Source organism: Anser brachyrhynchus (assembly GCF_964034855.1).
Source record: "Anser brachyrhynchus genome assembly, chromosome: 14".
Taxonomy (NCBI): domain Eukaryota; kingdom Metazoa; phylum Chordata; class Aves; order Anseriformes; family Anatidae; genus Anser; species Anser brachyrhynchus.
Window position 1 is genome coordinate 20,461,528 of NC_137709.1, and position 137,708 is coordinate 20,599,235.

Consider the following 137,708-nt stretch of genomic DNA (forward strand, 5'->3'; position numbering starts at 1 on the left):
GACGCTCGGAGCCACCGAGCTCAGCCTCCCTGTAATGCCCGGACACGTTTAGGTGCAGCTCCCAGGACGAGATTTACAGCCCAGCCCCCGCATAATGACAACATGCTCATTAATTTCACCAGCCCCACTTTGCTCGTCCCCTTGCTCGCATGGCACGGATGTGCCGCGTGCCCACAGGACACACCGGGGCTGGACCCATGGTGCCCCCGACGTGCGGGTGCCACCAGCTGCCACCGCTTGCCCAGCCAGGCGCTCCCCAAAGGGTGCCCACGCAGGGCAGTGCTCGCGACGCCTCAGTGCCACCGGACCCGCGGGTCCTGCCCCGGCTCCTGCCACGCTCACCTCCAGCCTTCGCCTCCATGTCCCTGTGTCACCAGCCAGGCAAGCGCCGGCGGCCGCCCGCTTCCTCGGTGGCGGTACTGGGCTGCGCCAGAGCCCGTCCCAGCGCTGGCCCTCCCCGCGGTTACAACACAGCGCCCTTTCCCCTCTCCAGCACAGCCGCTCCTGCAGGAAATGTCCGTTTTTAATAACAGTTGGGATTTGTTTCCTCCTTGAAATTCCCCAGCCTCCTTTCTCCAGCGGCGAGGGCCCAAGCCCAAGTCTTGCCTCAGCCTGTGCTTTCTGCCGAGGGAATCCCAAAAGCCCAGCAGGATGGCGCTGCCACAGCGGCTTTGTGTCTGTCCCATGCTTGGGGAGGACAGAAGGTGCTGGGTGACGCTGGCACACATGCCATGCAGGTCTGAGCTCTGACCCTGTCCCAGCCGAGCCCACCCGGGGACTCAGCCATGATCTCCAGCCCCAAAAACACCCAGCTGCCACCTCCAGCTGGCCGAGATACTGCTGGGTGGCACCGGCGAGTGCTGCCTGAGGCAGGGTCCGTGCTTGGTGCCCCCTGGGAGGACAGAGGTGGGCAGCTCTTGCTCCCTCAGCTCTATGGGAATCGAAGCCACACGTGGGGATGCTGCTTTTTGGGGCTCTGCAAGACAAGCGGGCGGCAGCCCCCATGAAGAGCCGTCCTGCACAGCATCCAGCGGGGCCCTGCCGAGCACCAGCTCGCACAGCATCTCCATCCCGGCCCCCGCCAGCCCCAGTGGCCTCCTCCCTCGTTCCCTGGCCAGCCTGGTATTAAATCAAAGGTTTATGAGAAAACGGAGGGGCCGAGGGAGATCCTAATCTGGTCCCAGGCTGATTAACCCTGGGTTCAGGCTGAGGTCCCGATGCTCAGCTATAAATAGCAGTGCCTTTCCTTTCCCATCCTCCCGCCGGGGCTGCAAAATGCCTGCCCTTTTATGGACAAATCGGCAGATTTGGAGCCCGGGCGGCCCTCATCTCCCATGCTGGGGGCGAGCCAAGGGGGCCCAGGGGGATGCTGCTCTTTCTCTGCGGGTTTTGCTGGGATAAATTACAATGCCGAGAACAAAGGAGCAGGTCTGGGGGGCTTTTTTCCCATGTCTTAGAGCTGGGGATGGGTGCAGAGGGGAAAGGATGCAACTGGTTTGTGCTCCTTCTCCCTGGGCATGCAGCTCCTCTCCCGGTGCCAGACTGAGGCCAAAATAGCCTAATTTGGGGTCTCTGCATCCCTGTTGAGGCTCAGGGTGGTGGCCCAGTGGGGATGTCAGAAAGGTGAGCCAGGAGCAGTGTCTGGCGAGCGTGTCACCTCCATGCTGCAAAAGCAAGTGTCATCTCTGTGTTTGTGACAGCAGGCAGGGGACAGGCCCCTAATCCTGGCCTGGCAGCAGGAAAATCCCTTCTTGCCCCCACAGCAGCAGCCCTGGGCCCTGCTGGGTCCTGTGCTGGCTCCTGCAAACCGCTGGTGCCGGCTGCTGTGGTGAGGGACCAAAAGCACTCTGGCCACACCAGAACTGGGCTGGCAGGGCAAAAGGAGCCTCTGGCGGGGCAGGAGCGGTGGGAGAAGGGATAGTGGTGGCACACAGCTGTGGAAGAGCCTGGCCTCCCCACGGACCCCATCACCTTTCCCACGGCCTCAGCTCTTCCTGCTGCCTCCAGCCCAGCCACCATCTCCCCCAGCCTTATCTTGCCTCCCTCTCAGCGCTGCCTCCCCCCCATTTCCCTGTGTGTGGGGGGGCTCCCCCAGCCCTGTCCCCCTCAGTCCTACCTAGCTGAGGCCAGCAGGATGGCGTTTTTTGGGGCACAGGCATTTTGGGGGGCAGAGCGAGCCCAGCGGGTGTCACCCCAGCTGCAGCTGGAGCGTGGGAGCGGGCCGGGAGCTGGCCCTGCTGGGCTGTTTACACGACACATTCCCGGTCCGGAGGAAGTGGTGCAGGGGTGAGGTCCCAGCGGGGAGAGGCCGTCACGTCACCGGCCTGCAGCCCTCCGTCACGTCACCGGCCTGCAGCCCTCCGAGGGGACGGGAGCCCAGAGCAAAGCTCCCCGCAGGGACGGCTCCCAGATGGCGCAGGCAGGAGCAGGGCTGGGGCTCCAGCAGCAGTATGGTTCCCCTGCTGCCCCCCAGCCCAGCTGGGCTCTGCTCCTCGCCCATCCCTGGAGCCATCGGGAGGAGGTGACAGGGTGGCCGTGGGGATGTTCCTCTGCACCACGGCCCCATAGGACTCCGCACGAGGTGAGCACGGCGCAGTCAACAGAAAGGCAGGGACCTTGTGAGCCATGGTCCGAGTCCCCCCTGGCAGAGGCATGGTCCTGCTGTGGCTGGAGCTCATTAGGCTGCCAGCACTTCTGGCTGCTTATCAAGGCTTTATCATCTTATCTCTGCTCCAGCAAGGGAGAGGGGGAGTGCATGTGTGTGCGTGCAGCAGATCCTGCACAGCAGAGGAGCCCAGTTCGTAAATCACCTCCCCAGTAGGCCCCATCTTGGCTTTCCCAGCCCCTCCAAGCTGAGTCAGTAAGAGGCATTAGACACTGAAAGAAAATGCCCCAGATAGGCTGGGTCCCCAGCAAGAAGGAGACAAGGCACAGGAGATGATCCAGCACAGCATTTAACTCACGTCTGGTTCTCAGGGCACCATCTCCCCACGTGGCCAGGCTGTCCCGTGTGAACCTGCAGGCATGGCTGGCTGGGAACGCCTGTCCCCACATGTGCCATGGCCATGGCGGGAGGCAAATCCCCGCACAGGGCTTGGGTCCCTCCAGCAGGGCTCTGGGTGCTGCGGTTGTGCTGCCCCTCGCAGCACCGGTGAAGCTGCAGCCATCACCATGGTAAAGGAGAAGCACGAAGGAAATGCTGAGCCTGTCCTCAAAGGGACAAAAGTGAGCCCACAGCCCCCGACAGACAGCAGGGGAGCACACCGTGGCACTCACGGCCCCGTGCACTGCAAGCTGCATCCGGGGGGACACTGGGGACAGCTGCCTTTCCCCGCGGGTGAGACCACCGAGCATTCAGCTCAGTGAGGCAGCCATCAAATAAGGGTGAGAGGGAGGGAAGAAAAGGAATGGCAAATCTGCAATGAAGGAGACAGGTAAGAAGCCCAGGCTGGCAGAAGGACATTTCCCGCTGTACCAGCAATCAGAGCTGGTGCGTAGACAACACCAGGTGACCTGCTGGCCAGCACACAGCATCAGCCTACACGAGGCACGGCAGGTCCCAGAGCCCCAGATGTGTTCCCTCCCCGCAATGTCGGGGCACAGACCTTGCTGCCACCCCAGCTTCGCTGAGGTGTCCCATGCCCTGCAGCCACAGGGAAAGGGTCTTAACGGAGCCCTCACACCCCAGCCCAGCACCGCTGCAGTCGGGGCTGAACCCTCTTGAGGAGGAAGTTGATGGGGGAGGCAGCGCGTCGGTGCTCAGCAATGGTGAGCCCCGATGATGTCTAACTGAGCTGGGGCCTCTCGCATGCCTGGACCACCTTCATGGCTGTACCCCTGCGTGGCTCAGGCACGCACACCACAGGCACCTGAATGTGGGCACAGCGCAGGCCCCAGGGCTCTCCAGGCTTCCAGAAATGTCAATCTCCATCCCCACGACACTGTGACCACCTCCAGCTCCTCCACCAGCACAAAGCAGCTCCGTCCCTTGCCTAAACCTGGCAGCAGGAAGGTGCTCACCCTAAGCATCCTGAGCCCGTGAGGGCGCAAACATGGCCTTGTGCTGCTGCACCAGCTCCATGCGCTGCCAGCTGCACAGCGCGTGTGTGTGCATGGCTGGAATGTGGCTGCTGCTGCTGGGAAAGGGTCTCTGCCCCACCCCTGGGGGCAGCCCAGGGCTTCCAGCCCACCTATGGGATAGGGGTGTGGGACAGGAAACCCTGGGCACCCCCCAGTAACCATGTCCCTAACATGGAGTCAGAACTCAGCTCTCCCCGTGGTGCCCGTGGCCGTGCCACACCAGTCAGCACGTGCTGTCCCTTTCCCAAGCCAAAGGGCCAGAGGTGCCCGGGGAGACGGGCCAGCACTGCACCTACACCTCCCGGCCAGTGACCCCCCCTGCACGGCTGGGATGGGGCAGGAAGAGGAGGAGGAGGAGGAGGCCCTGCTCCCCTGCCAGACCCCATGTCAGCGGGGACATCCCTGAGCAGGGCAGCAGCACGTCTCCACTGCCTCAGAGGGAGCAGTGGCGGCACAGAGGTGAGGGCTGCACAGTGGATGTGTACAGCCCCGGGTAGGCGAAAGGGCTCGGAGCGAGGCAGCAGCAAATGCTGCCCCGGCGCCCACCGGCCCACAGCACTGGGAGGGGTGCTGGGGCTGCTTCCCGTCTGGGAGCCTCCCCCCACACAGGGTCTGCTCTGCTCTTCTCTGTGTGCGTGTGTGCAGCCTGCCAAGGTCAAAGGATGGTGAAATGGCTCCAGAGCTCAGATTTCCAGCCTCTTGCCTCATTGCTTGCTATCTGATTGCGGCTCCCACAGACAAGCCCGTGCTGCTTCTCCTGGTGTGGGTTGCGGCGCTGGGCACTGCAAGCACCCCAGTGTACCCCCTCCAGGACCCCAGCCCCGTGAGCGCTGTGGGGTTCCCAGCCCTCGGGGGTGATTCCTGGGCTGGTAGGGCCTCTCTCGTGCCATGCCAGGAGGAGAAGCACGCCGTGGGTGGGTGTTATGGGTCGATACAGCCCCAGTTTCTACAGGCAACAACGCGGTGCCCAAAGGCACCCGGCTCCCCCTGCCCAGCCCTTGGAGCAGGGCAGCAGCAAGATGCTGAGCCCCTGGCAATGGCAGGTTTTGCTAGGGTGAGGAGGAACAAGCCTCGGAAAATCCTGATCAGGAACAAGGCAGATTCTCCGTTAAAAAAGAAAGAGAGACCAAGAAAAGGCAAAAAAAAAAAAAAAGGCAAGAAAAAAAAAAAATCCCTTAATCATCTCCAGACTGCCTCTTGACAAGCATGGAGGGAAATGCCACTCTTTCCAGGAGCCACCCAGAGCTGCAGCCTGTCTAGACATAGCCTTCCCCAAATTCCTGCTGATAACTGCTTGGGAAATCTTTGGCAGAGGCGTGTGCATGTGTTTGTTGGAAATTAACTCCTCTCCCATCGGCCGGCAGTGGGGAGGCAATGGCAATGCCCTTGGGCATGGTGCCGCGGGCTGGGATGCTGGGGTTGGGGCAGGAATAGCCCCGTGCTGAGGCAGGCCTGGGGACACTGCCACTGCAAGGGGATGCAGGCAGGGAACAGCACGAAGGCAACGAGTGCCCCGCGCACCCAAGCCAGGCACTGCAGGGGTGACAGCTGCAGGGGCTGGGGTGCTTGGTGGGTGCCAGCCCCACTCCCTGCCTCAGTTTCCCCATCGGTGTGGTGGGGAAGGAGATGAGGAGAGGCAAGGGTGGCTGCACAGAGGAAAGGTGACGGGTCAGGGAGAGGAAGCAAGGCTCCTGGAAGAGAAATGTCCAAAGGCGAACCGGAGCGACCAGTCGGTGTGCTTCAACGAGCACCTCGGTGCTTTTTGTCTGGAGTTTTGGCACAAGACGGGCAGAGATGGGGCACTGCCTGGGGAGCATCGAGGAGGCTTTGCTCAGCTGAGGACCAAGCCGTGCCTGTCTGCTCACCCCTCACAGGGACAGCAGGCCGGCCATTGCCCACTGTGCATCCCCTGCCCTCGCCACCAGCCCGGTGGCCAGCCTGGTGGTTCTGCCGCAGGCTCCCATGCTGCAACCACGCTCGGCAGCCGCCTCTGCAGCACCGGGGAGGCGAGGACGCAGCAACCATTCACCCAGATTGCGGAGGAGCAGGGGAAACTCTGCAGCTTGGGAAGGCGCCAGCAGCGCCGGCTGGGGGATGCATTAAGGCAGGCAAGGCGAGCCAGCAGCGCGGGCTGGGCTGGCGGGGTCCTGCAGCTGCGGGTTGTGGGGTGCTCTCGGTTGGCACTGGGTGGGGTGGTCTGAGCACCCCGCAAGCCCCCGGCAGCGAGCCCTGTCTGCACCTGCAGCCCTCTCCCCCCAGCACTGGGCAGCGCAGCAGGGCGAGTGGCCTGGGACCGCTTTCCTCATCGGAGCCGGCCCTGCCTGGGCTCACCACTGACTTCCAGTTTTTTCCATCCCAGATGTTCCTAGATCAAAAAGCATTTCTTCTCCAGCTCAGCCTCCAGACGGCCGGGAGAGCCCTCCGCCCCACCGTGCACCCCTTCCCAGCGCTGGCATGGGGCTGACTTTGGGCACCCCTTTGCTGAGGACCCTGCGGCACCGATGCAGCTCCAGCCACTCCTCACCACCACCGAGCACGGTGAATTTCCCGTGGCCGTGCTCCATTCACCTCCCTCCCCTTCTCAGGCACAGCTCTGGGTTTGCAGTCCTGTGTGTGCACACACACGGGGTGGGGGCACCCTGCCCATGGCCCCGGAGACACCCCACCAGAGGAATGAGGGTCCCATGCTTTGCAGAGGGGATGCTGGAGGAGCCGTGCCATCCCCTGCCTCCTGCCCGCTGCCCCTGCCCACCCCAGCCCCATCCCGGAGCCCCCGCGGGCACCTACCTGCCACCCCACACCTGCCAGCGCCGTGGGGACATGGCTGCGGCCACCTCCTTCTGCCGTCACATTATAACCCACCACTGGGACCCCTGTGCTGCCAGCTGGGGTTTTTTAAGCAGCTGGCATGGGAGCCCTCAGCGAAAACTCCTTCCATGCGGCTCGGAAGCTGGAAAACCTTTTTCTTTTTACCTTATATGAGCTGAAGAAGGAGGCCAGGCTGCCGACGGCCACATCTGTCAGGGGCGCCGAGGGGACCCATTGGCTGAGGTGCCTCACGTGGCGCCGCCGCCTTGACCTGCGGCCGCTCAGCTGAGTGTTGGTTTTACCCCCTAAGGAAGGGCTGCTTGACAATTTTCATATTTCTTCTAAATTTGGAGATTTCAGACAATGCTGGGAGGCTTGGCTCAGGATGCCAGAGGCCCATGTGGAAGTCATTAAGTCCGAGAGGGAGAGCAAGAGAGAGGGGGAGAGCGGGAGCGAGGGAAGGAGGGGTGGCGGGGCGTGGGGGGAGGAGATGCGAGCGCTGCGCCTGCTGCCAGCTCTGTGCCTGGGAACAGACGGGAACTCACTCGGAGAAAGTTTTGGGGAAGAACAGGCTTCCCCCCAGCCCCCTGCCCATCCTGCCCCTGCCCATGGGGCGCGGGGGGCCAGGCTGGCAGCGGGGCCGGGCACGGGGCGATGCTGGCGGCTGTCCCGCCAGCAGGGCTGTGGGGGAAGGAAGCGGAGATGCTCCCTGGCCTGGCTTGTGGTTCCCATTACTTTGAGAAGCTCCATCTGGCCTGGGAAAATGGTGCTGGGGCAGCCGTAGGGCTGCCGTATGTGCAGGGACAGCAGTGGCTGTGGAACCCCAAATCCTGGGGTGGGAGCCAGGTGCCCGCGGTGCCTCTCCTCAGGGTTTAGCGTGGGTGCTCCATCGCCGTGGGGTGTTGCTGGCCCCGTCCCGTCCCGAAGCACGAGCCCATGTATGGCAGCTGCCCCACGCTGAGGACAGCTGTAACCAGCAGCCAGCTGGCAGCTCGGAGGGAAACGCGCCGCACCGACGCGCCCTCATCCTCCCGCGCCGGCCATCAGCTCAGGGCACAGCCAGCGTGGGGGGCACGGCCGGGAAGGGGGGCACCCCTGCTTTTGGTAATGATGTCCTGACTGGTTCCAAGTCCCCCCCCCAAGTGATGCTTCAGCTTGTGGGGCTGTGACGGGCTCCTCCTCAGCAGCAGAGCATGGCTCTGGAGCGGGGAAGCAGGCGGTGTGGTCCGTTGCAGCCAGCAGCAACCAAGTGCTAATCGAAGCCCAAGGCGGGAGGAATCAAGGGCCTCTCCTTCATGTTTTCCCAGCTGGAGACACTCCTAGGAGGAAGCAAAGGGCCGGGCTCTGAGGTCTCGGGCCTTGAGAGACCCTGGCAGCTCACAGGACAGTGCTCAGCCACCAGCCGTGCCAAGGCATACGGCTGCTGCACGCACCCAGTGTGAACTGGAGGGGCCTGGGAAGGGACACACAATGCCTGATCCCGCAGGGGCCAGCCTGCAGGCTGTGTCTGGTGGAGAGGAATTCCACTGACACAGCCCCAGAGGGGCCAGGAATTCCCCGCTGCCGTGGTGTGCAGGGGGAGAGCAGCCACGATCGGTCCTCCCGTCCCCATCGTCTGTGATGTGGGCACAGCACCGAGGCTGCTGAGCCATCACACCAGGTTTTGCCCAGAGACAGTATGCCAGCATTTGGTGTCCCCTGCCCCTCCAGAAGGACAGAGCTTGGGGAAGTCACGGAGAAGCTGATGATGTGAGGAGCAGAGGCAGCATGTGCCAGGCTGTGTGAGGCACGGAGCTGCGCCCACAGGTCTGGGGACAGCGCCTGAGCAGCGAGCAAGGGACAGGGGGAGCAGAACCAATGCGGAGAGGTTACACCAGCAGTGGGGACGGGTGGTCTGAGAGGTGGCTGCAGGGCTGGTGCTGAGGAGGAGAAGCAGCGCCATGGGCCAGCAGGACCACGGTGATGGCAGGCCAGCACCTGGCTGTGCTGAGCACCCACGGCACCGGGAGCAGCCCTGGAGCTTGCTGCCCCCCGGTCCCTCGCCCCGTCGCACAGACATGCAGCCCCTGCTCTTGGTGGGCTGGCTGCAAGCAAAGCACAAATAAATGCTGCCATTAAACAAACCCTATAATTAGAAACCTGGTTTCCTAAATGAAGTGAAAAATGTAACGTTAGCCTCTGTTTGTTCGCTGGATGCTGCTCTCTTGTTCCATGACCCAGAAGGGTCATGCCCTGTGGTTTCTAAGAAGCCTTAATAAGGTAATGTTTAGGAGGTTACTATCTTTACAACTCTTGTCTTATTACAACTCCATAAGAAAAACATTTGGGGCAAAGCAGGATTCCTCGGCGCGGGTTTGTTTTCGTTACTCCTTCGCTAAGATGCTGCCCAGCGAGCTCTCCCCGCAGCACATTCGGTTTCAGTATCTCCACCAAAGCCATTTTTTCCCACTCCCTGCCCCACTTGGCTGGGCACGAAGGGCTGGGTGGTCCCGGGCAGCCCCGTTCCCACCCCAGCCTCTGCTTGGCAAGGGGACAGACCCTCGGGTCCCCAGCACGGCCCCACAGGGAGCAGCCCTGGGGCTCGGAGGTGCTGGGTACCCTGGGGGTGCCATGGGCAGTGGTGCAGAGCAGCCCCCTGGGGGCGAGGCTGGTGGGCTGCGTGTGCTGGCTCCAACCCTCCCAAGAGACTGGGGAGTGCCAGCAGACCTCCCTCCCCAGCCAGCCCCACTAATACCCAACCACGCTAATTTACAGCCTTTTAATCTGCTAGCTGACATTGCAGGGGGCTGCTGGTGTTTCGCAGCCCATATATCACTGCAGGCAGGAGCTGGCGGCCCCGCTGCCCGTGCTGTGTCAGCCACACGGGCAGCACGGCGTGGCTCACGGGCGAGCCTGGGCTGGAGCAGCTCTGGAGGTGACTTTCAGGACCTTCCTGAGCTGCTCTGCAGATCCCAGCCCTCCAGGAGTGGCTAAAACAGCAATACCTGTGAGCACAGGATGGGCAGCAGGAGCTGCCTGGGTCCCCAGCTGGTGACAGCTCCCCGCGAGCTCCAAGTCCCTGCGTGTGCGTGGCCCTGTCCCCAGGTCTGCGGGGAGGAGAGGCTTGGCTGGGGCATGACCACAGAGGCAGACGTCAGTGCCACTGCTGAACTTTCCATTTACCTATGTCCTGCCCTGGGAAACTGGGAACTTGGATGCCTGCCCTCAAAGCAAAAGCCACCAAAGCCCTAAAAATAAGGATGCTTTCTCCTTGCAGACCCGAGGACATCGCTGCCCTGGAAACACATCCTTGGGCTCACTCCAGCCCTGTGTCCTTGCAGCAGGGATGGCTCCGGGCTGCTCTGTGGGGATGCAGGGGGCATCCCGGCAGGACTGGGTCTCACCTTGGGAGCCTGGCACAAAATGCAGACACCCCAACAAAGTGCCCTATGGGCAGTGTTTGGTCATTGCATTCGTTGGCTTTGGCTGTGGGGGAAAAGCTGGATTATTTGGATAGCCCGCATGGTCCTCTCGTGCAGCGGATGGGCAGTGGGGTGCAGCCACTAGGGATGGAAATGAGGAACCCAAAGGGCCGGGGAAGGAGGGAGGGCAAATCAAGGGGAGCGTAAAGACCCCTTTCCAGGCTGCTCGTGTGACAAGGCAATGCTTTGCAGCAGGACCGGGTACAGCTGCAGGCATTTGGGTGCCCATGACGCATAAGACCCCAGGCAGGGCCTTTCCATCCGACGGCTCCTTTGAGCCCTCCTGAGCCACACAGGCCCATGAGGAACATCTCTGCAGGGCTGGGGCTCGCTAGAGGTGCAGCTCCTGGCACAGCTCCCCAGGGAGCAGCAGGACACAGGCAGAGCGGGGGCTGGGAACGGATGCCCTTCAGGCTTGGCAGGCTGATGGGACCCATTCCTGGGTGGTGCTTCAGACATCCCTGAAGCCTCCCTGCCTGGAGAAGAGCCTTGGGGCTGCTCTGTCAGTCCTACGGGGACCTGGGGCAGAGCCACCAAGCAGACTTCTGCTGGGACAAGAGTTGGTGCCTGCCCTGCCCCTGCTGTCCTCCCCCTGAGGCACCCCAGGGCAGCAGTGGAAGGAAGCGGGTTGTTTCTAGGAACAAGAGCGCACGCAGGCTTTTTCCATCAGGTGCTCTGTCTCCAAGAGCAGAAAGAAAAAGAAAACAAAAGGCAGGAGAGGAGTGGGGCAGCAGGAACCTGTGCGTCTGGATCGTGTAACGGGCGACGTGCTGTAAACGCTGGAGGGCTGATGGATGCGCCGGCGGGGCTGTGGCAGGATGTGCCGGACGCGCTCCCTCCCGCCAGCACGGCACTGCCGGCAGCTGCCTCTCAATGCCTCCGGCCCCCGGGTGTGCGGGTTGGGTGCTGCGGGCGTCCCCAAGGGGGGGACAGCTCTGCTTCCCGACTCCAAATCCCAGCTGTTCTCCGCTGTGCATTATCCATGGGGTTCGATTTACAGACGGCCCCAAGCCCGAGGAGGCGGACAGGCTGCTGACACGACCGGATTAGGGCTGTATAAATAATATTAGCCTTTGACGCAGAGCCCAGGCTCAGCGAGGCCCCGGGCTGCCGACAGCTCGTCCCCTTGCACGGCTGCTGTGGTCGCCCTTCCTGCACGTGGCACCCGTGCTGGGGCGATGCCCTGTGCCGCCTGCCTGCCCACTCGGCCACCCCGTGGGAAAACCCCAGGGTGGGGACTCTAGGGATGTTACTGCTGTCACAGGGCATGGGAGGGAATGAGTTCCTGTCCTGCTGATGGATGCCCGGGGTGGGGCACTGACCCTTGTCGATGCCAGCAGCACATTCCCGGCCACCCTCTTCAGCCGGGACACGTCTCCGTGTTTATGCAACTGGAGGAGTGGGCAGAATGAAGCACGTTTTGTTCTTCCCTTTTTTGAGAAAGGGTACTTCTAATTCCCACCAAACAATGTTCTTTTTCCAGCGAGCTTAAAATAAGCCTTTCTGGCCCAGGCGAGACGGAGCCGCTGGTGCGCTGAGCAGCGTTTGTGCAAATATGGTTGTGAGCACCGTGCCACGGGGCCGGCTGGCCGGGCAAATGCTACCTGCCCAGGGGTGTGGGGATGTGGAGGGCCCCACGCTGTCCCCACTTTGCTGTGCCCAGCCCCAGCTCTCCTCCCACGCAGTGGCATGGGGCTGGCTCTGGCCAGGCCGTCTCGCTCGCCTCTGATGAGTGGAAAATGTTGCTTATGCGGCGATAGGAGACGGCGTGGCTCCGTGAGATGCAGCCGCAGATGGGCGTACACACGGGTGCTGAGGCTGGTGCTGCCCCGCTCGGGGCTCACAAATCTGGCCGAGGATCCCGGTTCAGCTTTTGTAGGGAGCAGCCTCAATGCTGGGGAAAGGCCATGTCCCATACAGCTGCTCCGTGCTGAGGCTGCTGGGGGTTGGGGAAGCGCAGACCCCATGTCCATGGCTCCCACCCCAGCAAGAGCCCTCCTGCAGGCAAAAAGCTGCTTGCTGCCAGCATGGGAATGGCAGCCTGACCCCCCCAACCAACACCAGCAACTCCCTGCCACGTGCTATGGCCCATGCTCCCCAGCGGGTGTGCTCCCCCCCCCGACACCTGCATCGCACAAGCAGGCATGAGCTCTGCTATTTTTGCTCCAAACCTGTCTAACACCCAGCCTCTACCCGGGAGCTTGAGGCCATGACAGTGGATTTTGTGATGGATCGCCTGGGAGTTGTGTATCCCGGTTTCTCTAGGGCTGGCAGACCTGGCCTACCCCATTTGGGTGCCAGCTGCCACTCTTCAGGCTCCGTCTTCCATCAAGGTTCCCACAGCAGTGGGGAAGGTGGGGACGCGGTGGGGGAGTTCGCAGGGATGGGCACGTACACAAGCACCCAAAAGCACATCCATCTCCCCCTGGGGGGCTCCAGCCCTTCCTGGCTACCTGCTCCCTCACCTTCCCACCACACTTTGGGGCTGATCCCCAAGCACCCAGCTTGGCAGGGCAGTGCCATGGCTGGAGCTGGGCACGCAGGGCCCACCCTAAGACTGGGAGGCTGGGGCTGGCCCCCCCCAGGTGCCGCGCACCCCAGCCCCTTCCCTTTTGCGAGGCCGGTGGGGAAAAGCCGCCTCCCTCAGCTTATCAAATTTGGCCATGTCTGAAAAGCCCTGGTTTCCTTTTCACCAAAAAAGATCAAAACTGGGTAATTGGCTCCCAGCGCGGATGCCTCTGAGCCTCTCTCATGTGTAAACAGCATTTCCGAGCGCTGACACAACGCAGGCGGCTGCGGCACACGCGCACAGCCCAGCACCCTCCAGGCGCCTGGCCCCACAGCCCGGGCATGGCCTGGGGCTCTGCCTGTCCTGTCCTGTCCTGTCCCATCCTGTCCTGTCCTGTCCTGGGAAGGGACAAGGTGCACACACCGCACAGCTTCAGGCCTTGCCAGAGAGGATGGCATTGCCCCCAAAGCCCTGTGGTGGCAAACGCCCTTGGAGTGTTAACGTGGGCTGGGGCTCCCCTGCATGCAGGGCAGCGGGACCACATTCCCTGCGCCATCCCCAGGCTGCTGGGGGCTCAAGGGAGGGGAGATGCAGCAGCAAGTGGGGGGGCAGTGAGGTTTACCCCATTTTCTGTGGTTTATTATCTCTGTCTAGAGGCCCAGGTCCTGCACTGGGAAAAGGAGGAGGAAATTTCCCCACACCCTACAAAGCACAAAGGCCTCGCAGCCCGAGAGGGGGGCGCATGCGCCAGGTGGGTGCATTCCTCCAGTGGCCCTCCCAGCTTTTGGGGCCGCAGATTTCGACTCCTAAAAGGCCCCTCCAGAGGAGCAGGGGACAACCTGCGCTCCGTGAGCCTGGGGAGCAGCTCGAGGCACCTCCGCTTCCAGCCCTGCTGGGCTCTGGGCAGGGGAGGGCCGGAGGCTGGAGGAGGGAGGCTGGAGGGCGGCGGGTGGCGGCGCGGTTGGGTGGAGGACAGCACCACCGTGTGGCACAGCATCCCCCCGGCTGCAGGGACAAGGACAGGGACTGCTCCGGGCCCCCCACCCGCGAGGGACCCCCGCTGCCCCCAGCCCTGTCCCTGGGCCAGGCCGTGGCTGCGCCCCCCTCCCTCCCCGTGCCTCAGTTTCCCCCTCCGCAGCGCTCTGCGCCCCAGTGCCTGGCCTCGGGCAGCCGGAGTGGCATGGCACGGCATGGGGAAGGGGCAGCACCCCCAGCGACACCCCCGGGAGCACCCCCAGCCTGCAGCCCCGGGGCACAGCCCCAGGGCCAGCTGCCAGCTCAGCCGGTGTGCCCGCACTGCCAGGGGCTGGGAGCAGCAGCAGGGTCAGGATGGGCTTGGGGCAGAAACACCAGGGGTGCTGGGGCGCCATCACGTCGCTTGATGGGTCTGAGCCAGGGTGGCTCCTGTCACCGCGCTGTCACCCCCAGCAGAGCCACAAACCCCTCCCTGGGCAGGTTTTGCCCAGTGAGTCCCTCGGGGCCGTAGCTGGAGCCACTGGTGGAGCCAGTGCCCGGGGAGGAGGCAGTGGCCGAATCCCAGACCACGCTGGCCCCCGGCCCTGAGGCTCGCTGGCACCTCTGGGATGCGCCAGACACACCTCTGGGGAAGCGCAGGGGGCTGAGGCTTTCCCTATTTAGCTCCTGGTGAGTCTGGGCCAGCCTCACTGCAGGCAGACATCCCTCTGCTGCGATGGAACGGGCTCCAAACCTGGTAGGTGACTGTGCCGTGGCTCGGGGCTCACTGCTCATTTGTCTTCTGTAATAGAGTAAGTGACACGCTTGTTTGCGGACGGCTACCTGGGTTTGTTTGCTTTGGAGATGCACACGTTGGCCTGCGGGGCCGATCGCTCCCATGCCTGGTGCAACAAGGACAAAGCAACCTTGGAGAGCATATTCAGGATGGTCCGAGGGGACAGCACAGCACAGGAGGGAGAGAACAGCCCGGGTCTGAGAGCTTTCTGCCCCGGGTCCCCGCATGGGACGAGTGTCGCGGTAGCTGCCCACGAGCAGGACCCGCGGGCAGGGTGTGGGGCTGTCTCTGGCCAGCTGCAGCAACGTGAATAGCAGGGAGCAGGACTACAGAAAGCAACTTTGTTTGCTACTGGGCAGCCTGCCGGCTGTCAGCACACGGGAGCTCGGCCCCATGAGGCCTGAGGGAGAAGGAAAGGAAAAAGCATCTTTCTTTCTCTCTCCGTCCTCGGAGCACAGAGGGAGAGAGAGGAAGGTTTGGATAAAGATCCCATTCTTGCCTGTCTCATCTCTAAAGCTCCTTTTAAACCAGAGGAGCCCCAGGTACACCCCAAGCTGGGTGCGCATGCGTCCCTCCCAGCACGCAGCCCCCTGGGGGCACAGCTCAGGGCAGCATGGGCAGGTGCGGGGGCACTCTGGGTGATGCAAATTGCCAGCATTTCCCTAGGCAAGGGGTTGTGCAGCCACAAGCACCACCTGGCGCTTGGGCTACGGGCTCACCACGACAATGTGCTCACCACCCCATGGTGCACATGCCACCCCGAAGTGGATGCGGCCCTGACATCGCCTGGTGACCCCTTCTGCAGGCCTGGGCAGTCATGCACCATCCTCCTTTGTCCTCAGCTTCTCCTCTGCATCTTCACATTTGCCATGGTCCTGGTGCCAGAAGCCAAAGACCAAAGCAAGGCAGCCAAGGGGAGGAGAAGAGGCCTGGCGCGGCCTCCCACAGCTGCCCCTGCCCTGGCCTGGACCCCAGACGACCCCTACACCCCCATGGAGGACTACGAGCGCAGCATCCAGGACATGGTGCGCCAGCTGAGGAACAGCTCTGAGCCAGGCGACACCAAGTGCCAGGTCAACCTGCGGCTCTGGAGGTCTAACCGGAGGAGCCTGTCCCCCTGGGCCTACAGGTGAGCGTGGGGCACGGTCCTCAGGGCCGGGGTCTGTGAGCAGGGCCACGTGTGCTGGCCCCACGCTGGCAGGCACGGCGGTGACCGTGGCTGCAGCAGCACGGAGCCACCCCAGCTGCAGCTCCCTGTGTCACCCCGCGGTGGCACTGCCCTGCCCGTCCCCATCTCACCTGCCAGGCTCACCGTCTCCCCCGCCTCCTCTTGATTCTCTTCTCCTCCAGCATAAACCACGACGCAACACGGATCCCAGCAGACATCCCCGAGGCCCGGTGCCTCTGCACCGGCTGCATCAACCCCTTCACGATGCAGGAGGACCGCACCATGGCCAGCATCCCCATCTACAGCCGGCTGCCCGTCCGCCGGCTGCTCTGCCAGGTGCCGGGCGAGGTGGGGCACAAGCCCTCTGGGAGGAAGAAGTGTCACAAGAAGTACCAGACGGTCATGGAGACCATCGCCGTGGGCTGCACCTGCATCTTCTGAGCCTGCAGAGCTAACCCTAACAGCCCTTCACGGGCATCTAACCAGCTTGCTCTTGCTTCCTGAGCATCGCCAGGGCAAGGAATGTGTCTGCGCAAGGAGACTGCAGCCACATAGCTCCAAGGGCTCCCTGAAATCCCCTTGTGGGCTCCGTCAGCCTCAGCCCAAGCAGCCACTCTGGGGACACCCAGTGCTGGGGCAGCCCCTGCAAGCAACCCAGCCATGCAGCCCTGCCTCCAGCCTCACCGCGAGCCCTCTAACCTCCAGGGAAGGGCCAAGGAGGAGGGTCCTCACCCACCACCCCCAGCCCCAGGCTGCGGAGTGGGTGCTCACCCCGTGCACAAACTGGGGGCTTGGCTGGAGAGGCTGGGGCAGCTTTTGAGATCCTCAATAAAGCTCATCACTGACCCCTGTCTGAGCCGCTCCGTGCACTGCCGGCAGGAGGGCAGGGCTCTGCTCCTGGCCAGGCCAGCCACCCCTGCTGCTCACCCCACAGCCTTGGCCTCTGAAGCCCCCTGAGATCCCTCCCACAGCAACAAGAGCTGTGACCCTTTCTGACAGAAAACCCACAGGTTCCTTCCAGTACAGAGCAGGGAGGGGAATGGGGAAACCTCAGGCATGTGGCACAGACAGGCAGCAGCACAGGGCAGGGGCCGTATTCCTGAAGGCAAAGCTTGTTCAAGTCATCTGGGACACAGCCCGTCCCTCACCCCCTGCCCCAAACCCCGTGCTGTTCCCAAGGCAATAAATACTCCCCTGGCTACCGCACCGCCACCCCTGCGTGTCACAGCTCAGTCTTCACCTTGTGCATCAAGTCCTTCTGGTCAATTTTCTCCAGGTCCTGATACCAGCGGTTGTAAGCCAGGAGGGCCACGTTTTTGGCCGCCACGGCTATCATCTCCATGGAGCTGGCCACCCACTCCACGCCGCTGAGGTAGAAGAGGTTGTCGTGGAGCATGATGGGCGGGAGGGACTTGGTGGAGTCGTAGCGGGGGTATGACTGCCACTCCATCACCTGTACCGAGTAGTAGGACCTGAAGAGGGTCTTCAGCTGCTGCTTGTCCAGTGGCTGCTGGGACAGGACTCGCCACACCGCAGCCTCCTGGGGCTGCTTGCGACGGAAAGCTGCCGAGATGTTGACAGGACAGATGTTGTCCATGGCGTTGAAGAATAGGTCGGGGGTGTCGGTGGTGAGGATGCTGGCGAAGGGGAAGAGCTTGGGGTCGGGGAAGCCGAAGTAGGAAGAGTTGAGGTAGCCGTGCACCACGGAGGTGACAGAGGGCTGGAAGGCACTAGGGAAGCTGGCGATAGGCGGCTCGAAGTTCTCAAAGATGAAGTTGCTCCTGCTGGGGTGCAGGGGAGTTGTCACCACCACCATGTCGTAGAAAGCCGAGCCCTGGCCTTCGCTGCCCTCGTAGTGCACCTGGTACAGGGCTCTCCCTTCTGAAAAGAGATGGCAGACAGTTAGCGTAGCCCCGTGCCCCAAGCTGTATTGCCCTGGACCTTCTTTTCTCCCTGTGGGAGAAAACTTCTAGAGAAGCTCAGCCTAGTCAGGCAAGGAGGAGTGGGGCAGGGCCGCCCACCCCACAAACCAGAGCTCTCCAGCCCTCCTGCTGAGCTGGAGCAGGGGGGCAAGCCTGCAACATGGACGGTGTCCATGTGAGCCTCCAAGCCCGAAGAAAAGCCCTAAGGGACCCCAGGGCTGAGGTCTGCAGCACAGGGCCCTGCCTCCCAGATGGATCAGACAGACAGACGACATCCCTCAATGCCCTGGGATCCCCATACCACCCACCACCCACCTCCCACCCTGCTGGGCACAGACCCACACCCAAAGGCCAGCAGCACCCATGGGTGCGCGGGGCTGGAGCAGCCCCCCCTGGCCATACTCACCCGAGCTGTGCAGAGAGATGCCCGTCACCCTGGCAGGGATGACATTGGCTTTGGTCAGCTTCAGCAGACCTGAGCACACCAGCTTGTTGCCTCCTTCCACCGCCCACGTGCTGCCCTGGGCCCCTGCCAGCGACATGGCTCCTGGGGGGAGGAAGAGGAGGGTGCCTCAGAGCCCTGCCTGGGGAGGGGACCCTAGGAGGAACCCTCAGACAGGGGGGTAAGGGACTTCACCTGCGAAGGCGGGCACCAGCACTGACTGGCCGTAGCTGGAGCGCAGGACAGCCGCGATGACATCGTCCACAAAGCGCTGCGTGACACCCACCTCCAGCAGGGACTCGGCCACCGAGCGCTGCGTCATGTTGACGAAGGCGTCACCCCCCAGCGAGCGCAGCAGCTCCTCCAGGCTGGAGAATGCGTAGCCGTGCGCCTGATACTTGTAGATCCTGGAGGGGACAGCACCACAGGGCGCCTGGTCAGGTTCTGGTGCCGGGAAGACCCCGGCACCCCCCGAGCCCCTTGGCTCTCCTACCTCATGAACTTCTCCATCACCTCCTCCACCCACATCTGCAGGCGCAGGAAGCTGATGCCATAGTGCCACCAGAGCCGGAAGAGGTTGAGCAGGTACCAGTCGGTCTCCTCCAGGACAAAGTGCTCCCCGCTGAATATGGCACTCTTCCCCGGCACCTCACGCCGGTGCTTGAGGCCTGAAGGGAGCAGAGGGGCCCCGGTGGGCCGCTGGGAAAGGGCAGAAGCAAACGGGGACGCAGACAGGCCAGCAGGTGACAGAACGACACTCCTGGCTGAGCATCAGGGGATGTATGGCCCCAGGGACCCCAGTCCAACCCCATGTGTTTGGGCATCCCGTGGAACCTCCCCAGTGCTATGGGACAAAGCAAGGGGATTTTGTGAGCGCTAAATCCCACCGAGGGGAGCCAGGAGAGGGGAGCAGGGACAGCGAAGGGGACGCGGCGTGCCCACGGCCCTGAGGCACGTCTGGAAGCATCTGCTCACCCAGGGTCTTGACGAAGTCCTGCATGTGGAGGCTGAGGGCGTGGATGGATGCGCCCCTGCTCTCATACTGCTGCTTGTTGACGGTGACGGTGGCCAGCCGGCCACCCACGCCGGCCTGCTCGTACACATCCAGCTGCACCTGCGGCCCGAACTGCTGCTGCGAGAAGTAGGCGACGGCCGAGCCGCCCAGCCCGGCGCCCACCACGGCTGCGGGCCGAGGGTCAGCCGGGGCTGGCACCCGCACCCCGCCGTCCCCACAGCCGGGCTGCCCCGCACCCCTACCTGCCCCCCACGCCCTCCCCGCTTCCCGGTGCTCGCCCCCCGGCTCCTACCGATGCTGCGCGGCGGGGCACGGCCGGCGGAGGCGGCCAGGAGGGCCGGCACCAGCAGCAGCAGCGGCGGCGGCAGCGGGGCCATGGCGCGGGCGGCGGCGGCAGCGGCGGCGCCCGGCAGCGCCCGCCCCGGCCCGCCCCTCACGGCAGGCTCGGCCCCCGGGGCTGCGGCCGGGCTGGGCCCGCTGGCGGCCGTCCGCTTCGCTGAGGGCCGGCGCCGGGACAGCTTGGCGCGGGGAGGAAGGGGAAGGAGGGCAGGGGCTGCTGCTGCTCGCAGGAGGGAGATGGGGCCCGCAGAGCCCGGGCTGGGTCGGCCGCAGGGCTGAGAGCACCGAGACAGCGCCTCTGGTAGCTGCAAGGGGAGAGGGGCCCGGGCTCGCCCCACGGGACGGCAGCGTGCCTGGGTGCTGTGCAGCCACATGCCGGGCTGCACGGTTCCCTGGCTTCCCTGCGACCCCAATGGAAGTGAGGGGCTGGCTGGAGACACAGAAGTAGCATCAAAATTGGCCTTGTTTTGGGAAATCTGGCTCCCCGCACCTTGATGCCAGGGCTCAGAGGAGGCAATGCTCGAACAAGACAACACCACACCAAGGATGCTTCACACACAGCGGCTGCCAACCCGCAGCCAGCCCAATGCTGAACCAACAGCCTAAAACCGAGCGATCCCTCAAACCACATCGACAGGCCCCGGTGCGGGACCTTCCTGCACAGTGCTGGGCTTCCAAAGTGGCAGAAGCCCACCTTTACTGCCCTCGGGCCAAGCTGCTGTGGGAGCACGTTTTCCCTGTACTCAGTTGGCATGTGGAGGAGGACACGGTGCTCAGCACCTGGCCATGAGGCTGGGCTCTGCTGTGACTCGTACATCAGCAGCAGCATTTCAAGCTTTTGCTTGTAGTTTCTGCCCTGGGCAAAACAAGGAGCCTGGCAGCAAGACGCTTGTGCCGTGGGGATCCTGTCTGGGAGCCTGCTGCTACCTGGAATACAAAGGCTACCAAAATCTGAGCAAAACCAGGAAGTGCATGTAATTACAGCACCTAGAGCCTGCTGTAGCCAAGGGCTGGCTCTCTACCAAGACAAAATTAAATTTGGGAATCCATCACAGGAGAGGGAAAAGCCAGAACACACGCAGAGGCTCCCTTTCCCCCAGTCAGGAGCCCCTTTGGAAGTTCCGAGTAGGGGAGCAAACACAATCCCAAAATGCAGGTGTGAACAGGGGGGAGACACAGGCCAAGCTCTTGCTGCTGCTCAGCTCCCCTAAAGTTTACAGTGAGCAGTACTGACCCACCAGCACAGGGCAACCACGTTCCCAAAGTTGCTTAAAACACAGCACAGAAATGCATCTGCGTGCTTCAGGTTTTAACAAGCCCTTACTTTAACTGTCCCGATTTCACCATGGCTGAGGGCAACAAGAAATCAGGCTGTACCTACAGCAAAGCTCTGGGGAGCCCGGGTCAGCACAGCTTCTGGTTCCCTGCTGCTGCTGGAAAGGCTGACCAGCCCCGGCTGCAGCCCTTCTGCAGCTCCGTGCAGTAAGCAAAACGCTCTGTCTCTTGCTCACACACAAGTTTTTTTTTTTTTTTTTTTTTCCAGATGGAGGTGGTTGTGATTTGAAAACTCCCAACTCTCACTGTTGCTGAAGAGAAAACCAGACGAGCCAGAAATTACTAGCACAACAGCAGGTAGCACTATTTCCTGGTCTCGGCTGGTTAGCACACACACAAAGCAATGCAATCACAGCTGCTCCTGGGCAGAATGAGGAAGAGCCTGTATGGTGGGAAGTTGCCTCTACAATCACAAGGGGGTTTTGCTGGCAGATCCTCAGCACAAGGATTTAGGTCTTATCCCAGAAAGGCCATTTATAATGTTCTTTTACAAAGTGGCTTTTTCTTTTTTCTTCTTTTAAGTGATAAGTGCACAGGGGCATTCAGAGCTTCAGGAAAATGAGGCAAGCAAGGCTTGCTGACATAGCACAACACAAAGAGACTACAGCAATACGAGGAATGGAGGCCAGGCTATCTTTGCAGAGGATGCAGGAAGGGAGAAGAAATCTGCTGCAATCACAACCCTGGAGAGAAAGCCTGTTCTCCCCAACAAACCCCTGAAATCCTAACCCGCTTGTGGATACCATAAGCACCAAAACACACTGTATATTACACCACTTAAATTGCTGTACAGTATGCTTGCTACCACATGTCACACACAAAAGGAGAAATAAGCAGCAAAATGAAGCTGTGAGGGAAGAGAATGACAAAAATAACACAAGATAACATGTATTTCAACTGTCAGGAGTTCTGCAGAATGAAACACCAAAGGTTGGCAGAGAGCTTTTCTCTACACAGTGGTCTGTGAATGAACTTAACCAGGAACAGAAAGGAAAGCAGGCACAAAGTACCAGAAAATGACAGAAGTGGGCAGTTCATCAGTGCAGAAACCCCTGGCGACTCAACCTGTGTGAGGAAAGATGGCCCGCACATGCAAATTTCTTGGAGTCCACCTAAAGGGTTGTTCATAAAATGCCGAACAAATGCAGTGGACTGTAGCCCTTACTTTAGACAGCCAGCTCAGGAATAGCTAGAAACCTTTCAATCCACAGTCCCACTCAATTAAAGCAGCAGCCAGAATGAGCAGCAGTTTGGGGAGGGGGGAAAAAGGAAAAGAAGCAACTGCAATTCTTTTTTATTTATTATTATCATTAGCAAATGGACAGTAGCTGGACATCTAAAGAAAATCAGCCCTTTCCAACATTAACTCAAATGTTGTTGTCAATTATTTGCACTGCTCCCACACTTGAGTCTTCCTCTTTCATACAGCCAGAACCGTTGGGTGAGCACAGAAACACAAAATCGTACAGTATATACAGGTCTCCCACCAACTAAACAGAATTAAGATTTTTGGAGATTAGCAACGCTTTGTTCATTTGACTTTGCAAGTAATATCAAAACATCTTTTAAAATAAAAAAAAAAGACAATATTCACAATATAAAACTCAAATACATTTTTTTTTTTTTAAATTTAAAGGACTTTTTATAGCCATTGATTTATCACAGCTGTTCTCTTTCAACAGAAGCTCTGCTGATGAAGCACTGAGAACTTAAGGTTCACAAAGCAACATTCACATTCTGCACTGCTCCTGGTCAGAGCTAAGACACCGGCACGATATGGCGGGGTCACAGAACAAGGCCAGAGCCCCTGTGCAGCAGGGCTGCCCTCTTTCTGAGAGCAGAAATGCAGGTCCGCACATCACCATTGCACGCAGGGGTTATCTAGTCCGCATTCCCAGTTCAGTTCATGGCTGGGCAAACGGAGTGGAAATGAGTAAGAGGTACGCAGTAAGAGGTTCCTCTCCTCCGCTATTCTGTCCCTTCTACAAGCTCAAGAGTCATCGAATAAAGTTACCGGAGAGAAGAAGCTCATGAATCAGACTCCTCTTTGGTGTCACTGCAGAGCACGATGGAACTGCACCAAGGGGAACTCTGTCCCACCGCACTCAGTGTGCGAGCTTTACGCAACCGGGGAAGACACGGGAGCTACAATCTGCAAAGGAGAAATTCACTCCATCCTTAGGCAATCTCATCCACAGTAAGAGAGATCATTAAGTGTGCTTGAAAGGCAAGAGAATCAAATTTTGCTTAGGTAATCTAAATTTTGCGTTGGAATCAAGGTTCGGTTACTTCATTCTCATTTCACAATTGCAATTAAGCAGAAAACTAGGACAAACAACAGTAACGGTATCTATCTCTTTGGTAATTTCTCTAAGTCTCTAAGCAATAGGTACATCTTGCAATAACCATCATAAAAGCCCGATCAGACCTTATAGAAGTTTCATAGATTTTAAAAATTGAGGCAGGAACTGGGAAAAAAGCTTGCCCCAAATTAAACCAGGACTGTGGGAGGCTCATAAATACTGCATGGGAACCCGATACCTCAGATCTCTGCTCCAGCCATACAACAATGCCTCACTGAAAGCGGATCCCAGATACAGAAACTGAATCAATAACCTCTTATTACAGATGGAAAGTGTCTGGAGTGCATTTTAGGGTATTTCTTTAAGGCAAAAAAGGGTGAATACTAGCTGAGGTCACAGGCAGGCCTGGCAAGTGGTCCAAAGGTGGACCAAGCAGATGCAGCATACTTTCACAGTCAGGTTGCTCAGTGGGTCAGTATAAAGATGCTTTGTATCCCGTTACTTTTGGCCACATGCTACTTGTATATCTGGCTCAGATAAGCTGCAGCCTTTCTATGACTGAAAACTACCTGTTACGTGAAATGGATGTAGTTTTGTTTGGTTTCTTATAACTAACATTTCACACTACAAATTAGTTTCCATAACTAGCTCTCCCCTTGTATTTGCAGAAAGACTCAGCTGATATACCAGGGACTGAAGAGGCAGAGAAGAACCAATTGCTCTAACTGAAGCTACAGTTTCCACAGAACAGGCTGCAGGCAGTCACCAGGCAGAACAGCAAGACTTGCATTGCCACATCACAAATTTCACCTGTTCTCTGCCTCAATTAATAGCATAACCTGGTTACCCAGTTGGTATGTACAGTCAGCAAAGACAATGAGCAGGAAGTCCTCTATATCTCTAAAATTTCCAACAGTGTGATGAAACAAGAGTACTGAACTAGAGCTTTTTCCAAAGTGATCTAGTGCTGCCATGAAGCACTGTTTCAGGGTTGAAGTCTCAAGTACCCCTCTGAAAACCTACCTATGAGGCACAAAACCGCACTTGTATCCACTACTGAGTCACCCCCATCCAGCTGTCACTAAAGGAGCTTGCATGAAGCATATTCAAAATGTGCATCTTCCTAAAAATTCTGCAGTGACAGCCAATTAGCTGCATGTGCTCTGCATAGTCTCTTCACATGCAAGAGTGCTGACAGCTGCTAATTGAAGGCTGCTGTTATCTCGAAGTCCATCACAAAAGGATTACGAAACTGAAGCCTGCAAAGGAGTGGGAGAAGAATAAGCTTTCTTCCAAACCAGTGACGGCATCCACCATAAATAAAGAGCTTTTGCAAGTGGATCTCAAATAACTGTCAGGCCACAGATCCAATTCCAGAAAGCAAAAAGGCAGGAATTAATGAATCTGTAAGAAATAACCTGAAAACCACCGTGCCTGCTTGCTTTTTACGTAGTGCAAACCACAGCCTGGCTTATGTAACTCTTTTGCCACTCTTCTGCTTACTGTTCTCTAAAGGGTTAAATTCTGATCTCACTGGGTGACTGCATCCTTTCAGCTGAGATAAATGGACTCCCAGGCAAAAGGACCACTGGGAAATACATATGGCATACTGTGACAACATGCTTCCAACTAGGAGGATGGCTTGAGGTCAGCTTTCACTTCCCCTGCCTTCTGCTTCTCCAGCTTTCTTCTCACTGCTGCTAAAATTGTTTCAAGGACACTTGAGACTTCTAGTAGAAATGATTTTTCTCCTTGTGTCAAGAAAAAAAATAAACAGAAGGTTTAATATTTGCTATGACTACACAGAAGTAGAATCTGAATATGAACTGGAAGTTAGTGTTATCTGAGTACCATTATTGGAGAGCTCCAGAAAATAAAACAGTCAAGATTTCCTACTTAAGGGCACATCTCCATTTTGCCGAAAGCTGCAACAAAGAGCATACAGTTTATCAAGCTTGAAAGATGCACAAATACCCATCAGGGAAGAGAGATTACTCTCCTATAAAATATACTTTTTGGTTGGAGAGAGATTTGAGAAGAGTTTTCTGGCTCTACCAAGAACCATCACTCCCTGTTTTACCTCAAGGAACAAGGTGTCAAGCTGAAATTTTACTTGGAGAACAAATACTAACACATTGAAGTCTGATACAACAACTGAATTCTATTTAAAGCTGCATCCCTATTCAACTGTAGCATGACAGAGATTTCATTAATCCAGGATTACTTTCCTGAAATGATGTAAGAAAAAAATTGCCCCCAAATATCAATTCAAGTGATCATCTTGATCCTCATCTAAGGGCTCTGGGGACAAGGGAAGACACCAGAATCAGACCGATAATAATACTCAGCCCTTTGAGCTTTTCCTCTTCTGAGTGCTTTGCCAAGAAAAAGCCTCACCACACTCCTGTGAGGTAGGTCAGTAAGTATTATTATACTCCCTTATTACAGATACAGAAACCGAGGCTGAGGAGTTACTTGCCTGAAGGCCACTGCAGGCATCTGTCTCAGAGATGGAGCTGAGAGACAAGATTCCCTAAATCTCAGAGAATTTCTCTCTCTCATATCCCCTTCCCTGTACAAGTTTTAATGGAGAAATGAGCAACAGAGAAAGGAGCTATAGTACCACGTTCCTGACAAATAGCAGAACTCCTAGTACTACTCCATGTACTCCAAAAAGGATCATTAAATACACAAGTACCTTATAATTAATGACAAAATGACTGCACACATTATAAAGAAGCCAACGTACAATACAAACCTAGCTTAATAAATAAGTAAAGACATGCAGCTGCATTGTCACTGAGTGCTGAGAGGTCCTCAGCTCCGTCAGGTCCCAGATGCCAAGGAGGCAAGCAGACGTCATTCCTGTGACTCTACCGCCACGCCGACGAGTGCATGTCTGATAGTGCGACCGTGGAGTTTGTAGCCATCCTGAGTCACCAGTGCTATCGTGCCCGGCTGCATTCCCTCGGCTGGTACATGGCAGACGATTTCATGGTCGTATGGATCATATTTGCCCCCAACAGGGTTCATCTTCTGAAGGCCATGTTTGGCAAATACACTTTGCAACTTGGCCTCTATGAGAGACAGGCCTTCATAGATTTTCTTTAGAGTTGTATTTGGATTACTAGGCTCTGCTTCTTCTGCAGCACTCTCAGCAGTCTTCTCCAAAATATCTGCTACTTCCACGAGGTCCCTGCAGAAACTCTGGATTCCTACACGTACAACGAAGCAAGAAGTACATGAAGAACAATGACTACACAGAGCTACAGTGCCTACAACAGGCACGAAGTCACGGAAGTTTGAAAGCACCATTACAGCTACTAATTGATTTCAACTCTTACATGAGAGTAGATGGTGCCTTCTGTATCCTGTAGCGAAAGCTTTAGCATTACATGGGTACTATCATGAAGACTCCCCAAATCAAGGTATATGCAGGAAAGGTACATCTATACAGATCAACGATTATTAGTATTATTAGTATTTCACTCCAAGAAGTTCTTGTGACTAAGACTTGTCATTTAGAACACTGTTCCATACCCTTCCAAACAGTCCCACAGTCCTGAATGTTTTGCCAAACAACTCACAGAAATGCCTATACACAGGGAACAAACAAAATGGGGGGAAATTGATATAATACATGGCCATCCATATGTATATCCACAATTTTATTCATATTCATACGTTAAAATTGCTGTGGAAGGACTGGATAAAATGGTCCTTTAATTGGTCATGAAAACTGCCATAGTGTCTTTCATTAGAAAAACGTGTTTAGATCATACACATTTCCAGAAACAGTATATTACACAGTGCAGAAACTTCAGGAAAACCAACCTCCCTCAGTTATAATGATGCCATAACTAATTTACTGGAAAGACATACCACGAAAAGAGAGGAGAGAAAGAGAAGCAATAGTTCAGTGCTGTCTACACCTGTACATACATGTTCAAACATACACAGAATGAAGAAGCATGAAGGAGAGGCAACAAAGGAGCAGACAGAAGCAGACCAATTACCAACTTGTCTCCTCTTAAACCAGGCTCTGCTTTCATGCTCTACAGCCCCATGTGCCTCACTCCATGAGCAACTTCTAATAAAGAAACTCATTTTTCTTCAAATCTAAAGCAGGCTGCATACAAAAACTCAACTCAAAAAAACTGCAAACCAATAATGCTGATTAACCCAGAACTCAACAGCCATTTTGTAGCACCATGGGTAGAATGGTAATAAAACGACAGCAGCTCTAATTTCAAAGCTACTGGAATTAACTACAAAAAAACCCTTCAGATATTCACGTGCTATAGAAAATAATGGTTTCTCGTTCTCAGAAATGGTGCTGGCAGAGTGCAATGACAGGTGCCCCTTCACCTGTCTCAGTTGCCAAAGCTACTGATCCAGCTCACTTCACTGATGCTAAAATGTTTATTATAGACATGTTTAAGACCATCTGATACAGGAACCTACCACCTTTGTCCCTCACAGGATCTACCTCCTAAAAGATAGAGCAGAAGAGAAGAGGTCGTTAAGATAAAACAGGACATTACAACCTGATGAAATTGCTGAGAGTATGAGATACATCCTGCGAGAGCCAATTGTCAGCATACATAAGAACCTGTAATTTCCATGGAGTCAGTAGAACTACACTCAACTGCACTGGAGCTATTTTATTTAGAAAAGATCACAAAGCAGTCACTGAGATAAAACTGACAGGATGCAGCTGGACATATAGAAAAATAGTGAGTAAGCCCAGACACCAACAATCCAGGCCAAACACTGTGCGGACTTTACAAGGGCAGGACAGAGAGGGGAGAGAAAAGCTGCTGAGCAGCATTTTATGTTCAAGCAGGCAGGCAGGCCACTGCAGTAAACACAGCTCTTCCTCACTTTGCTTACCAAAGAGTTTGGCATCTTCCACAAACTTCTGTGTTCTCCTCCGGACATTCTCAGAATCTGCCAAAGCTTTCCGGTATCGCTCCTGTAACCATGATAGCAAGAGCAGACATCAAACAAGGAGTAAAACTGATTTCCTGTTGAGTTTGCAATCCCTTAGAAATCATTTAAAAATTACCAATTTCACACCAGAAGGTTTGCGCTGGGCTCCAGCGTTTTCATTAGAACAGGCAAACCCAAGCCCTCTCCTACTGATTAATCAGCACAACCGCAACTCCCTCAAAAGACCCAAGTCAAGGCCAGAAGCTTTCAGGGCACAGCTCAGTTGGATGCCGCATTGTCAGGCTGCTGCTTTTTGCATGACTCACTGCGCCTATTGAGACGCTCCTTTCTCTACCAGGCAAGTCTTAGCAACAGATCCGCAACCAGCTGATTTATCACTTGTTGCAGTAGTACTTTCTGGGCAATTACCCTCACAATTGCCCCATGCTTCAGTATTTATTCCTCTCTTTACTCACATTTGAAAATTCCCTATAAAATGATCCCTTCCATTTCCCTGCTAGATGCCAAAGATAACTTTCCTTCTCAGACAATCTGGGTCCAGCACATTACAACATATAATACTTGTCAGGACAAAGCTCCTGCCATTCCCTCTTCACAGCATTGTGAAAGAACTGACCACAGCCCATCTCTCACATACAGTTTTCCCTGCCAGGATCATACTGTCAGTGTCTTGCTCCCAGGAGCTACTGACAGCTTGTGTTTCTGGGAAAGGCAGACTGTACTCCTTCCACAGCGTACCCTAACACCTAGAGCACTGCTGCTTTGAATGCTGCCAGAGCACAGCGATGACGTTTGGATGTTACAGTGCTTAGAGGAAAAGATAGGGCAGAAAGACAAACTCGAGGGGACTGAATGAAAGACAGCGCTGCCACCAGCAGCACACTTACAGTTAAATCCCGGACTTGCTCTTCCAATTTGATGGCTTTGTGCTCTAAGGCACAATCAGAAAGGGGATGCTTTGGCTCATCGCGGGGATCTTCTGGGCCACACTCATCTCCTGTACTTCTCTGCTGAGCTGCAGTGCTGAAAACACATGGGGACATCCTGAAGTACAAACTAGTGACAAAAAAAAAAATAGAAAGTTATGTTACAACATGGTCATAAAGAAAGATTCCTGTTTAGTGTAATTTCTAAAAGACTCTCTTAAAAAGGTACATAGGATTCTAGATAAAATTTTAGCTCTTTTCAGAAAAGATAGGCAACTAGCACAGAAAACACAGACAGACATTTTGAAAAATTCTTTTATTTTAGGCTCATATCACTACAGAGGCTGTGTGCCACTTCCCGGACGTAACTAAAAAAGAGTCAGGTTTTTACAGGAAAACAAGCTGTTGGTTGCATTTTGCTAACTTCCCAGTACAGATAGTCAATACTGAATGGTAAACTTCAGAAACTTTTTTGCAAGGCAGTCTTGAAAAGGAGCAGGTAGCAGAGAGCTGTTTTAAGAATTATTTTATAACAAACAAATGTTCCGAGCAAAATTCAGTAGATCTGTGAATCTGCAGCATTTAATTAGATACATGGGCAGAGCCTCGCCTGCTCCTCTAAGAAGGTAAATTCATGCTGGTACAGCAGGTGAAACTCATCCAGAATGCTGACTCCAGAACTTGCAGATGAAATTATGAAACAACCAAAGAGTCAGATAATTGCATTGAGCTGTAGCAACACTGCCTAGATGCCAAGAAGCTTATTCTATACTGTAACTATCTCACAGGTTTCCCAAAAACTAAATAGCAGAAATCTGGCTAAAAACAGTTTCATCTAAAGGCGATCAAAAGCAGTAGGCTAGACACTTTAATAAATAGACAGTGTTTCACTCTGCTTTTCCACAGCGCCCTTCACTGCCACCAACACCGCAGTCGCTCCAGAAGCGAAGCGGAGAGTTTTCACCCCACCTCCTCCAGGCAGAGAAGCACCCCCTGCATTTACAGCTGACCTGGACAGCAAAGCCTCAGCCCACCTCCCCCTCACATTTCACACAGGCACAGGGTCTGCAGAAGAAAGCTCAATTTGCTTCCAAGAGGAAACATTTTAGTATAGTCTTGACAAGGAAGAGCGAGCCTCTCCTTTCTTAGGAGGACCTCAGCTGAGCAGAGCAGGGCTTGCAACACCCCCTGCAACACACAGCTTTTACATACACTAAGTACGGATCTAGCTTACAGTGGCAACCGAATGGGACGGGTTCGTGCCCCTTAGTCCAGTACCGAACTGTGCAGCTCCTGCAGAATGAAGGTTCAGGGACCTTCCAAAGGTTCAGGTCCCTTCAGGGACCTGCCAAAAACTACCCCTGCTGAAGCGTTTTGTGTCCAGTGTCCTCAAATAGGTTTGCTGAGAGATCTGATGAGTGCAAGTGCCAGCACAGAAGAACAGACAACGTGTGGAGCCTGGAGAGATGTGAGAAGGGCAACATGGGGAAAGGAAGAGGCATCTCTTGTTGGGTGGCAGCGATGGCTTAGACTGCCTTATCTCTCTGACCAAAGCACACTTTAAGAGATATATCTGCCCAAAGACCACCAAGCGTCTCCTACCACTCCCTGCTTAGTAGCCCAGATGTTCCCTCATTTTATCTTTAATACAAGGTTGCTATACCACCCACAGCACTAATGATAGACTCCCTTTTCCCACTTGAAGACGTTTGCATATACCACTTTTCATTAAGTGGGTACTTGAAACGTGGTCTGTACGCCAAACTGTTCCTTTTCAAAACCATTACATATCACATACAGACCTGAAAGTGCCTTTACTAAGTGTATTTACTCTGGAGCAGGACGCTCCTTTAAAGAGCTTCCCAGCCCCTGCAGCTCTGGTCCCAGGAATGCCTTCAGAGGAGAAAGCCCAACATTTTAGCCATGGCTGCAGAGATCTGTTTGGGGCACAACACCCCACCTTGAATGATGTTCGTCTCATTTGTTTTGGTGACTGGTTAACCAGCACTTTTACAAAATTTTAGAAAGTAGTTAAGCCAGAAGTGAGGAAAGAGATGTACCCCTTTTACCATGCCTTCAAATATCAATGCATGACCTGTAAGCAACTGGAAAGCTTTATTTGTGGGGGGAAATGTGTGCCTGTGGTAAGCATCAACTACAAGCTTTGTCCTTTATCTTCTTGGATTTCATTTAAAGAGCTGCAGGAACGGAAATCAGCCCTGCTTCAGATGAACCAAAGAAGCTGCAATGCAGCTGAGAAAGCAGCCTTGCCTGGCACCTCACAGGTTAGGTACCTGCAGTTTAAAACAAACAAACCAAACCAAAACTATCCAAGAGAGGTAACTCTTCTGCATCCAAGAAGCGAAGCTTACTGTGTCATTTCCCTGTGCAAGTGATTCACATTACAGAAAGGGGTGTGTTTCAGTGTGTAGGAGGAGAGGGGCATGAGCGAGCTGGTGTCTCCACCATGGGGACCTGCCTACGTGAAGCAGAGAGCTGCGAGCATGGACTCCTTTCTCCAGCTGGTGAAAACAAGCCACAAAACACTCCCCCATGCATTGAAATGCCCCGGGTGCCACAGGCTGTTCAGACAAGCCTGCCGTAAAAGTTGGAGGCAAGAAAAAAGAGTCCCAGACTGATTCCAAAGGGAATTCTTAAGGATTATTAGGCAGAATTGAAAATGTCGCTCCATTTACTTCTTCCTTGAGGATGAAAGAAATACGCTTCTACCAAGGGCATGTGCTGTTTACAGTCTGTCCGCTGCACCGTGCTCTACCTTCTAAGTACAGTCTTGATCACAGCTGCCCTAAAAATAGGCAGGAATCCCACGGGAGGAAGTTGACGCATCCTGAAGTGACAGACATGGGGAAGTCCCAAAGGGTGTGAAAGGATCGTACAACTAAGCTGGTGATTCAAAAAGATTTACAAACTGATGTCACAGAAGGGCAAACAGATAGATGGAGGAGAGACCTTGACCGTAGCCACATGGTTCAAGCCAGTTGTCCTTAAAGATTAACATTTTAATGATCTCTCTTTCTGGAGCACAGGCACGATACCCAAGCACCCCAAACCCACGCTGTTTCCCCTTCCAACACAAGGATCCTATCCCACCTCTCCCTTAAACTCTCCTTCCTCCTCCCAAATCTGCATGACAAAGCATGCCAGAGCTGAGGTACAGAGCCATCTACATCAGTGTTTGGGAAGAAATCTAATTATCCTCACTCACTGTGCTCTGTCTCATCTGGGAGCGGTGTAAGAGAACACTTTGTGGATTCCTCTTCGATGAAACCTAACAGGAGAACAAGCTTCTGCAGCGCACCTTAGCACATGATGACCACCAAATTGGCAGCAGACACCCAGACTACAGCCAGTCCAGTGGAAGAAGTCCCCAAAACGTGGACTCCTGGTCCCCACCACCACTTGCCTGCATCGAGCTGCTCCCGCTGGCTGCAGTGCGGATGCAGCCACGGAGCGCCCCTGCACAAAGAGGAGCTTCACGCCGACGGCAGGTTCTGGCTGTTTTCTACCAACAAAGCCTGGTTGGTTTCTGCCAGGAGAAGTCACACCTGTTTCAGACTTGTTGCGTGCTTTGAGAGGGGCCAAGCAGTCTTCACGCACATGAAAGCACTTGAAAGCGGAAGGACTTTCAGACACACGTCTTCACATTCAGTCCCAAACCCAGCTGTTTCTGTTATGTGCTCTAGAATTGTTTTATTACATTTACATGGCTTCTTTTAGAGAAAAAATTTTAGAATAGACTAACATATGTTTTATTTTTTTTTTTATTGGTTTTCAGCTGCCTGCATTTCATTCAACTAACCAAAGCAACTGCTATGGATCTCACCGCCCTTTTAAAAGCCATATTCCACGGTGTCCAAAAACATGCCTGGACACTCTGTCTAAATATTAACAAAATTAATTTGACTCTCTTCCCAAACCACACAGAAAGAGCTACTATGGCACGGGTGCTGTCCCATTACCAAAAACCCGAGGACACTAAAGATGTGGCACCTCAGTCCGTGAACGAGCGGCCCACAAGCCTGGGTGCGCGCGAGTGACCGCCAGGGAGGCACAGGGGCTGCCGCCCGTGGTGCGGCAGCAGGAAACAGCGGCCGGCGTGACTCGCTGACCACAGGGCCACCTCTCCCTGCGGGGAGATTTCACTCTCCCGGGACAGAGCCAGCCCGGGGAGCGCTCACCTCCTTCCCCTACCCGCACCGGGACCCCTCCGGGCGGCTCGGCGCACCCCGGGCCCGCTCCCTGCTTCCCCGGGCCCCACCGCGGGCCAGGCCCGGCGCCGCCGCCGCCACGTCCCGTCCCCTTCCCCGGAGGCCGTGCCCCCCGTGCCCCCGTACCTGCCGAGCCGGGGCGCGCCGAGGGAGAGCAGGGCCCCGAGGCGGCGCCGGGCGGCCGGCAGGGAGCGGGCGGCCATCCTCCGCCGGGCGCCGAGCGGAGCGGGCCCCGCCGCCGACTACAGCTCCCGGCAGCCCCGCGCCGCCCGCCCGGCGCCGCCCCGCGCCGAGGGCGCGGTGTGAGGGGCGGGCGGCGCCGGTCGCGTCGGAACGGCTCGGCGCGGCGCGGCGCGGGGCGGGGGCTGCTGCTCGCCCCCTGCCCCGCGGCTGGGGCCGGGCGCGCTGCGGGCCCCGCCGGGGCCTGGCCGTGGGGGAGGCGGCGCGTTGTGATCCCTCGTAGAATCGTTAGGGTTGGAGAAGAGCTCCAAGGTTATCAGGACCAGCCGGCCCCCTACCACCATCACCCACTAAACCGTGTCGCTAAGCACCACGTCCAACTTTAAACAGACCCTTCCACTGCCATCACCCGCCAAACCGCATCCCCAAGCACCAGGTCCAACCTTTCCTTGAATGCCCCCAGGGACAGTGACGCCACCAGCTCCTTGGGCAACCCGTCCCAATGCCTGGCTGCTCTTTTTGGGAAGAAATGTCTCCTCATTTCCAACCTGAACCTCCCCTGGCACAACTTGAGGCCATTCCCTCTAGTCTTACCACTATTTATCTACCAGAAGAGGCCGACCCCAACTCCCCCAGCTCCCTTTCAGGCAGTTGCAGAGAGGTCTTCCCTGAGCCTCCTCCAGACTGAACAACCCCAGTTCCCTCAGCCACTCCTCACAGGACTTGTGCTCCAGGCCCTTCACCAGCTCCGTAGCCCTTCTCTGGACATGCTCCAGGTCCTCGATGTCCTTCTTGTAGTGAGGGGCCCAAAGCTGAACACAGCACTCGAGGTGCGGCGTCACCAGAGCCTCATGGGCAAGGATTGGGGTCCGTAGTCCACCCAAGCAGGAAGGAACTTTTTTTTTTTGGCCTCATAATGAATAAACTGGATAATAATAATAATACTAATAATAGTAAACCTTGGTCAAGTGTGCTTTTTAACCTCCAAATTGGCAAGCATGGTTTCAAAGTGGTGGTGGAGCAGCTCTGCTTCTCCTGCTTGGTGGCCCAGGTTCTATGTTTCTCTTGTTGTTCAAGAGAGTTTGACCCATTTCCACTACAAGAGCTGCACAGGTTCTCAATGCTCAAGAGGTTTTTTTTACCCATTTCCACACTGAGCTTCCCCCTGCATCAGGGGCAGCGTGGCCATGGGGAGGACGGGAACAGTGACAGGCAGTGTGGCGATGCCGCTGCTGAGCAGAGAACTAGCAAGGCCAGGAACGGGGCTTCCTCGTACCTCATGTCCAGGCAGCCAAACACCAAGCTCACAGCTCTGAACCTGTGGTCACCAACAGAGCCAGCGTGCAGCGGGTTCAGCCAGCTGCCCATGGCAGTTGTTGTGGATGCAGCATGCACGCACAGCCCCAGGCCACCCCAGACCATCCTGGCACCTTTCATTACAAGCAGGAGTAATGTAGCCAACTCGCTTCCCACAGCCAGGGGAAGGGCCGTACCAGTGCCAACGTTTTTATTAAAAGCTGCTTATCTAGTTACTAAAAAGGGGGCCTTGAAAGAGTGAGTTGCAAAGGTTAATTGTGGCAGTAGTGTGCACAAATGGGTAAGGGGCCTGCTCCATTGTCTCTGGCACAAAAGCCTGGGCCTTTCCTTTTTATTCCTCTCCCTTGTTTCTGCCTGTGCTAAATCACCTTCCACCATTTCTCTTGTCTGTTCCAGTCCCCTCATTTGAAAGCACTTTTATTTTTTATTTTTAAACTTCCCTTGGCTCCATTTTGACGACATGCTTTGGCAAACCCTGTCTGACAGCAGTAGCGATGCTGTGTATTAATTGTTGGCCCAGAGACAGCCCCGGCCCTTCTCCTACCCCCCCTTAATGGCATGGGGTCAGGGCAGAGAGAGCTGGGCTGCCTCCAGCCTCAGCCCCAGCACTTGCTTGCTGTTTAGCAAGGTTAAAAAGGTGTCTGCTGTTAATTTGCTTTCAAATGCTGACATTTGAGCTTTGTTCATTCCCAAAGGAACGTCCCCTCACCCTTGTTGCCTGGAGGACAATGCAGAAACATCGGGCAAGGGTACTCAGTAGAGGCACAGCGAGCTGGAGACACGAGGAACCCTGAGATGAGGCCCTGTGGAGCCGAGAGCAGTGAGAAGGGCGAGTGGTGGGTGTCTCCGGAAGGTCAGGTCCTGAGCAGCTCATGAACCCCAACACTGAGGCAGCCAAAATCCCCAGAGTCCATGGTCACTTTGGAAAGTGTGAGCCTGGCCTCCAGCATCCCCAGGGTGGAACATGCTGATCCTGGTAAATCACAGCGCCTGGTGGCCGACTGCCAGTCCCCCATGCTCTCCATGCCACCACGGGCACACACCTCGTGCTGCCCCCACGTGTGGCTCCCCCAGATGTGGGTTTCCCAGTAGTATGTGACCCTGATCCACAAAGGACTCCCCTTCCCCCCCCCCCCGCCCCCAGCCTCCCAAATCCCCTTCCCACCCCCTTCCCCATGGTTTGTGGTGTTGCCCACGCGGCAGATGCTGCTGCAGCAGAAGGGCGAGGGAGGGCGCCTGTCCCCGCGTGCCTTCCCAGCGCCTGGGACAAAGGGGGCTCATAGCTCCTCGGTGAGCCCCGGTGTCTGGCAGGGGCCTGGCAGGCATTGCCACAGCCCGGCTTAAGTCTGCTTCTTTTCCCATTCCTGCAGAGAAAGGGAAAAAAGAGAGTGATGAGACATCAGAGGTGCAGGAGGGAGCACTGAGCCCTCTAAGGGCCTCCCTCCCTACTGGGGGGCTTTGGAACACCCCAGCATCTTCAAAGGCAAGGTCACTGCTGCCCCGGGCATCATGGAGGTGATGTTGTTACCCCTGCCCACGCAGCTGCACATCTCCTGGGTCTCCCTGCAGGCTGGGCTCATGCCAGCAGCCAGTGCCAACCAAGCTGGACCAGCCGGGCTGCAGGGGACCCTGGCAGCATCCCTTGCTTTTGGAGTAGGGAGCACCCACAATCCCCAAAATTCATGGCCAAGTACAGGGACAGGATGAAAGGCTGAGATTTCCTGGGGAACAGGGGTGGAGAGGGAGAGTGAAGCAGGACCTTGGCTTTCCGCAGCACGTTTCCCTTGTTGGCAGGGAGGATGGAGGGGCTTCTCTTCCTCAGTTCGGCTGCACAGTTGACAGGGACCAAGTGCTCAGGGGGGCTCCCGTTTGGCTTGTTCGTAGCTTCCTGTGGAAAAGGGGGAGGAGAAGCAGGCTTTAGGAGACCCATGGAACAGGGAATGCCAGGAAAGCACAACCTGTCATGAAGTCAAAGCTCATGTGGCCAAGCCTAATCAACGCTTTCCTTCCCACCTCTAACCACCAAAAGATCAGGGGTGTCCCCTCATCCACACATGCTGCTCCCAGCACTGCCCCAAGCCCCTCTGCTGGGTGAAGCCAGAGCTGCGGCAGTGAGGATGAAGAGGTACGCACCCCATTCTCCGCCTTGCTGGTCACAGCCAGCCCCAGGGCCAGCCCTCCTGCCAGTGACTGCTTCAGCCGCTCCTTCACTTCGGTCAGCTGGAGCTCCAGGTCGACGCGGCTCTCCTCCTTCTGCCGGCACTGCTCCTCCAGCACTGCCACCCGCTGCTCCAGGTCCTGCAGCTTCATCCCTGCTTGCACAAGCGTGCCCAGCTCAGCACCTTTGCATGGACAGGCCCAGGGCTGAGGCTGTGGGGACCGAGAAGCCACCCATGCTCCTGGGTGGGACGTTAGATGGGGCTGCTGGCCTAGGAGCACACTGCAGCCAGCTCTGCTCACAGCCACAATGCCACCACCATGCCGCCAGCCTGGTGTCCCCATACCGGCCCTTCCCACTGTACCCGAATGCCTTAGAGCATTCCCGGTCACAGCACCCAGGTGGCACTGACCCACCTGTGCTGCCCTTCATGGCTTCTCGCAGCTCTCTTTTCTCTTTCCGCAGCAACACCAGCTCACTGCGGATTGCTGCTTTCTCCTTCTCCAGCTTCTCCTTCTCCGTCAGAAACCGCCTGGCATCCTCCTCGGCCCGGTTCTTCCCGTACCTGTACTGGTTGGCGTCTGCATGCACAAAGGAGAGCCTCTCAGGACGACTCTGTCCCCAGGAACGTCCCACCTGAGCCCAGCCCCAGCTGCGTGGACACCTCCCGTGGTCTTGCTGGCCTGGCGCAGCTCAACCTGGGACCCCCTGTGGGAATAGCCCCCTCCCAGGGACCGGTGTCTCCCTATGGAGGTTTGCAGCCTGCTGTCCCACTCCGAGGCCCCTCTCGCAGTCCCACACTCACTCGACGCGTGCCTCTTCACTTTGACCTGCGGGTCCACCCGCCGTGACTTCTCACTGCAGGAGGACGCGTGGCGCTTCACCTGGGCTCCTGATGGCCGCCCTGGCTCCTCCTGGGCCTGCGGTGGGGATGGGAGAGCGTGCTGAAACTCCTGCAGGGCTGCCCCAACCTGCCAAGGCTCTCCAGGGCATCTCCTGTAGCCTGGCCACAGCGAGCCCCCAAGCCCTGCTCACCTGAACCTTCTCGTAGGGAACGTCGTCGTACACCACGCGGGAGGAGTCTGGCCGGCTGTCCTGGGAGGAGCTGGCCCACCTGCGGGAGGAGGGACGGGTGTTTGCCGCCGGATTCCTTTCCAGGTTGTCCCTGGCAGACCCCTGAAGGGCTCTTTGATCTCAATGCTCTTCCTACATTGCTCTCCCAGCTCTGGGCAGGGACCCAGCTTTGCTTTTGAGTGCCCACCCTACGCTATGCGAGCACGCATATCCCTTAGGTCCTTCATCAGCGTTACTAAAACACCTTCCACTTCCAATCCTGCCCAAGGCAAGCTGCCCTGCCTCAGGATATGCCAGCCCTGGGATGCCACCTCTCCCCTGGCACCTGCCACCTCTCCCCCATCCCCATCCCAGCATTACCCCCAGCCCAGCACAGCCCCCGCAGAGTGGCGCACAGCCTTACAGGTAGGAGTGCCTCACGGCCGTCACGATGTTGGCAATGGTCTCCACGTCCACGTAGTCATAGTGCAAGGCCTCTGGCGCTGTCTGGGAGCCTGTCTCCACCAAGAGGAGACCCAGCCAGCGGCCCAGGTCTTCTGAGCAGCTTGCCTGCAGGAGAGAGAAAGGCCTGGGGACATGCCCTTGCATCCCTGGGCTTCATTGATGTGCACAGGAGGGGAACCAAGGCACCGGGTGCATTCAGGCTTTAACCATCACAGCAGGTGCTCCCCCAGCTGCGCAATCCCCAGGGCACGTCCCCATGGGAGGCAATGTGCCCAGCTCACCTCCAGCGCGGTCACCTCCTGCCCGTTGCGAAGGATGCGGAAAGCGAAGGGGTGCTTGGGGCCCAGCCCTGGCACCACCTCGCAGCCCCGGAGGACGATGGCGTTCACGTGGGTGCGCAGGTCGGTGCGGTCCTTGTGGAAGTAGAGGGTGTTGGCCTTCAGGCGGCACCAGCGCTCCTTCCAGCACTGGTTGACCAAGACACTGAGGTAGCCTGGGAAGCGCAGACCCGATGGAAGGGTCTAAGCACCCATGACAGGACCTCGGGCACCCACAGCAGGACCTTGGGACCTTATGAGATGGGACTGCCCAGGGATTAGGGCACGTCTCCCTGCTCATGGGCAGACCGGTCCTGCTGTGCCTCAGTGTCCCCAAGGCGTGTCCCAGCTCTCCACAAGCACAAGAGGAGCTCCCCCCACAGCCCCTCACCCCCTGCTTGCCCCGCTAGAGCCAGGCTTTCCAGGAGGGAGCCCAGGACCCATCTGTACCCCAGGCACCCACGAACCGCAGCACGGGATGTCCTCCTCAGTGGAGGAGGTCTGCGTGTCCTCGGGGGAAGGCTTCTTCTTGGAGAAGCTGATGATCCTGGTGATCTTCTTCCCTGCCGCCCGGCTCATTGAGCCCTTCAGGTCAGCCAAGCCGCTCTTCTTGCCTTTCCCTGGAAGGGGGAGAGCCCCGATAGCCACGCGCACCACATCACAGCACTCCCCTCACACCAGGATGGATGCTGCAAGGTGCGGTGCACCTGACAGGAGGACAGCCTGTCCCAGGGGGCGTGGGGCCGTACCGTGCTCGCAGGGCTCCCTGCGGGCCATGGGGGAGCAGGTCTCACCCGTCGCCACGCTGTCCGAGTCGGAGGTGTGCTTCTCCTGCGACAGCCTCTGCAGGGAGGAGCAGGGCAGGTGCCCTTTCAGCAGCGCCCCTCTGCTCAGCCCCAAGCGATGACCACGGTCTGACCATGGCCTTTGTCCCTCCAGCACAGGGCTGGGATGTGCCCCTGGTGCTGGGGAGCCCCGTGAGCCCCACAGACCTGCTGTGAGGATGAGAAGGGCTCCCTACACAGCACCAGAAGCTCAGTGCTCAGGATATCCTCCTGGTCTCCCTTTCTCCAGGCTTAGTCACCAGCCCCACACAGTGCTTTGGCTGGTCCCTGTCATCCTGACCAGAAAGCGTCACCTTATCCAGGTCCATCTTGCAGGGCATCACTGGGGACATGGGGGTTTCCATCCCGCCTGCTCCTGGACTGCTCGCTTCCTTTATCACCTACGGAGAAAGGGCAAGCTCCCGTCCCACCGCCTGAGCCCAGCTGGCCCACGGGGAGCGCTGCCGTGGGCTCTGCAGCACCCGTCCCTGCTGCCCGCCACGAGGACGGGATGGCGAGCCCTGCTTGGGGCACAAACCCTGCTTGCCTGGGGCCTTGCACCCAGCTTGGCCCTTCCAAACCTCAACCATTGTTAAGGTGGATGGTCAGAGGATCTGGAAATTTTGGACGTGAGGGATTCAGGCACCAAGTCACACAACTGTCCTGCTGGCTCTGCGTTCCTCAGGGCCCCCCATGGCACAGCTCCCCACGGGAGAGGCATGGCCAGCCCCTTTCCCAGCCCCTTTCCCAGCTGTGGGCTCAGCAGCAGAGCCAGTCCCTTCCCCGCCTCCCACCCCCAGAACAAAGACAGGAAAGGGCCATGGGGAAGAGGAGGAGGAGAGCAAACATCCCCACCCCGCTCCCCGGCGAGGGGCTCGGGCTATCAGCACAGGAGACGCCCAAGGCTTGGGAAGCAGCTGGCCAGCCATCCCCACGGCCGATAAGAGACGGAGGAAAGCCCCCTTCCTTCCCCTTCCCCAGGGCAGCCCGCTCCCCATCGCAGCCTGAGGAAGGCTGTGGGTGGAGGGGGGCAGCGGCAGTACCTTCAGCCACTCCTCAGCCTGCTCCTTGCTCTGCACGGCCAGCACCAGCGCCTCAGCCCCCAGCAGCGAGAAACGCAGCTCATGCTTCTTGCGCCGCCCGTCCTTGGGGACGTAGATGACATTGCAGGTGCCCAGGGGCACTTCCACATGCGGCTGCCGGTCCTTGGAGCTTTTGTAGCACTGTGAGAAGCAAAGACAACCACTCAGGGTTCAGCCTCTCCCGCTGCCATGCCCAGACGAGGCCCTTGCAGGCTCCTGAGCCAGCGGCACAGATGGACGTGGTTCCATCTCTGCAACACAGTCACATGAGGGCTGCAGGATGCCCTCTCCCTTTGCTCCACTAGCCAAGGGGATCCCAAAAGTGAGGAGCCCTTCATTTGCTTGCAAGGGAAGCAACAGCAACCTCTGCACACACTGCAGGGCAGTCGCAGCCTCAGGGCAGGGTCTTGGTTTGGATATGGCTATCTTTATTTGCTCTGGGGCTGACCTCCCTCCAATGCACCCGGGGATCTCTCCCCACCCCTTATGCCCTACCAGTTTCTGGCTCACCAGCAGCTTGCTGTCCCGTATGATGGTGAGCTGCTTGGCCCACTGCCCGAAGCGCTTCTTGCGCAACAGGAAAGCGCAAATCCTACAGTCCTTCACCAGGTTCATGGAGGCTTCCTCTGACGGCCACTGGTGTGTCAGCTGCTGGCCCTTCCCCTCCTCCTCCTCCTCGTCATAGGACTCGTAAGAGCTGCTCATGGCATCCGAGTCGTTGTCTGGAAGGGAGCAGGCATGTCACACCAAGCAGCTCCCTGTCCCGGGGAGCTTTTTTGCATGCCAAAAGCCATTCCCAGGTGCACCTGTTCAAACCTCAGGGCTGGCTTATTTCCTTGCAAGCCTCAAACCTGCAAAGGCTGGATGAAACCGTCTACCCTCAATATAGGATCATGCATTGGCTCTCTGCCTTACACCTCCCTAGTTGGGTATGGGGCAGTGGTTTTATGGATATGCCAAAATACATCACAGGGTCTGAGAGCGGAGGTGTGGGAGGTGGCTGCCTGGCGCACTGGAGAGGAGCGGGTCAGAAAGGCCCAGTGCCTCCCCATCCTGCTGGCACCACAGCGCAAGCACAGCCACATCTCACCCCCGGGCACACCAACAGCTTCTCTTGGCTTGGCGCAAGCCCACATCTTGGACTTTGCCAAAGCTCTCTGTCCCCTGCCAGGTGAAGGCACCCGAGTACCTACAGGAGTTCTTCTGCTCCCCGTTCATCCTGGTGACAGGGTAGTTGCTGTCTGCGTCCTCGTAGTAGCCATCCTCGATCGAGTTGGGAGGGCTGGAGCTGTCTGCAGAGGAAGCAGAGGGCAGCTGGGGCTGCTGGCCGTGCATGAGCCTGTATGCGGGGCAGAGTGAAGCACACCCGCCCTGAGCACATGCAGACACCAGGGGTGTCGAAGCATCGCTCCCTCCGTGGCTCCAACCTCAGCTCATCGCCCCCTTCCCTGCCAAGCAGGAAGAAACAACTCCTTGCACAACCAGTGTGTGGGGATGGGAAGGAAGCGGGAGAGGAGGGTGCGGGCGGTTTCCTTCCCTGGGAGGAGCCGGCATGCTGCCGAGGGCCCTGCTCGGCCGGGCAGGGCGGCGGGGGCAGGCAGGTGCAGCTGGGAGCAGGACTCACTGCGGGAGGTGATGTACTCGGGGGCCTTCCCCGGGCCCAGGGGCAGCGCTTCCTCGTAGTAATCCTCGGGTGGGGGGGTGGTGGGCAGTGGTGGAGGAGGGTCTGTAGGAACCTGCGGCAGAAACTCCACCAGCATGAGCGGAGAGGGCCCTGAGGGGCCAGCGGGCACCGTGGTGGCAAGGGATGGAGATGGGTCCCAGCCACAGCCACCTCCCCATGCCAGAGCAGGGATCTCACAGGTGGGTACACTGACGTACGGTTTTTGCTGGCTGGCTCCTCGCAAGCTCCAAGCCAATGCCATCGCCGGTGTCCCCGTCCTCCTCCTGCATGTCCTGGAGGTCCCGCAGGTCACAGTCTGGGTTGGCAGCAAGCATTGAGGGTGAAGGGAGCAGTCCCCAGGCACAAGGATGCAGCTTTCACCACCCTTCTTGTCCCCCCTTAGTGCCCCCACTGTCAGAGCTGCGATCCAGCCCAGCGCAGCACCTGCCCAGTGAGACCCTGGCATTGCCCTGGGATGGCCACACATACCGAACTCCTCGAAGAGAGACGCCACGAAGCTGGTGCCGTTGCTCAGGGAGGCCGTGTTCACGTACATGAAGTCCGCATCCTTCCCTGGGGGTGAGGGGGAAGCTCTCAGCCCACAGACAGGCAGGACGGCCAGGTGAGCACCAGCACCTTCCCAAAATCACCTATCCGAGGTCTCGGATCACCTCCCGGCCAGGCAGGCTGCACCACGCCGTGGGGCAGGAGGAGATGAGGAGCCCCCAGGGACACTGCCTGCCCCCAGGGAGGGCCGGAAGCCTCTGGGTGCCCGGCCCCTCTGCCTTCCCATGGAAATCCCTGTGCTCAGCAGAAACTGGGAGCAGGAGGGCATCTGCGAGGCAGCACTTCCAGCAGAAGCAGGGGGCAGCCAGCAGTGCCGATGCCAGCACCCAGGGGAGAAGCAGGAGAGAGCCAGAAACATGAGAGAGGAGCAAAGTGCCCCGAGGGTGGTGCTGGGCACTGGAAACGGAGGCAGCAGGCGCACAGGCAGGGAAACTCATCTGTGCCTTCAATAAGCTTCTCCTTGCCCTGCTGGGCCGGGCCCATCTGTGGTCCCAGGCTGGGGATGCACTGCCACCAGGGCAGCCACCAGGTCCCTTGGGAGCAGGACACTGACCTGCAGGTGGCTGCAGCTTCTGAAGGATGGTGGAGACGGCCAGCTTCTTCTCCTGTGTGGTGGCACTCAGGTACTCGTGGTCCAGCAGCTTGAGCAGGACGCTGAGCTCAGGAAGGAGCTGGTCCAGCACTGGGGGAAGCAGGGAAAAGCCCTTCAGCTGGGGGGTTGGGGTGCTGGGCTTCGCCCGCAGCCCCCCAGCACATGGGGAAGTGGGGAGCAGGAGGACAGAGACACTTCCCAAGCCAGCCTGGTGGCCTGGCACATTTTAATCCAACTTTAATCCAACAAATCCAGCTCAAAACTGGGACAAGCTCAGGAATTTCATCAGCCTGTGCCTTGGGGACATTTCTCCCCTTTTCACAGCCAGGCATGTGATGCACGCTTGGCCAGGGCAATACCAGAGGTGCTAAAATAAAGGAGCAAAGAGGATTAAGACGAGGCAGAAGGGGCTGGACCACGTGGAAGACCCCTGCATGGCTGCCAAGCGCACACGTGCTCCTTCTGCATGCACACTCGCCCAGGCACCGGCACGCAGCCCACTGAGCCCGCCGATGGAAACACGAGCTCTGCAGGCTGCTGCCATCAAAGGGCTCAGCACGTGAGTGTTTCCATGCAGATAAAACCACCCCTCTGTCCTCCGTGCGGGATATCGTTGTTCTGCGTGCTGATGAAGGAAGGAAAGGACATCCAGACACCACCTCCAGAGCCACCTGGCAGTGCCACTCTGGGACACCCCCCAGCCCAGCACCAGCAGCTCCTCCGCTCTGCAGCACCCCGCAACGCCACCAGCAGCCAGAAACCAGCAGGATAAATGGGGAGAACCCAGCAAAAGGCAGGAAAAGAGAGCAGGGCTACAAAAAATTATCAATTAATGCAGTGTTTGGTGTGCTGGTGAGGAGGGAGGGCAGCACCTGCAGAACCCAGTGCCTGAGACAGCCCAGCTCTGAGAGGCTGGGCTCAGGGGCTCCAGCAAACCTGCAGCTCTGGAGGTTATGGAGTGTGGGAAAAAAAAAAAAATCTGCTGTTTCTTCCAATGCAAGCATGAGCAAGATCTTGGCAGCTGCTGAGCATCATCACAGCACAGCTGGGGCAGCTGTGCAGCTGGCTGTGAGTCCCCAGGGACAGTGGAAGAGACCAGAGGTGACCGCAGAGGAGGCTCAGACATGCTGACTGACGGGGATGCTTGGCAAAGAGGAAGGGAGAGCACAGGCCGCAGCAGAGCTGAGCACCAGGGCTGCTGGACACGCTGCCTGGGCCGTGCCTGTCACCTGCCGGGGAGGGGGACACGAGTGGCATGGAGGCAGCCGGACTGTTCAGAAGAAGAGCTGGCTGCCCCATAGCTGTGGGGCTGCCCAGCGATGCCGAGCTGGGTGGCAGCGAGGGGACATTTCCCAGGGCCAGGGCAGGGTGCTGTGGTGCTGCTGACGTTGGATCCTTGTTACTTATGCTCATAATGAGCTTCTGCTGGGCCTTATCCAAACACCACATCCACTCCACCTGGCACCCAGCAAAACCTGGTTTGACCCAGCATTTTGGTGGCACAGCAGGGACAGTTGCTGTTAAATCCTGCCTGCCTTCAACCCGTGAGCAAGTCCCTTGCAGAGCCGGTGCAGCAGGCTGGCAGCTCGGTAAAAACAACTGCATTTTCAAAGCTTTTTGGCTGAAGGGGAGCCCTATGTGAGTGGGTTGATGCAGATCAGCACCCGGCCAAGACGAGCCCCCCAGGCGAGAAGACAGCGTGCCTGGCCCCAGAGCACTGCCTCCCCGGGATGAGGCAGGATGCGGCTCAAAAGCCTCTTCCTGCCAATGGGCTTCTATCTCCGCAGACCTTCTGCTTCCTCCTCCCTGCCCAGTGCCAAGCTGAACACCGGCATCAGCCCTTCGGCACAGCCGGCTTTGCCAGCACCAGCCTCCTGTGGGCAGACCCCAGGGGAAGGTAGCCCCCAGGAGGGGAGCTGGCAGCATCCCGCAGCCCACGGGGATGGAGAGGGCACACACAGCGGGACTGGGCCTCCTGCGCAAGCTCTGGAGTTGGTAACAGCAGACCTGGGACCCAGGTCCTGCTGCTGCTCTGCATGCTGCCCCCTCCACCTAGGGAGACACTTACCCACCATCCTGCTCCAGCTCAGCTGGCCACACATTCCTCCAGGGAGATGAGGACCATGCCCATGCCCTACACCACCTTCCCACAGCCATGGTGCCATGAGCTTCCCCATCCCCTGCCGTGCACACAACATCTCCCACTGCCGCCCCCAGCCCCATGGCAGGGATTTGCACCAGCTGAGGGCCAAAAGGGTGAGCGGGGTCCTATTAATAACCCCAAAGCTGGTGGTGTTCACAGCCAGAGGGGCGAGGAGACCCCCGTGCACACACATGGTGAGAATGGCTGCTAAGCAAGGCTCACCGCCCGGCATTGCAGCCCGCTGAGCTCACCCGCGGGTGCATGAAGCCGAGTGGGGCCAGCACTGAAGGCTTCTTTGTTCCCCCCAGCTGAGCCATCCCATGTATCCCTTGTCAAACATGCCCCCAGAGCTGGGGGAGGGGGGGCGAGCTGCTCAAAGGGGCCTGTGATCCATAGCGGGCTCGCAGAGCTGAGCCTGTGCCTGGGGGAGCGGAGGAAGGGAAGGAATTAATTTCCTGCGCTCGTTAGGCTCCCGGCCCAGCTGAGGTTAACGGGGGCTGCAGGAAGCCAGGAGAGATTGCCCACGGGCTGTAGATGGCACCGACGGGCACCTTAGCAGGGCCAGGGGCTCAGGTGCAAGGGGGGTGGGCATGTGCTTGGTGCCAGGGCACAACTGGGGATGCAGAGCCCAGGATGAAGGTGGCAGCGGGATGTCACAGGGCCCTGCGGGACAAGGTGGTGCAGCACTGGAGCACTGAGCAGGTGAAGGGGCCGCAGGGACCCCAAGTTCCTGCCATGCCACAGCCTCGCTCACAGGGCACCTCCAGCGCTGACAATTGGGTCCCACCTGTTGGGAGCCTCAGGGGTTTCTCCCACACCCTGAATCCCGTGGGAGCGCCCCGCTTTACCAGGCACAGGGTTTGGACACAGACATCCCAGCGGAGGGAGCGGCACGAGCCCTGGGACAGACACGCACCCTGCTCCCCACTTCCAGCCCATCCAAGCACCGCAGCAGGGATGGGAAGGGGGCAGAGGTCCCCGAGCCTCTCCCGGGAAGGCCAGGAGCTGCAGCAACAGATGGCTTTAGCGTGAGCCAAGCTGGGCTGGATGGGCCGGGGAGGACCTAGGGGAGCACCCCTGGGACAGGGAGAGCTGTGGAACGGCCCCAGTTTTTGCTGCTGCTAGGACAGGGAGGCAGTGCTTCCTCCGCCGACCAAACATGCCCCAGGGGCAGCACCAAGCGAGATGTTGGCAGAGGAACTGCATCCCCTCCCCGCGGCAGCACCCCACTGCCTCTCCCCACCTCGTGCCCAGGCCAGCTCTAAGTTTAGACCCTGGGAGTGCATCCCCCTCGGGGAGCCAGGCATCCCGGGCGGAGATAAGGGTTTGGGAGCAGCTGCAGAGCCCACCTCCCCCTCCCCAGCCTCCGTTCGGTCGTGGGAGCAGGAAGCAGGTCTTGCTCCAGCAACCTGCAGGAGGAGAAGGAGAAGAAGGAGGAGGAGGAAGGCGCTCCAGCCAAGCTGATGCATTAGTTTCCTGGTGCACAGTCCAGCTTTTTGCAGGCATAGAAATAGGACAATACAGGTGGGGTCGCAAAGCGAAGCTGCTCGGCACTCACAGCCCAGAAGAGAGCCCCGGGGGGGAGGTGCAGTTTCCCAGCCAGCGGCACCATGACATTACTGCAGAGGACTCCGTCCCACGGCCACAGCTCTGCTGTCCCCCCCCCCCCCCCCCAGCCCCGGCCATGCTTCCTCCTGCGCCAGGTGGAGGCTGGGGGGCGAGGGGGGCTGGGGGAAATCGGATGCTGGGAGCGACTGCCATTGTTTGTAGCTAAAATAAAAGCCAAGCAAAAATAAATCCTTCCTGTTGGCGCGGGCAGGGCCGCAGGATGCTGTGCCTGCGGAGGAGCACTGTTTAGAGCCGCCCCCAGCAGTAAACAAATGGTTATAGCCCTGGTTATAGACGCCATAAAGAGGGGGGGAGTACGGGATGGGGAACGGGGCACAGGCGGGGACCCCAGACCCTCTGCTCGCACCTCCCCAGCCCGGTGTAAAGGGGCTGCTCCCATTCACACGGAGCTCCTTTGCCACGGACAGGAGGCAGGCGTGGGGCTGGCGACGAAGCATCATGGCAGGCAGGCTCCCAGCGTTGTCCCTTCATGTCCTCGCTGCCTGATGGCCCCGCAGATCCTCACCCAGTGGCATGGGGCACACGGGATCAGCTGGGTTGTGCTGGCGGGCGAGGAAATCAGGCAGGAAAGTACCCCTCCTGCCCAGCAGCTTGGCATGCTCCCGCATGGAGGGGTTGAGAGAAATGCCAGCCATTAATTATCACACTTAAGCTCTGGAAACATCCCATAACAGTGGAAGATTTGCTAAGGGGCCACTTGATGCCCGTGAATCATTTCTTCCCTAGAAACAAGGGCCCCTTGAGGGGGGCGGATGCAGGGAGTGCCTCGGCCTCCACTTCCAACTCCGGCAGCAAGAGCCTGAGTGCTTTGGGCTGGCTCCTGCATGGATGGAGCCCGTACTCGTCTCTCCAGCCACCACCAGCAGCGATTTATGCCCTCACCAAGCACCCTGGGCAGGCATCCCCTCTCCTCCAGCCATTCATTCCCAGCTCAGGCGCCGCAGCATCCCCGAGCGCTGCAGAACATGAGGTGCCTCTGACCTCTTGGCCTGCCCCTTGTGCCCCAGGGGGAGCCCGTCCCCCCAGAGACCCCAGGACCCCGTGAAGCCAGGCTGCATCAGGCAGGGCAGGGACACACACCTCCCAGGGAGTGCATCACCGTGACCTCACAGTAATTAAGAGCCTTAGCTGATAATCTCAGAAAATCAGCCCTGGGAGGTTAAGGTGAACCCTGCTTGCTCAAGGGGACAGTGAGTCCCCCATGGCGGAGCCACCCCTGGATGCTCATCTTACAGCAGGGAGATTGTGGGTTTCACAGGGCCCCACGGCTTCTCTCCTTCTGCAGCACTGGGAGAAGGGCAGAGAGCAACCAGGGGGATGAAAGAGCCAGAAGGCTGCCCCAGCTGTGTCTGCTGAGCCGCTGTTATCCTCATGTCTCCTCGACACGCATCCCAACATGGCCAGCAGCTCAAGGTTGTGCTGGCCACCTCCCTGTCCACTGCTTTCAGCGCTGGTCCTGTGCCTGGTGCAGCTATATGCCAGCAGCAGCTCTCCCCCGGTATAAATAGCTCTGCTGAAAGCCTTATCTGGCGGCCTTGCTCTCAGCGACCCTGGAGGAGAGCAGCTGAGCAGCGAGCCCAGCCCAGGGCAGAGCGGTGCTCCCAGCCACGCATCCCCCAGCCCTGTGTGCGCCTTGTTCAGCATCGCCCAGCAGGATGGGTGCTGCTGGGCAGCCCTCACCAGCGTGCATCCTTCCTGCAGTGCCTTTCACACCGCCGGTTAAGCCTCCAGGTGCCCTGAACAAGACTACCCTTTCCACCACATTGACCCTAAGAGCAGCTCCTGCCACAGCAGAGTGGCTTCACAAGCCCGAGCTGTGCAGGTAATAATTAACAGGTTGATTAAATCACCCCAAACATCTGCGACCAATGCAGATAATGACCCTTCAGTGCCCTGTGCTGCAGCAGGGCTCCTTGGCTGGGGGCTGCCCCCTCTCTGCTGACATTGCTCCCTCTCCTAGAGAGGATTGCGGTAGTTTGTTTTAGCTCACTAAAAGCAAACTTTGGTCTTCCCAAATGAAGAGGCTGCAGTTGTCCCCACCCCAGAGGAGGAGGGGGTGGTTTCTATATGGCTCTCTTACCGCTGAGCGAAGCAAGAAGCCGAGCAAATAAAGGCACACAGGCACGGCTGCTCTGGGTGGGGTATTCCTGAGCCAGGCTGGGGAAGGACCCCTGAGCCCGGGGGATCCCCAAACCAGGTACAAGTTGTTCCCAGCCACAGCTCAAAATGAGCTACGCAATCAGCTCTGCAAGCATACAAGGACTGGGCTCACTGGTTCCAGGCTACATTGCAAAACTGGGTGCGAGGCGAAGTGGCCATATTGCAGGATGCTCTGCAGGGCCAGCGGCTGAGGATGATAAGGGCTGCTGGCTGAGAACGTATTTAAATAATGAAGGAAAACGAGAGATTTGAGATGCCCTTTTAAAGGAATAGTCAGGCAGGGGCAAGACCTGCTGAGTAATGTATAAAAACAAGCTTCAGCCAGAGGAGAGATGTTAGGATTAGCCAGGACCCAGAATAAACTATGCTTTTTCCAACCAAAATTTCGGCGGCAGCCTCTTCAAAACAAGCCCTGCAGCCAGCAGGGAGCAGCAGGTTGGTGCTATCCCCCCGACACCGGGAGGGGCCCCAGGAGAGGGATGGGGTGGGCTCATTCCATCTCCAGAATGGACATCCTGGCCGTCCTGATGGGGCTGGGAAGATCTCTGCATCCCAGAAGGCTGTACTCTGCATCCCGTGCATCACCTTTCCCCAAAACCATGGTCCAAAAGATGTCAGGCGGGGCAGAGGTGCCTCTATAAGAAGTCACAGAGGGATGTCATGCCTGGCCCCGGGGAGGCAGAGGAGGACACAGTGACAAGACAGGATGGAGCAGGGACAGCCACCAGCCAGCTCCCCTTCTCCAAATGCTTTCAGCTGTGTCGCACAACGCAGGCACCTCTTTCCAGAGGTGCTGGGAGGAGAAAATACCAACAGGGGTAGAAAAAACCTATGGGGGAAATATCCCCACGGAGTCAGCACCCAGGGCACCCCAGAGCCAGCCATGCCCAGAACCCCAGGGTTGGACAAGGACCCGCTCAGCGGCCACCTCTCCCCATCCCTGTTGGGAGGGCCACCGAGGAGAAGCAGAGGGAAAAAGGGGCACAGCAGAGCGTCTCTGTGCTCAGGGGCCAGGGCCGTGCTGCCGGAGGATCCTCGGAGGCAGGATAAGCGTGTTTGCTCAGCTGAGAACAGCCCTTCCGTTTCCTCCCATTGGCGAGCTCCGGGAGCATCAGGTGCAGCGGCAAGGCCACCAGCCCGCGGCATTTCCGACCGCCTTAACCCGTTCGGGGCAGGGGCACGGAGCCATGATGGCCGGTCTGGCACAGTGGGAAAGCTGGCGAGCACGGGCGCAGGGGAAGATGCGACAGCTCTGTTATTGCTGATGGCTCTGGCGGTGCCTGGACTGGTTTACTGTACCTGTTTTTAACTCCGGCACAAAAAAGCCAGCTATCAGACCTGTTCCTGCACATCTATTCCTGGCTTTGCCCTTTACGACCTGTTTCCCAAAGCATAAGGTGATGCTGGGGTTGTGCGAAATGGGAGGCAGAACCCACCAGACAGCGAGCCAGAAAGGGGATGTTTGCCCATCATCATGCCTGATGGGTTTAAATTAAAAACAAAACAAAACAAAACTACCCCCCCCCCCAAAAAAAAAAAAAAGAAGAAAGCCAAAGCCATTCCTGAAGCTGCTCCCCCAGGTGCTCTCCTGCTAATTGCCAGTGATCAGAGCACGGCAGCGTGGCCCAGCCCTCCTTCCTATCGCTCCCAGGATCACAGGCACACGAAACCTACTTAAAAAAAAAAAAAAAAAAGATTTTGAGAATGGAAACTCCTCCCTGCAAAGGTTTGTTTTCGTTCCAAACTGTTATGAAATGTCAGTGTTTTCCCCCGCCTGGCAAAGAGCCCTCCTTTGATGAGCTGGGAGGCTTTATCAAATCCAAAAATCGAAGGGGCTGTGGGACCGACTGCCTGGGGGGGGGACCTACAAATAACTTATTTTCCTCCTGCCCCACCGCAGAGGCTGCAGATCATCAGCGTGGTGTCTGCGGGGGGATTTGAGCTCCCTGAATGCCACGACTTTCAGTGCTTGGGGATGATGAAAGTCAGGCTTTTATCGGCTGCGGCGGGTGGCAGGGCTCAGTGCCATTCATCCCGGGTGCCCAGGCAGGGGGTGCTGCCCCCAGAGCTGGTTGCGCCTGGCAGGGACAATGCAGAGATCCTGGGGAATCTTCCAACCAAGCTGCCCTGGAAGGGGGCATTTAAAGGATATTATATAGGACTGACGGATTTGATGTTAATTTTAATGGAAAAACAGGTTCCTTCTGTGTAGGAGGTACCTGTTCCTCAGGGGAATTTCAGCAGGACCAGATGGGATGGCAGCTGGTGCAGGGAAGAGTTAAGGGGCTGGGACATGAGGCTGGGATGTCAGGCACCACTTCAAGCCTTGGTTCTGCACGTTGTTATCTCGGGTCCCTGTGAGTTACTTGGCTACCTAACAAGAGGCAGATCTTGGGCCGAGCCCAGTTTTCACCCACTGACCTCCTCTAAAAGGCCTCCCAGCTGCTCAAGAGGAGACAACTTTTTCAGACCCTTACAGCACGGTTTTATTTCCCTGGGCTGGGACACGGGATGCAGGACCTCAGCACGGGGCACGTTGGCCTCTCAGCTCAGCACATTTCCACCGGAAAACTGCATTTCCAGGTCGAGAGCAGACACTGGGAAGAGGCAGGTTTCCCAGACAGCCCACTGTGATACCAGAGTCCCCAGGGTCGCTGGCTGCAGGACGCTAACCTTGTGCGGCACGAGCCAGGCAAACGACACCCTGCCTGCCTGCTGCACTTGGTGCCAGCACCCCGGGGCCACCTGCCCACCTGGGGGACCAGGGCAGCCCAAGGAGGGCTCATCCCCTTCCCACACACTATGAACAGGCTGCCAGCACCACCGCCGCTCAGCTCCCAGCGGAAGGAATGGCTGCAATGTGGGGGGGAGCTTGGCATTTGCCCGGCGCTAACAGCTGGCCCCGGCTCACTGCTCGCCCCCTTCCTTCCAGCGGGCGGGATTCCTGCAGCCCGATTTCAGGCAGCAGGTCAAGAATGATCCCGGCGCCCTCCTGCCGAGCCCGATGCCTCCCCATTCCTGTGGGCGAGCTGGAGCCAAGTTTATCCCTTACATATCTCCGCTGGCTTTGCTGGATTTAGACCGCAGATAAGTTTGGTGCAGGACCTAAATTCCCCTGGCACTAAAGGTCAGGGAAGTGCCACTAACAAGGAAAAGCAAGCACAGCCCTGCTAGAGCAAAGCCTCACAGCACTGAGCATCTCCCCAAATGCAGGCACATACGCATTTCTCCACCACTATAGCCTGGAGTGACTGCCGACAGCCTCCGGCACTGATGGTGAGCTGAGCACAGCACCACTTGCTGCACAGCCTGCGGGCAAGGCACCGTGCTCAGCCAGAGAGCAGAAAGCAGGAACAGAGCTGGAGGATCACAGAGCAAGAGCAAGTCAGGGCACACGCGGGGCTGAGTGAGGCTCCAGGTGAACAAAGGGGCTGCCAGAGAGAGAGGAGAGGTTGGGACCTGGGGACAGAGCTCCTGCCCACTGAGCCCCTCCTGCCCTCCCTGCACAGCCAGCACCCCAGAGGGATCCAGCGGCTCTGGGTGCTGCACAGTGGGGCTGGAGGAGGTTTATGTTAGCAAAGAGCGATACAGGTGCCAACAGCAATTCATTACAAGCTTTCCAAGCAAAGCAGGCAGGCACCTCCACCACTACCATAGAAGGCACCTACGGGGGGGATAAGAAGCAGGGGAAGCCCACAGGGAGCGGGGCACGGTGGGCTGCAGGCAGCCCTGCAGGGCTCAGGCACCGGGGCCCCTCCATGCCAGCCCTGCACCATGCCCATGCCCACCTCCCCGCAGCCCCAGGAGGGGCTCAGCAGCGTGCTGGCACCCCCAGCCCTTCCCCACAGAGGGGTCCACAGCCCTGGGAGCCCACGGGAACATCCCACTTCAGGTGAGGGTGGCTGCCCAGCAGCTCACACAGCAAGAGAGGGGGGGCAGATGAGGCTCTGCTCTCCCCTTTGCCCACCAGTGAGGTCCCCTGGGACCCTGGAGGATGGTGCTGGCACCATGTGTCACTTATCAGTGCCCCCCCCCCTCCCCCCCCCACCGCAGCAGCAGCCTCCTTCAGAGCCAACATCCTGGGGCTGGTGTGCAGGGTGAGCTGCAGCTGTGGGGGAAGGCTGTCCCTGTCCCCATCCCCTCCTGGGCTGCTGGGCCCCGACACTGCTCTCTGAGCACCACCACCATGAGCTGCATCCCGAGAGCTGAACTCCTCACACTGTGTTTCCACTGCGGAAACACCACCCAATCCTTTTACATCGGGAAGGGGAACTCTTGACCCTCAGGTCCTGCTGGTGCTGACCCCGAGCCGCAGGCACAGCCCTGCCTCAGCCACCCAGGACTTTGTCCTGCAGAGCCAGAGCGATGTCCCTCATCCCCTGCTGTCACCTAAGGGCAGTGCTGCCGCAGCACCTATGCGGAGCACCCAGGGGCCAGGACTCCCATGCTGCACCCTCCACCACCTGCTCATCCTTCCTAGACCAGTATTCGGCGGCAGCAGCAGCAGCATCACCCCCTCGCTGCCCAGCCTCCCCCTGCTCCCCCTGGGACCTGCCGACCCCAGCAGAAAGCCAGCACCTTTCCTACATGAGCCCAATGCCACCGGCTCGTGCGGGAGGGCAGGCTGGGGATCAGGCCCTCAGAGACCACGGGCACCTTCCCCAGCTGGGGAAACGCTCAGGGTCCCAGCAGCTCTGTATGGAACCGGTCACCTTGCTTGCTGGGACCACCAATTCCCCCACGGAGCCCCCCAGGCACTCACACCCCATGAACTCCCATCCCAGGCTGTGACTTTTCACCCTTCCGACCCACGGGGGGGGCCACATCCCCAGCCCCAGCCCGCACCCCACACCAGGACACCCCGGGGTCTCGCAGGGACGCACACGGGGCGGGGGGGGGGGGGTGTCTCATTTCCCCATCTCTCCCGCACCGACCCCACGCCCCCCGTTCCCGGCGGGGTGCGGGGGGTGTCCCGCGGCCCCTTACCGCTCTGCCTGTCCATGGTGCGGAGCCGAGGGCAGCGGCAACCGCCCCGGGAGCTACGGGATGCCGAGTGGCACCGGCGGCGGGGCCGGCTCTCCCGGCGGGGCGGCCGATCGCCAAGCCCGCCCCTCCCTCGGCGAGGGGCAGCCCCGAGCACCGGCACTGCAAGGCACGGCCCGGCACGGCTCCGCCCCGGGCCGCCCCCGCCGCTTTCGTGGTCCCCCCCCCACCCCCCCCGGGGGACAGCGCCCGGCAGCTGCGGGGCTGCGGGGAGGGAGGTGCGCGGTGGGTGGGTGTCCCCCCCCCCCCCGGGAAAGGGGCTGGGAGCCATCGGGGCTCAGACCCGGATCCCTTCCCGGCCCGGGGCGGGGGGTGGGTGGGCTGCGGGGACCCCCCCCTTGTGGCAGCGCCTGGAGCGCGTCCACCCGGCATGTCCCGCCCGGAGCGCGTTGGGTTTGGAAACTGCAGTTTGGGTAAAGAACTAGGGGCTGTGCCCCCGCCCAGAGAGCACCCAGGGGGCAAGCATGACCCTCCCCCCTCCCCCTCCCCCTCCCCCAGTGGCCCATTGCATTGCCCCTGCTCCAGCATCTCCCCAAACCTTCCGTATCCGTTCCCTCCTGGTGCCCCTCCTTGGCGTGGCCACTGTCCCCCCTAACAGGGACACTGGGGGACACCTGGACCTGGGAGGCTGGCAGAGCATGGGGACAGTTCTGCAATGAGGGGAGCACCTCTTGCAACGTGCTCTTGCCCCCCCAGGACAATTTCTCACCCCACCCCCCCAGCCAGCAACCAAGCCCCCCTGGGGACACCGGGCTGCCCGCTGCCCTGAGGGACACACGAGAAGGTTCCACACGTGCCTGGCTAGCACTGGAGAGCAGTATCCAAAATGTTAAGCACTCTTTAGCAATTCAGCTCCAGATTTTCCCCCTTTTGGGGCACTGGCAGTGCTGGGCAGAGCAGAGGCAGCCCCTCCTGTGCCCCCTGTGCCTGGGCTGCAGCCAGCCCAGCCCCGCTCGCCCCATGCACCCTTCTGCATAGCCAGAGGCACCCAGCCAGGTCTCCCCTCCTGGACTGAGCTCCATTTTCCTCTCAAGCCACAAACCTGTCACCTCCGGGGCTGTGGTTAGGGCACAAGGCACACACAGGCCACCAAACACAGCCGGTTTTTGGCTGGGATTTGCGGAGCAGCCAAACCAGCAGCGTGGGCTCAGGCACCGCTGGCTGCCAGGGCTGGCTTTGGGGCTCCCTAGGGCATGGACGTGGCACATCCCGGTGATGGGACCCCACAAGGGTCTTGTCGCTGTCTGCTGCCCCGGAGGGCATGGGGCAGGGGGGCTCTCTTGGCTCCAAGAGGAAGCAGTGGCCCCTGCCTCAGTTTCCCCATCTTTGCCATGCAGGCAGTGGTGAGGAACAGTTAGTTAGTGCCCATAAAATGCTCTGAAAATGAAAAGCCTCTCATTGTTGTGTTGTTGTTATTATTATTATTATTAATTAACAGAAGAACTGGCTTCTCAAGGTTTTATCTCTGAAGGTACTGCTGAAGATGAAGTTTCTCACAGCCCCAGACAGCCGAGCTTCATTTAGGGAGCTGCAGTTTATGGGGGTGAAATCATAAATACAACCAGTTCACTTACTGCTGCACTAACGCCAACAGGAGCAATTACCAGAACAATTTTACCCTTCCTGCTCCCATCCCCACCAGCACAAAGCTCCCGGAGCTGCCGCTGGTGGCAGGGGGACCCACACCAGAAAAGATGTTAGTGTGGAAATAATCCTATTGGTAAGAAAAAACAAACACGCATGGGTGCCGATACCCCAGCCACCACTGGGAAGCACAGCAGCCCCAAGCCCTGCAGCTTGCCCAGTCCCTGCTCTCCTGGCCCTGGCCAAACCCGAAGAGCAGCAACAAGCTGCACGAGGCAGGAGGTGGCTTGGGTTATTCATTCGAGAAGGGCTTAGATTTGGGACAGCCTGAGAAGCTGTCATTGCAGCACTTTGGGAGGAGAAACTGGCTCTGTAGCACTACAGGGGTTGCAGGGCAAGGCAACAGCAGGGGAAGCATTGGGGCTTGGGACTGTGCTTTGACCTGTGGGGGTGCACCCTGCTCCCCAGGGGTCCTCCTCATCCCTTGTCCCATGTCCTGGATTTCTATTTCTGGGGATAAGTGGCGAGGCTGAAGGTGCCCCCGTGGCTGTCCCTGGTGGGACCCTGGCTTCCTGCAGACGTACCCAGAGCATTGCCCCTCGCCACGAGGGGCAGCAGCGATGGGCACTGAGAGGCTCACGTGAAATTAGCCCCTGACAAAACCCAAGGCTCAATACAGAAACAAGGTTCAAGAAGAAAAGGAGACAGAGCATAAAATTATCTATGAGATTCCAATTCACTCTCAGGGGTGCAGAGGGCGCCTCTGCCACGTACAGTACTGAGAATCATACAGAGCTGCAATATAGAGATCTTTCTATGTATATATTTATAGGTATGTATATATTTATAGTGCACTGCTTTTAAAACAGCCGGGCCTGCTTCTTCAGCTCGTTCCTCTTCCAGAGGGCCAGGCGGTCGAACTCAGCGATGGTCATGCCAAAGATCTGGTAGAATTCCTCCTGGGAGAGGTGGCGCTGGGGAGAGAGGGGCAGCTGGGGCAGGCAGGGGGCCGGGACCCCCACCGCGGTCTGACAGCACCCACAGGGGCTGCAGGAAGGCAGGAGGGCACGTGGGGGGTCTTGCAGGGTGCGATGGGGTCCTGCAGCACCTGTGTGCTGCTGGGGCGCCATGGAGATACTCCTTGCTCGTCCATGAGGACAGGCTATGGGGACATCCCGCATGTAACCAGGTACCTCTGCGATCCCCCAGGGAGATTGTGCCCCATGGAAGAGACTTGCCTCACCTCTAACCGAGTCCTGTCCACATCTTTGGGCAGCTGGTTCCTCCCCCTCGTCTTCACCAGGAGCAGCTCGTAGGGGTATATCTGCGGGGGGACAGAGGGCATGGCAGAGCTCGGGGGCCAGAAGAGCACAGCAGTGGAGCCACGCCACATTTAGCAGGGCTGGGGTGGCACAGCTGCCCCCAGGGCCTGAGGGGGGCAGGACAGAGGGGGGGATTTGCTTTCAGGCTGACCCTAACCCACCCTGGGCCACCTCGGTAGCTGTGGAGGGCAACCCAAAGGTCTGCTGTTCGCTCTGCAGCGGCAGGAGCGACCCAGAGACAAGCTGAGCCTGGGAGCACTGGCAGGGCCACCCCTCTCCGTTCCTCACCTGGGAGACATTTCTGCTTGGCAAAGGGCTGGGGGCCCTGCCAGGACGGGTACAAAGTACAAGGATTGTACATGGTACAAGGATGGAGGTGTTGGGTAGGGAACGGAGGGGAACGAAGGGAGGGCATTGCAAGGAGATGGCAAAACTTCCCCCAACAGGGTCTGGGGACACAAGGGCACTTCTCTGGGTGTCACCTCTGGGTGGCAGTCACTCCCCGGAGCAGGGCCATCGTACCTTGTACTCTGTGGGGACAGAAAAAGACGAAAGAGACATTAGCCAGCGCCCCCTCCGCTGCGAGCATCCCCCCTCGGAGCTGCAGAGACACCCTTCCTCCTCCCCATCTCCCCCCTCTGGCCCAGACCCCATTTTCTGGAGCTGCCCGCAGTGGGCTGGGCAGCCCCCCGGTGCCCCATACCCATGGGGTCTCCCCGCTTTGCCATCCCCAGCCCCGCAGCACCTTACCTCGCATCCCCCAATTGACGGCGTTGGTGCTGTCATAGTGGAAAAGCTCCGCGCTGGGAGGCTGCAGGAGGGATGTGCGGAGAGAGGGAAGGGTGAGAAGGGTCCCCTCCGGACCGACCCCCTCCAGCACAGCACCTCCCACGTCCCCAGCGTGGACGGCACCTGCCCAGCCCAAAGCAGGACCTGCTCCCTGTGCCTGGCAGTGGGGAAACTGAGGCACGGGGAGGGGAATGGACAAGGCAGTGACAAGCCCAGGTCACGGGGAGGCAGCACCAGGTCTCCCAATCCCTAAGGTAAGGAGCAAAGCAATGTGACCTGCAGGACGGGGGTGAGATCTACCACTGGGGCTGGACCTCCCTCTCCAGCAGTGCCCCACTAAGGATTATTTGGGGTTGGCACAGAGCAGAGGTGGCAGTGGGGTGCAGGGGAGGAGCAGCAGGAGGCACTTACCCTGTGCAAACCATTCCTCCTGTAGGCAGGGAGGGAGGCCGACTTAGAAATGAGGGGGTCTGCAAGGAAACCGCCATGGGGCATGAGGGAAAACACAGGGGCTGGCCCCAGGGCACAGGACAGCACCAAACCCGTGCCATTCATCCCTTCCCCAATGCATCCCCTCAGTCACTGCACAGATGTGCTCCTGCATCCCCAGGCGAGCTGCTCAGAGTCAGTTTGCCTTCCCAGTACTGCCCCATCCCTGCCCAGCTCCAGACTCGCCTGGCTCTGTCCCCTTTCCATCCCCAACTCATTCCCAGCCAGCACCCTCTTCTGCAGCAGCCCTCCCTCCTCCTCCATTCCAACAGCTCCCTTCCAAACCTCCTCTTCTCCTGGTTTCTCTGCCCCCAGCTCTCCCAGCCCTGTCCTGGCACAACCAGGGGGGCTCCTTCCTCTCCCCACGCCTCCCTGGGTGCCAACACCTCCTCCAGCCCCTGAGCTCCAAGCTCTGGCCCCCGGGGAGGAGCAGGTGCAGAGGGGCGAGGGATGCACTCACCGCTGTCAGCCAGGTAGTGCATCCGGGGGGCTGCAAGGGGAGAAGAGCTGGGTCAGGGGGGCGAGAACCACACACTACAGAGCTCCCCCCACCTCGCCCCCCCGGTCCTGCTCACAGCCCCAGCTCTGCGAGGGCAGCCGTGCCATGAGGGAGGAGAGCATGAAGCAGGCAGGGACATCCACACTGGCAGCAGCTCTGGGTGCCAGGAGGTCCCAGATATGCCAACAGCACACAGTGAGCCCACGACAGCTCAGAACCCCCCCATGGCTGTGCTTTGTCATTTCCAAGGGCCCCCCACTCCCATGTCCTTCCCCCCTGGATGGGATGGATGGACAGATGGACAGATTTCCTTACAGCCGTTGAGGGAACCCTCGTAGCCAGCCGTGTGCAGGGCTTCTCTGCTGCTGGCTGAGCTGCGAGGGGGCGTCCAGGGGTCCGCGTAAGAGTTGGAGCGAGCCTTCATCTCCTCCCTCAGGATCAGCCTGCCGATGCCGCTCTGGATCTGGGCACGCAGGGAAAGCTGCTTGCACCGCTCCCGTCCCTGCTGCAGCCCCCCCCGCCTGCTGGCATGTCACCTCCCAGGGACAAGGTGCTGGGATGGGGTGCACCCCAATCCTTCAGCCCCGTATTGCAGATGGCCGAGGGGGGAGAGATGGCAGAGGGCGAGGGGTGGCGATGGCAGAGGGCAAGGGACGGCAATGGCAGTGGCACCCTGACCATGGAGCAAGGAGATGATGTGGAGCTCGCTGCCACGTCTCCGGTCCCTCCCCTGCCAGGCAGCGGGCAGGGACATTGCTCACCTTGTGCATGCCCCGCTCGTACCCATCCTCCTCGCCTCCTGATGAGAATCTCCGGGCCCGGGGGGCTGCAAGGAGACACATGTGGGGTCAGATGGGTGAAGGTGGGATGGGAGGCAGTCCCCAGCTGCAAGAGGACAGCCAGGTCCCAAGGGCTGCTAGGATTTCGGAGTCACTCTCGTGGGTATCTCAGCTCAAACCCATCTTCAGGTTGAGGTCCATCCCGGGGAGATACCCTCCCTGGGGGTGCCTGATTTGGGGGGGGGGGTTGGGTTTCCCTTTCCCACAGCACTGGGGGGGGCTGTTACCTTTAGGGGAGCTTTGGAAGGACCAGTACTCCGACTCGGAGTGGTAGTAGGGGTCTGGTGAGTAGGCAGGGCTGTACTTGGACGACTGTGCGATGTCTTCACTCGTTTTGCTTTTGGTGGCTGCAGGGATGTCGTCTGCAAAAGGAGCAGGGAGAGCTGTAATGAGGACACTGAGTCCCTCTGGCAGCACCTGCAAACACCCACCCTGGGACAAACACAAATCTTCTTCCCTCCCCTCTCCCTGGTGTCCACCAGCCATTTGTGCTTGGGACAGGCCAGAGCAGAGCTGGAAATGATCCATTTTCAGACTACTGACACCTCCTGGAGACACGGATGCAGTGGCAGATGGTGGGGACGGTCACAAACACAGTTTGGCTGGGAAGTCCCCAGGAGGCTGATAGCCCCAGGCCCACGGCACCACGGCAAGCCCCAGCACCACCAGCACCCGTGTCCCCAGGCTGTCACGGCACCCACAAGTGCCCAGGCACCCGAGGGGGGCTCACGTAGGAAGGGATGGAGGCAAGCACAGTCCTGCTGGGGAGAGGGCAGCCGGAGGGTTACTGCCGGGGCAGGTGGAAGCAGCAGAGGGATGGCCCCAGCAGCTCCAGCTGGGGAAGGGGCTCAACCCCCCGGGGACAGGACTCTTGCAGGGGAAGGGGCACCAAGGACAGACTGCATGGGACCCTCTCCTGCTTGCACAGCTCGGTGGCTGTCCCGCAGGAGCCAGGCACCAGGCAGGAAGGTGCAGGCAGAGCCACCCCACCACCCAAGCAGGCGCAGGGGAGCCCACAACGGGCAGCTACTTACAGCAGCAGGCGCAGGCAGCCAGCGGAGAGTTGGGCAGGTGGGGAAGGGGAGCCCGCAGAGAGAGAGGAGACACGGTTACTGCTTCAGGCTGCTGCTGCCCCACCGAGTCAGCAAGCAAGTGGGGGGAGCGCAAGCCAGCCCTGCTGGGGCACCAGCCCCCCCCCAAGCCTCCTCCCCACCCTCCAGCACCCCGGGTACATTTCCTGCAGTGTCCGTCCAGGACGGGCTGTGATTTTATCCAAGGGCTCCGTGTGAAGCTGTAAAGCCCCATCTTCATCCCTTTCCTGAGGCTGCTCTGACTCCTGGGGTCACCCTCATCTCCTCTGCCACCCCTTGTGGCCTCAGCCCCCCTCCCGGGACTCTTTCTGTCCCCTGCCCAGCCCTCACCTGCGCCCTGCTCCTGCCCTCTCCCGATAACCTCCCGAGCCCGGGCTCCCCACTATCATCCTCCCGTGAAGGACACATCCCAAAGCTGCCTTTTTCTTGCACTAAACCTAATTAAAGGGATTCTGGAGGGGAAGCAGGCACACTGGCCCCCACAGCCCAGCTCATCAACACCTCTCCTGCCTGCGTCTCCCCCCATGCCCCTAACAGAGACCTGGGCTGGTGAGCAGACCCCGCAAGCAGCGTGCACACTGACCGTGTCGCTTGTAGATGGGGGGTTTCCGGTAGATGTTGCTCTCGCCGGCTGCTGGGAAAGAAGGAAGGGAAGAAAAAAGGGAAGAAGGACAGACAGGGAGGTCAGTGCAAGCTTATGGAGAGCGGATGGGATGGAAGCCCTGCAGATGCTGCCCCACGTCAGCTTCCAGCACGCAGCTGCCTCCAGCTCCAGGTGCCTGACCGGACCCAGGCTGGCTCCGTAATGGGGCCGGGAGCTCAGCCAGGGCCGGGGCGGGCAGCGGTGGGCACAGGGCCATGCAACGAGCGCCCCAGGTCAGCATGCACCGTGGGAGGGGGCACAGCCTGAACCGCTGGCCCTGCCAGCCAGCAGCGAGGCACCCTGGCTCTGCCCGGACCAGGTTCATGGCATGGGGGGGATGACAGTGCTTGAGAGAACCACCTGTGAGCTGCCTGAGGGGCACAGCAAAGTCATCCAAAGCCTCTTTCCGCAGCAGAGAGAGAAAAGAGCCAGCTGGAAGGGAAAGCGAGCTGCAGCCTCGTGCCGAGAGCCCAGGGGCCGGGCAGCTGAGCTGGCGGAGCGGAGAGGGGGCCATCCATAAAGCACCGACCTGCAGGAGGGCAGGGCCCTGCTGGGGATGGGGGAGACAGGGTGGGAGCAGGGGACTGTGGTGGGGAGCCTGTGGGTGTCCTTGTGGTCCGGGGTGTCACCTGTGTGCTGAGGGTCCCACGCTCTGGTGGTGGGACAGGGCAATGGGAAATGCCTGAAGCTGGGCAGGGTGGGCTGGGGCTCTCCTCCAGCTCCCCTGCCTATGCAGGAGGACAGCTGGGTGTCTCTGCCTGCTTCCCTCCCTCCTCTCCCCGCTCCACCCCCACCCCCGTGGGCTCTGCGTGGCCGGGAGCGGGTGGTGGCCCTTACCTGGTGGCCCCCTGCAATCCCTGCAGAAGGGGAGCAGGCAGCTGGCAAGCCCAGAAGAGTCTGGGGGGAGGGAGCGGCGGGCCCTAGGGGGAGTATAAAATAGTCATCTGTAAAGGGGGGGCACGGAAAGGCCTCCGGCAGACACGCGCCGCCTTGTGGTCCTGGGGTAGGTGGGGGGGCAGGCTCTGCAGGGGCTCGTCTGGGTGTGCAGGTGGAAGGAGGTTGGGCAGGGGGGACAAGAGGGACATTGAGGGGGTCAGGCAGACTCTGGGGGGCTCTGGGACACCTGGGTGGTGATGGAGAGAGGGGAGAGTTTGAGCTGCAGGTCCTGTTTATGGATGGCCTCTGATGGGGGGAGATCCTGCTGCCAGCTGGCTCTAGGCAGGTGGTGGAGCTATGCATGCAACACACAGGGGACAGCACATGCGGGCATGCGACACACAGCGCTTCCCCGGGGGGCCGGGGGGCTCCAGAGCCTACCTGGAATGTGGAAATGCTTGGGTGCTTGGTATGAGGTTGGAGTAGAAGACCTCACATCTAACTGGCTATAGTAGGGGGAGCTGCGCCCGCTTTCTGTGCCTATGTGGTGCCGAGCAGAAGCAGCCATAAGTGACCAAGAGAGAGAATGAGAGGCAGAAGAAAACAGGCGTTAAAGGCAGTGGTGTTAGACGAGCTGGGCACGGCCCACATGGCGGTGGGGACGGGGACATGTGCCAGGCTGCGGCCCAGGGTGAGGTGTGCCAGAGCAGGTGGGGGATTTCCTGCACCCCCAAATGAAGGCGGGATGCAGAGGGAGCCCCGCGGTGGGTGATGTTAGCTCAGGACCTTGGTGGTGAGGCATAGGGGCAGCATGGGGAGGCAGCACCTCCAGACACACCAACCTCGGCTTCTCCTGTCCACTCCTCCCTGGCTCCCAAGGCCAGGAGACCAGGCACAACACACTCTGCTTCCTCCCCTGCTGATCTGCAGGGTGCACGCATGCATGCACAGGGCCCTTCCTTGCAGCTCTTGCAGCACAAGCACCCACATGCATGCTCCCTGCAGCTACCAAGACAGCTAAGGGAGCTTCTCTCTTCTAGGCTTTGCTGGATCTTGGGGACCACCACCCCCCTAGCCAGTTCTCCATGAGCCTCGGCTTAGGTCTGAGCCCCCTTGGCCTCTCCCTGGAGGAGAACTGGAGGATGCACACAGCGGAGCTGGTCGCTGCCAGCCCCCAAGGGACCCCACCACTCCTGAGTCCTTGTCCCAGCCTGCTTTCCAGGGGATGGACCACCGAGGTCCCCTGAGAGAAGCAGGGGGTGACCCCTGCTCTGTGTGGGGGTCTGAGCATGGCCCAGCCTGGGCTCACAGCCGGAATCCTCACCTGAGCGGTAGAAGTGGTGGGGGGACCTTGGGATGGTAGGGGACATGCCCTGCCGGCTGTAGGTGGGAGAGTCGATGTAGCCAGGGCTGGAGGCTCGCCTCTGCCGCATGTCAAAGCTCTCATAGATGTCCTGGGGATGGAGAGGAGCAGGGGTTAGAGCTGACGGGATGAGCGAGGGAGGCAGGCTGGTGCAGGGAGGCACCCTGTGGCCGAGGATGCTGGCGTGCACGCGTGTCCTGTGTGGCCTGCAGGACGTCCCCAGGCTGCTCTGCCCCCCCCGGCCACTGAAACATAGGCAGCAGAGCCCAGGAGCTGGGCAGAAGCAGCCCTAAGGGATGGGGTTCCCCCTGTCCCCCCACCTTGGGCCAGCACTCAGCAGGGGACGTCAAGCGGAGCCCCAGCAGCGTCAGACCCCGCGGTGCCGTTACCTGCGAGTACGGGGAGAGGGTACCCAGGGACTGGAGGCAGCAGGAGGCAGAGAGGAGAAACAGAGACAGCGGGTGAGTAACAGGAGTGGTGACAGCGGGGCCACACAGTGGCTCGTTTTCCCCATGTCACAGTGAGAACAGACTCGTTGTCCTTTTGGCAGTCTGTCCCTGCACCCTGGTGGGATGCGAGCCCACACCATGCCCCCCTGCTCGTGGCTGCCATGGAGAGCTCCCTACCACCTCAACGAGGATGACCTCTGCTCCCTTGGGGACAGGTCCCCCCTTGTCCTGCCTCCCCGCAGGGCTCCTGGAGAACCGGGTGAAGCCCCACACCATGTCCCCAGACTGGGGTCTGGCTCCGGGCATGTCCGAGCTCTCAGTACCTCCCCATAGCTATATCTCTCCAGCGTCTCATCTGACGTGTATCTGTGATAGGGCTCGTACGAAATGAGGTCAGGACGCTGCACTTCATAGATGGCTTTAATCTTGGGAAGAGCTGCCAGGTCTTTGTAATTAAGGATCTCATTATCCACTTTAGCCTAGGGAGAGGGAGAGACAGAGACAGAGAGACAGAAAGGGAGAGAAGAAGAGGGAAGGGGAGGCTGGAGCACACAGCGCAGAGCTGGCACAAGCACACAGAGCCCCAGCACCACCACAGCAGAGGCGAGAGGTGAGCAGAGGTGCCCAAGAGGCAGCAGCAGGATGGGGCAGAGGAACTGGGATGAGGGGACAGCGGGACAGCATCCTTCTGGGTGCTCCACTCTGTGCCAATGGGGCGAGTGGACATGACTCATCCATGCTGTCCCCAGATGTGGGGCTGGGAACTGTCTCCCCCTCCCTGAGTCACCCCAAATCCATGGTCACAGTTCTGCCCTGTGGGGATGAGGGCAGAGCTGTACTTACGCAGATGACTCTGTTAGGGGAGCCGATGCTGGACCCAGGGGGCGAGATGGAGGTTTCTGACGTCCTTCTGTGCTGTGGGGTCAGAAGAGCAAGGGCAGGTGAGAGCCCAGGCAGAGCCCAGCCCAGGCAGGGCAGCGGGGGCAGCGAGCAGTGCTTGTGCTGGGGCTGAGCCTTCCTGCAGGGGTATCCCCCACCCGCTACCCACGACCCTCTCAGGGGATGTGGGGCTGGCGAAGGGCTACTGTGCCCAACGCTGTCCCCCTGACAGTGGGGACGGGGCTCACACGCTCAGGAACCATGCTGGGCTGGGACACTTCCACAGCATGGAACAAGACTCGAGGGTGGCATCGCCTGGGATGTGCCACCTCTGGGAGAGACCCCTCGCCCTGCCACCTACCTTCAGCTTCTTCTCTGCTCGGGCCGCCTGCTTGCAGATGGGGTGCCACACTTCAGAGCCTGAAGTGCAAAGGGAAAGCGTTTGAGCTCCGTGCACAGCCTGCACCCCCAGCAGGAAATTGTCCTTTCCTGTCCTGTCCCTGACTGCCCCAAGCCCTGCCATCTCCAACACTGTCCCAGAGCCTGCTGTCCCCCAGGGGGACGTGTCTGTGCTCCCCACAGCTGCACTGAGCAAGAAAAGTGCTGGTGCACGAGCTGCTCTGGTGCTAGAGGTGTGCAAGTCCTGCACTCTGCAGGGACAGCTTCTGGGGGTGGCTGTGCCCCAGGGAGACACCTGAACACGCTGTCCCTGCTGCCCACAACGGGGGCTTTCCTGGGACCCCCACCCTGGCTCTTGCTGTGCACAACAGTCCCTTCACCACCCATGTGGCAATCAGTGATTTGGGCTGATGGGCAAGCACAGGTTATTGAGAGGAACCAAACCTTGCACAGGAGGCAGAACCTAAGGTGGCTGCGGGCAGGGACGAGCTGCTCTGACACCAAGCCAGTGGCCATGCTGGGCGAGAGCCTCACCCCTGCGGTGCTGCTCTTGGCGTAACCTGGGCAAGGGGCAGACGGGATGGGGTCCTGGGCCACCTCCCCTGGACCGGGGAACGTCCCTTGCCAGCACAGCGGGGTTCCTACCTGTGAGGTACATCTCCTCGCCTTCCGTGAACATCTGGTGACAGCGCACGCACCTGGCGCAGGCGGGGTGGTAGTGCTTCCCTCCCGCCTGCAAGGGGAAAGGGCCCTGAGCAAGGCAGGATGCAGTGGAAGCCGTTCATCCAGAAACAGCCCCAAGCTGGCAGGCTTGGGGCCAGACTGGGAGCCCAAAACCAGAGGCTAGCAGAGCCGGGGGGTCCCAAAGCTGAGCCGGAGCTGGGCTGCTCCCCCTGCTCTTTGACAGAAACCAGGGGTTTAATTTGTATCTTGCCTCCACTCCTAGCGTTTCAGTTATAGGCTCGTTTTCTGGGCTCTGGAGCTGGGAGGCAGGAACCAGCTCGGGGCTAGGAGGAGTCGGAGCACAGCCCCAAAGGACATTTTACTCCTGCAATAACACAAGAGAGGGTGGAGGATAATTTGGGGTGGCAGAGGGAAGATGAGGCTCTGGCTGACAGAGGGAATGGTGATGATAGAGGGGGCTGGAAACAGTTGGAAACGGGGAAGATCAATATGAAGCTCTGCTGTGAAGATTAGTGAGAGCAGCCACCAGGAAAGTGGCGATTGCCCACAAAATCAGCAGGGAACTGATCCCCGCAGGGTGTGGATGGCAGCCAGGGGCTTTTCCCCTCTGGTCTATGCCAAAAGGGACCCACCATCGCATGGGGCTGTGCCAACCAGAGACAGATATAAACACGTGGAAAAGAGACTGAAAACAACTCAGCTAAACCCCAGCTCCTAAAACACCATGGGCCAGCACGCCTGCAGTCCCAGCCCCACATTTCCCAGTGGCTGCAGACACGGGCCCCTGGTAAAGGATGTGCTGCAGCAAGGTGAGCTCATTGCTCAGACCCTCTTAGTGTCCCCCTGTGGCTCAGTGTGCTGACACTAAGGGAAAAAATAACACAAATGCCTTTTCCTATATGGGAAAAGTGCTGCTGTTTTGGGTCGGACTAGGCTGGGAGGGAAGCGCTGCAGACATAGCGTGCAGGAGCGCAGTGGGGCCGGCTGCTCCCCATCGTGCAAACAGACACCCCATGTCCTCAGCACCCACTGCTCCTCTCCAAAACTGTGTGCAAGCCCTGCTTGCTTTATACTGCTTAATATTACAGCTCATAAAGGCCGGCAGAGGCTGTGGGTGGCAGGACCCGTTTGTTACCACTCGGGAGTCCCTCACAGCCTCATTAATCATTCATGCCTGGCCGCACACCTCCAACCCCTTTGAAAGCCCCTCAGGCTGGCAGATAGCACGGGAAGGCTTGTTAGGGCCTACAATTATGTAAAGGCGCCCTTTCCATCCTGTGCCCTGCCAGGAAAGATGATTAAAGCTCTGGTTTCACGGGGAGTGCTCAGGCAGACGCTGAGCAGGGCCAGGAGCAGTGCTAGCTCCCTGGGCTGTGGGGTGCCTGCCCGCCCGGCACGGCCTCTGGGACCCCAGCGCCTTGCTGCTCTCAGCTCGGTGACAATGCCTGTGAGGAGGTGGCACCTTGCCTGGCACCTCGCTGCTGCCTGCAGGGACCCCAGTGCCACGGCGCATTACTTCCAGCCCGGCAGAGCGCCGCGCACAAGAGCACTCCCTGGTTCTGCTGTGAGATTGTGGCTGCTCGGGGCATCTGCTGGGATCCAGCCAGCATCTGTCTCCCCATGGCCCAGCACAGGCAGAGCTGGCCGTCTGCCCCATCGCATATGTAGGGGCAGGAACATCGCACGCTTATCCTAAGCAGATGTGGCTGCACCAGGCAAGGAAAACCCTAAGAGCAGTGCAGTGAGCATCCTAGAGATGGAGGGTGCCAAGAACCTGGGGTCCCAGCTCCGTCTCACTCCTCTTATCTGCCCTTAAACCCCGTGCCGGAGGGGCAGAGCATCCTGCACACCATGCTGCTCCTGCTTCCTGCCCCTCAGCACTGCTGGCAGGTGGATGGGACGCAGCAGGTGGCTGAGGATGCTCCAGTACTGGCAGGGTGCTCTCAGGGACTGGACTGCCCCATGGGAGCTGAGGTTCAAGCTGAGGGAGCCTCTGGCTTCGCCATGCTCCTCCTGGAGGTTTGCTAAGCAAGCAGCCCTGTGCCAGTCAGCTGCTCCGCAGCAGCTGCTGCAGTGCTGAGCTCACGCTCGCAGCAGCCAGCGCGAAGCGCAAAGTCAGCAGAAAGCCTTCCCAGGCAGGGGCAGCTCCCCAAGGGAGGATGAGGAGGAAGGTGCTGGCGGGTCCTGGCTCCAGCTTCAGGAGAGGTCCCTGGGCAGGTGCAGTGCTCTCAGGCCAGCACAACCAGCAGGGACCAGAGGGTGAGCACTGCTTGTAAGTGCGCCAGGCTGGAGGAGCCCTGGGGCAGCTCCAGCAGGCTTCAGCCCCCTCCTCCAGCTGCTGGCTACACAACTGCTGCTGCTGCAGCCCATAGAGTCTGTGCCTGGCTTGCTGCAGAGCTGCGGTACGTCTTATTTTTGGATACTGCTTCCTATCACTGCTGGCTGGGGTGGAAGAGAAGCGGGTGCCAGTGCTGCTCGGGGATCAGTTCCCTCCCACCCCGTTGCACAGAGGGGAAGGGCTCAGGAGTGACTTCCAGCATCGCTGCCTCTCTGTGCCACCACGGCAGGACCAGCAGGTCTGAAAACCACAGCGTGTTTTTTTCTGACATCTTTCTCTCTGCCTCCCACCTCCTGACCCTTTAGATTACGCTCAGACCAGATCACACTCCAGCCTTCTTCCCCCTGCAGATACTGGGGATAGAAACAGAAAGCAAGCATGTCTAAACCCCCACCCCCAGGAGCAGGACTGCAGGAAGGACCAGCCCCAAAAGGCCTCTCTTTCCCCCCAAAACTACAACCTCCACCCACCTGGCTGCTCCTGACCGTACAGCTCTACAATCGCCCCAAACCTGCACTATGACCACCTGCACCCATTGGATCCCTGCATGCTGGAGCAGCTCCTGCTGGCTAGGACGCTGAGCAAAAGCAAAGCCTCCTCCAGATCTGTCCCAGGGCAGGGGCCCTGCTGTGGTGGCAGCCCTGGGGGGTGCACAGGGAGGCTGCCTGCAGGCAGGGCGCTGCAGTCCCCCGCATGCTGCCGTGCTGGATGTGTTTCCAAGGCAACTGGCAGGCTGCTTGGCGGGATGCGCTCGGCAGGCTGGGAATGCTCTGGAGCTGGGTATGGTGGCAGCTGGTTAGGGCTGGTGTCCCCACAGCTGGGGCTCTGGTCATGTCTCAGCACAGCCAGGTCACCACTGGGGGTGCTTCAGGGGCTTGGGGACCAGAGCCACCTCTCCAATGGTGTACAGCATGGTGCTGCTCCTCCTCCAGCCCTGGCTCCTTCTCCTCCCACTGCCACCCTCCAGACAAGGTGCTCAGACCGTGCCCACACCCCTGCTGCAGGGACAGCCATGGCCCCGAGGGAGGGATGCTGTGACAAGGATGATGGGTGGGACGCACACAGCCCCCATTACAGGGCAGGACAAGTGGCCATGGCCCCGAGACTCACCTCCAGGACCCTGCCGCTGATGTACCGGTCACAGGTCTCGCACTTGATGCCAAACTGGGCATGGTAGTCAGACTCGCAGTACGGGACTCCATCCCTTCAGGAAAGGGAGGAGAGCGGGGTGAGGCAGGTGAGCCGGGCTGGGCACCACCTGCAGCATTGCCAAAATCCCCCCAGCCCAAACAGTACCCCTGGGAGCCACCTGCCCATGGGGCGCTTGCTCGCTGCCTGCCTGGGGAGCCTGATCCTGGCTGGAGAGGGTACCTCGGGCACCAGCCCTTGGCTTCTCCATCTACCTCCTGCCCGGATTTGTGTTACTGCCTTTCCCCAGCTCTTGCTCCCTGTGTATTCAAGGACAAATTCAGCACTGCCTTATGCTGTTTTGACTTTGGTGCCTCTCCTGGAGAGCAGCTCGGACACCAAACCACCCCCTCCCCATGGCCAGGTGCCCAATCTCCCAGTGCTGCAGCCCCAGCAGCAGGGGAAGCCCAGCCAGTGGCACTCACTTGCTGATGTACTCCCCGGTGAGGATGATCCCGCATGTTTGGCACTTGAAGCAGCTGACATGCCACTGCTTCTCCAGCGCCAGGAGGGACTGGCCTTGCTTGATCTCCTCCTTGCAGCCTGCGCAATCTGGGGGTGGGCGAGAAGAAGGGGAACACATGAAAACACTGCTGCCCCATGGGGATCCTTTCTTTACCACTGATGGGAAGATGCCACCCTCCTGCCCATTCCCACAGGGAGCCACGTGGAAAGCCGCCTGCTGGAGCTGGGACCAGCATGGCACAGAGCCGGGGTTCCCCAGTGACCGGTCCCTGGGGGCTCCCTGGGGGGCAGGGGCAGTGGGAAGACCCCGGCAGTGAGCGGAGCAGAGGAAGGGCTGTGCTCTCCAGCAGCCACATCCGGCCCTGCCGCAGTATTTATGAGACTCCCTTCCTTCCCCGTTTTCCCTGGCTCCTGCCAAGGCTGGGAGCAGGAAGCACATGGGCCTCGGACCCCTGACCTTGGCTCCTCATCCTCTTCTTCCCCATACAGCAGGTTCGATGGCCGGATGGGGCTTCTCCTTAACCCTCTCCCTTCTGTCCTCCCTGCAGCGCTGCGGAGGTGCAGCAGCACCACGCAAGCAGGCAGGGCTTCCCACTCAGCCCAGCCTCCAGCAGCTCTGCACCAAGCCTTGCCCACTGAGCAAAGCTGGGGGGATTTTTGACCCTCCAAGGCCCTGGCCAAAAGCAAAAAAAGCAGTTGCATCAGCTTGGCTGAGTCAGGATCCAGTCCTTCTCGCATGCAAGTGCTGCTCGCCTAGTTCTTGAGTTGCTTCCAGTGCTGGGACTGCAGGGAGAGGCACAGCATCCTTCCTCCGGGGAGGTCCTCCCCACCGAGGGCACCAGCTGGGCTCCAGCAGCCTCAAGTGCCACCCCTGCAGGGTGGCAGTGCTAGGGCCACCAGGGGAAACACAGCAGGAGGGAAGCCAGGACGGCACCATGCACCTGGCTGCTACCGCTGGTTAAAGCATGGTACCCTCGGGTAACCTTGCTGTGCACACCAGGGAGGAGCTGGAAGGGGATGGAAAGGGAGGAAGCTGGCGTTAGGCAGAGCCCGTGGCTGCCCTTGCCCTTCCTGCTGCCCTATGGGAGGCAGCAGGTGCTGCGGGCTGGCCACAGCATGCCCCGGGCAGCTTGCCCACTTGGCTCGAGGTGGCAATGAGGACAGGGAAGCCCTGTCCTCAGGCTGGGGCTCACAGACCCAGCCACATCCCCAAATCAGGCAAGCTCATGGTGACACCTGGCCAAACCCACCCAAAACATTGCTCTTGCTGTGATTTAGGTTGGGATCATCAGCACAGGCAAAGAGCCTGAGAAATGTTCCTCAGTTGGTGGAGGCAGCGAGCAACGGCAGCCCTCGTGCGGCCCGTCGAGCCTCTGGCACAGGGACGGGGTGGCAGCACCCACCCAGGTCACAAACAGGCCAAGGGAGTGACCGAAACCAGTGGTGACCTGCAGCCCTGGGTGGAGACCAGGACTGCCCTGCTCCTCCTCCAAAACCTGCGAGCGCTCGTGCAGGGCTGCATGCCAGCCCCCAAACCCTTCCCATCGCCTCCCTAAGCACCGGCACGGGCAGCTCTGACCAGCACCAGCCTGGGGCAAAAGGCACAGCTGTAAGCATGGGGGGGACCCAGGGGATGGGCTTAGAAAAAGGATTTCAGGGGGAGCATGAACAGCCCTGCTAGCCCCAAGGAGCAGGGCCTGCAGGAGCTCCCGTGGTCTCTCCTCGTAGGCATCGCATAACACCTGTGTAACTTACGGCTCGGTCCGTGGATCTTGATGGGTTTGGTGCTGATGAGCGAGTGGGAGCAGTTTTGGCAGACACAGTCCTTCCCGCTGAACGTGACCTTGTCTCCGATGGGGAACGGCTTCCTGTGGCCAAGGAGAAGGGGGGACATGGGAGCTGTGTGCTCGGTCCCCGGCTGCAGGTGAGGGCAGGCAGCGAGCTGGGCACTGAGGCAGCTCTTCAGCTTGGACCACCCCATAGCCTCCCAAAGATTTCCACCAAGAAAACCAGGTGCCTGCTGAGGTGCACCCACCACTGCACCCTCTCCGTCCCATGGTGCCGGCAGGGGCTCACCTGCAGGTGCTGCAGACAAAGCACTTGGGGTGGTAGGTCCTGCCCAGCGCCGAGATGACCTCTCCGGTGATGAAGTCCCCGCAGCTGTCGCAGCGGGTGCCGTAGAGCTGCTGGTAGTCATGGGTGCAGATGTACTCCTGGTTCTTAAAGAAGAAGCCCGACTGGGCCAGGTTGCAGCCACACACTACAGGGGGAGGACACGCACCCGTCAGGGGGCAGGGGGCAGCTGCAGCCCCCCAGGCTCAGCCCTGGGACCCGGTTGGGTTTTCCCAGCCCCATTGGGCAGGTTGAGGTGAATCCTTTCCCTGCTGCTGCCCCAGCAGGGCTCTCAGGGCATCCCAAAGATGCAGGTGTCTGCAGGCATCTCAGAGGGTTTGGTCTCCCTGCCCACCAGGCCCACTGGGACCTCCCCCAACACCACACGATGTCAGTGTTGGGCTGCAGCAGGGTGCAGGATGGGGCTGCTGGGGAGGCATCCAGCCCCCTACTTCCTTCCCTGCAGCAGGAGCTGTGGGTGGTGCACAGCCCAGAGTGATGCACAGAGACATGGCAAGCCCTGGTCCTCAGTGTCATTCCCCTCCTGCATCTTCTCCATCTACAGGGAGACCTTGAGAGCATCCAACCCCGTAAGGCACCTCGGGAACAGAACAGAAATGGGCTCCAGGGGCCTGTGCACAATGCCCATCACCTCTCCTGCAAGGTGATGGGGTGCAGCAGGGGGACCAACTGAGCACCTGCCAGCACAACCCAGCTCCCTGCTTTACCCAAGGCAAGAAAACCCGAGGCAGGATCATGCCTGACTGGCTGTGGGGCCCAGATCGCATCCCCATGGGCTGCCCTGTCCGTGCCAGGCTCCTGTGGACGTGGTGGGGATGAACCTCGGGGCTGGCGCGGGAGCTGGCGGCAGCGAGCCTGAGGTGGCATGGGTAAAAGCTGACAGGGAAAGTGAGACAGGAGGATTTCCTCTCATTATTTATTCCCTTTCACTTGGAAAGCAGGCAGCAAGCTCTGCCAAGATCTCCAACCGGGTCCGTCCCCTTTGAAGCCAGTGGTTGCCTGAGCACCTTGTCGAGGGGGAGCAACCTTTGCTCCTCGCAGACACCAGCGCTGAGGACGGGCAGTGAAGGACACAGCAGCCCCCAGCCACATGTGCAGCTCCCAGGGATTGACAGCACCCAGGTCTCTGGCACCCCTGTACCCAGCCTGGTGGCTTTGGCATCCTACAGAGACACGGGCAGCCTAGTGCCATCGCGCTCTGCCCCGTCTTACCTTGGCAGGTGAAGCAGCGGATGTGGAAGTGGTTGTTCTGCACGCGCACCACCTCGCCCTTGCAGGTGTCCCCGCAGCGGTAGCACTGGATGACGGAAGAGCCACTCCCGGGGGTGTAGGGGCTTTGCTGGTAGGGAACTGCTGGCAGAAAGGAGGGAGGGAAAAACGAGAGGGAAGGGGTCTGTTAGCATTCGGGACGTGGCCTGGCTGGGCGTCACGGCACAGACACTCCCGCTGCAGGCAGACATTAGGCAATGCTGAAGCTAAAGACCAGGCCATGCCGGTCCCTGGTGGCCCTGACCTGGGTGCACATCCCTGCCCAGGTCTGGGATTCCCTGTCCCCACAGAACTGCAGCCACCCACATGTGGCTCACAGGTCTGCATCCCAAGTGCTGCTTCTCGCAGGTCCCTTTCAGGGTGCACATGCAGAAGGGGTCTGGGTCCTCTCCTGGGGATGCTCTGGGAGGCTCCCCTCAAACATACAGGTACCTGAGGGTGCAGGGCAAGGAGAGCAACACCCTGAGAGTCAGCCCCTCACCAGAGCACAGTGCAAGCACCCGGCCCTGCTCACTGCCCCTACACAACTGCATCACCTGTGCCATCGCCCCCAAAGCTGTGCACAGCTCCCCAATGCTCTCCTGTCCGCAAAGTGGGTGCAGAAGGAGCACGCAGGGACTGGCCACCCCGACACTGCCCTGCTCGGCTCGGCTCCACCAGCCCTGGCTTGCTGTTGACCTGCTCATTTGGCAGCAGCATGGGAAAGAACTGTTAGCTTGTGGAGCTTCCACTTGTTTGTTTGGGAACTCAATGGAGAAGTCGTTTTTCAAGGAGCTGTCAAGGATGGCAGCAGCTGAGAGCCTCGGCCCGGGCAGGTCTCACCTCCTTGGCCAGCAGCAGCCTCCCAGCCCCACCACTCCTTCCGCAGTGGCACTGGGACATGTGCGGCCTCTGTGCTCAGCAGGACGGGCACACGGGGACACTGGAGCTCCAGAGAAAGCCGTCCGGGTGCTCACCCCACTCCTTGACCCTCTTCCGGCAGCTCTGCTGACCATTGTGGTGGACGGATGCGCTGCAGCCTCACCCCTGCCACAGGGGAGGAACAGCGTGGAGCAGAGGTTTTTCTGCTGACTCAGCACACCCCAGACAGCAGAGGTCTTTCTGCTGACTCAGCACACCCCAGACACACACTGTAAACACTGCGAGGAGCAGCCCCTGCTTCCCCTGCTCCACCTGCACGCTGCTCGCAGGAGCTCCGGGCTGTCCCTCGCCATGTTAATTGTGGCTGGCACAGACCGAGCAGCAAGGCCATGTTTGCTGCGAGGTTTCAGAGACGGACTTGCAATTTGGACAACCCAGCCATTGAAGGGCAGGGATTTCAAAGGACTGGAGACTTTCTGACCCAGAGCTGAACTGCCTACCCAGGAACAGGAGACGCGGCGGGCTGAAAGCTGGCACGCCAGCACCCTGTGGAGCAGGGAGGACGGGGCACGGGACAGAGGAGCTCACTCATCAGAGAGGCTCTGCATTCACTGAAGGGCAGATCGGGTGTCAGGGAACTGAAACAGCCCATTATTGGCCTAAAAAGCAAAGAAAGAAAAGTCAAAGTGAGATTAGAGACCATCTCACGGTAAAAGCCCATCTCACGGGTCAAGCACCCATGGACATGCCCTAGGACATGCGGGGCTGCTTGCTGCTACCGCCCACGGGGACACAGCAGGGTGACAACGTGCTGGTCCCCCTGACTCTGCTCTGTGCCCTGGGGCTGTGAAGGGACAAGGACTGGAGGCTGCTGCTTCTCTGCTGGCTTGGGAATCCAGGCTGAGGGCTGCAAGGAAAGCTGAGATGCTCTATGAGAACCCCCCTGCGCCTCTGCAAAGCTCAGGCTCCAGCCATGGCACGAGCTCCTGAAAGCCTCTGGGATTTCAAATCACCTTGGGGTCCCAAGCAGAATGGAAGGCACCCATAAAGGCAGCAGTGCCCCCACCCATGCTCCTGCAGGGAGGCACAAACCCTGGGAAGAGGGGTCCAGGACCTCCTGTAGCAGCTGTGAGCCCACGAACGCTGCAGCAGCCGGGGGAACCCTGGGCCGGCTCCCAACAGGAGCACCCGGGGCTGGGTCTCCTGCAGTCAGGGGACATCCCTGCTGGAGGGGTGTCCAGCAGAGCAGAGTCATAGCGCTGACACTTTTCGCCCCATGCACCCTGTGCTCACACCCTGGCGGGGAGCGAAGCAGGAGGCAAGCCCTGGGATGCAGCCACGGCAATGCACACAGCTCAGCCAGAACAGCAGGAAGCGGGGGGCGGCGGTGCTGAAAGGCTGCAAATTACATCAGCACTTAAATAAACATTAATAATAATAAAGAGGAAAAAAACAGTGTCAAAAAAAATACCAACATCACTTATTTGGTACTTCTGGTCTCTAGGGGAAGCATCTGTGTGTCCATATGGCCAAGCCCCTGTGCTGGCGGGACTGATGGGAGAAGAGGGAAGGGAGCTGGGGATGGGAGAGGTGATGGAGCGGTGCCTGTGGCTGTCACCGTACTGGCAGGGATGACACCCATGGAGTCACTCTACTGGCACCCATGGGGATGGGTCAGGACCCGGCTTAGGGCACTGCCGCCGTCCTGCTGGCTTTGTTCAGCGCTAAGCCCCGAGCTCCCTGGTTTGTGATTAGGCTCAGCCCCGCGATGGAATTTTTGCCAGGAACATTAACACATTGTTTTGCTGGGGCTCTGCTTGTTTTCCAGCAGTCAGCTGCCCGCCTCGTGGCCCTGTGCAGGAAGTATTACACAGTACAGCACCCCTGCACGGAGGGACAGCTGAGCGGGGCAAAGCTCATTACACCCAAATAATCCAGTAATAATGTAAGTAGCATTAGTGGCCTTGCGGGCTGAGATACGGCAGGCAAAGGGGTGGGAGCTGCCCAAGGAATGCCTTAATCTGCCCCCAGTTTGCTCCTGTTGTGATCGCAGGGCAGGATTTTAATTGGGCTTCACCCAGTGATCAATGCATCTGCAGCCCCCGATGGGGTGCAGAAGGCTGCCCAGGGCTGGATCCCACCAGGGCTGCCTCCAGGTCCCCCTGGCACTCGCTGGGCACAGCCCTAGGATAGTGGGGCAGTGAGATGTGGTGTGGGGCCGCGTGGGCACGTGGCAGATCCCCCACTGATCCCGATTAAGGTGGCACCTCCGGTCAGGGATCGGTGCCCTGCGCCGCTTCAGGGACACACAGCGGCAGCCGTACGCAAGCACGGGAGCTCAGAATCTGGGTGGGAGAGACAGTGCCCCCAAACAGCACCCAAAACTGCACTGAGGAGTACACCGAGGAGCTTTGTCCCCAGGGAGGGCACGGGGAGTGGGGCCGCCACCAGCCTAGGAGATGCTCCAGGCCGTGAGCAACCCTCAGGTCCCTGCCCCATGACACCAGGCGGTAGCTGTCCCCAGGGATGGCAGAAGTGGGGCAGCCCCGTGTCCCTTGGGCAGGATGGTGCCATCGCAGGGAGGCAAAGCAGAGGCCAGGTCAGAGGCCGGGAGCACAGCGGGGGCTGGGGAGGCTCAGGAAGAGGAAGCCCGGCCCCGCCAGCACACCGGGCCGGAGGCGTCGAGGCCGAAGCGGGGCAATGAGTGACCAGAAAGGAATTCTGTAGGAAGGGCTAGATGCTGAGGGAGAGGCTGGGGTGAAGCACTGGGACATGCTGTGTAATTTTGGGTGGGAAGGGCACGAAGGAGACCCTGCTGAGGGGTGGGGGGGGAGACAGGAGCCCCAGAGCCCCTGGGCTTGCCCCGCAGGCGTACCAGTAGAGAGGTGTGTGGGAGCCCTGCGGGAGGCGAGGGGCAGGATTTTCCCTCGTGCCGGAGCCCCGCTGCGCCCCGAGGGTGGCAGGGAGGAAGGGTGGGAGCCCCAGAGCCGCGGGACATGGTTTTCTCATCAGCTGCAGAGCTGAGGGCTTGTCCTGCAGAGGCCAAAGGCAAGGAGGAGCTTGGCTGTGGCCGTGGGGAGGAAGGGAAGGGCAAGTTTGGGCCAGCCGGTGCCGGTGCTGTGGGGAGAGCCGCGGCTGCTGTGCTGCTGCGGTGTCTCCGACCTCGGCACATGGGAACTGTCTGGCTTCCGGCCCTGCAGCCACTTCCTGCCCCATCCCTGCCAAGGATGCAGCAGTGGGGAAGGCACCGGGGCTGTGTCTGCAGACAGCCTGGTAAAGGGCACAACGCAGGCGTGTGCAGCCCAGCTATGCCATGCACAGGTAGCCCAGCTGAAAGATGGGACAAAGTACCCCAAATAACTGGGGGGCTCCGAGCGGTGGCTTAGCCGAGAGCTGCAGAGACAGGCTTGTGGCCATCTTGGTGCTCAGGTTGCTGGCCATTGCTCTCTGTCATGCTTCCACACATTTGGAGTCATTTGGAGCAGTGAGAAAATTGCTTATCTACCTTTCATTAAAATATTTTCATTCTAATCTTTCCCCTGTGTAAAACTCAGAAGCGTTCCATGATCCCTTACCTAAGTTTAACGTTATTTTTTTAAGCTGGGTGCTGCTGACAAAGGCTGAGTGCAGGTGCCATGGATCTGCTGCGGGGCACTGTGAACCTGGCTCCGGCTGCTCCACATTTTGCTGCTGCTTCCAATGTTTGCACTGCATTAATTGCTGGCACCACATGCGGAGCTGCAGGAGTGGGCTGTGGTGGCACCACTGAGCTGGGAGCAGCACTGAGGGGTCCCCAAAAATGGTAAAAGAGCCCCGTTAGGGAATCATGGAGCAGGCAGGGTTGGGAACCCAGCGAGGCCACGTACCTCTGCCCTCGTAGCCATCTGTGGCTTACAGCGACAGCCCTCGGCCTGCCGCTGCTCCCCATCTTGCCCCAGGCTTCCCTAATCAGATCATGACCCATTACTGCTCCCACCTGCCTCACGCTGTCCACCCGCCGTGCCACTCCCACCCTGTGTCACCTCCTTCAGTGGGACACAGGACAAAAACAGGACGTGGGTGCCAGGACAGCACTGCAGCAGGGGATAGTGCGGGCAAGGGCAGGCAGCTGCTGGCAGCAGGACATTGGTACTGCTCTGAAATGAGAGGAGGGAGGTCACTGGGGGAGCCAAAGGAGAAGGGGAAAGAGGGAAGCAGAATGGAGAAAATGAAAGAGGTTAGAGGGAAATGGGAAAAAAAAAAAAGGAGCAGTGAATAGAGAATGTGCGGCCGAGTTCATTCCTGGCTGCGTTCATGGAAATTATTCTCTAAGCGCGAGCACGGAGGAAGCCGGCAATTGTCCCCCCAGCTGCCGGCAGCTGCCCCTGCCTGCAGGATGTGTGTTTCCCCCGGCAGGGCCAGGGAAGCCCAGAGAGCCTGCTGGGGCTGGGGCTGTGCGGGATGCACCTCCTCGCTGTGGGGTCAGGACCTGCCCCGGCACAGCCCCGTGGCCATGAGGGACGTGGGCTGTGTGGGGTGAGAAGCCTTGTGAAGCGCTCAGCGGCTTCCTGAGCCTGGCAGCTCCTCCCCGGCCTGCTGGGGGCTGCTGAGGTCAGCCGCGTGCCCTGACACCCCCGGAAATGACCCTGGGAGCACAGGGAACAGGGCTGTGCTGGCAGCACGGCACTGCCACCGCAGGTCACCGTGACACAGGCACACCCAGGGCGCCGCTGACGCCAAAGCCATTGTCTGGGAAAAGAGGTCCTTGTGCCGCACGGGGCTGCGGGAGGAGGACAAGCACAGCACCCTGCTGCACGCACAGCACCCCCGGCCCCTCCAGGACCCACACCGGAACCCACAGTGGTGTGTGGCTTGCACAGGGGCTGTGTGCTGCCATGCTGGCCGCCTTTCTCCCATTTCCACCGAGCGCTGCTGGGGGCTTTTCTTCCCAGCTAATGCTTGTACAGCTCGTCATGGCAACAAGAGCTCCTTGAGCTGCAATTGCAACCGGGACTCTGGGTGCTCATGAGTTTGCAGACACCATGCAGACGCTTCCAGCAGAGCCCCTGGCCCTGCCAGCAGCCCGTGCCCCCACACCGGGTGTGAGCAGGACCCCCCTGCCTCTGCTCCCCGCAGCAGCCTGCAGCAGGAGCTGCTCTCCACCAGCAGCACGCCACTTCTCATCCTAACACAAGCATCATGCCCGTCCCATGGGGCCTAGCACAGCCAGCCAGCATGTGGGCAGAGATGAGATGTTCACCTCCAGTGGCTCACAGAGAAGAGATCCCCCAGCTCTGGGCACCCAGGAGCTGCAGCAGGCTGGCCACACTGCAGCTGCCTGAGCCCCTCGCACAGTGTGCCCACTGTCTTGGGCAGGCAGATTTCTGCTGAGCTACATAGTACCCAAGAGGGAATCACGGGCTCCAGGAGCGGCAATAAATCTCCAAAAGGCACAGCTTGAATTGCACAGTAACTATTTAATTCCCCTCCCTATTAGCCCTGAGAATATTTTAGCAGTTCTTGGTGGCTTGGGGAGAGGGAGAGAGAGGATAGATTGTGTTTTAATTAATAATGGCTGGGATGCTTGGCTGCAGGGCAGGAGCCATGGTGAGCCTGCAGCTGGGAGCTGCACCGAACAGGAGGGGACAGCACGGTGGTCCTGGGGGGACAGTGGGGTGGCACGGGATCCTGCCCCAGGGTGGCTGCAGCAGAACAGCTGGGAGCTGCCCCCTCTGCCCCATCCCTGAGCAAGGATGCTCCACAGTGACTGGCAGTGCTAGGAAGCAAGATGCTTCCCCGAGCACGCAGGATATGTCCCCATCTCATGGCTCCGATGCAACTCACCCCGTCGGCTCTGCAGGGCGATGCCTGTGGCTGGCACAGGCATCAGGTGCAGGATGCTGACGAGGGAATGGTGCGGACTAGCTCAGAGGTGCTCAGGACCCTGCTCCCAGCTCCCAACAGCCACCCTGAGGTCCCCACACAAGGCCTGGTCACCCCAAGTGTGGGTGCTGGAGGCTGGCTGCGTGCACTCTCAGGCAGCCACCTGATCTGCTCTGTTCCAGCAAAAAGGCCTGGCAGCAAAAGCGTACAGGGTGAACCAGAAATCAGAGAACATCAGGCTGAGCCTCAGACATGATGTGCATGTTCAGCACACCAGAAGGAAACTGCAGGAGCTGGTGGGGGGAGAAACGGGAGGGCAGGGCAAGCCTGCAAAGGGAGAGATTCGCTGGGGGCTTATCCTAGTGCAGTAGCAGTCCAAGCAAAGCATTCCTGCCCAGCACCTGTGAGCAGGGTTCGCTAGAAAAGAGTCAGCTGAAGACAAAAAAGCCTTTATGAGACATGCAAGGTGGAGAAGGGCTTGATTCAGATACCCTGTAGCACCATGCAGCTCCCAGTGCCACACACGCTGCCCGGAGCTCTTCTCACCCAGGTGGGAAGTGAGAGCAGAGCCCCAGCACCGCAGGGGACACAGGGGCTCCGATGCCCTGAGCAGACACCGCTGGCATGCACACATCAGCTCTTAACCCAGGAGGCTGTGAAAATGCTGGATCCCAGCCCAGAAAGCCAGACCAGGTTTCTCCTGAGGGATCACCTCTCGAATCAGAGGGGTCAGCCATGCTTCAGGAGGTCTGACGAGCAATAAGCAATGGGCATGAAGCCCGGGGGTATGCAGAGGGGCTGGAGCCAGCTGGGAGAAGCTGAGAGACCCCGGCCACAGGTCCAGAGACCTTGCAGTGCCCCAGAGACCTGCAGCCCTCACCCCGCTGATGTTTTCCAGCCCTGGCCGGCAGCCGTAAGCTCTTGTTGGATGCTGATCCCACCGGCTCCCAGCAGATGTGTGGCGCTCCCTGAGATCAGCGGTTTGGGCAGCGGAAAGATTTACTCGAGGCGGGCAAGGAGGGATCCCCACTGGGAGGCTGAAGATGGAATTTCATCCTTACATCTGGTTCAGCTTAAAAATCTTGCCCAGGCTGCTATAGATACAAGTAAATTGTGTATGAGCGTGGGGGCGAGGCAGATGAGTAAGTCCAGCATGCTGATACATCACATATCCATGGTGTGCTGGGCTTGAGCTCTGCCTGAGCCCCAAACTGAGTTGAGGACTACTCCGGGATGGAGACCTGGTTGAGCACAAACCCACTGGGACGGTCGCAGAGCATGCTCTCAGCAGGTCCCAGGTGCAGGAGGAGTACCTGAGGCCATGTTCTCCAGAGGACACAATGTGCAGCTAAGGTCCTTGGTAGCACCCTCCCTCCGCCCTGCCATCCCCATGCCACAAGAGCCCCACATCCCACAGGGTGACACACAGCCCCAGCCCCGAACCTCTACTGCAAGGGGATGCTGCAGAGCTGGAACAAACACAGAGGAACCCACGAAGAGGCATCACTGCAGGCTGGGAACCAGCAAGGGGCTGACTCTGACTCTCAGGGGGTTTCTGTCCCAGGTCCCTTCCTCCAATGTGGCCAACTGGTGTCATCCCCCTCAGGGCCACCCCAGCACGAGCTTTGGGTACCCGGCAGCCATGGGGGTCCCACCAGCCCCCTCCGCACCACTGTCCTTGGCACCCAGCCCCTCTCCTGCCTGCGGGGGTGACAGTGACCATGGCTGGGGACCTGCAGGATGGCCCCAGAGGGAAGCAGCCTGCCAGCAGCCACAGGTTGGCCACAGCCCATCTCCTCCCCTAGATTTTATTCATGAGGCGTGACAAGTGGGTGAGCTGCAGGCGGTGAAACGACTCATCCGGCAGCTCCCGGCAGCTAGAGAACAGGAGGAGAGCGCCCGGGCTGGGGAGCAAGCCCGGCCCCAGCCCACATGTTGCTATTTTCTGCTCTAACCAGGCTGGGCAGGTTTGGGGTGTCCCTGCAAGCAAATGCCTTTAGGTCCTCGGCTCAAGGCGCGCCAGATGTGCACGGTGGAAAAAAACTTGAGGCTTTGGCCAAGAGATGAAACCTATTAGCTCGTCATTTTTTGCTTCAGCTGAATTTCTTGCTAAATTGAGTCTGCATTTGTTCCTGGGAGGGAGCACAGTGAGCCACGGTGTACGCTCCCCGCTGCCATCAAAGCTGAGGGATGCAGCAACCAATCCTGAGGGATCGGGCCCAGCCAGCCAAACAAACAAGACAAATAGACAGCACTGAAAAAGGGAAAAAGCAAAGGAGGATGCTCTCCGACACAGTGGCATCAAACACCAGGCTTTGGAGGGGGCTGAGGAGCTGGTGCCAGGGCATCTGGGTGAGGAGCTGACACAATGGAAAGGTTCAGGTCAGTTCCTTGCATGCACAGGAGTGGGTCTGAGGCAGCCAGGACAGAAAGGAGCTTATTTCTGGCTGATGCACTGAGGGATTTTCTGTTTGCTGCTGTGTTTCGCATTTGCAGCTTCCTGTATGGAAATGTTTTTTTCCCTTTAATCTCCACCCACAAGCCCCACGGATTTTGTTGCAGTTTTCAAAACATATGGTGCATACGTTAAAAAAATAAAGGATGCTATATTTAAAATATTACAAAGCAAGCCAGGAACCAGCATTTTTAAACTAGGGCAGCATCTGAGAGGGAAAAATGTGAAGATTTTGGATTTTCTAGACCAGCTCAGAGCAAGAGCCCCACTCGGGGAGATGGAGGCAGGCTGCTGCTCAGGGCTGGTGCCCGCTGCTCACGCCCTGCCCTTTACATGGACCACAGCTGCATCCAGCACAGCTTTGCCCCAGTAATTCACTTCTGGCATCCAGCTACCCCTTGGCAGGGCGGTTTGTATGTGATGCTGGAGGAAGACAGTGTCAAACCATAATGCACTAAGCTAATTCCTTTCCAGCTCCTCCGGCAATCAGTTGGTTCCCCAGTGGGCTGGATGCCACCTCTATTACCCCGCTAATCACTCCGTGCATATCATCCTTCATCTGGCCAACACAAGCGCTGCAAGAAAGCTGAATTTTTGCTTTCTGCAGGTGCAGGTTAGCAGACAGAGGCTCCTCCATGGTGTTGCTCGAGACTGGAACTTGTTCTTTTATTCTGCAGAGTGAGCACAGCACGCTCATTTGTTTTATTTTAGACCATATTCACACTGGCATTGTAATTCCAAAATGGGAGGCTACGTCATAGCCAGAGAATGAAGGGTGGTGGATTTACTATTTTTAACTCCTTCTGCTCTGGGGAGGGAACTTGAAATCAAATCTCTAGCCAGAGACACCGCACAGATATTAATGCAATGAAGTGGGAGTTTGGACTGGGGGTGACAGCTGGCCAAGCGAGCCCTGGCGTCACAGAGGGGACAGACTCCACAAAAATAGGATGCACCGAAGGGGTGTAGGTTACAGGGCAACCTTACTGCCATCAGTGCATGCTCGGAAGCTGGAGGTTCAAGACCAGCCGCCGTGCAGCCAGTCACATTCCAGGGGATGAATTTCGGCTCAGGGCTGGCAGCAAAATGGATCTGGAGCTTCCCCGGCAGGCTCCAAATTCCTCTGGTCTCTCTTACGCCCCAGGAAGGTGCTTCTGAAACAGCTAGAGTCGGGTAGCAGTGCAGCACAGCTCGCAGCTGCGGTGTGAAGGGCACTGCCACGTCCCTGCCAGGACATAAAACTGCCTCCAAACCATGGCATCCGAAGAGAAAACACACTTGTAGCCACTTAATATGGACCATCCTACAAAAAATATGCAAAGGACAAGGGTTCAGCAGAGCCCCAACCCAGCTGGCCCCCATGGGGCCTTCACATATGACACAAGCAGCACAGAGGGTGCTTACCGCCTCCTTTAATCTATTGTAATCTCCACTCTAATTCTGTTGAAGGCAGCAAATGGAGCCTTTAAGTGGTCAGAAAAAGATTGCACCCCCCCGCAGGGTGCAAGGGAGACACGTGGCTATGCAGGGGGTGGCAGAGCCAGGAGCACAGCACCGTATATGTGCCAACCACATGGCCACCAAGGGGTTTTAGGCACCGCAGACACCGTGGGTTGGAGCACAGCATCAGGCTCACTGTCCCATGGGCTGACTGAGCTGCCTCCTGCTGCCTGATGTCCATCTCACCCATCCCATCCTCAGTGTCTAGGGTCAGGGTGAAGCCCCATGGGACAGAACATCTGTTACAAGCTATAGGCACAGCCCCTTTGCAACTACAAAAAAAAAAAATCAAGGAATGATACCCTAGAGGTGATGCTCCCCTGAGCAGTGACTTTGGGCTGGCCATCCTGCTGCCCAGGGAGAGGCAAATCCCCCTTAGGGCTTTGCAAGGGCTCAAGGTGCTCCTGAGCAGGCTGGTGATGTGTGCCGCTCTCCCCCAAAGCTGTTAGCGTTTATCTTCTGCCATATGTCGATTTCAGTTGGTCAGAAACAGAGCTTTCGATATTAAGAGGCAGCAGTTTCTGTTCTCCTTGCCATCTGTATGTTTGTGTATTTCCCCTACCACCACAATTAGCAGGCTGGGCTCCAGCCAGGCTCAGGAGGAGATCTTAGCTGACGTCTTCCCAGCAATTCCAACAGCTTCATCATTTCTTTTACAGCTCCCCTAGCAAGGTCCCTGTCACTGAGACCATCACTGCTCAAGCTGTCCCTCCTGGTGTCTTGGCAGGGGCAGGCAGGCTGCGCTCCAGGGACCACCAGCTCTTGCAGCTATGGGGCAGCGCCATAGGGGGCACAGGTGAGGGGAAAAAACCCCACATCCCTAATCACAGCAGGAGGTTTGCCATGCTCCCACCTGGCCCATCCATGTGTTCCCTGGCAGGAAGGCCACCAGCACCTCTGGGCTCTGCCAGAACAAAGCCAGTCCTCTTCCCTCTCTGGGTGTGCAACATTGCAAGAGGATAAAATAAGTCACCGTAGCCCCGACAAGCAACAGAGCCTGATTCAAGACTGGAATCTCCCTGCAGCTCCAGAGGAAGCTGACAGTGACATGTCCTGCTAGCCAGGGCCAACTGCCTCACCCCTACAACAGCCCCACTTCATTCCCCTCTGACCCACCCGCCCACACCGAGGCTCGAGAAACTCCCACCACTGGCCCGAGGTCACTCAGGACCCTGCAGAGCCCACCCAGACCTGGGTTTCCAGCCAAGCCTCATCATGAACAAGCAAAAAGGCACCACAGAGCTACGGGAGCTGCACACCCAGCTCTGCCATCACCCTGGAGCTCAAACCAAGGCTGCTGAAAGCCTCTGCAGGGGCTTTGGCACCCGCAAACTGGGGCTTAGCTCACGCACGGCCATGCACCTTGGGTTGCTCTGGGTGAAGGATCTCTTTGGACTGCTCCTGCTCCCCTCAAACCTGACACAAAGCACAAAAAGGGCAGGGGAAGGGCTCTGTGCATCGCTGTTTGCAGGGCACTTTTGTTTGATCTAGAAGGGAGCTGGGATGTGCTGGGCTTTCCTCATAGGACCCCAGGAGAGGAGCCTCGCTGCTGCTGCCACTGCTCCGCCTTGGCAAGCCACATCCTGGTTTGGGGCTGTCTGATAAACAGAGTGGAGCTAACACACACACAGACAACTGCCTGAGGCAAACAGCAGGACAGAAACGTACAAGTAAATCTGGCAACTTTATGTGAATTAAGTGTGCATTTAATTGATATTTATAAGGGAGGTCACAATAGCAATTGATTATCAAAACCAGATTATTTATGGGGACTTAGCAACTATACACAAGATTAATGTTTCTAGAATAAATCCTCAGTAAATATATTTTTCCCCCAGTAATCAGCTAATAACACGTCACCCTAATTATCTCATGAAAGGGACACAAAAGCTCTGACAAATACTGAAAGGTTATCTCGTTGTCTGCCAAGCAGCACCAGAGACCACAGGTCACTGTCTGCCTCCAAACCGCTGCTCTGCTCGTGTCCTCCAACACCAGAATATGGCTCATGAAGGGGCACCTTCCCCAGCTGGGCATGCAGCTAAGTCCCCGCTGCCAGCGTTGGTCCTCCATGTACATCATGCCCCAAAAAAGGATCTGGGATCCAGGTATCACTTTGCCCAAAGTCCTGGGGATGTTTGCACCCCAGGGTCCTGAGCATGGCCAAGGCAAGGTGAAGTCTCTGCAGGTACTTGCATGGTGACATAATATCAACAGGAGCAATAGCATGGCTCCCAGGGTGGGAAAAAGAAAGCTTTTTCCCTAAAAGAAAGGTGCACGTGTCCCATAAAAGTTAATGGGGCTCAGCCTGGTACTTGCACAGCTTTCTGCCCCTCTGCTGGCACATGGAGGTGCCCGTTATAGGGACAGCCCATGCTGCAGCAGGCTCCTCTGTTTTCCATAAGTGATGTTCACTCATCAGCAACATTTATCGAAGATTAACAGCTCCAGCAATGAGAGGCTAATGATGCCACACCACGCAGCAGCCTTGCCAGCACCTCTCCCAGCACAAGGTGCTGCATGGCCCCATCCCGGGTGGGCAAGGACCACCCTGCACCCTGACCCATCCTCCCCTCACACACCAGGGTGTGTCACAGGGATGTCCCCAGAGACCCCCACCCCCAGGAGGACATGGTGGCTGGTCCCCCTGAGGGGCAGGAGTGGGCCCTGCCGCTCCCAGGGCCGGGCACAGGACCTGCCCTGGGATGCGGAGACGCTCCAGCAATCACCATGGCAACTCCAGTACACAGCCAGGGCGAACAAAGCTGGTGGGAGAGGAGAGGAGAGAAAGAGGAAAGGAGGAAAAGGCAAAAAAAAAAAAAAGGAAGGAGACAAGCTTACAACCCTGGAGGGAAGGCTGGGGCAGGAGGGAACAATGGGGTGGGAAAGCACTAGGGCTGTGAAGAGGAGGAGGAGGAGAGCTGCCTTTTAGCTGCTCACCTTGGGATGACCTTCAAGGAAGCAACCGAGGGCACACACTGAGCTGTGCCACCGAGATGGTGCCCATCAGCCCATGGGCCATTTCCCTCTGGCAGCTCCATGCCATGCTGTGGGACATCCCAGCCTGGCACAGGGAAGAAGCATCCGGGAGGCTGGGGGAGCCCTTCACATGCCCTGAGGCAGGGCAGGAACCCAACCTGAGGACACTCTTAAGGTGACGTGGGTGGGTGCCTGGGGACAAGGCCAGGTTATTCAGCCCAAGCCCTGATGTGAGGTGTTTCAGGGCCATGCTGCCAAGACCAAGTGGACCCTTTTGGGGCAACGCCCGGTGCCAGCCCCACAAGGGCAGGCCATCTCCATGGCTGGCTGTGAAAGGAGCAGGGCTCCAAAAACGCTTCCTCAAACAGCCTGAGGCTCATCTGGACCCCCAGCCCAAGGTCAATGTAGGAAGTAGCGATGCAGCTACAAATATATTGACATAAGCCCTGAAACTGCAAAACCACAAGCTGCGTCCACCGCCAAAGCATGTTCTGCTCTCATCTCTTGGTCACACTTCATTGAAGACAGAGATAATTATAAAACAAACGTCAGGGTTTAGGGTCAAAAAGCAGCAGCTACAACCTCTCTCAGCTTGAATGGGAAAATAGCATCCCACTTGGTTGTTTGTTCTAAGAAAAAAACAGATCCCCAAGGGAAGCTCTCCCGCTGCCAAGCCACCCTCACAGCACAGACAGCCTCTGACACGCAGAGCACAACGCGGGGGGCAAAGCCTTGGGGCTCCTGGTTATGGGGTCAAGAGTGGGCAACCAGGTGGAGGAGGTGGTCAGAGGGGCTGGCAGCCTGAAAAACCTCCCAGAGAAAGGACTGGGTGCAACAGCTTGGACACTTTAGCAAGAAGAAGATGAGAACCCGCAATGGAATCAGTGCAGGTGTTACAGGAAAGCTGGAGCAGGGCAGCAGCACCCGACCCCACTACCTCAGTCCACCAGAGCCCATGTGCCAGGCCCTCCCAGGGGGCTGGAAACCCCAGGCACATCCTGAGCCCCCAGGGACACGGGGCATTCCTACCAGGGGGCCACAAGGGCTCAGTGCCAGCAGGGGACAGTGTGCATGGAGGGGAGGACGTGGCAGGGCAGAACAATGAGCTCCCCAGGGCGCGTGTACACAGGGGTTTCACACAGACTCATCCTCCCCTCCTCCTTCCCACACTCCTGCTCTCCTTGGCTCCTGTGTACGCCCAGGAACAGACTTCAAAAGGAAAGGGGTGGCTGCCAGCGCAGGAAGTGGCAGGCAGGCAGATGTGGCTGTCTCTTGCTAAAAGCTTTCGGTGCCTTCATCAGGGCCTGGAGAAAAAAGGCACCGGTGGTCAGGCTGGAGGCAAACAGCCCAACCTGGCATCAGCCCTATGCTCCCAACATGGCATTTCACCCTCCACATCCCAGCTCCCTGCAATATAGATGTAAATAAATCCATCTGTGTACAGTAAGCACCAGAGATCCTCTGCAGCTAAGCGCTGCAGGAGGAGAGCAGAGTGCTCTCCAGGGACAGCCCCATCCCACAGCCCAGCTTCCCTGCACCAAGGTCACATCTCCCTTCCCCGCCGCACACCAGCAACAACTATCTGTCCCCAGCACCCACCTCGCAGATCCTCATTAGTGCCAATTATCGGGTGGTCAACGGGCCCAGCAGAGCCGTGTTTTCCAGGGAACAAGTCCTCTTTTCAAGGGACATAATCAACACGGGCTTTGTTGTGCATGCTTTTGGCTTACATGAGCCAGGAACTGCCTGCCAAGGAGCAAAATTTTCTGAATTGTACCCTTTGTGCCACCAGACCCAAGCATGGAGGAAGGAACTGGGACAGCTGCAGATGACCTCTCTTGGCAAGTCCTCGATTCACCAGGCACCTGGAGGAGGCTCCATGCAGCTCCCAGGAGACCCCCAAGCTCACACGTCCCCTTGCCCACCAGCATCACCAGGGCCAGCCAGGACCCATCCACGTTACCACCAAGCCCCAGGTCTGGTGACAAAGGCAGGGTGAAGACCTCAACGCCCCCAGAGGATACCTGGGCTTGGACTCCAGCTCCTGAGTTGCAGCGTTGGACAAAAGCTGAGAGCTGGAGAAACACAATAGGAAAACAGCACGTGGACCAGCAGCAGCACTTTGTGAGAGGCCAGCACAAGGACCAGGGAACACACACTTCCCAGCTTCCCTGATTATTTGCCTCACTGCTGAGGAAGAAAAAAACAGACAAAAAAAAAGCAAGCGCAGGGGAGCAGGGGGAGATGGCCTGGATGTGACAGGCTGGCATATTTGACAGAGGAATCTTGTTAACAGCGCTTTTCCCTGCTGTTTGAGCAGGGGCAAAGCCAAGGAATGCTCCCCAGCAGCCTGCACCAAATGAGCCCAGCTTCACAGAGATCTGATTGCCAGGGGCAGATCAGGAGAGCAACAGCAGTGGGGCTCAGGGAGGACAGGCAGCAGAACGGTGTTGAAGGCTTCTGCTGCGCCATGAGCTCCGTCCTCTTCCCTGGGACGGGAAGCTCCCAACACCCTCCCAGCACCTTCCTCCAACACAAGCCTCGCTTGAGTGTGCTGTGCCTGCCCAGGGCTGTGGCACCCCGATGGCAGCACATTGCTGTCCCTATGTCATGATGGGTGCTGGGGCAGCACACGTGGGTGCCAGCCCACTGCTCAGCTGGGCTCAGGGATGAAAGGATCAGCGATGGCCACATCAGACCTTTGCTGGCTCTCTGGAGGAGGGAGAGGAAGGATCCGGCAGATCTCTGAGCTGACTAAAAGCTCTGAGTGCCTGGTGGCTCTGCTGTACCAAGCACAAGCCAAAGCAATTAGCATTTCTTATAGACGCTCCATATAATCTTCCCTGAATGCTGGGGGAGAGCACTGGGCTGTACAGCAGCCCTGGAGCTGCCACACCAGCAGTGATGTGAGGCAGCGAGGGGCTGTCCCAAAGGGTCATCCTGCCAGGATCACTGCTCCATGGAGGAATGGGGACCCTCTGTCCCAGCCCCACCAGGTCCTGCCTCCGAGAGCTGGAGGCTGTCAGCAGCAAGCCAAGGGCCAGAGCAGAGAGGCAGCCTCAGCACCTCTCCTTGGAGCACAGCCCAGGTAGGAAAGACCATGGGGAAAGCCAAAAATCAATCTCATCTGCCAGCTCCCAGGCAAGGCCATCAGCCTGAAGCGGGCAGAGGGGCATGGGTGAGCCTGGAGGTGCTCGGGGAGCCACGCAAGAGCAGCAGCAAGCCCAAATTGGGGATTAATTTTAATGGCTACTTGTAGAACACCAGGAGCACGTGCAAGAGAGACAGCCAACACTGATGCTCATCCCATCCCTCTCTCCCTGACTTGTGCAAGGAACGTATCTCATGTCCAGGCTTTTTATAGGGTTTCCCGCTCCTGCTGGGCACGCAGCTCAGTACAACTGCATCCCCCCCTCCCTCAGCAATCACTCACATGCCGTTCACTAAAGTCTTTCCATTCCCTCTCTTGCAGTTTCCTCTTCTCTCCTTATTAGGGATCCACCTACCCATCCATCTACTCATTCTCTCCCCCTCTGCAGCTATTTTTAAAATGCCATAAAAGCTTTCAACTGGTAGCATCCTCGGAGATGCAAGGGATTTTATATGTAACCCCTCAGGAACTGTCATCACCACATAAAACTCACCATGCAGACAGTGACTTTTTAAAAAAAGTGAGGGGGGAGAACATCCACGCCTGGTCCCTCAGCTCTCCCTGGTCAGCCTGCCTGGGCCAGCACTGCCATTTATGTCCCATCCTGGAGGGGAAGGATTGGGCCCAACCTGCTCCCTCCCAAGGAGGCAGCTGGCACTGATGTTGGGGAACACAGCAGATCCCCTCACAGAGGTGATGTGGCTATCCAGAGGGAAGATTTCTCACAGGGTGAAGGGTTCTGAGCTGGGGATCACCCAGCTTCGTGCCCCAGAGGCAAGTGGAGGAAGCCTCCTCGCTGAGGAGGTGGCTGTGCTGCTCCCTGCATGCCCAGTGCCCATGAGGAAGCTGCTGTATTTGTGTGATTCTCCTTCTGGTTGGTGGTCCCAGACAAGCAAGAGGTGGAAGATAGCTTGGTGCCATAGAAAACCTCCTCCTGAAGGCACAAAAGACCCCAAGAACTGAATTTCAGGAGGCCGCCTGGACAAACAGAGAAGACCAAAGTTTCTTGATCAACCCCAGTCTCCAGCCCAGCACGGGCAGAGGGAGCACAGGAGCATTCAGAAAGCCCAGGGGCACTCCAACAGCACCAGGATAACTACTTCTGTCTCCCTGATTCCTGCAGAAAAGCATCCTCCCCTTCCCTCCCAAGGCCTGACTGAAGACCTGATGCCTCCATCAGGAAGATGGAAACCTCCATCAGTGCCCCAGACCTGGTCAGCAGCTGGGCAAGATTAGGAGAGGCACAACCCGAGCAGAGTCCCACCACATGCTGAGGCAATGACACGCTCTGTGTCACAGGCAGCACCCCCAGGTGCTTCTCCATCAGTGCCAGTGACCAAGCATTGGACACGCCTGTAGGAGGCACAGCTCGCCCACATCGCTCAGACACATGCGGGTGATGTGGCTATTTGCAGCAGGTCAGAGGGAGCTCATCTCACTTTTTCCCCCCTTCTTCATCCTCTGAGGACAGGGGGTGCTGAGGAGGGAGGCAGGGGCACCCCATGCCACCCGCAGGGCGCAGGCAGGGAGGGGTGTGCAGGGACCAGCGCCATGCTGGGACCCGAGTGCAGACAGTGGCTGTGCGAGCGCAGTGGTGCTAGGGAAGCCTGCACTCTATCACACTCCGAGGGCTGCTGCGATATGAGCAGAGAGAGAGAGAAAGTCTGGAGCAGAGCTGACAGGAGAAACCGGCACCGAGCCGTACAGCTCACCTGCCCACCCAGCATCCTGCCCCTTACAGGATGTATTTTCCATGGGTGCTGAGTGCACATAGGTCTGCATCCCCCAGGACCTCTGCCTGCCCCAGACAAGTACAGTTTTCCCCTGCCTTCACTGCATGCAGCACCTGAATGCAGATCCCCAGCTGGTGGGAGAAGCTGGAGACACAGGGACCTGCCATGGGTCCCCTGGGGAGGGCCAGAGGGGCAGGGACGAGTCCTTGACCGGGGGAAAAACAGCCCTCCCCGCCTGCACAGTGAATCCAGGCTGGGGAGCAGCTGCAGCTGGGGACACCCCCAGCAGGTGCCTGACTTGTCCCAGCAAGTGGTGCTGAGCCAGGGAGCCGCCCCAGCAAAAATAGCTTCCCCTCGCCAGCGAGCATTCCTGGGCTGGGCAGTGCTCACCAGGACGCCTCCCTGCAGCCAGGTCCTGAGGGCTGGATATGGAAGAGGCAGCAACGTCTTCAGGGCTGATGAGTACATGACATGGGTGGTGGGAAGGGCACGCAGGCCCTCAGTGTGCTTCTGTGAGCAAGATGCACAAAGTGTGCTCATGAAGAGTGCCATACTGCAGAGCCTGGGATGCACGCTTCGTAGCTCGCACCTCAAGTCCCAGCCTGGGTTGTGCTCATCTCACCCAGGCTGCATGCACCAGAGAAATCTTCCCAAAATTCACTGTTGTGAGAACACATTAACCCCTCAAACTAAAATACAGACCTCAGTGGACTCAAAATGTGCTGAGGAACGACTCCAGGGGTGGCATTGCACCAACAGCACATTTCCTGCCCACAGCAGCCTGGTGCTCTCCAGAATGGATCCCTTTTTACCAAGAAGGGAGATGGAAACCAGCAGAATGGCTTCAAACCCACAAGATAAACACACCCTCTTACATTGTCCTGCTCCTTAGAGACACCTTCCTCCCAAGGGCTTTCCCACTTGTCTAAGCCTCAGAAAAAAGGTGTTTCAAAATGGAAGTAAAACGTGCATGAGCAGAAAAACAAGCAACGCTTGGAGCTCAGAGAAGGGCTTTGCCAGGGTAAAAAGGGCAAGAAGAAAGGAAGGTCAGGAAGGCTGCATAAGGAAACCATAATATCAGCTCCTCCTTCTTTCAGATCTCTGCCCCAGGCAGCAAAGAAAGCAAATCAATTCCCAGCCCAGGTCTTATGGCTGATACTGACAGAGCATGCAGACTGTAGCAGAACTGAAAAATGCAGGTATAAGCTATAACCTACCAAAAACCTGAGCCACCATCAAATATATGGGAACCATATGTCCAAGCTGGCTGCCCCACATGCTCAACTGGGTACTATTAAGCTTCACACAGCCCTTTTCTGGAAGAGAAAGCATGTCCATCAGGGCTGTGCATCAGGGCACACAAGCTCTTCTACTTCCCCAGTGATTTACTGGGCCTACGGGTGCAGAGGCTGGGCACAGGAGGACTTGGGACAGCCTGGGTGCCCTCCAAGCAAGAACAACCCTCTCTGCTGCAGTCTGTCAGCCATCCCTGACATGCCTACCCTGAGCTGTTTGCAAGCAAGCTTTCCAGGGCTAAAACATCTGGATCTGGGCTCTGCCTTCCCTATGGCTGCCACAGTCACTCCTGGTCCCCTTCCACTCTGTAAATTCTCCCTCTTCCCCCCACCGCTCTCTCCCTGGGCCCTTGCCATCACTACTCTACCCCCAGGATGCCTTCCAGAGGTGCAGCAGTGCTCACAATGGAGAGGCACTGATGCGTTTAGTCTAAAAATATCTAATTAGATGTTCCGAGCACTTCATTATGGTATCACCATGATAGGACTGCAGGGTCTGGCAGGAGCTTGGTGGGTTTGCCTTCACAGAGAGCAAAGGCAGCATCACAGCAGCTCACTGGTAACAGGACAGTCTGTCATTAGCCCAGCCTGTTGGCATCATAAAGAATTATCTGGCTAAACTGATCGTCACTCTGTCATTAGAAAACTTGCTATTTGTTTTATAAGAGCATAGCAGGCCCTTGAAATAATTCAATTGCCTCAATTGGCTTTACAGCATGCACTTCATTGGCCTGCAAGGCCACTTTCTGTGGCTTCTGCTCTTCAGAGGGCAAACTGCCAAGACAGTGGGCTTGTGGGGAGCCTGAGCAGAGCTTGGTGAGAGGACAGCGTCCATCCACCAGCCTGGGGACAGAGAGAAGCTGTCAGAAAACTCAGAGCCTGGACAAAGTGAACGCTATTGATGATTGTCCCTTTGCTGGCTGTGCAGAAGAAAGGAGGGGATGATTTGTGTTAGGTTGGTGGCAGCAGTCAGGGTCAGGTGTTAAATGAGAGGACTGAGATGTGGGTAGGGAGCCTGGAGGTTCCCTTGGTGCCCCAGTTCTACAAAACTCAGTGCTAGAGCCCTCCTTAGGGAAGTGTGGGCACCAGGTGATGTTCACGGCTGGTTTAGGAGAAAACATGTGAGGAAGGTAGCTTTTCACCTCTTACAACACTGTATATAAATCTCTCCATCTACACCTGCACCCCTTCTCTGTACCACCTGCACCAGGACTGCTCCAACCTTCCCAAAACTCTCTCCCTTCTACAAGCCTCCCCCAGGAGCAGCTGCCCAAGAGTGAAGAGCTCTGTTTGGAGATTTATCTTTTCTCCCACCGCACCGAGAGCCTGCCCAGCCAGGCTGAGGAGCACGAGGGCTCCTCCAGACCCCGAGCCCACCTCACCAAGCACTTGGGGACCAGGCAGCAACACCCACAGCCCTGGGCAGCATTTCCCTGCTGGAGCTGTGCTTTGTCCTACATTTACTGCTTGCTGTAGCAGCCTCCAGCACTGCCAAGATGAAAGAGGAACCGGTGCTGTCCAGGAGCCACGCGTGCTATAGCAGAAGAGGCTGTACCATAACCCCAAGGGGAAGACTAACACTGCACATCACCTGGGCTGATGGTTCAGGGTGCTGCATTTCTGGGCAGGGGAGCAGCACCACATCCTTCCCCAGCAGGTAGGGGAGCTGGGGATCACCCCCTGCCTGCTGAGCCGTACCGGGCAGAGCCACAGCTCCTGGAGACGCTCACCCCCACATGATTCCTCTTTAATTACACGGGGACTTAGCAGAGTTTGCTGGTAAACACCTTGTAACCACATGTGCCTGGAGATTACTGGGTAATTACGCTCAGTGGATCATCACGTAACAGGGAACACGATTTAGGAATGGTAAAAATAACCAAGCAAACATGCTGCATTCATCAGTATCTGGCATGAAGACTTCTTTCCCAAAGGCTTGGCCAGCAAGCCTTGTTCCACACCTCCTGTCCTGGCTTCCCGAGACCAGTGGGGCTGCTCTGCAGGGATTTGAGGTGCCAGGGACTGGGATGGTCTGGGGAAAGCTTTCCACCTCGCATACCAAACCCCCCTGCAAGGCCTTCCCATGCTCTGACAGGTGTCAGCTGCTCAGAGGGAGCAGGATGGGACTTTCCTCCCCCAAAATGTTCTCGGGGAAAGGCTGGAGCCTGGAATTGTGGAGGCTTCAGAGGGTGATTTCAAAGGATGTTCTCTAAGGCAAAGGCTAGTACCACCAGATCCAGCCTCAGCAGAGATGCAGCACAGCGCTGATAGACCTGTTCAGGAATGTATGAATCCATTTGCAACCAATTAGCAGTGCTAATCCGAGTGGGAGGTATAAATAGTGTAGCTAATGTAAATATCAACTCTGTGCCCTCCAAGCGCTTGTTGTACACCAGGAGGCTGCGTTCCCAGCCACCACAAGCCTTGCACCCTCGGGCCCCCTTGGGCTGCTCTGGAGCCTCAGGATATGAGTTCACATCCAAGATTAGGGGCCTACTTTTCCCCTTAAAGCAACATTTCCATATGGCTTTGCTACCCCCGCATCACAGGAGAGGACACACATGGGGCTCCCAACCCCAGGGCCCACAGTGGGTGCAAAGCAAGTCCCTCAGCGAGGGCACACGGGACTCCTGTGTGCTGTGTTTGGAGATGCACCTGCACAGCCCAGCCTGAGCACAACAAATCCTGCCCTGAGCCCCCAGAGGCCCAGCCAGCATTTTTGCACAACAGCTGGGCTTGAGGCCAGTACAGTGGCCAGCAACCCCAGGCTTCCTGCCTCACATCACTTCGGACAGAACAGAAGCATTACCAAAGCACACCAAGCAAAAAGGAAAGGAGATGTGGCAACTCACAGATCAGGCGCACAACAGAGGATAAAAAGTGTCCTCATCGCATCAGTTTGGCAACACCAAAACTTCAGTACTGCAGCTGCACCTGTAGCTGATCACCCTGTGCACAGTCTGGCTTTGTCATCCATCCTCCTCCTGCTGTGTTTCCTCTCCTCACTTCCACACAGGGCTCAGCTCCCTCCCTGCGCATGACACTGCAGGCAGGGTCCCCTCACCTCCGAGCCCTCCTCACGAGGGACACAGGCTGCAGAACCACTGCAGAGAGCAGCCAAGCTGCTTGTACAAGGTGTGGTCCCACACGGTGCCCGCCGCATCAATCAACCCACAGCTCTAGAAATAAACAGCAGCTGTTAGCAGCCTTCCAAACCTTCCATAAGCCAGATGGCTACCTAGGAAGGACCTGGCTACCTAGGAAGGGGGAACAGCATGTAGGCAAAGCATTAGGCTGTGAAATCCAGATGCCACGGCATGGCCCAGTGACATGCCAGAGATCATGGAGCAGGTCAGTGGCAGGAGGAGGCGGTGTGCCTCCCAAGGGATGCCCAGCTCCATGCTCACTGCCTGCCTGGCAGCCTCTGCTTGTGAGTGAGGGCAGAGCAACAGGCAGGGTGCAAGTCTGGGTTTGCTGGGACCTCTGCATGGGGGAGGAACGGGTAAAGGAGTTTTGCAGCACAATCAGATAGTCATGATACGTGGCATGATAAACAACCCTCATTGCTATCAGCATCCAAGCTGGTTGTTAAGAGCTAGGAAGGAACCCCCAGTAGGAACAAACAAATTTGTCAGAAGTGGCTTAGAGAAGGCATGAAGTCCCACCCAACCACTGTAGTCACTGGCCCCAGGGAGCACTGAGTGCCATCCCACATTCATCACTCAGAGATAGAGAGAAGGAAGAACCTCTGCTACCAGGCATCCAGCAGGGCTAGGAACAAATAGGTCCCCTTTGGTCCCTACCCAGGCACTACCAGCCACACTGCTCCCCCAAAAAGGGGCTAGCTCGTGCCCCAGGCGTGGCTTGTGCAGCTGGCACCTGGGAAGTTTTCTCACTTCTGACGCAGCCCAACAGATCTGGAATCACCTGTTCTGTTGCCTGCAGCCTGCCAAGGATTTTTTTCCACAGTGTTTTGCTTGGGAACCACCCCAAGCCCTCAGATTGAGAAACCTCAGCACACTACTGGGACAAAGTCACTGATCTGCCACTTACTGCCTGGGGAACTCCTCACAGCCTTTGGGACCCGTAGGAGGGACAGCACCTCATCCCAGGTGGAACACCCTCACCTGGCAGTCAGCACCAGCTGCTGTGGGTGGGGGGTGGCTGGGCATGCTTTTAAAGGAATGGACCTGCTGGCAAAATGGGCACAGCTGTCACACATCCTAAAAGCCATGAAAAAGAAGTCAGGTGTGACTTGATCAATCTTCCCAGGCTTTGCAAGGAGGCCATAAAGCCAGAGGTAAGCAGACCAGCAGCAGGTGCCAGTTCTCATCTTATGTAGCATGTCTCTACGCCCTGCTTCTTTAGCGATTCATATGTAGTGCACGAGTATCTCCATCCCTCTCCCTCACCTGTGCACAATAGGAACACCCAACTGCAGAGGTACATGCCTTTCTGTACCACACCTGGGCTCTGCTCAGATCCCTGCTTTTGGGGTCTCCCCTTCCTCATTCCTCTTTCTCCTCCCCATTGGCTGCTCCCCAGTGTCTATTCATATGTAGGCAGCAGCTTCAGAAGTGAGCCTGCTGCCAGTCAGAGTGTTCCTGGCTGCCTCTCCCCATGTTGCATATCGACATTTTACTGCATGATCTGCCCTCCAATCCCCAGAAACATGAGCGAAGAAGTACTCATCAGAGATAAGCACCATGGCTCAGCGCACACAAAAGCATCCCCAGCCAAGCCTTACCCTGTCAGGAAGCAGAATGCTGGGGGGAGGAGGGGGAGGGGGACAAAAAATACCCAGCCCATTAGAGTTGCTAGCCCTGGTGTCAAAAAATACCCAGCCCATTAGAGTTGCTAGCCCTGGTGTCACATTTTCTTCCGATTCCTCCCAGACAGATCCATGCCATCCCAGCCGCGTTCCCATAGCAAATGGAGAGCCGTACTTACTGCTGGTGCTCATCCTGACGGCCCTCCCCTGCCCTTCAACAAAGGGGGCAAAGATGCTCTGTAAATCCTCTTGCGCTCCTACAGCGGGAGGGGGCCTCCTCTCCCTTTCCTACGGGCGAGGGTCCTGCGCGCTCCACCGCATCCCAGGGCGGCCCCGAGTGCCAAATTCAAGGTCAAGTGGGGTGGTGGTGGCGGGGAGAGGACCGGCGCTGCCATACACTGCGGAGCACAGCCGCTGCCGCTGCTCTTATAGCGGGCGTGGGGCCGCGCAGCGCCGCTCCCCCCGGCCGCCCCGCCCCGCCCCGGGCCGTGCCGAGCCGAGCCGTGCTGGGGTGGGATGGGATGGGATGGGGTGGGGTGGGGTGGGGTGGAATAGGATGGGATGGGATGGGGTGGGGTGGGGTGGGGTGGGGTGGGGTGGGCAGCACCGGGGGCAGCGCGGGGCCAGACCCGACCCGACTCGGGGGCTGCCTGCGGGGCGCCGCCGCGGCACCGCCGCCATCTGCTGGGCACCGCCTGTCCGGGCTGCTGCCTGTCCTGTCTGTTTTACTGCCTGACCTGCTGTCCGGCCTGCTGCCTGTACTACTGCCCTACTCGTCCTGCTGCCCATCCTGCTGCCCTGCTTTCAGACCTGCCCGTAGCCCATCCTGCTGCCCATCCAGCTGCCCATCCTGCTGTCCTACCCGCTATCCATGCCACCACCCTGCCCGTGACCGTGGAACTGAGCCCTGGAACCAAGCCCCAACCCCAATCCCCCACCCAAAGTCCTGGTGCTGATCCCCCAACCCTGAGAACCCCACCCCAGAGCTGAACCTGAGCCCTTGAACCCGGAGCTGACCCCAGACCCAGAGCTAACCCCGAACCCCAACCAAGAGCCCCAATCCTGAGCCCCAACCCTAAGCCCCAACCCCGAGCCCCAACCCCGGACCCTCGACCCCAAACTCTTGACACCAGAGTCACGACTGCAGAGCCCCTGACCCGGACCCAACCCCAGAGCCCCTGACCCTGACCCCCAGAACCGGGCTCGACCCCTAGGCACCAACCCCAAGCCCCCATCCCGGACACTCGACCCCGGAACCCCAACCCTGAACCCTCGACGCTGGACCTGTGACCCCCCCCAGACCCAACGCCAGGGTTTCTGCCCCAGACCAGACCCTGGAGACCCCATCCCAGACCCCACCCCTGAGCACCCAACCTGGACCAGACCCCAGAGCCCCAGACATGGATTCGACCCCGAGTCCCAGACCCGGACCTGTGCCCGAGCCCAGGACCCTCGACCCTGGAGTTCGCCCCAAACCCTGACCCCAAGCCCAGACCCTGAGCTCCATCTACAAGCCTCCGACCCCAGAGCTGACCCCAGACTGTCGACCCCGGCATCCCCACTCCTGAGCTGACCCCAGGCCCTGACCCCAGAGATAACGCTGAGCCCCCAACCCTGCAGCTGACCCAGGACCCGGAGCTAACCCTGAGCCCCATCCCTGAGCGCCAACCCCAAGCCCCAACCTTAGCCCACCCCAGACCTGACCCCGAAGCCCCTACCCTGGACTCGACCCCGAGCCACAGACCCAAATCCAACCCAAAGACCTGGACCCAAAGCTCACCCCCAGTCCTGGACCCAGAGGTGGCCCCAAGCCCCAACCCCGAGCCCCAACCCTGAGCCCTGACCCTGAGCCCGAGTCCCGAGCCCTGACCCTGAGCCCCTGACCCCAGAGCTGACCCTGACCTCAGAGCTGTCCCAGAGTCCCCAAACCCGGAGCTGACCCCGGACCCGGAGCTAACCCCTAGCCCCAAACCTGAGCCCCAACCCTGAGTCCCTACCCTGGACCCTCAAACCCACACGTGTGACATTGGATATACGACCCCAGAGCCCGCGACCCAGGCCTGACCTTGGATCTCCCTACCCTGACCCCCAGAACTGGACCCAAACCTGAGTCCCAAACCTGAGCCCTAACCCCAAGCCACACCCCGAACCCTTGACCCCGGACGCTTGATCCCTGAGCCACCGACCCAGACCCAACGCCAGAGCCCCTGCCTCAGACCAGACCCTGGAGACCCCACTCTGGACCTGACTCTGGAGCCCCCAACCCAGACCAAACCCTAGAGCCCCGCACCCAGTTCCAAACCTGAGCCCCAGACCTGGACCCATGCCCGAGCCCAGGACCCTCGACCCCAGAGTTTGCCCTGAACCTAAGCCCTGACCCCAAGCCCCAACTCTGAGCCCCTGACCCTAGTAGTGACCCCAGATTGTTGACCCTGGAATCCCCACTCCAGAGCTAACTATGAGCTCCGGACACGAGCCCTGGACCATGGAGCTGACCCCGATCCCCAATCCCGGAGCTGACCCAGGACCTGGAGCTAACCCTAAGCCCCATCCCTGAGTGTCAACCCCAAGCCCAAACGCTGAGCCCCACCCTGGACTCGACCCTGTATCTCCCACCCTGGACCCGACCCGGAGCCCTGGACTCAAACCCAACCCATAGACCTGGACCCAGAGCTGACCCCCCGTCCCAGACCTGGACCCAAAAAACAAACAAAAAGCAAAACAAACAAAAAAAACAACCTTAGAAGCTTAAGTGCTTAGAGGTAAACCTGACTTTGAAGAATGTTCTTATATTTGTTAACACTGAACAACAGACTGTGTGAAAAATGTGCCTTAATGTGAATTCAAATTTTGTCTTGTGGTAAGTAGAAACAGATTTGGATAGATACTGGTGGCATTATCATTACTTTCACTGAGTGGAAATTGTGAGAATTTGTTGTTCATAAAAGAAATGTTGTTTTCACAATATGCAAGTCAAAAGCAGTACGAAGAAAGCCTGTTCTCTTCCCTACAGATCTGCGTCTTGGCCTTGGAGAAACTTTCTGAAGAGGTCCACCAACTTAAAGAGAACTGATCTTCCTCCCACCTGTACAAACCAGTGTCTCAGCTATCAGGGGTAAGCATCCTTCTGTGCAAGGAAGACGATAGAGTGGGTACACATGCTGTGCCACCCTGTGGTTTTACCCACGTGACCATGGAGAGGGCTTCAGAAAAAGGCATGGAAAATCTACCAGGACACTAGAGGCACGGGTACTTGAATTGCAAGGAAAAAAAATGGGAAAAAGGTGTTCTCTGAGAAACTTGGTGCTCTAACTTCCAGTGGGCAGTGCTCAGTCCCCAGATCTGGCCCCCAGATCTGCTCCCCAGGAAAACTTCTGGATTAAGACAGTGTGACTTACATAGAGCACTAGGAATATTTTGAAGGAACTTTAAAAATCAGGTCACCGCAGAGGACGTAATTCCTAAACAAAGTGTCTTATGGGGACGAAGTTCTATGGTGCACAGCATATCCTAAGCCACAGTTGGGATCTCACCCTGTCATCTCAGCTTGACTGGCTCCTAAAGTTGGAAGTATGCAGAAAAATGTTAAACAAAGCGTTCCACACTTTTTAGCCCTAATGTCTAATATGTTGAGGTTTGCAAAGGAGTTTTTGCACTGGCAGGAATCTGTTAAAGTAGCTTTGTGGCAATGCAATGTATTTTTGGACGTTGTCTTGCCCTTTTACACGTCTGCAACCTCTTCCCTTCATCTAGAGGAGACATTATAAAGTTTGAAGCTACAAATCTCTTATGCAGACTATGAGCCCCACAATGTAAAGGTAGTTGTTCATCTTGGAGGGGGTACGTTTGAATCCAAAACTCATCTTTAGGACAGAAGCAAGACATTAACCTCTTCATGTTAACAGGAACATGAGTTTTTCCATCTGGAACACAATTCAACAGAGCAGTCAACCATTTCTTTAGCTTTGAAGATGCTGAAATGGACCCTGGGTTAAAAAGAACCTCTTCCCAGCCTGTCTCTAAAAATAGCTGCTTAGGGCTAAAATCTGAGTTTCCTTTCTGGTACGTGAACATCCAGAGAGACTCATCCTCCCTTCTCAGTTGACTTCGGTGCTGCCTAGTCTTAAGATTTTCAGTACTCAGTCGCGTAGCCCAGACTCTCGTATTTTGAGAGGGATTGCACTCCCCTTCCATAATATAGGAATCCCATTTTTCTGTCTCAAGGGTGAATGGTGTAAGGCACTTATAAATCATTGTAGATTGAGGTTGTTGTCAATTGCCATGCAAATTAATGCCATGCAAGTACCTTCTACTGTTTCATCTTCCCTTTCATTTGTTGTCTGGTTACTACTCAATATTACCTATTGGGTGAAATGTCCTAAAAAAGCATTACTTTTTAATTTTAACAACTTTTGTTTTTTCTTTCTCTAGGTCTGCCAGCAGCTGACAAGGTAGAAAGATGTGCTTTTCTCTTTCATTCTTGTGAAGTTAGAGGCAGTGTCGATTTAAACTGGGACTGAGGCTCTGCAATGGTGCAAGTCTAGCCTACTACTTCAAATCCAGTGACGCAACCTGAGTTTACATTAATTACCTTTCAAGGATTCAAGGAATTTAAAGCTCTTGGACAACGACAGTTATTTGAAAACATTCCTACAGGTTTATTTTATTCATTTACATTTGGTTGCTATCTCCATCTCATTCAAAGCAGTCAGGACTGGTTTGCTTCTCTCTTCTCTGGAAATTTGCACTAGGAACCAGTGTTAGAATCAGAATCCTAATCTAAGAGTATGATGAAAAATGTTGCACTCCAAGTTGGAAATTGGAGAGCAAAATGTTCATGTTTACGTAAGAATTGTGCTCAAACAGCTGATGACACTTTTTCTTACACCTTAACAGATGCTTACACCTTTTTAACTTTCTACCTGAGAAGCAACAGGTAGTTTCTACGTTTCCATTGGGGATAGTGTACTCTTCTGTATTTTGCTTCTATACAAACAGTTCAAAATTTTAAAGTCATGTTGTCAGTCATACAACCAAACAACCTTGCACGGCATTACATGTTCCCCCCCAGATAGATCAAGCCCTGAATGCAAGACCAGACAAGTAAATAATGCCAACATGTAAAACTAACTTGTAAATACATTACTTTTTGGCAGGCTTTTTGGCACTTTGTGGGGCTTAACTGTACTTCAGTGAGAAGAATGTCCTCTGGTGTGAACTGAAATTATACCTCTATGCCACAATTTCTAATTTTTTTTTTTTTTTTTTGGAGTGTGGGAGGAGAGCGGCAGAATTCCTTGTGGATATCTGAAGGAGTTGCAAAATAATAATAAAATTGAGGTGAAGGAAAAGTTCCTTCCCTGTTGTTGTTGTTTTTGTTTTCTTTTCCATACAGTCTTAAAATGAAGGTCCCCTTTTCTGGCCTTTGGCAAATTGTAAGCATGCCGGAACACTTCACATTACGTAGATCTTAGTTGTCTGAAATGATAATATCCTACCTGTAGTCTGCTGCAGGCTGAAAAGTAGCCTATGCCTCAGGTACTGTTTTAGGCCTTTGCTTTTGTTACTACATCCTTGTAAGTCTTCAAAAGGGAAATGAAATTATCCTATTCAGAAGAAACACCATCCAGAAGAAACTTCAGTTGTGAGGGCCTGAATTCTTGCTGAAACCAAAGGCGGGTATAGAATCATAGAATAGCCTGAGTTGGAACGGTCCCATAAGGATCATCGAGTCCAACTCCTGGCACCACACACGTCTACCCCAAAATTCAGACCATGTGACTAAGTGCACAGTCGAAACGCTTCTTAAACTCTGGCAGGCTTGGTGCAGTGACTCCTTCCCTGGGGAGCCTGTTCCAGTGGACGACCACCCTCTCAGTGAAGAACCTCTTCCTGATGTGTAGCCTGAACCTCCCCTGCCTCAGCTTGACACCCTTCCCTCGGGTCCTATCACTGGTGACAAAAGAGAATAGATCAGCGCCTGCCCTTCCGCTCCCCATCGTGAGGAAGCTGTAGACTGCGATGAGGTCTTCCCTCAGCTTCCTCTTTTCCAGGCTGAACAGGCCAAGTGACCTCAGCCGCTCCTCATAAATCTTCCCCTCTAGGCCCTTCACCATCTTTGTAGCCCGGTATCTTACTGACTTGAAGAAAGGGGCTTTAATCTCTCCTGATTTGTTTACTAACGAAGGAGCACAAAAGAGATGCGTGTTCTTGTCTCTGAAGAGGAGGTGAAGGAACAGCTAGTGCAAGGAACACAAAAATCAGTTGCGCCAGACTAATATGTGGTTGTATCTGAGCTTGGAGACTGCAACCCTCTTCAAACTTCCAGATCTTGAGGAACACTTTGGCTGCAGCCTAAAAGCCACGTGTACATAAGCTCCCCCAAGCCAGCCAATCTTCTTCCCATGACCTGCCAGGAAACAGCAATGTAGGCATGTAACCAAATTAAAGCCCAAACCTTCAGCCCAATCCTTGACCTGAATAGTGGGTGAGGATCCTGATCCTGGCATTTATATGTGAGAGTTTTTATGCAGCCCAAGTAAACAGTGTAGTCAGAGGTCACAGGGCTAGATTTTGAAAAGTCCTACATAAAGAAGAGATCTCAGAAAAGCAAATTTAAATAACATTAATGTCAAGAAAAGTAATTCTGATTACTATATTCTTTATCTGCCATGACTAGACAGATGAAAATCTATGATAGCAATTTTGCCTTTAAGGTCATTTTCTTTTTTCTTTTATTTCTTCTATTTATTTATAAATTGATTGATTGATTGATTGATTTTAACAGACGCTGTACTAATTTTCCTCACAGATGACTACCAGAAATATGACCCTTGTGCACCTTTTGTAGTTAATTCATTAGGTCAACTCTAACCACTAAGCCCCATCTCAGGCTATTTCTATTAGTGATAAGGAGCGATTGACCTTAAAAGACTGAAGCCAGGTAGATGAGCCTATTCCACAAGGTCTCTTGGCTCTACCCTTGTTAAGTGAAATCTGCCAGGTGTGGATCATTTGACCTTTGCTCTATAGGAAGCATGAGGACTTGTAGGGAATTACCTACCCAGGAGAGCTAGAGGCTTGGGTTATCTAGGGTGCTTTCCTACTGTGGTGAAATGGACTCAGTGTTCCTCAGGAGGCTGCTTTTTCTTCATGTTTTCTACCATCCCTGTGAAATAGTTTTAGTGACTCTAGGAGCTAGCTACGTTGGTGGTGCCTTCTCAGTACAGTAAAACCCTGGTGGTATGACTTCACTGTGAAGTAGTTTGGAAGTGACTCAAGTTCAGAAGCTGGCAGGTAAGTGTTCCTGGGTTCTACGGTTGTTTAATGTTGAGGAGTTTAAGTACTTCCTTCACCTTGCCTGTTTTCAGTGAAATTACTTATGTGGATTCTAAGCTCCCTTTCCAACCCTTAAAAATAAAATAAAATAATAATTAAAAACAAAAAAACTCAGAAGCTCAAGTGCTTACAGGTAAGCCTGACTTTGAAGAAAGTTCTTAAGTATTTGTTAAGATTGAACAACAGACTGTGTGAAAAAGATGCCTTAATGTGAACTCAAATGATGTCTTCTGGTAAGTAGGAACAGATTTGGATAGATAGTGGTGGCATTATCATTACTTTCACTAAGTGGAAATTGTGAGAATGTTCTGTTCATAAAAGAAATGCTGTTTCCACAATACGCAAGTCAAAAGCCTTTAGATTACCAGAAGTTATAGTTTCAAGGAGATAACTTCAAAGAAAGAAACTATTGTTGGACATTTCCCCCTGACCCCTCTGTAGGTTGGCTCCCTGAAGAGAAAGTGTGAAAGGTGTAATTGTTAATAGTTTCTGAGGTAGGGTCAGGGGACAGTGTTTTTTCCCACTTGTCCACTCTCCCTTTCTTCTCCTCCAGGAGTGTTATGGTAGCTTTCCAAAACTTCGACTATCCTTGCGATGTTCAGACCAGCATGTTCTTCTCGTTATGTCTCCTGAATACACTTCAGGTTTTGTCTAAGGTTAAACAAATACTGAAGAGTGTCATCCAGAGATCTGTCCCAAGGCAGGATAGTTAGGAGTGGCAGGGAGAGTGGGAGGATATGGGCAGGCATCTAGAGTAGGGGGCACCTTCACTGGAAAGACCATGAGGAACCCGCAGTGGATGAATTGGCTAAACAGCCCTGGCAGTACGAAGGAAGCCTCTCCTCTTCCCTACAGGCCTGCGTCTCGGCTGTGGAAAAACTTTCAGGAGAGGTCCACCAACTTAGAGAATTTATCTTCCTCCCCACCTGTACAAACAAGTGTCAGAGGTATGAGGGGTAAGTGTCCTTCTGTGCAAGGAAGACGACAGAGAGGGTACATAGCCCGTGCCATCCTGTAGTTTGACTACTGTGACCATAGAGAGGACAGGAGAAAAAAGGATGGAAAATCTATGCCAATACTAGAGGCATGGGTAAGTGAGTTGCAAATAAAAACAATGGGGGAAAGGGGGATTTCGCAAGCAATTTGCTGCACCAAATTGCAGTGGGCAGTCCTCAGTAACCAGATCTGGTCCCCCAGGGGTGGCTGGGCGGTGTCGGTCAGGGCCCCTGGGAGCCTGCTGGGTTCGGTGGGCGGGGTCCTGCTGGGTGCCACCGGGGTGGGTCCTCTGGGGTGCCCGAGGGGTCACCAGGGTGGGTCCTTGGGGGCCCGCCGGGGGTCACCGGGCTGGATCCTCCTGGGCCCCAGAGGACCCGCCGTGGGTCATGGGGTGGGTCCTCCGCGGGTCACCAGGATGGGTCCTGCTAGGCCCCCAGGGGCCCGCCGGGGTGCAGCGGGGGAATTCCTATGGGGCACCCAGGGTGGGCCTGCTGGGGTGCAGCGGGGGGGGTCCTCAGGGGGACCCGGGGGCCTGCCGGGGTGCACTGGGGTGGGTCATCCGGGGCGCCCGGGGGTCTGCCGGGCTTCACAGGGGTGGTTCCTCTGGTCCGCCCAGGGGCCTGCTGGGGGTCTCCGGGGTGGATCCTCCGGGGTGCCCGGGCTGTCACCGGGCTGGGTCCTCCTGGGCACCCGGGGGCCCGTTGGGGGTCACTGGGTTGGATCCTCCTGGGCCCCAGGGTGCCCGCTGGGGGTCACCAGGGTGGGTCCTCCGGGGCAGCTGGGGGCCTGCCGGGGGTCACCGGGGTGGGTCCTCCTGGGCCCCAGGGGGCCTGCCAGGGGTCACAGGGGTGGGTCCTAATAGGCCCCTGGGGGCCTGCTGGGGTGCAGCGGGGGGGGTCCTCCGGGGTGCCCGGGGGGGCCTGATGGGGTGCCTGGGGGCGGCCTGCCGGGGTGCAGCAGGGGGGGTCCTCAGGGGGACCCGGGGGCCTGCTGGGGTGCACTGGGGTGGGTCCTCTGGGGCACCTCGGGGGGTCCGCTGGGCATCACAGGGGTGGTTCCTCCGGTCCGCCCAGGGGCCTGCCAGGGGTCTCCGGGGTGGGTCCTCCGGGTCGCCCGGGCAGTCACCGGGGGTCTCCGGGGTGGGTCCTCCGGGTCGCCCGGGCGGTCACCAGGGTGGGTCCTCCGGGGCCTGCCAGGGTTCACTGGGCTGGGTCCTCCTGGGCACCTGGGGGCCCGCCAGGGGTCACCAGGTTGGATCCTCCTGGGCCCCAGGGTGCCTGCCGGGGGTCACAGGGGTGGGTCCTCTGGGGCGTCCGGAGGCCCACTGGGGGTCACAGCAGTGGGTCGTTTGGGGCGTCCGAGGGCACACCAGGGGTCACAGGAGTGGGTCCTCTGGCGCGCCCTGGGGCCCACTGGGGGTCACCAGGCTGGGTCCTGTGGGGCACCGGAGGGCCTGCCGGGGGCACCCTGGAGGGTTGTCTAGGGTACCCGGGGGCCCGCTGGGGGTCACCGGGGTGGGTTCTCCGGGGCCCCCGGGACCTGCCAGGGGTCACCTAGGTGGGTCCTATAGGGCGCCCTGGGGCCCGCTGGGGGTCTCCAGGGTGGGTCTTCCGGGGCGCCCGTTGGCCTGCCGCGAACCACCGGGTTGGGTCCTCTGGGGCCCGCGGGGGGTCAGCAGGGTGGGTCCACTTGGGTGCCGGGTGGCCCGCCAGGGGTCATTGGGGTGGGTCCTCTGGGGCGCCTGGGGACCCGCAGGGGTTACTCTGGTGGGTTCTCCGGGGCGACCGGGGGTCTGCCAGAGGTCACCGCGGTGGGAGCTCCGGGGCGCCCGGGGGCCCAGCGGGGGTCACTGGGGTGGGTCCTCCGGGGTGCCCAGGAGCCCTTCTGGGGGTTGCCAGGGTGGATACAACGGGGCGCCCGTGAACCTGCAGGGGCTAGCTGGGCTGGGTCCTCAAGGGCGCCTGGGTGTTCGCCGGGGTTCAACGGGGTGGGTCCTCGGGGGCACCTGGGGGCTCGCCGGGGGTCACAGGGATGGGTCCTCGGGGGCTCCCCGGGTCTCACAGGAGGTCACCGGGGTGGGTCCTGTGGGGCGCCCGGGGACTCGCCGGGGGTGACCGGGGTGGGTCCTCGGGGGCGCCCGGTGTCTGGCCGGGGGTCACTGGGGTGGATCCTCGGGGGCTCCCGGGGGCTGGTCGGAGGTCACCGGGGTGGGTCCTCGGGTGCGTCTGGGGGCTCGCCGGGGGTCACTGGGATGGGTCCTCGGGGGCGCCCAGGGGTCACGGGGGTGGGTCCTCGGGGGTGCCCGGGGGCTTGCCGGGGGTCACGGGGGTGGGTCCTCGGGGGCGCCCGGGGGCTTGCTGGGGGGTCACCGGGGTGGGTCCTCGGGTGCGCCCGGGGGCTTGCCAGGGGTCACCGGGCTGGGTACTCTGCGGCGCCCAGGTTCCCGCCGGGGGTCACCGTGGTGGGTCCTTGGGGGAGCCCAGGGGCTTGCCGGGGATCACCGGCGTGGGTCCTCTGTCGTGCCCGGGTTCCCGCCAGGGGTTACCGGGTTGGGTCCTTGGGGGTGCCCGGGGTCTTGCCGGGGGTCACGTGGGTGGGTCCTCAGTGGCGCCAGGGGTCCCGCCGAGGATCACCGGGGTGGGTCTTCAGGGGCGCCCCGGGTCCTGCCGGGGGTCACCTGGGAGGGTCCTCTGGGGCATCAGGGGTCCCGCCGGGGGTCACCGGGGTGGGTCCTCGGGGGCTCGCCCGGGGTCCCGCCGGGCGTCACCGGGGTGGGTCCTCAGGGGTGCCCGGGGTCCCGCGTCGGGTCATGGGGGTGGGTCCCCGGGGGCGCCCGGGGTACTGCCGGGGGTCTCCGGTGTGGGTCTTTGGGCATGCCCAGATACTTGCCAGGGGTCACCTGGGTGGGTCCTCGGGGGCGCCCTGGGTCCCACCGGGGGTCACCTGGGTGGGTCCTCCGGTGCGCCCGGGGTCCCGCCAGGGGTCACCCAGGTGGGTCCTCGGGGGCGCCCGAGGACTTGCTGGGGGGCCCGGGGTGGGTCCTCGGGCACGCCCGGTGACTTGCCGCGGATCATCGTGGTGGGTCCTCGGGGGCGCCCGGGGTCCCGCAGGGGTTCACTGGGGTGGGTCCTCGGGGGCGCCCGGGGTCCCGTCGGGGGTCACCGGGTGGGCCTTCGGGGGCGCCCGGGGTCCCGCCAGGGGTCACAAGGGTGGGTCCTCGGGGGCGCCCGGGGTCCCGCCGGGATTCACCGGAGTGGGTCTGCGGGGGCGCCTGGGGTCCCGCTGGGGGTCAATGGGGTGGGTCCTCCTGGACACCTGCTGTCCCGCTGGCTTTCACCGGGGTGGGTCCTCGGGGGCGTCCGGGGACTTACGGGGGGTCACTGGGGTGGGTCCTCGGGGGCGCCAGGGGACTTGCCGGGGGTCACCGTGGTGGGTCCTCCGGGGCGAGTGGGGTCCTGCCGGGGGTCACCAGGGTTGGTCCTCGGGGGCGCCTGGGGTTCCGCCAGGGGTCACTGGGGTGGGTCCACTGAGGTGCCCGGGGTCCCGCCAGGGGTCACTAGGGTGGGTCTTCGGGGGCGCTCAGGGTCCCGCTGGGGGTCACAGGGGTGGGTCCTCGGGGGCGCACGGGATCCCGCTGGTGGTCACTGGAGTGGGTCTTCGGGGGCGCCCGGGGCCTTGACGGGGGTCACTGGGGTGGGTCCTCTGGGGCGCCAGGGGTCCCGCTGGGGGTCACTGGGGTGGGTCCTCGGGGTCGCCCGGGTTCCCGCCGGGCGTCACCGGGGTGGGTCCTCACGGGCGCCCGGGGTCCAGTGTCGGGTCATGGGGGTTGGTCCTCGGGGGTGCCCGGGGTACTGCCGGGGGTCTCCGGAGTGGGTCTTTGGGCACGCCCAGATACTTGCCAGGGGTCACCGGTGTGGGTCCTCAGGGACGCCCGGGGTCCCGCCAGGGGTCACCGTGGTGGGTCCTCGGAGGCGCCCGGGGTCCCGCCGGGGGTCACCAGGGTGGGTCCTAAAAGGCGCCCGGGGTCCCGCCAGGGGTCACCGGGGTTGGTCCTCGTGCGCGCCCGGGTTCCTGCCGGGGGTCACCAGTGTGGGTCCTCAGGGGTGCCCGTGGTCCCGCCGGGTGTCACCGGGGTGGGTCCTCGTGGGCGCCCAGGTTCCTGCCGGGGTTCACCGGGGTGGGTCCTCGGGGGCGCCCGGGGGTCTCCGGGGTGGGTCCTCCGGGGTGCCCGGGGTCCATCTGGGGGTCACCGGGGTGGGTCTTCGGGGGCGCCCGGGGTCTTGCCGGGGGTCACCGGGGTGGGTCCTCGGGGGCGCCCGGGGTCCCGCTGGGGTTCACTGGGGCGGGTCCTCGGGGGCGCCCGGGGTCCCGCCGGGGGTCACCAGGGCATGTCCTCGGGTGCGCCTGGGGTCCCACCGGGGATCTCCGGGGTGGGTCCTCGGGGGCACCTAGGGTCTTGCTGGGCGTCACTGGGGTGGGTTCTAGGGGGCGCCCGGGGGCTTGCTGGGGGTCACCGGTTTGGGTCCTCGGGGGCGCCCGGGGTCCCGCTGGGGTTCACCGGGGTGGGTTCTCAGGACTGCCCTGGGTCCCGCCGGGGGTCACCGGGGTGGGTCCTCGGGGTACCTGGGGCCCCACCGGGGGTCTCCTGGGTGGGTCCTCGGGGGCGCCCGGGGTCTTGCTGGGGGTCATCGGGGTGAGTCCTCGGGGGCGCCCAGGGGCTTGCCGGGGGTCACGGGGGTGGGTCCTCCGGGGCGCCCGGGGTCCCGCAGGGGTTCAATGGGGTGGGTCCTCGGGGGCGCCCGGGGTCCTGCTAGGGGTCACCGGGCTGGGTCCTTGGGGGCGCCTGGGGTCCCATCGAGGATCACAAGGCTGGGTCCTCGGGGGCGCCCGGGGTCTCGCCGGGGGTTACCAGGGTGGGTCCTCGGGGGCGCCCGTGGTAAAACTGGGGATCACCGCGGTGGTTCCTTTGGGGCGCCCGGGGTCCCGCTGGCTGTCACCGGGGTGGGTCCTCGGGGGCGGTTGGAGACGCCCTGTGGTCACCGGGGTGGGTCCTCGGGGGCTTGCCGGGGATCACCGGTGTGGGTCCTTGGGGGCGCCCGGGGTCCCGCTGGGGGGTAAATGGGGTGGGTCCTCGAGGGCGCACGGGGTCCCGCCGGGATTCACTGGGGTGGGTCCTTGGGGACGCCTGGGGCTTTGCCGGGCATCACCGGGGTGAGTCCTCAGGAGTGCCCTGGGTCCCGCTGGGGGTCACTGGAGTGGGTCCTCGGGGGCGCCCGGGGCCTTGACGGGGGTCACCGGGGTGGGTCCTCGGGGGCGCCCGGGGCTTGCCGGGGGTCACGGGGGTGGGTCCTTGGGGGCGCCCGCGGTCCCGCAGGGGTTCAACGGGGTTGGTTCTCGGGGGCGCCCGGGGGCTTGCCGGGGGTCACCGGGGTGGGTCCTCGGGGGCGCCTGTGGTCCCGCCGGGGGTCACCGGGGTGGGTCCTTGGGGGTGCCTGGGTTCTGCCGGGTGTCACCGGAGTGGGTCCTCTGGGGCAGCCGGGGGCTTGCCAGGGGTCACAGGGGTGGGTCCTCCGGGGCACCTGGAGGCTATCTGGGGGTCACCGGGGTGGGTCCTCAGGGGCGCCCGGGGTCATGCTGGGGGTCACCGTGGTGGGTCCTCGGGGGCACACAGGGTCCCGCCGGGGGTCACCGTGGTGGGTCCTCGGGGGCACACGGGGTCCCGCCGGGGGTCACCAGGGTGGGTCCTCGGGGGCACCTGGGGACCCGCTGGGGTTCACCGGGGTGGGTCCTCAGAGGCGCCCGGGGTCCCGCCGGGGGTCACTGGGGTGGGTCCTCGGGGGCACCCGGGGGCTTGCCGGGGGTCACTGGGGTGGGTCATCGGAGGCGCCCGTGGGCTTGCCGGGTGTCACCGGTATGGGTCCTCGGGGGCGCCGGGGGCTTGCCAGGTATCACCGGGGTGGGTCCTCGGGGGCGTCCGGGGTCCTGCCGGGGGTCACCGGGGTGGGTCCTCAGAGGCGCCCGTGGGCTTGCCAGGGGTCACCGGGGTGCGTCCTCGGAGGCGCCTGGGGACCGCATGGAGGGTCACCGGGGTGGGTCCTCCGGCGCACCCGGGGGCTTACCGGGGGTCACCGAGGTGGGTCCTCGGGGGCGCATGGGGGCTTGCTGGAGGGTCACCGGGGTGGGTCCTCGGGGGCGCATGGGGGCTTGCCGGGGGTCACCGGGGTGGGTCCTCGGGGGCGCCCGGGGGCTTGCCGGGGGTAACCGGGGTGGTTCCTCAGGGACGCCCGGGGTTCTGCCGGGGGTCACCAAACTGGGTCCTCGGAGGCGCCTGGGGGCTTGCGGTGGTCACCGGGGTGGATCCTCAGAGGCGCCCGGGGGCTTGCTCGGGGTCACCGGGGTGGGTCCTCGGCGAAGCCCGGCGGCTTTCCGGGGGTCACCGGGGCGGGTCCTCGTACGCGCTGGGGACCTGCCGGGGGTCACCGGGGTGGGTCCTCAGGTGCGCCCCGGGGCTTGCCGGGATTCACTGGGGTGGGTCCCCGGGGGCGTCAGGGGTCTTGCCGGGGATCACCGGGGTGGGTCCTTAGGGGAGCCCGGGGGCTTGCTGGGGGTCACCGGGGTGGGTCCTCGGGGGCGCCAGGGGTCTTGCCGGGGGTCACTGGGCTGGGTCCTGGGGGGCGCCTGGGGGCTTGACAGGGGTCACCGGGGTGGGTCCTCGGGGGCGACAGGGGGCTTGCCAGGGGTCACCGGGGTGGGTCCTCGGAGGCGCCCGTGGGCTTGCCTGGGGTCACCGGGGTGCGTCCTCGGAGGCGCCTGGGGACCGCATGGAGGGTCACCGGGGTGGGTCCTCCGGCACACCCGGGGGCTTACCGGGTGTCACCGAGGTGGGTCCTCGGGGGCGCATGGGGGCTTGCTGGAGGGTCACTGGTGTGGGTCCTCGGGGGCGCCAGGGGGCTTGCCGGGGGTAACCGGGGTGGTTCCTCAGGGACGCCCGGGGTTCTGCCGGGGGTCACCAAACTGGGTCCTCGGAGGCGCCTGGGGGCTTGCGGTGGTCACCGGGGTGGATCCTCAGAGGCGCCCGGGGGCTTGCTCGGGGTCACCGGGGTGGGTCCTCGGCGAAGCCCGGCGGCTTTCCGGGGGTCACCGGGGCGGGTCCTCGTACGCGCTGGGGACCTGCCGGGGGTCACCGGGGTGGGTCCTCAGGTGCGCCCCGGGGCTTGCCGGGATTCACTGGGGTGGGTCCCCGGGGGCGTCAGGGGTCTTGCCGGGGATCACCGGGGTGGGTCCTTAGGGGAGCCCGGGGGCTTGCTGGGGGTCACCGGGGTGGGTCCTCGGGAGCGCCAGGGGTCTTGCCAGGGGTCACTGGGCTGGGTCCTGGGGGGCGCCTGGGGGCTTGCCAGGGGTCACCGGGGTGGGTCCTCGGGGGCGACAGGGGGCTTGCCGGAGGTCAACGGGGTGGGTCCTCGGAGGCGCCCGGGGGCTTGCCAGGGGTCACCGGGGTGGGTCCTCGGGCCGCCCAGGGGCTTGCCAGGCGTCACCGGGGTGTGTCCTCAGGGGCACCTGGGGTCCCGCCGGAGGTCACCGGGCTAAGTCCTCGGGGGCGCCCGGGGTCTTCCTGGGGGTCTCCGGGGTGGGTCCATGGTGGCGCCCGGGGTTTGCCGGGTGTCACCGGGATGGGTCCTCGTAGGCGCCCGGGGGCTTGCCGGGGGTCACCGGGGTGGGTCATTGGGGGTGCCCCGGGGCTTGCCGGGAGTCACCGGGGTGACTCGGCACTCTCTGGACTCACTGCAGTACATCCCCAGAGGTGCCAGTGCACTCTCTGGACTCACTGTTCTGCATCACCAGTGGTTCCAGTGCACTCTCTGGACTCACTGCACTGCATCCCCAGGGGTGCCAGTGCACTCTCTGGACTAACTGCACTGCATCCTCAGTGGTGCCAGTGCACTCTCTGGACTCAGAGCACTGCATCCCCAGTGGTGCCAGTGCACTCTCTGGACTCACTGCACTTCATCCCCAGTGGTGCCAGTGCACTCTCTGGACTCACTGCAGTACATCCCCAGTGGTGCCAGTGCACTCTGTGGACTCAATGCACTGCATCCCCAGTGGTGCCAGTGCACTCTCTGCACTCACTGCACTGCATCCCCTGTGGTGCCAGTGCACTCTCTGGACTCACAGGGGTGCACACCCAATGGTGCCAGTGCACTCTCTGGACTCACTGCACTGCATCCCCTGTGGTGCCAGTGCACTCTCTGGACTCACCGGGGTGCACCCCCAATGGTGCCAGTGCACTCTCTGGACTCACTGCACTGCATCCCCAGTGCTGCCAGTGCACTTTCTGGACTCACTGTAGTGCATCCCCAGTGGTGCCAGTGCACTCTCTGGACTCACTGCACTGCATCCGCAGTGGTGCCAGTGCACTCTCTGGACTCACTGCAGTGCATCACCAGTGGTGCCATGCACTCTCTGGACTCACTGCACTGCAGCCCCAGTGGTGCCAGTGCACTCTCTGGACGCACTGCAGTGCATCTCCAGTGGTGCCAGTGCACTCTCTGGACTCACTGCAGTGCATCCCCAGTGGTTCCAGTGCACTCTCTGGACTTACTGCACTGCATCCCCATTGGTGCCAGTGCACTCTCTAGAGTCAATGCACTTAATCCCCAGTGGTGTCACTGCACTCTCTGGACTCACTGCACTGCATCCCCAGTGGTGCCAGTGCACTCTCTGGACTCACTGCACTGCATTCCCAGTGGTGTCAGTGCACTCTCTGGACTCACTGCACTGCATCCCCAGTGCTGACAGTGCACTCTCTGGGCTCACTGTTCTGCATCCCCAGTGGTTCCAGTGCACTCTCTGGACGCACTGCACTGCATCCCAAGTGGTACCAGTGCACTCTCTGGACTCACTGCAGTGCATCCCGAGTGGTGTCAGTGCACTCTCTGGACTCACTGCAGTGCATCCCCAGTGGTGCCAGTGCACTCTCTGGACTCACTGCAGTGCATCCCCAGTGGTGCCAGTGCACTCTCTGGACTCACTGCACTGCATCTCCAGAGGTGCCAGGGCACTCTCTGGACTCACTGCGTTGCAGCCCCTGAGGTGCCAGTGCACTCTCTGGACTCACTGCAGTGCATCCCCAGTGGTGCCAGTGCACTCTCTGGACTCACTGCAGTGAATCCCCGGTGGTGCCAGTGCACTCTCTGGACTCACTGCACTGCATACCCAGTGGTGCCAGTGCACTCTCTGGACTCACTGAACTGCATCCCCAGTGGAGCCAGTGCACTCTCTGGACTCACTGCAGTGCAACCCCAGTGGTGCCAGTGCACTCTCTGGACTCACTGTAGTGCATCCCCAGTGGTGCCAGTGCACTCTTTGGACTCACTGCACTGCATCCCCAGTGGTGCCAGTGCACTCTCTGGACTCACTGCAGTGCATCCCCAGTGGTGCCAGTGCACTCTCTGGACTCACTATACTGCAACCCCAGTGGTGCCAGTGCACTCTCTGGACTCACTGCAGTGCATCATCAGCGGTGCCAGTGCACTCTCAGAACTCACTGCACTGCATCCCCGGCGGTGCCAGTGCACTCTCTGGAGCCACTGCACTGCATCCCCAGTGGTGCCAGTGCACGCTCTGAACTCACTGCACTGCATCCCCAGCGGTGCCAGTGCACTCTCTGGACTCACTGCAGTGAATCCCCAGCGGTGCCAGTGCAGTCTCTGGACTCACTGCAGTGCATCCCCAGTGTTGCCAGTGCACTCTCTGGACTCACTGCACTGCATCCCCAGTGGTGCCAGTGCACTCTCTGGACTCACTGCACTGCATCCCCAGTGGTGCCAGTCCACTCTATGGACTCACTGAACTGCATCCCCAGAGGCGCCAGGGCACTCTCTGGACTCACTGCGTTGCATCCCCTGTGGTGCCAGTGCACTCTCTGGACTCACTGCAGTGCAGCCCCTGAGGTGCCAGTGCACTCTCTGGACTCACTGCACTGCATCACCAGTGGTGCCAGTGCACTCTCTGGACTCACTGAACTGCATCCCCAGTGGAGCCAGTGCACTCTCTGGACTCACTGCAGTGCAACCCCAGTGGTGCCAGTGTACTCTCTGGACTCACTGCACTGCATCCCCAGTGGTGCCTAACCAGTCTATGGACTCACTGCAGTGCATCCCCAGTGGTGCCAGTGCACTCTCTGGACTCACTGCATGCATTCCCAGTGGTGCCAGTGCACTCTCTGGACTCACTGCACTGCATCCCCAGTGGTGCCAGTGCACTCTCTGGACTCACTGCACTGCATCCCCAGTGGTGCCAGTGCACCCTCTGGACTCACTGCAGTGCATCCCCAGTGGTGCCAGTGAACTCTCTGGACTCACTGCACTGCATCCCCAGTGGTGCCAGTGCACTCTCTGCAGTTACTGCAGTGCATCCCCAGCCGTGCCAGTGCACTCTCTGACCTCACTTAACTGTATCCCCGGCGGTGCCAGTGCACTCTCTGGAGCCACTGCATTGCATCCCCAGTGGTGAGAGTGCACTCTCTGGACTCAACGCACTGCATCCCCAGTGGTGCCAGTGCACTCTTTGGACTCACTGCACTGCATCCCCCGTGGTGCCAGTGCACTCTCTGGACTCACTGTAGTGCATCCCCAGTGGTGCCAGTGCACTCTCTGGAGCAACTGCAGTGCATCCCCAGTGGTGCCAGTGCACTCTCTGGACTCACTATACTGCAAACCCAGTGGTGCCAGTGCACTCTCTGGACTCACTGCACTGCATCCCCAGCGGTGCCAGTGCACTCTCTGGACTCACTGCACTGCATCCCCAGTGGAGCCAGTGCACTCTCTGGACTCACTGCAGTGTATCCCCAGTGGTGCCAGGGCACTCTCTGGACTCACTGCACTGCATCCCCAGTGGTGCCAGGGCACTCTCTGGACTCACTGCGTTGCATCCCCAAAGGTGACAGTGCACTCTCTGGACTCACTGCAGTGCAGCCCCTGAGGTGCCAGTGCACTCTCTGTACTCACTGCAGTGCATCCCCAGTTGTGCCAGTGCACTCTCTGGACTCACTGCAGTGAATCCCCGGTGGTGCCAGTGCACTCTCTGGACTCACTGCACTGCATCCCCAGTGGTGCCACTGCACTCTCTGGACTCACTGCACTGCATCACCAGTGGTGCCAGTGCACTCTCTGGACTCACTGAACTGCATCCCCAGTGGAGACAGTGCACTCTCTGGACTCACTGCAGTGCAACCCCAGTGGTGCCAGTGTACTCTCTGGACTCACTGCACTGCATCCCCAGTGGTGCCTAACCAGTCTATGGACTCACTGAAGTGCATCCCCAGTGGTGCCAGTGCACTCTCTGGACTCACTGCATGCATTCCCAGTGGTGCCAGTGCACTCTCTGGACTCACTGCACTGCATCCCCAGTGGTGCCAGTGCACTCTCTGGACTCACTGCACTGCATCCCCAGTGGTGCCAGTGCACCCTCTGGACTCACTGCAGTGCATCCCCAGTGGTGCCAGTGAACTCTCTGGACTCACTGCACTGCATCCCCAGTGGTGCCAGTGCACTCTCTGCACTTACCGCAGTGCATCCCCAGCCGTGCCAGTGCACTCTCTGACCTCACTTAACTGTATCCCCGGCGGTGCCAGTGCACTCTCTGGAGCCACTGCATTGCATCCCCAGTGGTGAGAGTGCACTCTCTGGACTCAACGCACTGCATCCCCAGTGGTGCCAGTGCACTCTTTGGACTCACTGCACTGCATCCCCCGTGGTGCCAGTGCACTCTCTGGACTCACTGTAGTGCATCCCCAGTGGTGCCAGTGCACTCTCTGGAGCAACTGCAGTGCATCCCCAGTGGTGCCAGTGCACTCTCTGGACTCACTATACTGCAAACCCAGTGGTGCCAGTGCACTCTCTGGACTCACTGCACTGCATCCCCAGCGGTGCCAGTGCACTCTCTGGACTCACTGCACTGCATCCCCAGTGGAGCCAGTGCACTCTCTGGACTCACTGCAGTGTATCCCCAGTGGTGCCAGGGCACTCTCTGGACTCACTGCACTGCATCCCCAGTGGTGCCAGGGCACTCTCTGGACTCACTGCGTTGCATCCCCAAAGGTGACAGTGCACTCTCTGGACTCACTGCAGTGCAGCCCCTGAGGTGCCAGTGCACTCTCTGTACTCACTGCAGTGCATCCCCAGTTGTGCCAGTGCACTCTCTGGACTCACTGCAGTGAATCCCCGGTGGTGCCAGTGCACTCTCTGGACTCACTGCACTGCATCCCCAGTGGTGCCACTGCACTCTCTGGACTCACTGCACTGCATCCCCAGTGGAGCCAGTGCACTCTCTGGACTCACTGCACTGCAACCCCACTGGTGCCAGTGCACTCTCTGGAGTCACTGCACTGCATCCCCAGTGGTGCTAGTGCAATCTCTGGACTCACTACAGTACAGCTCCAGTGGTGCCAGTGCAATCTCTGGAGTCACTGCATGCATTCCAAGTGGTGCCAGTGCACTCTCTGGACTCAATGCACGACATCCCCAGTGGTGCCACTGATCTCTCTGTACTCACTGCACTGCATCCCCAGTGGTGCCAGTGCACTCTCTGGAGTCACTGCAGTGTATTCCCAGTGGTGCCAGTGCACTCTCTGGTCTCACTGCAGTGCATCCCCAGAGGTGCCAGGGCACTCTCTGGACTCACTGCGTTGCATCCCCAAAGGTGACAGTGCACTCTCTGGACTCAGTGCAGTGCAGCCCCTGAGGTTCCAGTGCACTCTCTGTACTCACTGAAGTGCATCCCCAGTGGTGCCAGTGCACTCTCTGGACTCACTGCAGTGAATCCCCGGTGGTGCCAGTGCACTCTCTGGACTCACTGCACTGCATCCCCAGTGGTGCCAGTGCACTCTCTGGACTCACTGCACTGCATCCCCAGTGGTGCCAGTGCACTCTCTGGACTCACTGTAGTGCATCCCCAGTGGTGCCAGTGCACTCTCTGGACTCACTGCACTGCATCCCCAGTGGTGCCAGTGCACTCTCTGGAGTCACTGCACTGCATCCCCAGTGGTGCCAGTGCAATCTCTGGACTCACTACAGTACAGCTCCAGTGGTGCCAGTGTACTCTCTGGAGTCACTACAGTGCATCCCCAGTGGTGCCAGTGCACTCTCTGGACTCACTGCACTGCATCCCCAGAGGTGCCAGGGCACTCTCTGGACTCACTGCGTTGCAGCCCCTGAGGTGCCAGTGCACTCTCTGGACTCACTGCAGTGAATCCCCGGTGGTGCCAGTGCACTCTCTGGACTCACTGCACTGCATCCCCAGTGGTGCCAGTGCACTCTCTGGACTCACTGAACTGCATCCCCAGTGGAGCCAGTGCACTCTCTGGACTCACTGCAGTGCAACCCCAGTGGTGCCAGTGTACTCTCTGGACTCACTGCACTGCATCCCCAGTGGTGCCTGTGCAGTCTCTGGACTCACTGCAGTGCATCCCCAGTGGTGCCAGTGCAGTCTCTGCACTCACTGTAGTGCATCTCCAGTGGTGCCAGTGCACTCTCTGGACTCACTGCAGTGCATCTCCAGAGGTGCCAGGGCACTCTCTGGACTCACTGCGTTGCATCCCCAAAGGTGCCAGTGCACTCTCTGGACTCACTGCACTGCATCCCCAGTGGTGCCAGTGCACTCTCTGTAGTCACTGCGCTGCATCCCCAGAGTTGACAGTGCGCTCTCTGGACTCACTACACTACATCCCAAGTGGTGCCAGTGCACTCTCTGGACTCACTGCACTGCATCCCCAGTGGTGCCAGAGCACTCTCTGGACTCACTGCACTGCATCCCCAGTGGTGCCAGTGCACTCTCTGGACTCACTGCAGTGCATCCCCATTGGTGCCAGTGCACTCTCTGGACTCACTGCAGTGCATCCCCAGTGGTGCCAGTGCACTCTCTGGACTCACTGCAGTGCATCCCCAGTGGTGCCAGTGCACTCTCTGGACTCACTGCACTGCATCCCCAGAGGCGCCAGGGCACTCTCTGGAGTCACTGCGTTGCATCCCCAGTGGTGCCAGTGCACTCTCTGGACTCAATGAACTGCATCCTCAGTGGTGTCAGTGCACTCTCTGGACTCACTGCAGTGAATCCCCAGTGGTGCCAGTGCACTCTCTGGACTCACTGCACTGCATCCCCAGTGGTGCCAGTGCACTCTCTGGACTCACTAAACTGCATCCTCAGTGGTGTCAGTGCACTCTCTGGACTCACTGCACTTCATCCCCAGTGGTGCCAGTGCACTCTCTGGAGTCATTGTATGCATTCCCAGTGGTGCCAGTGCACTCTCTGGACTCACTGCACTGCATCCCCAGTGGTGCCAGTGCACTCTCTGGACTCACTGCACTGCATCCCCAGTGGTTCCAGTGCACTCTCTGGACTCACTGCAGTGCATTCCCAGTGGTGCCAGTGAACTCTCTGGACTCACTGCAGTTCATCCCCAGTGGTGCCAGTGCACTCTCTGGACTCACTGCACTGCATCCTCAGTGGTGCCAGTGCACTCTCTGGACTCACTGCACTGCATCCCCAGTGGTGCCAGTGCACTCTCTGGACTCACTGTAGTGCATCCCCAGTGGTGCCAGTGCACTCTCTAGACTCACTGCAGTGCATCCCCAGTGGTGCCAGTGAACTCTCTGGACTCACTGCACTGCATCTCCAGTGGTGCCAGTGTACTCTTTGCACTCACTGCAGTGCATCCCCAGCGGTGCCAGTGCACTCTCGGAAGTCATTGCACTGCATCCCCTGCGGTGCCAGTGCACTCTCTGGAGCCACTGCATTGCATCCCCAGTGGTGCCACTGCACTCTCTGGACTCAATGCACTGCATCCCCAGTGGTGCCAGTGCACTCTTTGGACTCACTGCACTCCATCCCCCGTGGTGCCAGTGCACTCTCTGGAGCAACTGCAGTGCATCCCCAGTGGTGCCAGTGCACTCTCTGGACACACTATACTGCAAACCCAGTGGTGCCAGTGCACTCTCTGGACTCACTGCAGTGCATCCCCAGCGGTGCCAGTGCACTCTCTGGACTCACTGCACTGCATCCCCAGTGGTGCCAGTGCAATCTCTGGACTCACTGCACTGCATCCCCAGAGGTGCCAGGGCACTCTCTGGACTCACTGCGTTGCATCTCCAGAGGTGCCAGGGAACTCTCTGGACTCACTGCGTTGCAGCCCCTGAGGTGCCAGTGCACTCTCTGGACTCACTGCAGTGCATCCCCAGTGGTGCCAGTGCACTCTCTGGACTCACTGCAGTGAATCCCCGGTGGTGCCAGTGCACTCTCTGGACTCACTGCACTGCATACCCAGTGGTGCCAGTGCACTCTCTGGACTCACTTCAGTGCATCCCCAGTGGAGCCAGTGCACTCTCTGGACTCACTGCAGTGCAACCCCAGTGGTGCCAGTGCACTCTCTGGACTCACTGTAGTGCATCCCCAGTGGTGCCAGTGCACTCTTTGGACTCACTGCACTGCATCCCCAGTGGTGCCAGTGCACTCTCTGGACTCACTGCAGTGCATCCCCAGTGGTGCCAGTGCACTCTCTGGACTCACTATACTGCAACCCCAGTGGTGCCAGTGCACTCTCTGGACTCACTGCAGTGCATCATCAGCGGTGCCAGTGCACTCTCAGAACTCACTGCACTGCATCCCCGGCGGTGCCAGTGCACTCTCTGGAGCCACTGCACTGCATCCCCAGTGGTGCCAGTGCACGCTCTGAACTCACTGCACTGCATCCCCAGCGGTGCCAGTGCACTCTCTGGACTCACTGCAGTGAATCCCCAGCGGTGCCAGTGCAGTCTCTGGACTCACTGCAGTGCATCCCCAGTGTTGCCAGTGCACTCTCTGGACTCACTGCACTGCATCCCCAGTGGTGCCAGTGCACTCTCTGGACTCACTGCACTGCATCCCCAGTGGTGCCAGTCCACTCTATGGACTCACTGAACTGCATCCCCAGAGGCGCCAGGGCACTCTCTGGACTCACTGCGTTGCATCCCCTGTGGTGCCAGTGCACTCTCTGGACTCACTGCAGTGCAGCCCCTGAGGTGCCAGTGCACTCTCTGGACTCACTGCACTGCATCACCAGTGGTGCCAGTGCACTCTCTGGACTCACTGAACTGCATCCCCAGTGGAGCCAGTGCACTCTCTGGACTCACTGCAGTGCAACCCCAGTGGTGCCAGTGTACTCTCTGGACTCACTGCACTGCATCCCCAGTGGTGCCTAACCAGTCTATGGACTCACTGCAGTGCATCCCCAGTGGTGCCAGTGCACTCTCTGGACTCACTGCATGCATTCCCAGTGGTGCCAGTGCACTCTCTGGACTCACTGCACTGCATCCCCAGTGGTGCCAGTGCACTCTCTGGACTCACTGCACTGCATCCCCAGTGGTGCCAGTGCACCCTCTGGACTCACTGCAGTGCATCCCCAGTGGTGCCAGTGAACTCTCTGGACTCACTGCACTGCATCCCCAGTGGTGCCAGTGCACTCTCTGCAGTTACTGCAGTGCATCCCCAGCCGTGCCAGTGCACTCTCTGACCTCACTTAACTGTATCCCCGGCGGTGCCAGTGCACTCTCTGGAGCCACTGCATTGCATCCCCAGTGGTGAGAGTGCACTCTCTGGACTCAACGCACTGCATCCCCAGTGGTGCCAGTGCACTCTTTGGACTCACTGCACTGCATCCCCCGTGGTGCCAGTGCACTCTCTGGACTCACTGTAGTGCATCCCCAGTGGTGCCAGTGCACTCTCTGGAGCAACTGCAGTGCATCCCCAGTGGTGCCAGTGCACTCTCTGGACTCACTATACTGCAAACCCAGTGGTGCCAGTGCACTCTCTGGACTCACTGCACTGCATCCCCAGCGGTGCCAGTGCACTCTCTGGACTCACTGCACTGCATCCCCAGTGGAGCCAGTGCACTCTCTGGACTCACTGCAGTGTATCCCCAGTGGTGCCAGGGCACTCTCTGGACTCACTGCACTGCATCCCCAGTGGTGCCAGGGCACTCTCTGGACTCACTGCGTTGCATCCCCAAAGGTGACAGTGCACTCTCTGGACTCACTGCAGTGCAGGCCCTGAGGTGCCAGTGCACTCTCTGTACTCACTGCAGTGCATCCCCAGTTGTGCCAGTGCACTCTCTGGACTCACTGCAGTGAATCCCCGGTGGTGCCAGTGCACTCTCTGGACTCACTGCACTGCATCCCCAGTGGTGCCACTGCACTCTCTGGACTCACTGCACTGCATCACCAGTGGTGCCAGTGCACTCTCTGGACTCACTGAACTGCATCCCCAGTGGAGACAGTGCACTCTCTGGACTCACTGCAGTGCAACCCCAGTGGTGCCAGTGTACTCTCTGGACTCACTGCACTGCATCCCCAGTGGTGCCTAACCAGTCTATGGACTCACTGAAGTGCATCCCCAGTGGTGCCAGTGCACTCTCTGGACTCACTGCATGCATTCCCAGTGGTGCCAGTGCACTCTCTGGACTCACTGCACTGCATCCCCAGTGGTGCCAGTGCACTCTCTGGACTCACTGCACTGCATCCCCAGTGGTGCCAGTGCACCCTCTGGACTCACTGCAGTGCATCCCCAGTGGTGCCAGTGAACTCTCTGGACTCACTGCACTGCATCCCCAGTGGTGCCAGTGCACTCTCTGCACTTACCGCAGTGCATCCCCAGCCGTGCCAGTGCACTCTCTGACCTCACTGAACTGTATCCCCGGCGGTGCCAGTGCACTCTCTGGAGCCACTGCATTGCATCCCCAGTGGTGAGAGTGCACTCTCTGGACTCAACGCACTGCATCCCCAGTGGTGCCAGTGCACTCTTTGGACTCACTGCACTGCATCCCCCGTGGTGCCAGTGCACTCTCTGGACTCACTGTAGTGCATCCCCAGTGGTGCCAGTGCACTCTCTGGAGCAACTGCAGTGCATCCCCAGTGGTGCCAGTGCACTCTCTGGACTCACTATACTGCAAACCCAGTGGTGCCAGTGCACTCTCTGGACTCACTGCACTGCATCCCCAGCGGTGCCAGTGCACTCTCTGGACTCACTGCACTGCATCCCCAGTGGAGCCAGTGCACTCTCTGGACTCACTGCAGTGTATCCCCAGTGGTGCCAGGGCACTCTCTGGACTCACTGCACTGCATCCCCAGTGGTGCCAGGGCACTCTCTGGACTCACTGCGTTGCATCCCCAAAGGTGACAGTGCACTCTCTGGACTCACTGCAGTGCAGCCCCTGAGGTGCCAGTGCACTCTCTGTACTCACTGCAGTGCATCCCCAGTTGTGCCAGTGCACTCTCTGGACTCACTGCAGTGAATCCCCGGTGGTGCCAGTGCACTCTCTGGACTCACTGCACTGCATCCCCAGTGGTGCCACTGCACTCTCTGGACTCACTGCACTGCATCCCCAGTGGAGCCAGTGCACTCTCTGGACTCACTGCACTGCAACCCCACTGGTGCCAGTGCACTCTCTGGAGTCACTGCACTGCATCCCCAGTGGTGCTAGTGCAATCTCTGGACTCACTACAGTACAGCTCCAGTGGTGCCAGTGCAATCTCTGGAGTCACTGCATGCATTCCAAGTGGTGCCAGTGCACTCTCTGGACTCAATGCACGACATCCCCAGTGGTGCCACTGATCTCTCTGTACTCACTGCACTGCATCCCCAGTGGTGCCAGTGCACTCTCTGGAGTCACTGCAGTGTATTCCCAGTGGTGCCAGTGCACTCTCTGGTCTCACTACAGTGCATCCCCAGAGGTGCCAGGGCACTCTCTGGACTCACTGCGTTGCATCCCCAAAGGTGACAGTGCACTCTCTGGACTCAGTGCAGTGCAGCCCCTGAGGTTCCAGTGCACTCTCTGTACTCACTGAAGTGCATCCCCAGTGGTGCCAGTGCACTCTCTGGACTCACTGCAGTGAATCCCCGGTGGTGCCAGTGCACTCTCTGGACTTACTGCACTGCATCCCCAGTGGTGCCAGTGCACTCTCTGGACTCACTGCACTGCATCCCCAGTGGTGCCAGTGCACTCTCTGGACTCACTGTAGTGCATCCCCAGTGGTGCCAGTGCACTCTCTGGACTCACTGCACTGCATCCCCAGTGGTGCCAGTGCACTCTCTGGAGTCACTGCACTGCATCCCCAGTGGTGCCAGTGCAATCTCTGGACTCACTACAGTACAGCTCCAGTGGTGCCAGTGTACTCTCTGGAGTCACTACAGTGCATCCCCAGTGGTGCCAGTGCACTCTCTGGACTCACTGCACTGCATCCCCAGAGGTGCCTGGGCACTCTCTGGACTCACTGCGTTGCAGCCCCTGAGGTGCCAGTGCACTCTCTGGACTCACAGCAGTGAATCCCCGGTGGTGCCAGTGCACTCTCTGGACTCACTGCACTGCATCCCCAGTGGTGCCAGTGCACTCTCTGGACTCACTGAACTGCATCCCCAGTGGAGCCAGTGCACTCTCTGGACTCACTGCAGTGCAACCCCAGTGGTGCCAGTGTACTCTCTGGACTCACTGCACTGCATCCCCAGTGGTGCCTGTGCAGTCTCTGGACTCACTGCAGTGCATCCCCAGTGGTGCCAGTGCAGTCTCTGCACTCACTGTAGTGCATCTCCAGTGGTGCCAGTGCACTCTCTGGACTCACTGCAGTGCATCTCCAGAGGTGCCAGGGCACTCTCTGGACTCACTGCGTTGCATCCCCAAAGGTGCCAGTGCACTCTCTGGACTCACTGCACTGCATCCCCAGTGGTGCCAGTGCACTCTCTGTAGTCACTGCGCTGCATCCCCAGAGTTGACAGTGCGCTCTCTGGACTCACTACACTACATCCCAAGTGGTGCCAGTGCACTCTCTGGAGTCACTGCATGTATCCCCAGTGGTGCCAGTGCACTCTGTGGACTCACTGCACTGCATCCCCAGTGGTGCCAGTGTACTCTCTGGACTCACTGCAGTGCATCCCCAGTGGTGCCAGTGCACTCTCTGGACTCACTGCACTGCATCCCCAGTTGTGCCAGTGCAATCTCTGGACTCACTGCAGTGCATCCCCAGTGGTGCCAGTGCACTCTCTGGACTCACTGCATGCATTCCCAGTGGTGCCAGTGCACTCTCTGGACTCACTGCAGTGCATCCCCAGTGGTGCCAGAGCACTCTCTGGACTCACTGCACTGCATCCCCAGTGGTGCCAGTGCACTCTCTGGACTCACTGCAGTGCATCCCCATTGGTGCCAGTGCACTCTCTGGACTCACTGCAGTGCATCCCCAGTGGTGCCAGTGCACTCTCTGGACTCACTGCAGTGCATCCCCAGTGGTGCCAGTGCACTCTCTGGACTCACTGCACTGCATCCCCAGAGGCGCCAGGGCACTCTCTGGAGTCACTGCGTTGCATCCCCAGTGGTGCCAGTGCACTCTCTGGACTCAATGAACTGCATCCTCAGTGGTGTCAGTGCACTCTCTGGACTCACTGCAGTGAATCCCCAGTGGTGCCAGTGCACTCTCTGGACTCACTGCACTGCATCCCCAGTGGTGCCAGTGCACTCTCTGGACTCACTAAACTGCATCCTCAGTGGTGTCAGTGCACTCTCTGGACTCACTGCACTTCATCCCCAGTGGTGCCAGTGCACTCTCTGGAGTCATTGTATGCATTCCCAGTGGTGCCAGTGCACTCTCTGGACTCACTGCACTGCATCCCCAGTGGTGCCAGTGCACTCTCTGGACTCACTGCACTGCATCCCCAGTGGTTCCAGTGCACTCTCTGGACTCACTGCAGTGCATTCCCAGTGGTGCCAGTGAACTCTCTGGACTCACTGCAGTTCATCCCCAGTGGTGCCAGTGCACTCTCTGGACTCACTGCACTGCATCCTCAGTGGTGCCAGTGCACTCTCTGGACTCACTGCACTGCATCCCCAGTGGTGCCAGTGCACTCTCTGGACTCACTGAACTGCATCCCCAGTGGTGCCAGTGCACTCTCTAGACTCACTGCAGTGCATCCGCAGTGGTGCCAGTGAACTCTCTGGACTCACTGCACTGCATCCCCAGTGGTGCCAGTGTACTCTTTGCACTCACTGCAGTGCATCCCCAGCGGTGCCAGTGCACTCTCGGAAGTCATTGCACTGCATCCCCTGCGGTGCCAGTGCACTCTCTGGAGCCACTGCATTGCATCCCCAGTGGTGCCACTGCACTCTCTGGACTCAATGCACTGCATCCCCAGTGGTGCCAGTGCACTCTTTGGACTCACTGCACTCCATCCCCCGTGGTGCCAGTGCACTCTCTGGAGCAACTGCACTGCATCCCCAGTGGTGCCAGTGCACTCTCTGGACACACTATACTGCAAACCCAGTGGTGCCAGTGCACTCTCTGGACTCACTGCAGTGCATCCCCAGCGGTGCCAGTGCACTCTCTGGACTCACTGCACTGCATCCCCAGTGGTGCCAGTGCAATCTCTGGACTCACTGCACTGCATCCCCAGAGGTGCCAGGGCACTCTCTGGACTCACTGCGTTGCATCCCCAAAGGTGACAGTGCACTCTCTGGACTCACTGCAGTGCAGCCCCTGAGGTGCCAGTGCACTCTCTGGACTCACTGCAGTGAATCCCCGGTGGTGCCAGTGCACTCTCTGGACTCACTGCACTGCATCCCCAGTGGTGCCAGTGCACTCTCTAGAGTCACTGCAGTGCAACCCCAGTTGTGCCAGTGCACTCTCTGGACTCACTGCAGTGCAGCCCCTGAGGTGCCAGTGCACTCTCTGTACTCACTGCAGTGCATCCCCAGTGGTGCCAGTGCACTCTCTGGACTCACTGCAGTGAATCCCCGGTGGTGCCAGTGCACTCTCTGGACTCACTGCACTGCATCCCCAGTGGTGACAGTGCACTCTCTGGACTCACTGAACTGCATCCCCAGTGGAGCCAGTGCACGCTCTGGACTCACTGCAGTGCAACCCCAGTGGTGATAGTGTACTCTCTGGACTCACTGCACTGCATCCCCAGTGGTGCCTGTGCAGTCTCTGGACTCACTGCATGGCATCTCAAGTGGTGCCAGTGCACTCTCTGGACTCACTGCAGTGCATCCCCAGTGGTGCCAATGCTATCTCTGGACTCACTGAAGTGCATCCCCAGTGGTGCCAGTGCACTCTCTGGAGTCACTGTACTGCATCCCCTGTGGTGCCAGTGCAATCTCTGGACTCACTACAGTACAGCTCCCGTGGTGCCAGTGCACTCTCTGGAGTCACTGCAATGCATCCCCAGTGGTGCCAGTGCACTCTCTGGACTCACTGCAGTGCATCCCCAGTGGTGCCAGTGCACTCTCTGGAGTCACTGCACTGCATCCCCAGTGGTGCCAGGGCACTCTCTGGACTCACTGCACTGCATCTCCAAAGGTGACAGTGCACTCTCTGGACTCACTGCCGTGCAGCCCCTGAGGTGCCAGTGCACTCTCTGTACTCACTGCAGTGCATCCCCAGTGGTGCCAGTGCACTCTCTGGACTCACTGCAGTGAATCCCCGGTGGTGCCAGTGCACTCTATGGACTCACTGCACTGCATCCCCAGTGGTGCCACTGCACTCTCTGGACTCACTGCACTGCATCCCCAGTGAAGCCAGTGCACTCTCTGGACTCACTGCACTGCAACCCCAGTGGTGCCAGTGCACTCTCTGGAGTCACTGCACTGCATCCCCAGTGGTGCCAGTGCAATCTCTGGACTCACTACAGTACAGCTCCAGTGCTGCCAGTGCAATCTCTGGAGTCACTGCATGCATTCCAAGTGGTGCCAGTGCACTCTCTGGACTCACTGCACGACATCCCCTGTGGTGCCACTGCACTCTCTGTACTCACTGCACTGCATCCCCAGTGGTGCCAGTGCACTCTCTGGAGTCACTGCACTGCATCCCCAGTGGTGCCAGTGCACTCTCTGGACTCACTGCAGTGCATCCCCAGAGGTGCCAGGGCACTCCCTGGACTCACTGCGTTGCATCCCCAAAGGTGACAGTGCACTCTCTGGACTCACTGCAGTGCAGCCCCTGAGGTTCCAGTGCACTCTCTGTACTCACTGAAGTGCATCCCCAGTGGTGCCAGTGCACTCTCTGGACTCACTGCAGTGAATCCCCGGTGGTGCCAGTGCACTCTCTGGACTCACTGAACTGCATCCCCAGTGGTGCCAGTGCACTCTCTGGAGTCACTGCAGTGTATTCCCACTGGTGCCAGTGCACTCTCTGGACTCACTGCAATGCATCCCCAGTGGTGCCACTGCACTGTCTGGACTCACTGCACTGCATCCCCAGTGGTGGCAGTGCACTCTCTCGAGTCACTGCAGTGTATTCCCAGTGGTGCCAGTGCACTCTCTGGACTCACTGCAGTGCATCCCCAGTGGTGCCAGTGCACTCTCTGGACTCACTGCACTGCATCCCCAGTTGTGCCAGTGCACTCTCTGGACTCACTGCAGTGCATCCCCAGTGGTGCCACTGCACTCTCTGGACTCACTGCAGTGCATCCCCAGTGGTGCCAGTGCACTCTCTGGAGTCACTGCATGCATTCCCACTGGTGCCAGTGCACTCTCTGGACTCACTGCAGTGCATCCCCAGTGGTGCCACTGCAATCTCTGGACTCACCACAGTACAGCTCCAGTGGTGCCAGTGCACTCTCTGGAGTCACTGCATGCATTCCCACTGGTGCCAGTGCACTCTCTGGACTCACTGCAATGCATCCCCAGTGGTGCCACTGCACTGTCTGGACTCACTGCACTGCATCCCCAGTGGTGCCAGTGCACTCTCTGGAGTCACTGCAGTGTATTCCCAGTGGTGCCAGTGCACTCTCTGGACTCACTGCAGTGCATCCCCACTGGTGCCAGTGCACTCTCTGGACTCACTGCACTGCATCCCCAGTTGTGCCAGTGCACTCTCTGGACTCACTGCAGTGCATCCCCAGTGGTGCCACTGCACTCTCTGGACTCACTGCAGTGCATCCCCAGTGGTGCCAGTGCACTCTCTGGAGTCACTGCACTGCATCCCCAGTGGTGCCAGGGCACTCTCTGGACTCACTGCAGTGCATCCCCTGAGGTGCCAGTGCACTCTCTGGACTCACTGCACTGCATCCCCAGTGGTGCCAGTGCACTCTCTGGACTCACTGCACTGCATCCCCAGTGGTGCCAGTGCACTCTCTGGACTCACTGCACTGCATCCCCAGTGGTGCCAGTGCACTCTCTGGACTCACTGCACTGCATCCCCAGTGGAGCCAGTGCACTCTCTGGACTCACTGCACTGCAACCCCAGTGGTGCCAGTGCACTCTCTGGACTCACTGCACTGCGTCCCCAGAGGTGCCAGAGCACTCTCTGGACTCACTGTGTTGCACCCCCAAAGGTGACAGTTCACTCTCTGGACTCACTGCAGTGCAGCCCCTGAGGTTCCAGTGCACTCTCTGTACTCACTGCAGTGCATCCCCAGTGGTGCCAGTGCACTCTCTGGACTCACTGCAGTGAATCCCCGGTGGTGCCAGTGCACTCTCTGGACTCACTGCGTTGCATCCCCAAAGGTGCCAGTGCACTCTCTGGACTCCCTGCAGTGCAGCCCCTGAGGTGCCAGTGCACTCTCTGTACTCACTGCATCACTGCAGAGCATCCCCAGTTGTGCCAGTGCACTCTCTGGACTCACTGCAGTGAATCCCCGGTGGTGCCAGTGCACTCTCTGGACTCACTGCACTGCATCCCCAGTGGTGCCAGTGCACTCTCTGGACTCACTGAACTGCATCCCCAGTGGAGCCAGTGCACTCTCTGGACTCACTGCAGTGCAACCCCAGTGGTGCCAGTGTACTCTCTGGACTCACTGCACTGCATCCCCAGTGGTGCCTGTGCAGTCTCTGGACTCACTGCAGTGCATCCCCAGTTGTGCCAGTGCAGTCTCTGCACTCACTGTAGTGCATCTCCAGTGGTGCCAGTGTACTCTCTGGACTCACTGCACTGCATCCCCAGTGGTGCCAGTGCACTCTCTGGAGTCACTGCACTGCATCCCCAATGGTGCCAGTGCAATCTCTGGACTCACTACAGTACAGCTCCAGTGGTGCCAGTGCACTCTCTGGAGTCACTGCAATGCTATCCCAGTGGTGCCAGTGCACTCTCTGGACTCACTGCACTGCATCCCCAGTGGTGCCAGTGCACTCTCTGGAGTCACTGCAGTGTATCCCCAGTGGTGCCCGTGCAGTCTCTGGACTCACTGCAGTGCATCCCCAGAGGTGCCAGGGCACTCTCTGGACTCACTGCGTTGCATCCCCAAAGGTGACAGTGCACTCTCTGGACTCCCTGCAGTGCAGCCCCTGAGGTGCCAGTGCACTCTCTGTACTCACTGAAGTGCATCCCCAGTGGTGCCAGTGCACTCTCTGGAGTCACTGCAGTGCATCCCCATTGGTGCCAGTGCACTCTCTGGACTCACTGCAGTGCATCCCCAGTGGTGCCAGTGCACTCTCTGGAGTCACTGCACTGCATCCCCAGTGGTGCCAGTGCAATCTCTGGACTCACTACAGTACAGCTCCAGTGGTGCCAGTGTACTCTCTGGAGTCACTGCATGCATTCCCAGTGGTGCCAGTGCACTCTCTGGACTCACTGCAGTGCATCCCCAGTGGTGCCACTGCACTCTCTGGACTCACTGCACTGCATCCCCAGTGGTGCCAATGCACTCTCTGGACTCACTGCAGTGCATCCCCATTGGTGTCAGTGCACTCTCTGGACTCAATGCACTGCATCCCCAGTGGTGCCAGTGCACTCTCTGGACTCACTGCAGTGAATCCCCGGTGGTGCCAGTGCACTCTCTGGACTCACTGCGTTGCATCCCCAAAGGTGCCAGTGCACTCTCTGGACTCCCTGCAGTGCAGCCCCTGAGGTGCCAGTGCACTCTCTGGACTCACTGCAGTGCATCCCCAGTGGTGCCAGTGCACTCTCTGGACTCACTGCAGTGAATCCCCGGTGGTGCCAGTGCACTCTCTGGACTCACTGCACTGCATCCCCAGTGGTGCCAGTGCACTCTCTGGACTCACTGCACTGCGTACCCAGTGGAGCCAGTGCACTCTCTGGACTCACTGCACTGCAACCCCAGTGGTGCCAGTGCACTCTCTGGACTCACTGCACTGCATCCCCAGTGGTGCCAGTGCAATCTCTGGACTCACTATAGTACAGCTCCAGTGGTGCCAGTGCACTCTCTGGAGTCACTGCATGCATTCCCAGTGGTGCCAGTGCACTCTCTGGACTCACTGCACTGCATCCCCAGTGGTGCCAGTGCACTCTCTGGAGTCACTGCAGTGTATTCCCAGTGGTGCCAGTGCACTCTCTGGACTCACTGCACAGCATCCCCAGTGGTGCCAGTGCACTCTCTGGACTCACTGCACTGCATCCCCAGTGGTGCCAGTGCACTCTCTGGACTCACTGCACTGCATCCCCAGAGTTGCCAGGGCACTCTCTGGACTCACTGAACTGCATCCCCAGTGGAGCCAGTGCGCTCTCTGCACTCACTGCAGTGCATCCCCAGTGGTGCCAGTGTACTCTCTGTACTCACTGAAGTGCATCCCCAGTGGTGACAGTGCAATCTCTGGACTCACTACAGTACAGCTCCAGTGGTGCCAGTGCACTCTCTGGAGTCACTGCAGTGTATTCCCAGTGGTGCCAGTGCACTCTCTGGACTCACTGCAGTGCATCCCCAGAGGTGCCAGGGCACTCTCTGGACTCACTGCGTTGCATCCCCAAAGGTGCCAGTGCACTCTCTGGACTCCCTGCAGTGCAGCCCCTGAGGTGCCAGTGCACTCTCTGTACTCACTGAAGTGCATCCCCAGTGGTGCCAGTGCACTCTCTGGACTCACTGCAGTGAATCCCCGGTGGTGCCAGTGCACTCTCTGGACTCACTGCACTGCATCCCCAGTGGTGCCAGTGCAATATCTGGACTCACTACAGTACAGCTCCAGTGGTGCCAGTGTACTCTCTGGAGTCACTGCATGCATTCCCAGTGGTGCCAGTGCACTCCCTGGACTCACTGCACTGCATCCCCAGTGGTGCCACTGCACTCTCTGGACTCACTGCACTGCATCCCCAGTGGTGCAAGTGCACTCTCTGGAGTCACTGCAGTGTATTCCCAATGGTGCCAGTGCACTCTCTGGACTCACTGCAGTGCATCCCCATTGGTGTCAGTGCACTCTCTGGACTCACTGCAGTGCATCCCCAGTGGTGCCAGTGCACTCTCTGGACTCACTGCAGTGCATCCCCACTGGTGTCAGTGCACTCTCTGGACTCACTGCACTGCATTCCCAGTGGTGCCAGTGCACTCTCTGGACTCACTGCACTGCATCCCCAGTGGTGCCAGTGCACTCTCTGGACTCACTACAGTACAGCTCCAGTGCTGCCAGTGCAATCTCTGGAGTCACTGCATGCATTCCAAGTGGTGCCAGTGCACTCTCTGGACTCACTGCACGACATCCCCTGTGGTGCCACTGCACTCTCTGTACTCACTGCACTGCATCCCCAGTGGTGCCAGTGCACTCTCTGGAGTCACTGCACTGCATCCCCAGTGGTGCCAGTGCACTCTCTGGACTCACTGCAGTGCATCCCCAGAGGTGCCAGGGCACTCCCTGGACTCACTGCGTTGCATCCCCAAAGGTGACAGTGCACTCTCTGGACTCACTGCAGTGCAGCCCCTGAGGTTCCAGTGCACTCTCTGTACTCACTGAAGTGCATCCCCAGTGGTGCCAGTGCACTCTCTGGACTCACTGCAGTGAATCCCCGGTGGTGCCAGTGCACTCTCTGGACTCACTGAACTGCATCCCCAGTGGTGCCAGTGCACTCTCTGGAGTCACTGCAGTGTATTCCCACTGGTGCCAGTGCACTCTCTGGACTCACTGAAGTGCATCCCCAGTGGTGCCACTGCACTGTCTGGACTCACTGCACTGCATCCCCAGTGGTGCCAGTGCACTCTCTCGAGTCACTGCAGTGTATTCCCAGTGGTGCCAGTGCACTCTCTGGACTCACTGCAGTGCATCCCCAGTGGTGCCAGTGCACTCTCTGGACTCACTGCACTGCATCCCCAGTTGTGCCAGTGCACTCTCTGGACTCACTGCAGTGCATCCCCAGTGGTGCCACTGCACTCTCTGGACTCACTGCAGTGCATCCCCAGTGGTGCCAGTGCACTCTCTGGAGTCACTGCATGCATTCCCACTGGTGCCAGTGCACTCTCTGGACTCACTGCAGTGCATCCCCAGTGGTGCCACTGCAATCTCTGGACTCACCACAGTACAGCTCCAGTGGTGCCAGTGCACTCTCTGGAGTCACTGCATGCATTCCCACTGGTGCCAGTGCACTCTCTGGACTCACTGCAATGCATCCCCAGTGGTGCCACTGCACTGTCTGGACTCACTGCACTGCATCCCCAGTGGTGCCAGTGCACTCTCTGGAGTCACTGCAGTGTATTCCCAGTGGTGCCAGTGCACTCTCTGGACTCACTGCAGTGCATCCCCACTGGTGCCAGTGCACTCTCTGGACTCACTGCACTGCATCCCCAGTTGTGCCAGTGCACTCTCTGGACTCACTGCAGTGCATCCCCAGTGGTGCCACTGCACTCTCTGGACTCACTGCAGTGCATCCCCAGTGGTGCCAGTGCACTCTCTGGAGTCACTGCACTGCATCCCCAGTGGTGCCAGGGCACTCTCTGGACTCACTGCAGTGCATCCCCTGAGGTGCCAGTGCACTCTCTGGACTCACTGCACTGCATCCCCAGTGGTGCCAGTGCACTCTCTGGACTCACTGCACTGCATCCCCAGTGGTGCCAGTGCACTCTCTGGACTCACTGCACTGCATCCCCAGTGGTGCCAGTGCACTCTCTGGACTCACTGCACTGCATCCCCAGTGGAGCCAGTGCACTCTCTGGACTCACTGCACTGCAACCCCAGTGGTGCCAGTGCACTCTCTGGACTCACTGCACTGCGTCCCCAGAGGTGCCAGAGCACTCTCTGGACTCACTGTGTTGCACCCCCAAAGGTGACAGTTCACTCTCTGGACTCACTGCAGTGCAGCCCCTGAGGTTCCAGTGCACTCTCTGTACTCACTGCAGTGCATCCCCAGTGGTGCCAGTGCACTCTCTGGACTCACTGCAGTGAATCCCCGGTGGTGCCAGTGCACTCTCTGGACTCACTGCGTTGCATCCCCAAAGGTGCCAGTGCACTCTCTGGACTCCCTGCAGTGCAGCCCCTGAGGTGCCAGTGCACTCTCTGTACTCACTGCATCACTGCAGAGCATCCCCAGTTGTGCCAGTGCACTCTCTGGACTCACTGCAGTGAATCCCCGGTGGTGCCAGTGCACTCTCTGGACTCACTGCACTGCATCCCCAGTGGTGCCAGTGCACTCTCTGGACTCACTGAACTGCATCCCCAGTGGAGCCAGTGCACTCTCTGGACTCACTGCAGTGCAACCCCAGTGGTGCCAGTGTACTCTCTGGACTCACTGCACTGCATCCCCAGTGGTGCCTGTGCAGTCTCTGGACTCACTGCAGTGCATCCCCAGTTGTGCCAGTGCAGTCTCTGCACTCACTGTAGTGCATCTCCAGTGGTGCCAGTGTACTCTCTGGACTCACTGCACTGCATCCCCAGTGGTGCCAGTGCACTCTCTGGAGTCACTGCACTGCATCCCCAATGGTGCCAGTGCAATCTCTGGACTCACTACAGTACAGCTCCAGTGGTGCCAGTGCACTCTCTGGAGTCACTGCAATGCTATCCCAGTGGTGCCAGTGCACTCTCTGGACTCACTGCACTGCATCCCCAGTGGTGCCAGTGCACTCTCTGGAGTCACTGCAGTGTATCCCCAGTGGTGCCCGTGCAGTCTCTGGACTCACTGCAGTGCATCCCCAGAGGTGCCAGGGCACTCTCTGGACTCACTGCGTTGCATCCCCAAAGGTGACAGTGCACTCTCTGGACTCCCTGCAGTGCAGCCCCTGAGGTGCCAGTGCACTCTCTGTACTCACTGAAGTGCATCCCCAGTGGTGCCAGTGCACTCTCTGGAGTCACTGCAGTGCATCCCCATTGGTGCCAGTGCACTCTCTGGACTCACTGCAGTGCATCCCCAGTGGTGCCAGTGCACTCTCTGGAGTCACTGCACTGCATCCCCAGTGGTGCCAGTGCAATCTCTGGACTCACTACAGTACAGCTCCAGTGGTGCCAGTGTACTCTCTGGAGTCACTGCATGCATTCCCAGTGGTGCCAGTGCACTCTCTGGACTCACTGCAGTGCATCCCCAGTGGTGCCACTGCACTCTCTGGACTCACTGCACTGCATCCCCAGTGGTGCCAATGCACTCTCTGGACTCACTGCAGTGCATCCCCATTGGTGTCAGTGCACTCTCTGGACTCAATGCACTGCATCCCCAGTGGTGCCAGTGCACTCTCTGGACTCACTGCAGTGAATCCCCGGTGGTGCCAGTGCACTCTCTGGACTCACTGCGTTGCATCCCCAAAGGTGCCAGTGCACTCTCTGGACTCCCTGCAGTGCAGCCCCTGAGGTGCCAGTGCACTCTCTGGACTCACTGCAGTGCATCCCCAGTGGTGCCAGTGCACTCTCTGGACTCACTGCAGTGAATCCCCGGTGGTGCCAGTGCACTCTCTGGACTCACTGCACTGCATCCCCAGTGGTGCCAGTGCACTCTCTGGACTCACTGCACTGCGTACCCAGTGGAGCCAGTGCACTCTCTGGACTCACTGCACTGCAACCCCAGTGGTGCCAGTGCACTCTCTGGACTCACTGCACTGCATCCCCAGTGGTGCCAGTGCAATCTCTGGACTCACTATAGTACAGCTCCAGTGGTGCCAGTGCACTCTCTGGAGTCACTGCATGCATTCCCAGTGGTGCCAGTGCACTCTCTGGACTCACTGCACTGCATCCCCAGTGGTGCCAGTGCACTCTCTGGAGTCACTGCAGTGTATTCCCAGTGGTGCCAGTGCACTCTCTGGACTCACTGCACAGCATCCCCAGTGGTGCCAGTGCACTCTCTGGACTCACTGCACTGCATCCCCAGTGGTGCCAGTGCACTCTCTGGA

General features: G+C 58.9%; 5 protein-coding genes across 12 annotated transcripts; 1 reads left to right on the forward strand and 4 right to left on the reverse strand.

Annotated features, from left to right (window-relative positions):
- The first annotated feature begins 6,868 nt into the window (after positions 1-6,868).
- IL17B (interleukin 17B) lies at positions 6,869-16,736 on the forward strand. 2 transcript variants are annotated; one of them, XM_080554829.1, is made up of 3 exons: positions 6,869-14,569; positions 15,451-15,737; positions 15,959-16,736. In XM_080554829.1, the coding sequence occupies exons 1-3, from the start codon at positions 14,549-14,551 to the stop codon at positions 16,215-16,217; spliced, it is 567 nt and encodes a 188-aa protein (XP_080410955.1). In that variant the 5' UTR covers positions 6,869-14,548; the 3' UTR covers positions 16,218-16,736. The 2 variants fall into 2 exon arrangements, with proteins under 2 accessions (XP_080410955.1, XP_080410954.1); XM_080554828.1 differs by having other exon boundaries at positions 6,869-15,737.
- A 131-nt stretch (positions 16,737-16,867) lies between these two features.
- On the reverse strand, positions 16,868-19,598 carry PCYOX1L (prenylcysteine oxidase 1 like). Of its 2 annotated transcripts, none has more exons than XM_080554821.1 (6): positions 19,448-19,598; positions 19,116-19,322; positions 18,634-18,808; positions 18,336-18,547; positions 18,105-18,245; positions 16,868-17,657 (listed from the first exon to the last, which is right to left on the reverse strand). In XM_080554821.1, the coding sequence occupies exons 1-6, from the start codon at positions 19,530-19,532 to the stop codon at positions 16,999-17,001; spliced, it is 1,479 nt and encodes a 492-aa protein (XP_080410947.1). In that variant the 5' UTR covers positions 19,533-19,598; the 3' UTR covers positions 16,868-16,998. The 2 variants fall into 2 exon arrangements, with proteins under 2 accessions (XP_080410947.1, XP_080410948.1); XM_080554822.1 differs by having other exon boundaries at positions 19,116-19,254; positions 19,448-19,577.
- A 2,513-nt stretch (positions 19,599-22,111) lies between these two features.
- Positions 22,112-33,532, reverse strand: GRPEL2 (GrpE like 2, mitochondrial). The gene is made up of 4 exons (XM_080554830.1): positions 33,367-33,532; positions 28,973-29,141; positions 28,026-28,107; positions 22,112-26,347 (listed from the first exon to the last, which is right to left on the reverse strand). Exons 1-4 carry the CDS (start codon positions 33,441-33,443, stop codon positions 25,992-25,994), a joined length of 684 nt encoding a protein of 227 aa, XP_080410956.1. The 5' UTR covers positions 33,444-33,532; the 3' UTR covers positions 22,112-25,991.
- Positions 33,533-34,894: 1,362 nt separating this feature from the next.
- On the reverse strand, positions 34,895-54,537 carry AFAP1L1 (actin filament associated protein 1 like 1). Of its 3 annotated transcripts, XM_080554818.1 has the most exons (20): positions 54,377-54,513; positions 47,577-47,772; positions 43,420-43,548; positions 42,789-42,872; positions 42,518-42,615; positions 42,261-42,372; positions 41,830-41,928; positions 41,147-41,358; positions 40,598-40,777; positions 39,869-39,955; positions 39,480-39,573; positions 39,198-39,350; positions 38,695-38,906; positions 38,373-38,518; positions 37,931-38,009; positions 37,701-37,815; positions 37,312-37,476; positions 36,871-37,049; positions 36,497-36,625; positions 34,895-36,101 (listed from the first exon to the last, which is right to left on the reverse strand). In XM_080554818.1, the coding sequence occupies exons 2-20, from the start codon at positions 47,668-47,670 to the stop codon at positions 36,078-36,080; spliced, it is 2,391 nt and encodes a 796-aa protein (XP_080410944.1). In that variant the 5' UTR covers positions 47,671-47,772; positions 54,377-54,513; the 3' UTR covers positions 34,895-36,077. The 3 variants fall into 3 exon arrangements, with proteins under 3 accessions (XP_080410944.1, XP_080410946.1, XP_080410945.1); XM_080554820.1 differs by lacking the exon at positions 47,577-47,772 and having other exon boundaries at positions 54,377-54,537; XM_080554819.1 differs by lacking the exon at positions 54,377-54,513 and having other exon boundaries at positions 47,577-47,779.
- A 2,197-nt stretch (positions 54,538-56,734) lies between these two features.
- Positions 56,735-98,852, reverse strand: ABLIM3 (actin binding LIM protein family member 3). 4 transcript variants are annotated; one of them, XM_080554892.1, is made up of 22 exons: positions 98,519-98,852; positions 73,676-73,816; positions 72,407-72,590; positions 72,086-72,198; positions 70,291-70,417; positions 69,788-69,881; positions 66,301-66,388; positions 65,618-65,676; positions 65,221-65,292; positions 64,701-64,856; positions 64,318-64,347; positions 63,890-64,019; positions 63,007-63,105; positions 61,630-61,680; positions 60,183-60,317; positions 59,878-59,942; positions 59,432-59,579; positions 59,078-59,107; positions 58,540-58,598; positions 58,085-58,150; positions 57,261-57,341; positions 56,735-56,991 (listed from the first exon to the last, which is right to left on the reverse strand). In XM_080554892.1, the coding sequence occupies exons 1-22, from the start codon at positions 98,529-98,531 to the stop codon at positions 56,878-56,880; spliced, it is 2,055 nt and encodes a 684-aa protein (XP_080411018.1). In that variant the 5' UTR covers positions 98,532-98,852; the 3' UTR covers positions 56,735-56,877. The 4 variants fall into 4 exon arrangements, with proteins under 4 accessions (XP_080411018.1, XP_080411021.1, XP_080411020.1 ...); XM_080554893.1 differs by lacking the exons at positions 56,735-56,991; positions 57,261-57,341 and adding an exon at positions 57,689-57,869 and having other exon boundaries at positions 58,090-58,150; positions 64,249-64,347; XM_080554895.1 differs by lacking the exons at positions 64,318-64,347; positions 64,701-64,856 and having other exon boundaries at positions 60,183-60,302; positions 61,630-61,677; positions 73,676-73,813; positions 98,519-98,848.
- Between the last annotated feature and the right edge of the window lie 38,856 nt (positions 98,853-137,708).

Bases quoted from the DNA above. Each gene is read 5' to 3' on its own strand.
- ABLIM3 (XM_080554892.1), bottom strand. The intron at 63,106-63,889 runs GTGAGGATTCCG...GGCACCACATAG, and splicing joins CCACCACTTCTACCGCTCAG to GCACAGAAAGCGGGCGCAGC. The intron at 58,599-59,077 runs GTGAGTGCATCC...GTTTCCTTGCAG, and splicing joins GCACTACCTGGCTGACAGCG to ACCCCCTCATTTCTAAGTCG.
- PCYOX1L (XM_080554821.1), bottom strand. From the start codon at position 19,532: ATGGCCCCGCTGCCGCCGCCGCTGCTGCTGCTGGTGCCGGCCCTCCTG. The intron at 18,246-18,335 runs GTGAAGTCCCTT...TCCTCCCCCCAG, and splicing joins GCTGGTGCCCGCCTTCGCAG to GAGCCATGTCGCTGGCAGGG. The intron at 17,658-18,104 runs GTGAGTATGGCC...ATCTCTTTTCAG, and splicing joins CATCTCTCTGCACAGCTCGG to AAGGGAGAGCCCTGTACCAG.
- AFAP1L1 (XM_080554818.1), bottom strand. From the start codon at position 47,670: ATGATGCTTCGTCGCCAGCCCCACGCCTGCCTCCTGTCCGTGGCAAAG. The intron at 39,574-39,868 runs GTGACGCTTTCT...TCCTCCCTGCAG, and splicing joins GCAAGATGGACCTGGATAAG to AGGCTGTCGCAGGAGAAGCA. The intron at 38,519-38,694 runs GTGAGCTGGGCA...TCTCTCCTGCAG, and splicing joins AGGAGGTGACCGCGCTGGAG to GCAAGCTGCTCAGAAGACCT.
- GRPEL2 (XM_080554830.1), bottom strand. From the start codon at position 33,443: ATGGCCGCCCGCTCCCTGCCGGCCGCCCGGCGCCGCCTCGGGGCCCTG. The intron at 29,142-33,366 runs GTACGGGGGCAC...TTTTGTCACTAG, and splicing joins GGCGCGCCCCGGCTCGGCAG to TTTGTACTTCAGGATGTCCC. The intron at 26,348-28,025 runs GTAAGCAAAGTG...TTGTACGTGTAG, and splicing joins GGAAGATGCCAAACTCTTTG to GAATCCAGAGTTTCTGCAGG.
- IL17B (XM_080554828.1), top strand. From the start codon at position 15,250: ATGCAAATTGCCAGCATTTCCCTAGGCAAGGGGTTGTGCAGCCACAAG. The intron at 15,738-15,958 runs GTGAGCGTGGGG...CTTCTCCTCCAG, and splicing joins CTGTCCCCCTGGGCCTACAG to CATAAACCACGACGCAACAC.